Genomic DNA, 107684 nt, shown 5'->3' with positions numbered 1-107684 from the left:
CTCTATGCTTGACTTCCTCTAAAGATCATATACCTTGGATAATTGATACAGGAGCAACCAATCATATGGTTAGCTTCGTTTCATCTCTTTCTTCCATTACCTCTCTTGGGATTGCTTCAGTTAAATTACCAAACAGGACTATTGCCCCCGTTTCCCATGTTGGAACAGTGAAATTGACATCCTCCCTGATTTTACACGATGTGCTTTGCATTCCATCATTCAAATTCAAAATGCTCTATCATTTTTTCTTCTGATTCGTGTCATACAGGACCGGTCTTTGAGGATAATGATTGGAGCGGGTAAGGAAATGAATGGGCTCTTCCATTTTCATTTGGTGAATAAAGAACAAACTCATTTTGCAGTTGCTAGTACTTCTTTTGACTTATGGCATAAGCGGATGGGACACCTCTCCAATAAACATTTGGATCTCTTAGTAAAAAATAATTCAGAAATTTCTGTTTCAGATCCCAAACATTGTGAAGTTTATCCTCTTGCTAAACAAACTAGATTGGTTTTCCCTTTGAGTACTATTTCAACCATTGAACCTTTTCAATTAATTCATTGTGACATATGGGGTCGTTATAACAATGCTTCTCTAAATGGTGCACATTATTTTTTGACCATTGTCGATGATTTCACCAGATGCACCTGGGTCTTTCTCATGAAACAAAAATCTGAAACCCGCCATCTCCTTCAATCATTCTTCACTTTGGTTGAAACCCAATTTGTAGAAAAATTAAGCAAATCTGAAGCGACAATGGGCTTGAATTCCAAATGCAGACCTTCTATCAAGATAAAGGAGTTGTTCATCAACACAGTTGTGTTGCCACTCCACAGCGAAATGCTGTTGTTGAGCACAAACACCGACATCTCTTAGAGGTTGCTTGTGCTTTGCGATTTCAAGCCCGTTTGCCACTTTGTTTTTGGGGGGAATGTGTTCTAAGTGAAGCATATCTCATTAACCGCACCCCCACACCACTCCTCTCTAGTCGTACACCTTATGAATCTCTTTTCAAACGAGTACTTTCATATTCTCATCTATGTGTATTTGGTTGTTTATGTTATGCAAGTACATTTGCTTCCAATCGCTCCAAATTTGACCCTCGGGCAAGAAAATGTATATTCCTTGGATATCCATATGGCCAAAAGGGTTACAAAATTTTTGATTTGGACTCCTAAACTCTCTTTGTTTCCAGAGATGTTGTTTTTTATGAAAATATTTTTCCCTTTCACTTAGAAACAATGAGAGCACCATCAACTTCATCAGATGTCATACCACCTTTTTTACCTGATCAAGATGCTGTACGTTTTACGGTCACACCAACCCCATTAGAAAATCATGTTGATGTTACCAACCCTTCAGAAAATCATACTGATGTTACCTATCCTTCCTTTGGAGAGTCTTCACTGCTTACTCATACCATGAATGCTCCAGTACTTAGACGATCTACATGTGAGCGATGTCAACCAAATTATCTACAAAATTATCATTGTCAGGTTGCCCTTCATCATTCTTCCCCCAATCCATCATCAACCTCATTGACATGTTCTAAGGTCAGCACTTCTCATCCTTTATCATCTTTTCTTTCATATGATAATTTTTCTTCATCTCATCAAGCTTTTTCTGTAGCAATCTCTTCTATCACAGAACCTCAATCATTTCACCAAGCAATTAAGGACCCTAAATGGTGTGAAGCCATGGCTGCTGAGATTCGAGCCTTAGAAGAAAATAACACTTGGACTCTTACATCACTATCACCTCATAAGAAGCCTATTGGATGTAAGTGGGTGTATAAGATCAAACACAATTCAGATGGTTTCATTGAGCGATACAAGGCATGCTTAGTAGCCAAAGGTTACAACCAAAAGGAGGGCCTAGATTATAATGAGACTTTTGCTCCTGTTACTAAACTTGTTATAGTTCGATGTTTACTTTCCATTGCATCCATCCATAATTGACATCTCCATCAATTAAATGTAAACAATGCATTTTTACATGGTAACCTTGATGAAGAAGTGTACATGACCGTTCCTCCTGGCTTTGCATGAAAGGGGGAGAGTAGAGCTTGTCGTCTTAATAAATCTCTTTATGGACTAAAGCAAGCATCAAGACAATGGTTTGCAAAACTTTCTGGTGCACTTTTGGAGGTTGGTTATACTCAGTCCAAAGTAGATTATTCATTATTTACTTGCTCAGTTGGACCCTCGTTCATTGCTGTCCTCGTCTATGTAGATGACATTATACTCGCTGGAAATGATTTACATGCTCTTACTGCTCTTAAAGTTTCACTCCATAGTCGATTCAAGTTGAAGGATTTTGGTCAATTAAAGTTCTTTTTGGGTATTGAGGTTGCTTGATCTACTCAAGGCATCTACTTATCACAACGCAAATATGCTTCGGATATACTTAATGATACTGGGTTGATTGGATCCCGACCAACAACATTTTCTATGGAGCAAAATTTGAAACTCACCAAAGATGATGGTCCTCTCCTTATTGATCCATCATGCTACCGTCGTCTCATATGTCGTCTTATCTACCTTACTATTACTCATCCTGACATCACCTTTTCTATGCACATCCTTAGTCGATTTATGGATCAGCTACGACAGCCCCACTGCTCACTGCATCCTACGCTACATTAAGCAAACACCTGGACAAGGCATCTTATTGCCAGCCTCTAGTTCACTTCAACTATGTGTTTTTTGTGACTCCGATTGGGCTAGTTGCACTGAGACTTGACGTTCTATCATAGGTTATTGTATTATGTTAGGTGATTCTCCCATCTCATGGAGGTCCAAGAAACAATCAATCATCTCTCGTTCCTCAGCTGAGGCATAATATAGAGTAATGACATCCACATGTTGCGAGGTCACTTGGCTATTTTATCTCTTATGGGATCTTCAAGTTCCTCATTCTCAGCCAGCTATCCTATTTTGTGACAATAAAGCAGCTATGCACATTGCAGCCAATCCCATTTTTCACGAACGGACAAAACACATAGAAATTGACTGTCACATTATTCATGAGAAAATTTAGTTAGGCTTGATTCGCACCAAATACATTCCTAGTGATCAACAACTAGTTGATGTCCTTACCAAGCCTCTCGGTGCCTCTCAGTTTCTTAAACTCATACACAAGTTTGGTGTTCACAATGTTCACGCACCAACTTGAGAGGTGTATTAGGAAAGTCAATATAATCCCTAGATCTAATGCCTTAATTCTTGTATATTCTTTATTCTATTTTCCATAATAAGATACTAGAAGATTAGATCTTATCTATAGAAGATACTAGAAGATTGGATTCTATCTCTATATATACCTTTAAATCAATTCCTTTAATGTCGTTAGAAAGTGGAAGAGAAAATCAGTGAGCATAGGATAAAGTTGGGATGAAAATTCCAAAAGCGATTGTTGAGGCAATCTTTTGTCATTATAGAAATATATTTTTTTTTATCCCTTGTACCATAAACATTTCTAAGTAATGATCAGATGCTCATGAGCAAATGTGTATCTTTGGGTGCTCAATACAATCTAAAAGTAGAGTAGTCTTATGTCTCTTTACTCCCAATGTGATCAAACTCTCGAGTGTATGCAAATGAATTCATATGGGATAGTCAACAGTAATAGGTGTTTTGAGTAGAGGAAGTCAAGTCCAATGGAGTGTTCCGAGTTCATGAGCCTGTTAGCATTGTGGTCATCTCAAACAGACGCACACGAAGAAATAAGAGAGAATATTCTCCAACTTCTCTTAAAGACAGGCCTCAAAAAGTGGAAAATAAAATCATTTACATATAATATTTTTTTTTTTGTTCTTAATACCAAGGGATACAAATTATAAATCCAAATATAATGTTCCAACTCTTGTTATTCCAAAAGAATCAACTAAGAATAACAAATACTATATGCTCTTTTACCATTTTATCTTCGACGCTCTACCCACCTTTGTGGATAGAATGAGAAATATAGAAGGAAAAGCTCTTATGGTCATCTGGTTATAGCAAGAAGAATTTTCAGCACAATTTTTTTAGCTTTCGAATAAGGTTCGATTTCGGAGTTGGAAGATGTCGCAAATATATATAACACAAGAGGCACTCCCTGCCTGAAAAGTTAAATATGATATTGTTTTTGCTAAGCTATTTTTTTTTATAGGTAAAGAGGCATGGTTTTTAAACTCGGTATTTCGTCTTGTCTCATCCCGGCCCAATACCGAGTCGTCTTGGATGAGTTTTCCGATACGTTTGAGACGTCTTGTGAGTTAAAAAAAAAAAAATGAACGTGAGTCATACATCTCGGTCAGAAAATGACTTTGTGAGTTGGTCTCGTTCAGCTTTGATATCAAGTTAACTCGGGCGATATGTCTCGGTCTCTGACGAGTTTAAAAACCATGAATTGAGGTGACCATCCCAAAAGAGAACGAAAGGAAAGGAAAAAATAAAAAAATAAAAATCGAAAAACAAGCTACGAAGACTTAGAAAACAAATCCCACCTAACAATAAAATCTTCAAATGTAGCTGGTTTGGGTTTGCCTTAACCCTGTTGACCTTTCAAAAAAAAAAAAAAAAAATCTTCACATGTACAGTTTCCCCTACAAGAAAAGAAAAAAACTAAATTGTGGATGGATCCTTTCTTTTCCTCAAAAATCCGACTATTCATTTCTTTCCAAAGACACCAACTAACTGCCAAGGGAAGAAAGCTCCAACAAATAGGCTTCAATTTTCTAAAGGTGCTTCCCCACGATAACCAAGACTGGAACAACAACCTGATTTGATCACTTTCTGACATTCAAAAACATGATCCGATGTGATGGAGTTGTAGGGGACAAAAATTATATGAACCTAAAATAATAATAAAAATAGTTATTTTTCATTGTTGAATTTTATTTTTAAATTTGGGTGTTTGGTGGTCATCCATTTTCAACACCTTGGATCAAACTCGAAAAATAATATTTTTTTAATTTCCTTTTTTTGAATATGAATATTTTCATGAAATCTAAAAGGCTGTGTTGTTGGGTTGTCAATGTGGGCCCAAATGACTCTTTTTAAGATTTGAAATCTAAAAAATAAAATATGTGGACAGCGGGTAAAAGAGAAGATGGGAGCCTGTATAAAGTTGCATGAATTATTTTTTGGAAAAGGGGTGAAAGAGGAAATGATATAAAGGTTGAAGGGTTTTGCTAAAAAGGATGAAGAGAAGAATATTAGTAAAGGTAAAAAAAAATGTCTTAGAGACTAAATCCCAACCCCTTTTATGTGGATGTAAAGAGAACGGAGTCCACAATTGGATTTTATTATATACGACATAGGCATACTCTTTGGCATTAAGGGAGTAAAAGAGGGGGAAAAATAAAATTGGGGTATTATTAAATTTTTTGAGGTTAAGGGTAAAAAATGAAAAATAATAAAATCGGTTCAAGGAGTAAAATTGGAAACATAGTAAAGTTAGATGGGTGAAGAGAAAAAACATTAAAGTGAATCCCACAAAAATTATTGTTGGATGGATGTTTATCCTAGCGGGATGAAATTTGTCCCCCCCAAAAGTGGGTCATACAGTTGTATTTATTTATTTATTTTTTTTTTTTGAAAAGTATAATATATTGATCAGAAAAGAAATACAAGAAACAAAGAGGCCAAGGAAGCTTCAAATAAGAACAACAAAACAAGGAAAAACAACATTAGTAATTACAAAAAGAGTGCCATCTAAACACAAAATCGTCAAAAATAGTCCCTGCGAACTCTATATTCTGCTTTGACCAAAGGTATAGCAAACCCAAGATCTCCAAAAAACCTGCATGAGAGCTGCTACTCTTATTATTGAACACTCTGTTGTTTCTTTCGTTCCAGATCCCCCAAGCGATAGTCGAGGGGAGCAAAGCCCAAAGGATCATTTTTCTGGTATGGAAAACGTTACTAGTCCATTCTACTAACAACGAGGAGAACTTACGAGGAGGGACCCAATTAAAACCAAAAGTAGTTGTATTTTATTATATACATTTACAAATACCCCTCCATGTTTCGGTGAATATTTGAGATACTCTTGCATTTTGACTTTCTGTACCCTTGTAGATTAATTAGAGTTTGTTTGTGCTTGTATCCTCATTAGGGTTAAGGGTTAGGGGTGGTAACGGTTGTGTCATGTTGAGGTAAGGCTATTTTGAAAATTTACCTAACCCATTTAATAATTGTGTCAAAAACTTAAACATAAACCCAACACATGTGGCATTAGATCATGTTTTTGGATACCACAAGGTAATGCAGTCAGGAAAGTGTTTTTCTTTGAGTACAATTAGCTTTACTTAGTAACGATTTCACCCTTACTAAGGGAATTTGGGTTCAACTTGTGGCATCCAAAACCATAATCCGATGCTAGGTTGTAGAGAACAAAATTTTATGAACTTCAAAAAAAAAAAAAATTATTTCTCATCATTGAATTTTGGTTTTAAATTTGGGACTTGGGTGGAAGTTCGGTCGTTATCCATTTTCAAAACCTTGGAACAAGTCCAAAAAAAAAAAAAGAGAAAAAAATGATTTTTTATTTTTTTATATGAATTTTTCCATGAAATCTCAAGGGTTGTGGTGTTGGCAATCCATTTGAGTAAAATGACCCTTTGTAGCTTAGTAAGGCTTAAAATTTTATTAAGTTTGTAGGAAAGTGTTAGTGTTTGTCTTTCCCAAACTAAAAACTTGACTTTTAAATATTTAAAAAATCTCTTAAAACATCATCTATATTATAACATTTGAAAAAAAAAAATGTATTATGAAAAAGTTATATACGAAATTCTAGTCGAAAATGAGTAATTTTAAAAATCATTAAATAATTGTTGATATTTGAGATACCTCATATGTTTCATGATCTAAAATGATACGATAATGACACTAGAATTAAATGTGTTAACATCCCTAACGTAGACACGATATGTTTATTCATTGTATTAGACGGGTCAATACTATTATGATCCAAACCGACCTAAATCCACTAATTTGATGTTGTGTTAAGATTGCCACCCTTGATTAAGGGGTTAGCTGAGGAAAGACAATTAAGTTGGATAGGTATTGCTAAAAAGAGGAGAATAATAAAGTTGGAGGGCATTTTTAGAAAGGAGAGTAGAAGAGGAAAGGGAATAAAATGGGAAGGTTTTCTTGAAAAAGAGGAAAACAAAAAAGGAAATAAATTGGATAATTATCCCTAAGACTGGTGGGAAGATTGAGTTCCGACCCCCGGCTAATGAGGGGGAGGGGATTAACATTGAGAAGTAAACCACTGTGTTTTATCATATGGATAATGCAAAATGAGATAGATAATCTCATCTTCAACTCAACAAAAAAAAAAAAAAAAAACTTTAATTTTTCTTCTCAAAACAAGTTACCTAAATTATTATTTTTATCTATTTAAAACTTCAAACTCCAAATCTTCAATACGTGTTAAAAAAAAATCATATCTTATTCTTGAGGTTTAAAGTTTGAAGCAAATAAATTCTTCAAGTAGGATGGTAAGAACTGTATGGGCATAATTTGATATATGTATGAGATTATAAGATCATCTTAGAGATGTGAACATCGCCTAAAAGGATTTGAGAATATCTGGAGAGGGGTCTTGTGATATTTGAGCCAAACTGAAGAACTAGGCCATTCCCCTTCCCGTTTACACTTGAAAATCGTGGTAAACTTGTCAATTGAACTTAAATTCCTAAATCCAGGAGAATATCCAAGGATGGGTGCGATCTTATCACAATGAAACAACGTTGAATTATAAACAAAGTAAAAATAGGCAGGGGGGGGGGGGGGGGGGTAGGGAAGGGAAACCATAAAGGTAAAAATCTAAGGTATATTTTTTTTAAAGAATGAATTGAATTCCAATTAACAGATTGCTATGATTCTAACTTAAGCAAATTGGAGGTTCTTTGGCCGGTACGACATTGGTGCTGGTAAAGGTTCTCTTTGCAATTTTGATCTAGTGGTGATGTAAATCTCAAGGAGGTGGTGGTGAAGAAATTCCTTCACAAGAACCATTTTGAAAGTTTTAGTTGATAGAATCTTTCAAGAATATGAGATAATTTTATACAAGTTGAGGAGGATTAATGTTAGGAAGAAGAAACAAATAGTGGACAATAATATTATAATATTATAATTTTTTTTTTTTTTTGAAAGGTCAACAGGGTTAAGGCAGACTTAGACTAGCTATAACCATAAAAAAGGAAAACTCTTACGATCCTTATCAATGATAGAACTGAAGTTACAAGGGAGATCTCCACTATCTATTTCAGAACATTCTATAGAGTTTTGGAAGTATGCAAGATAATCCGCCGCTTGGTTAGCTTCCCTGAAAACATGGTTGAAGGTGTACCTGTGGAAACTAGGAAGGAGCCTTCTAATGGAAAGGACTAAGTGTATAACATGCTATGGAGTACTCCATCGGTCGTTAAGAATATTGACAATCATTAATGAGTCTGCTTGAACCCAAATGTTGAGGGAACCTTTTGTGATACACAACTTGAGCCCTTCAAGGATAGCTTGTATTTCGTGATAAATGATTGAAACTGGGTTCACCCGGCGAGCAATAGCAGCAATTACCATTCCTTCATGGTCTCGAATGATAGCTCCAAGACCACCTCGAGTGTCCGAGAACGAGCCATCAATGTTGAGTGCCCACGTGTCAATGTTTGGCTTTGGCCAGGAACAATAAACTCTCCTAGGCTAAGAGAAGGGCATTAAATTCCCAAGCTTGAAGGAAACACCGATTGTAGTCATTATCCTCAACCTCTTTCAAGGAATCTTCAAACTTTAATCGAATTTCTTTTTGAATCCTAGAGACAATAGTGTTGTGGTTGTTAAATTTGTTCTGAAATATCTTGTTGCACCTCTCTCTCCACAAGTGATAGATGAAAGCACAGACAATAATTTTTTTGATATCTTTAATGGTTGAGTTGCCATTGAAATTAGATGCGGCCCACATCACCTCTTCTTCATAATTGTCTGAGGTACGATTGCGCATACATCTCTTAAGGATTTCAGTCCATAATTGCCTAGAATAGGAGCAGCCATTGAACAAATGGTTCGTGTCTTCTTTATGATTGTCACAGAGTTTGCAAAAGCCTCAACTCTTAACCCCCAATCTTTAAGTTTTCTCAATGTTTTTAGCCTACCTTTAAGTGCAAGTCATGCTATGAAGCTGTGTCTTGGGATTCTAGATTTGCACCATACAAGCCGGGTCCAGATAGGCGAGTTAGAGTGAGTCATGTAGTTCTTGACAGCTGAACTAACCGAGAAGGTGCCATTGGACTTTCCTCTCCAAACTACTATGTCTTCTATGCCATGGTGGATGGGAACATCATTGAGATATTGAGGGATCATTAGAGATGGCAGTTGGAGAATCCCAGCAAATAGTATACTGTGATATAAATAAACATCATATGTGATTTTATTATATTGTGACTTCACAATAAAGTCACGTAAGAAGTTTATTCATGACATAATGCTGTGGTAATATCAGAGTCTGTTTTATCTTTTTATCAGGTTGAAGATGTAGGCGTTTATGTCCTTTTAATTAATTTATTGAAAAAGACCAAGGTCAAGGGGCAAGTCATCAGCTTGAGAAACAGAGGGCGGTACGTCAAATAATTACCAAAAGAATTGAATGAGTTATGATCAAGGCATTACTCACATTGATGTTAATGTTTATGAAACAAAGGATGGGCCATCTTCACTAGAAAACTGCCAGTTTCTTACTCATGTTATCGTCAATTGCTTACATGTCAACCTACTATTTCTAGGGTTCGTTTCATGCTGGTGTCTGATGCAAGTTTCAGAATAGCTATAGTTGTGCATCAAAATGAAACGATATTTTGAGAATTCTTATATGAGATTAGAACAAAGAACATGCAAGAAGCCACGCCCTATATCTAGTTTGCTCTATGAGGAAGACATGTTTCTATGAATTGGGAAATTATACGTGAAGTTCTCTCAAACTGGAGAAGAACACACACACACAAAAACAACAACTCATGGATTAGTTATTAAGTGAAAGCTGGGAATGAGGGTAGCAACAGACCATGAAAGTCTTGAAGTCCCCCTTGTCTATTTGGAGAGCCAAGAGTGAATCTATGTATAGAATTAAAACACCGAAAACAAGGTTGGAAGGCCAAACTTTTGGATGAGGCTGGAAGAGTACTGAGAAACAGCAATCCCCAATTTAAATTTTTTTGCTTTCATGTAACCTAAATTCTGCGTAAAGGTAATAGAATTGACACTCTCATGAATAATTCTGCTTGGACATGGCGGTGAAAAGTAAAATCATTTGGAAGTGTTGATTGGATATTTGTAAAGCAAATTAAAGAATGGTTCCGAGAATTAGAATAATGAAAATATCTAATATGGTTTCATGAGGAAAAACAGGAAGAATAATGAGTAATCCCAACTCACATTTTGTGAAAAACTGTCAAGGCCGCCTGCTTTCAAAATGAAGAATATTGAAGATCAAGTGTCCCAAGAATGCAGCATGGCTGTGGAAGAGCACATCTATAAGGGGCACAAATTCTCCTAAAACGGATGCATTTGGAAGTCCGGGAGTGGCAAAAATATAAACATATGGGAGGATCCATGGGCCCCATAAACAGTCAACTGAAAATCAGTGAAATAACTGAATTATTTACTTAAATAACATTACGTTTAACATTTAAATATAATCTGTGCCTCTAAAATTCTTAACCCTTCAGCGGATTCCAATATTTGGGTAAGGCGTAGAAGAATATTATAATGAGATTCTTAATCTTTCAGATATTCGCGCCCAGTATGAGTGGAGCGCTATTCATCTTGCATGTGTAACTCTATACTATTTATGATTGTTGTCACATGCTTGTTCTATCATTTGCCGGCAACAATTCTCCAACTATTACAAAACTTCTCCACATCAAAATAAACTTTAAATTAATTCTAAATTTCAACTGTGTGAAATTTAAGAAGTTGAATTTTAGTATCTAGCACTTACAAATATATTTACATAAACATTCTAATAGAACTTTGCCATCTAAACATACATGAATTCGCCGCCAAGTACGGCACTTGTAGCACCATTTCCTTCTTCTTTGGCCTTCCTTTCCCGCTCTTTCCGACTCTCATAGGCATGATTATCTGTTGGTAGCTCATGTCGGCAGATTGGACATGAATTGTGTTTATCCTGCCATACAATGTATACTATGAGATTCCTATAAACCTCCCAAATATGCCACTTGAAAACTAATTGAAAGTCGAGTAAGATTGGGAATATATAAAAGCAGCAATCCAGAGAACAAGATAGAAATACAATGGAAAAAAGTTTTACCTCTTTCAAAAGAATAATCATAACAATAATATACCAAAGAAAGTAAATTTATTGTTCGGTAAATTCTAGGGAATTTAAGTATCCATTTCCAAGTCTAAACTATAATTTCGTCGATGACAGATGCAAAAAAAAAAAATGCTCTAGAAAGAGAGACATCATGAATGTAATGTACTAATCAATTCAAAGCTCGTGTTAATAAACATGGCTCATCTTACCTCCAATAAAAACTTTAATTTTACTAAGAACCTGCCCACTCAACGATAAGTAAACATGGTTCAACTTAAAAACTTTTAGTTGGTTGGTTTGCATGAAATTAGTAAGGACATATACCGACATAAAAGAAAGAAAATCCAAGTTTCAGGCCACTTTACATGATGTATACAAGTCAATGATATACATTTGGATGCAAATACTTTCTATTTCCATTACCAATGTAACAAGGCAGCAGTTAAGTAGAAGCTTTATTATTATTATTATTATTGATGTAGGAGGAAGAATGAAAATAGTATTTTGTTAAAGTTTTCAAGTAAAAGTGAAAGAGTTAAAAGTAGATGACCAGCCATGGCTTTAGACAAGAGGGGTGAAACAAGTGCTTGCAAGGCAATTCCTGCATTTTGTCATTTATAACCAAGTTCTCCTTGCAAACAGCGCATTCAGTTTCACATCCCAAACTTGCCAGATTTTCCTCAGTAACAGTGAAACATGGAAGATTTGCAACCACTTGTTTACTTGCTGGTGGCGGTCTTAGGAGTCCAGCAGCCATGCCCTGGAGATGAAAGAGAAATTTGTATGAGAAGTTCAATTAAGGGAAGAATTGGAAGGCGTACGTATATATTTCAAGGTAATGCATATAACCTGCTGCAATGAAGCTTGGATGGTATGCTCAAGTTCCTGTAAACCACTGATCTCTTCCATGCTATTTACCAACTCATCCATTAACTCTGAAGCTCTTTCTGATGTACTATTATTCTCCCTTTGACCTTGAGAAAGAGTAGCCAGAAGCTCATGTGCCAATTGCCATGTGGACCGTGGAGGTGGAGGTGGAGGTGGATGTGAAGGTGGAGGTACTACTACTAATACAGGTTCCTCGGTTGGATGTCGTCCATTAAAAATATATCTTGAACCTAAAAATAAACACAATTAAACGAATTGTTATTAAAAATAATAAAATTGAAGGAGGAACAACAAAAACAAAATATTTTTAGTAGATGAAGCAATACTTACTACTGCTAGTTTGAGTTTGAGATTGAGAAGGTTCTGAGACGTGGGAGTTAATCTCTGATTCGTGCAAATGGTCACGGACTCTAGCAATGCAAAACTTCAAATGTTCTCTTTCAGAAGAATCGGTAACAAGGCGCTCAGCCTCCTCAAACAGTTGTTTACCAGCAAGCCATAAATCAGGTGCTGTATTATAATATCTTGTTTGCAAAATGGTATCAACATCACAAACAACAGAATATATCTGCAAATACAAAAACAATAATGATCCATTAATTCAATAATTCCGTGATAGAATTTTAGTGGTGTTTGAAAATTTCAGAATTTGATTAAAACAATGAAGCCTACAAGAAGAAGCAAAAAAAAAAAAAAACAAAAGCAATGAACTAATCCACAACGAATTCTTTCAAACAGAATTATTCTCAAAAGCAATGGATCTCAGAGATAGAGAGAGATACCGAATTCTGGAGAGAATGGGAAGCAGAAGGGTATATCTGTATAAGAAGGGATTTGATGGAGGAGACGGCCTCTTCGAACATCTGTGTCTTTCCAATCTGTTTCTTCAAATGCTGCAATCTTTCTTTCAATGATTCCTCAGAATCCATTCTTTCTTCGATCTTACAAACCCTTCCCCTATTTGGTTTCTTCCCTTCTGTGCGTGCCTGATAAAATAAAAATACAGAGTTACTATTCGCATCCCAAATTTTACTTATTACACCACCCTTTCCTAAATGATTCACCAAATAAAAACACACTCTTCAAAGTTCAGACATTATTTATTTTTAATTAGAGTGTAATAAGTAAAAGTTAGGGTGCCAATAACAGCTTTCTAAAAATAAAGTGTACATTTAGACATGCCCCATGACCTCATCTTCATAAACTTGAGGCAGGATAGGATATTTTTTTTTTTTGTTGAAAAAAAGGAGAATATGATGGAATTTTAGGAATACAGGTTTAGCATTTTCGGGATGCAAACAAGGTTGATAACGATGGATTGAAGATTCCTGGCTTTGGGTAGAAAGAAAGAAAAAAAAAAAAACCAATGGCTGTGGGTTGAAGAAGAGGGAGTTTGGGCCACCTTATTAGTGTGCTTGAGAAGACTAAGGTCAAGGGAGGCATGTCAACGGTTTGCAAACACTCGGGTATCTCAAATATTCACTAAAAAGTATAGGGATTATGTCTAAATCTCCCAAGAATTAAGGATTATTTGGATATGCCCCTCCATGTTGCACAAAAATGACGACCCAAACAAGTCCTTATGATCGAATTATAATGAGGTACAACCAAACACCCATAAGGAGAAAAAATTACACAAAATCTTAACGAGCATTGAAACTGATAATGAATCATACACATGACATCAATGGATCTGCTTCATTAGCATTTCTTTTCAGTAGGTTGTTTCACAAGCATCTCTAGGAGATGGTATTTTACTCACTGGAGAATACAACTCCACATCCTGCCAATACTCCTCTATGCAGAGTTGTAGACCAATTCAATTGAGGGAAAAAAAAACTGGATTGCTCAAAGACGGACGACATAAGAACAATGCTTAAGCATTGGAGAACTGTTCAAGAACAACTCAGGTAGCCTGACAATCAAAAAAATCGAATAAATATAGTGATAGATGGAGATATCAACTTAACCATGCCTTTAATTCAAGTTCATGTAAACCAAGCCGAATCAATTATTTATTACTTCTCAACCCAAACGCACTCATGTAAACACAAGTATACATGCATATATGTATATTGACACCCATACAATATGAACCTATCTCTTATTCTCAAAAACTCAGTTCTTCAATAGCTAATCCTGTACTACACAAGTAAAATCGCAAGAAAGAAACAGAAAAAAATCAATTCAGCCACGCCTTGCTTTTCAGCTCTCTTGAAGTGCATTAAGTGTTCTTCACCTCTTCTTGTTTAATAATAACTCTATTGGAACCATGGGTCATGTAATCATCTGTGTTACGCACTGAAAACCCATTAACTACAAGCTTGCCATCGAAAGACATTTGCGGGGGCCAGATACCATGCTGGCCATTGTTATCAGTGAAGAGTTTCTTTCTCTCAGAGGAAACTGAACCCATTGATCCCTTCTTACTGGAGATGACAGCTGCAAGGGCAATGGGCATAAGACAGAGACCTTTGCTCCGAAGATATTGCATTGCCACAGACACGTTGGATTCCATCAGCTTCATTACGGCTTTTGCTCGAAGACTATGTCCTCCATGGATTCAGAAAGAATGGCTCCTTGACCACCAGAGCCCTAAAATGACAAATTTTTGGATGAGTAGATAAACATGTAGGCCTCACAACCCCACCAATAATGAGCCCTCCTTTGTGAGAATCTAAAACAAAAACTAGGATGATGACAGCCATCTCACACTTATTCACATTCGCATTCATACAATTAAATTCGTATCCTGACAACTGAAGATAACTGTCTGAATATATTTGTATAGATGTATGCCTACATTGCAGGTGCCAGCTAGCTTAGTTGGTAAAATTATAGGAGATTGATGATATCATAATCCCGGGTTCAAGTCCTGGTTGCATCGACTTACTGTAATTTTGCATGGGTATGTTAGTTTAAACGGGAATAAAGCGTAGTAGATCCCTTGATCTTAACTTTCAACTAAAGAAATTAGTTAAATTGCTACATTTATAAATAAGGGCTGGGATCCGTTAACTCCTAAGCATGAGTCGTGAAAAGAACACATGATCCCAACCCTTTAAATACACATCCAATGGTTGAGATTTATGAGTATCTTGATAACACAAATCTCAAAAATACTTATCCTAAGGATAAATCTCAACCATTGAAATTTGCATTTAAAGGGTTAGAATCATGTGTTTTTTTCATGAGTCATTCCTTGGAGTCAAATCATCCCGAACCCATAAATAATTGTCTATTTATAGGGTCGATTTTGATTCCAAGGATTTCATACCCGAAACTAAAAACGATAAGAATCAGAACCAATATTTTATTTAGGTTATGGTTTTGGGTATATGTGGTATCAACGAATTGACGTTTTACCATTGGTCATTGTAGTGTCAACCTAGAGCTGTCCTGTTGACACCACAATGACCAATTGGTGAAAAATCAATTCATGCAGTTAAAATAAAGGAAAAATTACTTATAGGGTCTTGGTAGAGGGAGTTCTTTCTAATTAATCTTTAAGTTTTAAAGCCCCACTTACTAATTCATTCAATAAAACTTTTAATTCTAATCAGTCCCTAAACCCCATTTCCCACATTTCTCACGATTGAATACCTGACTGTTTGGACTCATCGTTTTCATCCTAAAAATTTGGATTTTTGGCATTTCAATAGAGTTTCAAAGATTCCACACTTATAAGTTTGGGGGTCCAACTCAAAACCAATTGGCAATGAGTTTCTGATGTGGGACTAAACACTAAACGCCCACCCCTGCACGTGTAGGCTGGACTAGGTCAAAGCACATGGAGATATGGACCAAGTTACAGGGAGGAGAGAAAGGCCTGCTCTGATACAATAATAGGTTTGGGGGTCCAACTCAAAACCAATTGGCAATGACTAGAGAGGCCAAGAGCTTATAAGGAGAAAAGACAAGGCAATGGGTGTCTGATGTGGGATTAAACTCAACACATTATGTCGGAAATGATTTAAGATGGAAGAAGAAATCACCTTCAAACATTTTGAAGATTGTATGTAAAAAAATTAAGATTTTTTCCCTTTTTTTTATTATTCATTTTTTAATGAAAATCAATTAAGAATAGCTCTCTTGGTTTGAAATTGTATAAACAAGTTGTTATATCAAGTTTTGAGTCAATATTTCCATGTATTTTAGTAAAAAAAACTCGAAAATAAAAAATGGGTGTGTTTTACCAGTGTCGAGTTAACAACTTTTTATTGTTGAGTTCGACAATAAATAAAAACTCATGAACTCGACAATAACTAAAAAGTGGTGGGTGCCGGGATAAAAGTTGTGAACTTAACAATAAATAAAAAGCGGTGAGTTCAACAATAAATAAAAAGTGGTGAACTCTACACTAAGGGTATGTTTGATTGCACATGAAAAATAGGGTGGAAAATCAATTTCCATGGAAAATGACATTTTTCAAGTGTTTGATTGCACATGGAAATGGAATTCATTTTCCACCCCATTCAAAAAGTCCACTAAATCATGGATTTCACTTTCCCACCCATATGGGTGGGAAAATGAAATCCACCCATATTTTTCATCATCAATTCTTCCCTACCACCACTACCACTATCACCACCACCATCACCATTACACTAACCTCGTTGTCGTCGTCGTCGTCACCATCACCGTCGTCATCGGCTCCGTCTCCGACCACCTTCTATCTCTATTCTTCTTTTTCTTCTTCTCCTTCTTCTCCATCCCTCACCTCATCCGTCACCACTACCACCACGTTCTCCCCCCATCTTCCTCACTTACCTCTGTCACCGTCGTCGTCGTCGTGGCCGCCACCTTCGCCGTCGCCGTCGTGGCAGCCACCGCCACCGTTGTCGCCACATCCTCCCCCTTTCCTCTTCCTCGTCATCTTCTTTTTCCTCTCCCCCTCCTATCATCTTCTTCCTCCTTCTCCTCTTTTTCTTTTTTCTCATATTTTTCCATGATTTTATCCATGTGAAATCAAACAATGGAATTTGATTTTCCAACCCTACCTATTTTCCACAACTAATTTTCCATGGATTTCAAATTCCATGGAAAGTGACTTTCCATGCAATCAAACATACCCTAAATAAAAAGTGGTGAGTTTCACAATAATGAGAGACCGTTAAGAAATAAAAAAGTTTAACAAATAGACTATCAAGCTACCGCCCAAAAATTAGGGATCATTTAGAAATAAATTCCTCAAAAATAAATGATCCCTAATTTATTTTAGAGAAAATTACTTGGGCGGTAGCTTGATAATCCATTTCTTAAAATAAATAATGAATCATTCTATCAACTGTTACTATTTTTCTCTTTCCCGATTCAATATTCTAAATTCGTTTCTTGGAGTTTAGATCTTCCATTCCAAAGTTTTGTGTTGTAACCCAACTCAAAATTTCAATTTAATTTGTGTCATTTAGCACTCTCATTCAACCTCACCAACCAAATCCATTGTAGAGAAACTATAAACAAAAATCAGCTTGTATGTTTTAGAAAAAGTGTCTGAGATATGAAAACACAATAGGAACATCACGAGACACATTGCTGTGTCGCTTCTTAAGGATAGTAAAAACACAATGTGAAAGGATCTCACAACAATACTAACTTTGAAAATCAACCAAGCCCAATATCGTGTGTGGAGTTCTTTTCCTTGATTCAATTCTTTCCCTGGGTGGCCCTGTAGATGAAACTACAACGATCAACTTAGCAGTCAAAATAAATTTTGACAATGCTCAAGCTACATACTTTTAACCCTATGTGAGGGGCTGGGATAGTGGCAAGCAAAACCTTGATAAGCTCCTCATGAAGGGTAGGTCATATGTTCAAAACCCCACGAAGAGATGAATTCCTTGGCGAGCAATCATATGGTAGAGGAGTGTATTCATCAGAAATGAAAACAAGGTTATTGATTCCACCACATCTATCAAGAACTTGGTGGGTTACCAGTGAGTAAACAAGGTGAAATGGTTCCCTAGAACTCTACAAACTCCAGTTCATTGCGAAGAGATATAATCAACAACATGGATTGGATTTCAGCAGGACTTTTGGTCCAATGGTAAAACGACAAACTGTATGATTGGTTTTAATAATTGGCACATCATCTAACTTGATGTTAGAAATGCTCTTCTTCCTGGCCATATTTCTGAAGAGAGTAATATGCATAAACACCCTGACTTTGTTGATCCAAAACATCCGACGGATGTTTATAATTTGCACAAAGCTATCTACGGAAACAGATGTTTGCCTGCACATGCAAACTCACTCTAATAATGACTAAACTCTTTATTTAAAAAACTGTTCATCCATCACCATTACTAGCACATGGATTTCAGTCTAAGAAGAGCAAGCAAATTCAAACACACCACATTCTGCCATTTTAGAATTGGTAGGTTCCTTTATTTTGGATATCCAAAGGCTTAGATATTTTCAGTCATGAAACTCTGCCATGAACGCTTGGTGGAAGGCTGTCAGGCGAGAGACAATTGCTGGAATCTTATCCTCTTGAGGTAGTATTGTGCACCTAAAATGCCAAGTTCCAGGAACCTTTCACAAAGAAATACATACAAGAATTACAATCTTGCGAATAAAAGCAATTAAAAAAGAGAGCTTTTATTTCCACACCAACTTTTAATTAGAGCACCCCAAAATGAGTTAATTCTTTATTATTGGTATCATTTGAGTTGGGGGTGCTTTAACTAAAAGTGGGTGTGGAAATAGAATATCTCATTAAAAAAAAATTTTGGGTATATGCAGCGGAGTCTAGACACCATTTTAAAAAATCATGCAATCTATAGATTTCATGTCTGGATTGCTTCATTTTTTCCTGCCCATCCATGCAGAAGTCATATGTTTCATATCATTCGATTGGTTGATTTTTGACTTAAAGAGATTCCTAAATGGGACCTGACCTCCTAATATGATCTTAAACTAACACACTTCTAAACTTAAAAACTTCTAATTCGTATGAAATTTCATATCTACAAAGTGATCATGAACACTCACCTGTCCAAAGCCAGATCCAGGAACAACGACAATTCCAGTGGCTTCAAGGAGGCAGTTTGCATAGAATGCATCTGGGGCTGTCTTTGTAGCTTCTGCTGCTTCAATTGCTTTTTGAGGAAGCTGGAGGCGAGGGAACAAATACATGGCTCCTTCTGTTTTGTTGCATGTGATACCTTCTAAGCTGTTGAAGGCTTCTTCCAGCATCTGTGTATGATATGGGGAAAAGAAGAAGAAAGGAACATATTAGAGTGAACACGTGTTTCAAAGTTCCTTAACTATTGCCTTCTAAAATCTATGCTTACAGATCTAACAGCTACAGAATTGATACTGCACCATAATCAAAAACCAGAATTGTTGAGAATAATAGCTTCTAGTAAAAGAAGAATTTAAGGAATCCTGCAAGAGCAGTGCTCTAAACTGAAAATTAAAACTTGAATGACTGGATCCCATTATTGCTCTAAGAAAATCATGGCATGGATTTCCAATAAACTTGGTGAAGCTTCTAAAAATTGAGGAACTTTGGGACTGAACAATTCGTCATAGCAATTACATTGATAAGGCATATAAGTTGATGATGTTTCAATGAATTTCATTAATTCAATTGGCTAGGCTGAGTGCATGTTTCACTCAGCTGACTCACCTGGTCCAAAGCTTTGGGAAGGTTGACAACTCAAATCCAAGTTTATAAGAACGGAGTAAAATATTGTCACAACGATTATGGAATAAGATTCAATTGCCTCAACCAACCTTGGCACGCCTTGCTAGAGATGATAGAATTCCATGTTTCTCAGCCGAAAATGATTCATAGGATTTATCTCCAATCTGCAGAGATTTGTTTACCATTGCAATTAGAAGTGGAAATGGAAAACTGAAGTAAAGCCAATTGATATTACTCCAAACATTGGTTTTGGGCCATTTTGATCAAGACTAAAGATTTTCAAAAATGTTTTAACTTCGTCAACTACCAAAACAAATCTAATCAGTGCTTCAAAACCCTGATAGGGTACCCAATAAAGTTTGAAATATCACTAAATTGGACGATTGAGTCCCAATCAAGTTCTGAGCTTTACAACCAGATTAAGAAAATAAACAAACAGTGCTAGAGAATTATACCTTTGGTGGGTTCATGACGAGGCTTGCAAGAATCTGACCTGAGATGTTTGAGCAAAGATTTACCGATGCCAACTTGTATATCTGTTCCCTCACGTCAGCACTGAAACCTGTAATCTCCATATAACCTCCTCTTTTCCCGCACTCCCCATAATATCCTTGCAATCAGAAAGGAAAAACCTGTATCTTCAGTTCTAGAAGTCAATACTTATTTTCCTGTTTTGATCCTTCACAATGTGACCCACATACCTTTAGAGACTGACTGAAAAGAAGCTAATGAAATATCGTCCTCTCCATACCCCATTGATCTGGATATCTTCTTGAATGAATGAAACTTCTTGTCAGCTACATAAACATTTTCCTGGTATACCTGTAAAGTTTAGCAAACCTTCATTAATAACAAGGGTGTAAAAATAAATAAATAAAATATGTTCTATTTGGAATTCAGTGAGTCAACTTGGTCCAATCAGGGCACCAATTTTAATAACACTTAGAAGAGTGACCATGTACATCTGAAGCTTTTAATGGCTAATTACCCACCTCGTCAGCGAGAAGAACTAGACTTTCTTTCTTGCAGAATTCCACAATTTCTCGCTGGTTGTGCTCTGCAAGAACCTGCAGGCAGGAATTACCAAGAAAAGGAACATACAGAAAATCCTCTCATAAAGCAGTAATAGGAAAACCTCAAAAAATACGTATAGCTTAGCCAAAAATAAATTAAAAATCAAATCAAATCAAATAGCATGTATATAGGAAGAACTGATTTGGTTATTGCCCACCTGCCCCGTTGGGTTGCCTGGATTTATTACTACCAAGGCCCTAATAGTGATTCCCTTGGACTGGGAAGCTTCCAATTGTTTCTTAAGCTCAGAAATTTCCAATCCCCACCCTGTAGCTTCATCAAGATAGTAGGGCACCTGCAAAAACCATATCAAGGGTACTATTTGATTATTCTCATCAATGTTAAAACTTTAATTCAACTCATAGTCACAATCCGACTTTTGAGTTCAACTTGGTTGCCCATTTGACAAAATCTCCCTTTTTTTAATACTTAAAGAAAATTGTATTAAGAAAAAAAAAAAAAAGAAGTGAAAGGAAGAAGGCCTATGTACAAGTTTACTAGTATGAAAAACACGAGAACATCTCAAAAGAACAACCACCAAAAACATCAATGAAATTTCATGTATTATATAAAACTTGGCTGAGTTGATCTCACTCACAGTCTATGATGGTAATTATATTGTACCCAAGTTGTGTAGTGTTGAGTGAGGCAACCAAGCTGACAATATCAATTTTTAAATAACGTTCTTGTATAACATAAATTGTGAAACATACAAGAGTACCACCATGGAGGGCAATCGAGGCGGAGTACAAAGGATACTGAGGGATGGGGCAAAGAATGCCATCTTTCTCTGATCTTATTAGTAACTGCATCATCATATGAACCTAAGAAGAACATAAGGGAACATCAGTAGGTTCTCTTCTCCTATTTATGATATGAAAAGTAGGAAGTAGAAAAGATGCAAGATTGAAAGATACCGCAGGGCTTGCACCATCTGTCAAGAAAATGTCATTTGGATCAGCAGGGAAACCATCACGGGCAGCAATTCCAGCAGCAATTGAATCACGCAAGCCCTTGACACCCTGGTATTGAAAGAACAAGAAACAAGCCCCACATTTCCCTTGAGAAAAGCATTACAGAAATATACATGGCTGCATGAAGGAGAAACCCATGTTATCATTACCTGACTGTGACTATATGCACCTGTTGCCCTTCCTGGAATTTGATCTAAAATCTGCTGAGCTCGTTTTATGGCATCCACACTGCAATAAATCATAGGAGAAATTGGGGAAGGAAGAATTTACAAAGTAATTGCAAGAAAGGCCCGCTTACAAAAATTCATATTGCCAACTCATTAAGGATTCAATGACGCAAAAGATAGAGAAACAGTAGAGATCAAGAATTTTAATTAGTTTTTAAAAAAGGCTTACTTGTACTGAAAGGTTACATGTGAAAATATGATCATATTGGCATCAAGAAAGAGGATGGACCTCCTTCTTCATAGATCTTGAAATGAAAGGATAATAGGAGAAGGATGAAAGGATAATAGGAGAAGGTTGTCCGAACACAAAATTGAACACGTCTTCAATAAAAGCAGACAACTTGATTAAGTTTTGAGTTGGAACCAACTCGCCATCATCCTAAAAAACTTACCCCCAAAAATTTGGGGGAGCCTCAAAAGTCCATCAATCAAGTTTTTGAGATGAAATAATTTACAATGTCCCCTTTGTTTTGAGTTTTTCGGGTACTTGAGTAGAAATATTTGACAATAATCAGGGCTACAAACCTAGAAGAAGATCTCAGAAAGATAGACTTGGTGTGAGAACTTCTCACAACAAAATTATTGAGGGTAAGCATAGTATTAAGTTTCGATATATTTCCTCTCACAGTATCAATCACCTTTTTGAGGACTTCTTGTCCTTGCATCAATAAAATTTTACTCATCATATATATATATATATATATTTCCTTGAAATATATTGAAATAGTTCCATTCCCGCAAGATCCCACATGAAATTAAACCAAAAGTTTCATGTACACATTCTGGCAAAAATATTCATTTATTAAATAAAAATGCAAAATTTTGGTAGAAACACTTGATAAACAGTAAAGTTAGATTGCAATTTAAAAAAAATTGACAAAGTTCATAAAATGTCAAAAATTATAAATTACTTGTTGATTGCACACAATATCCATTCATTAATATGAATGAATTATGATTAATTAGATATTTATACATATCATGCTATTTTGATGTACTTTAACCATGTCTGCTAGCCAATAAAGCACACAAATACAATTTTCCATGTTCTAATTGCTTACATGTATTAGTAATTTATTCATAAATATTTATAACATAAAATAATGAGCTAATAGTAAAAATAGTTTGTTTATTTAAGCAAGTGTTTAAACGTGGAGGTATATGTAGTTAATGTATAGCAGGACACTAACGATCTTCATTTCCATACTCAATATGGTTGTTTACTGTAATTTGATGAATTATGAATGTGTCTATATTATTATTTGTAATCATTTCCCATAGTTTCACTGAAAAGTTTCTCAATATTCCCATCATTTTCACAACATTTCCATTATTTCTTGAAATTGTATTAATTTCCATCCTAATTGAAATTCTTATATGAAATATTTCCATTTCCAGGCAGACTGAAATGGACACTGAAACCAGAATTTAATACATTGGGGGTGGGAGAGGTGAGACTCAATGTATCAAGAGGGAAAATCTTTGCTGGATACCAACTTCCAAGATTTCAAAAATTAAAGTTTTCCTTTAGGCTCTACAAATTAGCATGCTCTTAAGAAAATTTCTAGTAGAAATTCCCAATATACCTGAACAAGCCCTGTATTTCACTTCTGCCCAAAATGGTTGGATAGTCACATAGCGCAAGAACCTGAGAAACAAAGGATAATTATTATGAATAGTTGCTCAAGCTGACCCAACATGGTAACACTTTCTATTAATTGTTACAATCTACCAACCTCTCGAAAAAATGTAACTGGCTGCTGACCAAGAGATTGAGGATTCCCAATATTGCAATAAAGGATCTGTACAGAGCAAGGAAAATGTCAATATAAAGTAGAACACAGTGGACCATTTCTTATAAATATATAAATCCCAATCTAGCACGTCTAGGAATTTCGATAGGTCCAAGAATCTATGTAATCGTTTCATGCGCTGTTCTGCATCCAATTATTGTTGAAGGGGAAAATGCCAGTGGAAGTGGTAAGAAATTTCACATATTGGGCCTTTAATTCTCTGGTTACCTATTCTCTTTTGTTTCTTCATTGAAAGCAGTTGCTCATCCTATACTAGGAATTTTTTTAAAGAAAGAGATACCATGGAGTGAAGGTTAGTAAACCATTTGATTTCTCACCACAACACAAATTAATCATACAAAGAAATAGAGCAAGCAGATGACCGTTACAATATGGAAAAGAAAATAAAGAAACACACCTCATCAAAGGGATGAGAACCTGGCTTTTCTTGTAACTCTTGTTGCAACCGCTGCAAGGGAAAACATTAGAAAAAGGTCCTTCTGAGTTGAACTTGATTCTACAAGACTACCACATTCAATACATCCACATCTTTATCTAAAATTTGTACTCTAAAAGCAATATTCAACTCGCAGCACTAAAAACTACCATTTTCCTCATTGTAAGAACAATAGAAGGTAAAAAATCAGATTTCATCCATAAACAGAATTCCAGCTAAACAATACTCTATGGAATAATAGTCTTAGTTTCGGGATGAGAGTCCAATTTTTCAAATATATTCTACAAGTTTTTTTTAAAACTTTGACTGTTAACTCTTCTTTTGTTTTATTTTTAAATTTTTTCCAGTTGAGTTCATGTTTGCGAAGAAAATAAGAAATGCCTACTAGATGATAGTACCTGAGCATGAGTTACAATCTCTCCACGGACAGCATACTCACATTTTAGAACCTAGCAAAGATGGAAATACAGCTCAGGATAATGTGTATAGAAATGCAAATAAAACCATGCTCACAAGTCATTGATAGATCAGTGATAACTTCAATGCAAATGTCATAGATGGAAATCAGGATAAAGAAATGAAATTTTTATGCATTAATTAACGTTTCCTCGACCACTGAACTCTAAAAATTGCGCTCGGGATATTATAAAAAAATTAAAACCATGAAGACAATTAGCTAAATGACAATGAGACATTAGCAGTTTTCTCAGAACTCTTACAGAAAAAAATGTAGAAGAAATTAGGAGAGAGTTAAAATGCTTAATTATTAACTGAAACTCCATTTATTACCTAAATAGACATCCCAGATCAGTCTCTGAGTTGATTCAATTTTTTATTATTTATTTACAACGAAGAACATGAACAATGAATCAGCTCTCAGAAAACTAAATAGAATTTTTTTTTAAATATAAAGTATCCAAATTGTACAACAAATGACTCTAGATGAATAAAAATTTCTTTTAGAGAACAAAAAATGGTACAGGACACAATCAGGAAGACTCACTCAATTAAATGTAAGAGTCTTCAATTCAAGCAAACCGTCTGGTCCAAGTTACAATCTATATCCAAATCAATTTAAATTGAAATCCACTATGCTCACCAGACCATACCCACCATATGATCAAACAGGCTCATAATGTTTTGCATGATAGAAGAAAATAAATAAGAGTAAAGGATGTAACGTATACATGAAAAAATATATCGGTGTACATGCAAAAACAATTAGATAAAAAAGGAATTACAACTAAACAAAATAAACACTCATACAAAAGAAAAAAGAAAGAAAATATGTAACTCATTGATGGAGAATCAATATCGAAGCCAGGAAAGCGAAGGAGAAGGTCCCAAAAAATTAACAAAATTAGAGGTCACCGTAAGGAGGATACATATTAACAAAATTAGGCATACCCATCAAAGCAAATGAAAAATAAAAAACTGTAGAGGGTAAAATCGATATTAAACACATGGCATAAATAAGGCGAATATTGATGATCGATCACACAATAAATGATGCGTATCTCAATGTATTGATTGATATATTTTGAATTATATTTTATTTAGTTAAGATTATAATTTTATCCACAAATAGAAAGTCTCCTAATTGACTAGAGAATATCTAGTTCTAGATAAGGATAGATTTTATAGAGAATCTGGAATTGTTTTACTTTCTTTTTAGGATTTGACTTTCTATCTATATAAGGAGAGCTCTTAAGTAGAAGAGAAGGGGAGGGGGAAGAGAAGAAAGATATAGAAATGTAGGTTTTTTTTTGTAGATCTTGTAATGGTTCTAAGAATAGTGGAATGGCTCTTCAGAGCTAGGGGACGTAGTCCGATTTTGGGACGAAGCCCATGAACAAATCTTGCTTCTTATCTGCTCTCTCTCTCTCTCTTTGATTATTTTTCTGTATGATTTGTAGAGATTTTACCTCTACAAATTGGTGCTATCTATGGGAATCGATTTTTAAAAGACCAACAAAAACCACAATGGTGGGATTTTGATCAAGAGACTATGAAGAATGATTGAGATGTCCATCAAGATTTGGAGATTACCCCCAAAGTTGACGCTTGCAAGTTAGAGTTTTCATTTTGATCTTCACGAGGAACAGATCTTATTTTCCTGATTGGATCCTTTGATCATGATGTGCAAATCTTTATTTTAATCGTGATTGAATCTTTTGATCGGATCTTTTCTCATCAAGTTGCAAAAAAGGGTTAAATCAGGGGTTTTAATATCCTTATGCAAGTAGGATGATTTTGTTGGTTCATGTTGTTTGTTCTATTCACTAACTATGAGAAGTAGGATCAAGCCTCGAAATCTTACCCTGCTCGGTTTACCGACTCTATTCAGAACCTCAGTCCTGCTCGATCTACCCAGCCCTGTTTGGTTTACCCAGCTCTGTTCATTTTACCCAGCTCTACTCGATATCGAGCTCTACTCTGTCTACCCAGTCCTGCTCGGTCTAACCAGCTACGTTCAGTCTACCTAACTCTGCTTGGTCTACCCAGCTATACTCGGAATCCAACCCTGCTCTGCTCGAGATTCCCTCAGAATATACTTTGTTCAAGTATACTCATCTCTACTCAAAACCTAGTTCTACTCGATTTCTGCTCATGGTGATTGGTTCGTGCACAACATGAAAGCATAAAATAAGGTATATTTTTATTTAAGTCATGGACTTGGCCGAGTCACAAGACTCCGTTAAGTCGAGTTTATAGTTCAAGAATTCGATTAAGTTACGATATTATGTTAAATCACGTGACTAAATGAGGGGCTCATTTTGTCCCCAATTTAATCGGGTAAAATGGTGTACATTGGGACTCACATTTAGCCTAATCTATGAGGTAAAGTTATTAAATTACCACTTGCGGGCTGATAACCATGTTATATTCCGTGCATATGCTATTGTTTTTTGTTGGTGTTGCTTAAGAGTTGCAGGTAGTAGGGAAAACACTTAGCAAATTAAACTCATTGAGGAAGTTTGATCCACATTCTAAGAGGATCCCAAGTGATTAAGTTTATGCCCTGAGTGATAAAATCGTCCTGAGTGACGATGGGTCTACACTGGTTAAGTTTCTATCTTGAGTGGCAGAGCAGTCCCGAGTGGATAGGGGTCATGAGTGGCCAAGATATCATTATTGAAAGAGCAACCCTAAGTAGCTTAAGGGTCTTGAATGACTAATGTCCCAACTAACAGCTCTATAGTGAGAGGATAAGGGTCCTGAATGACTAATGTCTTGAGTGACTGCTCTGCCTTGAGTGACTAGAGATGTCCTGAGTGATCTATAGGGTTCCGAAGGACCATCGTCTCCTTAGAGGAAGTGAAGGGAATAATATTTTTATAAAGGACAGTGAAGATACGAGAGTAATGTAATATTTTTGTAAGTGGATATCGACCTCACCAATCTCCACCTACGAGAGGGGGCTAACTGTAAAGGGTAAAATCGATATTAAACATGTGGCGTAAATAAAGCAAATATCGATGATCGATTACACGACAACTAATGTGTATCTCGAGGTGTTGATTGATATATCTTGAATTATATTTTATTTGGCTAAGATTGTAATCTTATCCAGAAATAGAAAGTCTCCTAATTGACTAGAGAACATCTATTTTTAGATAAAAATAGATTTTGTAGAGAAGCCTGAATTGTTTTACTTTCTTTTTAGGGTTTGACTTTCTATCTATATAAGGAGAGCTATTAGGTAGAAAGGGGGATTTTGGGGAGGAGGAGAAAGATATAGAAGGTTAGGTTTTTTTTGCAGATCTTGTAATGGTTTCAAAAATAGTGGAATGACTCTTCGGAAGGGGCGGAGCTACTAAGGAGCTTGTGGGGGCAATTGCCCCATAGAACTTTGAGACAGTCCTATATGTTCAACTAAATACATGCCTCATTTCACTCCATCCTTATTTGACCCAACCCCATCACCTCCCACCAATTTTGTCCCCCCAGCCCCCTTACAGTTTTTGAAGATGACATTGTCTCTTGATTGGATCTTTTCTCATGAATTAATTGGAAAAGACCCAAATAGTCTTTTCTTCAACTTCCAACCAAAAATCTTTGAATTTCTCCCCAAAACTATTCATATTCAAGCTTTTCACCTGTACCATTAATTATAGTTTGCCCCCACTACGATAAAATCCAGGCTCCACCCCTGCTTGTCGGTGGCTGGGGACTTAATCCAATTTTGGGACGAACCCATGAACAAATCTTGTTTCTTAATTTCTCTCTCTCTTTGATTTATTTTATGTATGATTTTTTATTGTTCGTGTGCATTCAGAACAAGAAGTTTGATTTTTAGGCGTAAATCTCGGGGAACTCCAAAAACTAAAAAATATAAAAACCCGATTGCAGTAGCAGATAGACAAAATAGAGCTAGAGCACACCCATATATTAGGAAAAGATGAGGAGAAAAAAACCACAAAAAAACCCAGATGCAGAAACAGAAATGAATACCAAAACAAGCCAAGAACACAAAACAAGGAATTTAAAAGAGAGAGAGAGAGAGAAACAGAAGCATCCAGATGAGGAAAAATAATAATTATAAACACAAAGAAATAAAGATGAGAAAATTACCTTGGGATTAATTGTTTCAAGAGTGACAGGAGTGGAAGACATGGTACCAAAGAAGAAGAAAAAAGTAGATGCGGAAAATGGAGATGGAGAAGCAGAGAGAAACAGAGAGAGAGAGAGAGAGAGAGAGCGACTCTTATTTATTAACTGACACGAATTTCCGCATCGCAGCACGGTGACAGGTTTTAATTTTTCTAAAGTAGTAAAAACGAAACCGACACGTTCTACAAAAGCTGGACCCAGTCAAAGCAAAACCAGATACGACCTACTTTCGAACCTGACGCCCGCCACTGACCCCGAAATTCATATTAGGCGGTACAAAGACCTGCTGTCCAGCTGATGGTTTTGGGGGGAAATACCGTTCTCATTTGAGAGTCAAACCTAAGGAAAATCTTTTCTATTTTTTAATATATATTTTATGGTGAAGCTCATTTGGTAAAATGGATGAGAGAGAGGACACTAGGGGCCGTTGATTAATGATTACAAAAGGAATATAAAGTGGAAATTTTTTTAAAAATAATTATATTTTTTATTGTTTCATGCCTTATTTTTATAGTTTTCAAAAGAAGCCTAATTTTCTTAGGCCCCCAGCGTGGCATGGATTGGAACAATAGATTTTTCTCGAGATACATAATTGTAAATCTCATGAATATATGTAATTGTGCTTCCCAAGAAAAAGAATCTATAGTTTTAGCACATGCCAGGTCAAGAGTGTGCATAAGTGGTGGGTTAAAAAATCATTGTTCTTTTCAAAATAAAAACCAAAAGATAGCTTCAACTAAAATCAAAATGAGATTTTTTAATCTCAAAAGGTGTTCCGTTAAATAGCTAATTGAGATAAACATAGGATTTTTTAAACATCGATGTTTTTTTCTAAGTATTTATACCAATTTTCTACAGATACATTGGGAATCATTAGGGGTATTATCCCATGCTAACTATGTGTGTGGTGTAAAGTTGAACATCATTTAAGGCCTTTGTTTCCATTAAAGGTGGATGTGTTGATTAGGGTTGGCAATGGTTCAAATTCTATCTGGTATTCGAATCGATTTGATCCAAAAAATTAGGATCATATATGATATTTGGATATTTGGATTGGATTTGGCTTGAAATTTGAAATCCAAAAAAAAAAAAATTCATTGAATTTTCAAATCGATTATGGATTAGCCTCAACCTGATCCAAGAACAATCCCGACAAATGATTTCTTTCCGTAACACCCTTACATCTTTCGTTTGTTTTTGTTTAGGGGGAAAAGTCCTAAAACTCATCTTCTTCAACAAGCCATCTTCCTCTTGAACCTCCACCACTCACCTCCATCTCCAACTACACACACACACACACACAATCTCTCTCTCTCTCTCAAAATTAGAAGTATTAGGGGGATCAAATGTTAGTTGGTAGATACAATGGATTAATGAACAACTATCTCCCAAGATACAATGATCATATGTGCAAAGGTAACATTTCAATCTATACGTCAAAATGAAGTACGTTAAAGCAAATAAGAGAAAAAAAATTGAATGAGAAAAACTATGGTCGAAATGACCTTTTTATAAAATATTAAAAGACGTGGTGTCTCTGTGTGTTAATTGGACGGTGAGCCCAAGTCCAACACGTAAATTAGCAAAAGGGTCGCGTGCATCCACGTGAAGTCAAATTGTCGAAATTTGCACCCCCTTGCGAGTGTATCGTGTGCCCGCACACGCATTAAGGATTTTTTGGACCAATGGTTCAAATCCTTCTTGAGCCCATGGGCCTCTTGTGCACGTGCGTGGGTTTATCCAAATCTTTCTCTCATATTCACTTAAGTGATATTAGAAGTTCTATATAAGAACTAGACAATTTTCTTATTCCTATCCGATGTGAAACTAAAGAGTTTCACTAATAAACGCAATTATTCTACAATCCACATACAATAAATTATGGCTAATAGGGGTTGTTTGGAGTCGATTTCTCATTCAAACAAAATGGATTTTTGATAATTAAATAGATGAAATTATTCTCTTTAATGAGAAGAATAAGTTTTCAAGTGGTCCCACCTCAAATAAATTATGGGACCCACTAAGTCACAAAAAATCTGGAAAAACTGTAGATTTTTCTTACATCAAATTGATGTTAAGGTCCTTGATCTTGGTTGTTTTGATTTTGGGGGCATTGATATTGTTTCTACAACTTGTACTTTCGCCATTATCACCACCATCTCTCTTCCTCCTTTTTATACAAATCATCCTCTCTTCCTTATTTTTTAAACTCTCTTCCCCTCCTGCATTGCTAATTTATCACTCTACCTCCCAAACTCTAAGTTTTTCCCCAAACCCAATTTCTTTCAAATAAAGTTTCTAGTGCTAGATCAGATCTGTTCAATTTTGGGTTGAATGAAATCTTAACCAAATTGGATTCAGTTCAAAGACTCATTAATCTAATCGAATCTAGATTATATGCTAAAGATTTCGGGTTGGAGCCAGTTTGATACTAATCTGGTACCAAATTGGTCCATTGCCAACCCTAGCATTGGTCATATATATATATATGTATTTATTTATTAAAAAGGATCTCACTGGGCTTATACATGTGATTTCATTGAACTCAAGCTAGTTGTCAAGATATTAGAAGACTCCAATATATTGTGTTATGGGAGTTTTTTTGTATGAAATTCTTCAACTAGAGCATTCAGACTAGTTTGTTAAGGAAAAAATCAAGTCTTCTACTCTTTTGGATGAAATCTAATTGGGTAGATATCTATATAATTCTATATAATAAAACACAACAATGAACCCTACTCACTCTACCCATATAAAGAGGGGTTAAGATTTAATCTCTTTACAAATCTCGAGAACAATTTTTAATTTTATTCTCTCTCTTCTTTTACTTTTCTAAAATACCTTTCAAATTTTATTGTCTTTCCTCTTTAAACCCCATTTTCAAGAATATCCCTCCAACCATATTGTCTTTCTTCTACTACCCCCTCTCCCCTTCAAAATTTCTTACCTTCCTTTCATGCCTTTATCCTCGAAGAGGATGCTCATTCTTACAAGAACAAACTTTACTCAATCCATATCTTATGGAGGTGTGCAAGTCAATGGGCTTTTCATCTGATGATAAGGTAACAACTTAAAATTTTTCATAAAACAAGAAATAAACAAAATAAATTTATCATTACAATCTATTCAATCCTATTATCTGATCTGTTATCCCAAAATCAACATTATCAATTAAAACCTAACCCTTATCATAATGGAACCCTCTTCTATTGTCTGGACTTGGGGACCAACAATGTAACTGTAGACATGAGAATGTTCACCTTTGAACATCAATGCTACGTTGTTTGGAGTCGCCACCATTCTTTTTTGTAAATGGATGTAAATGGGCACCCGAATCAATTATTTTGAAAATCATTTTTTTATAGCATTGTAGTGACTCTCAATCATGAAAAATGTATGGTCTACCTAAGATCTAAGTAAGGGGATTCGGTTAGAGAATGGGGAAGGTGTTAAGCACCCCATTCTCTCCACCTAAGGTGGTTACCTTTAGATTTGTCCATTTTTGAAAAGAATAATATAACAAGTAAAGTGCATGGGATGCATGAAGTGGGTGGGTGCACATGGTGTGTATGTATCTCTTTAGAAGAGGATTTGATGTTGGTGTTGGCATAAGAAATATCTTATGGAAGAAGACATTTCATGGAGCCAACACACTTTTACATGAGTTGAGATGTTGGTTTAGGATTTTAGAGAAATTTCATGGATGGAATACCCTTAGATCCATAACCTTAATGCATGCATGTTTAGCTAGAAACTTAGTGTTTTAACCCCATCAAGAGAGTTACACATTTCTTCATCATAGCCAAATATGTGTGAGGTGTGTGCATAGTGTACATTATGATGCATGATATGAGAATGGGTTAAAAAGGGCTTCAACCTCCATCATTTCGACCAAACCGCCTCAAGCATTCCATGCCCAAGGTTGAGGTTCAATCTACTCGGGATGAAGGAGGGTTCTCCATTACATCCTAAGGGTTTCTAAAAAAAAGAAAAATGGAGGGTTAGAGGAAGAAGATGCAAGTTAAAAGAAAATAGATAAACAACTACTATCCCACCTTGTCCCTTTTAAAAGTTTTGAGAGAACTTGAGCTTGAGTAATGAACTTGAGAGTTGAAGGATATAGTTGAGGGTTAAGAGAGTTGAAGGTTGGAAGTTGAGAGATGAGAGATGAGTAGAGATTTTGATAGAGTTTTAGGTTGAGAGATGGGGGCTTGAGAGCATGAGTTGATCATAGAAAATGAGGGTATTTATAGAGTTTTTGAAGAACTTTTTGGGATAAAGTGGTCCAACCCTAAAAATAAAGGAAATGGACATGAGATTTAGGTTGTTTCTTTTTGGATTTTCCATTTGTATGAGGGTAAAGATGACATTTGTGAAAAAATCCTAAAAGCATTCTTTGATCCTTGGATTTTTGGTAAATAGAGGTGAGAGAACAAAAGTACTTTTGGGAGGATGAATAGGGGAGTGACATGTGTAAAGGTGGAGTAGTAGGTAAAAAGTAGACCTTGGTTCATTTGTAAATAACTCATAAAGTAAGGGTGGAAGTGTATTTTTGAAATGGACCAATGGGAAAACAAAAGTACTTTTGGGAAGGTGAATGGAAGCATGACATGTGTAAAGGTGAAGTGGTAGGTGAAAAGTAGATCTTGATTCATTTGTAAATAACAAATAAAGTAAGGGTGGAAGTATAATTTTGAAATGGACCAATGGGAGAACTCCATGTATGTACTTGAAGATTCCCACCTTTTGAGGGCATAATAGGAAGTTCTCTCACTTTTATGGATTATTACCAAAGACCAAATAACCTTTTTTATTTTACTAGACTTTTTGAGAAGGGCATTCTTGAATTTTCACAAAGGGAAAGTTGACCCTCCAATTAGATGATGCATTGGGTGTTGGGAGCTTATGAGGTATCAACATGTGTCATCTTGTGAAGGGGTGAGAGAATGGACTTGGAGTAGGCTTGGTGTTGGGCTTGGATTTGGGTTAGGATATGGACTTGGGTTTGGGCTTAGGAGGGACTTGGTGTTAGGTTTGGGTATAGACTTGGTGTTGGGTTTGGATATGGACTTGGGTTTGGGTTAGGACATGGACTTGGGTTTGGAATATGAACTTGGGTTTGAGCTTAGGATATGAGTGATGGACATAGGTTTAAAGTGGATTAGGGACAAGGTATGGGCATGATATGAGATGGAAATAATATGCATGTATGCATGAATATGATGCCAAGTGGCAATGTGGGTCCATTGAGAAGTTTAAGTCTAACTCAAAATCAATTCGAGGAAATTTGGACTTTCCTAACGGGTTCGTGCAAATTGGGGTGTCTACAGTAACGTAAAGAAAAAACAATATAGGCATATTTACCTTCAACTTAAACTTAAATCTTAATCCTACATTGAACCTAACGATAAGGGCTGTCAATGGATCGAATCGAGGTTGATTTGATATCAATCCAATAACGATCAGATTGGATCTGGGACTGATCTGATAAGTATCAAATCGGGTTTTTTATCGGAACTCAATATTAATATCAAAATCCGATCCATTAACAATCAAGTCAGATTCGGATCAGGTCAAATCTAATTTTATATACAAAATCTAAATAAACTTCATGCATCTCAATAAATATATAATATATTTATATATTTTCTAACATATTATTGGATTAGGTCCTTATCGAATCAGGACATGGTTGATCTAGATTCAACCTAATAAAATTTTGAATCTGATCCTTATCGAAATACAAAACATTAATGCAGACCTGAAGTTATTGGATCAGAACGGATTGGGTTTTGGGTTTGATCCGATACATTGACAGCCTTACTAACGATTATCCTAGATCTTAAGCTCTAGACCATAATAAACTTAATTATTAAATTGTAACACTAACCTTAACCTTAATACTAATCCCAGATCACATGAGTGTACAACTAGAGGGAGCAAAATCTATTGGTTGTTGTTATCTCACAAATCATGGGTTTTTTCACTAATCTTAGAGAAAAACTCTAATTAAGTTAACTTATTCGTAACATTTACCCTTTCAATTTATTGGTGGGTTTCTTGTTACTAAGAAGGTAAATGATTACATATTTGTAATTGTTGATAGTTTTAGCAAGTGGCAATGACGGTAACTTACAAGAAAGTAATAGATGTGATACTAATAAATTGGGGATCCAACTTAAAACCAATTGGCAATGAGTGGAGAGGTCCAAAAGCTTATAAGGAGAGAGACAAGAAAATGAGTGTCCAATATGAGACTAAACTCAACACTCCCCTACACGTGTGGGCCAGACTGGGCCAAAACACATGGAGATAAATGAACTAGGTGACGTGGAGGAAAGAAAAGCTCGCTCTGATACCATGATAAATTTGAGGGTCTAACTGAAAACTAATTGGCAATGAGTGGAGAGGCCCAAGAGCTTATAAGGAGAAAGACAAGGCAATGAGTGTCCAATGTGAGAATAAACTCAATAGATACATACAACATACATGTGCACCAAGCTTACTTTTCAACCTTTTGGTTGGTCAATAACAAATACCTCATTCCTGATGAGTAAATTTTAGGGGAAATTATTTTTAAAAAAAACCTAATTAAATTAACATTTGTTAAAAAGGTAACAAAATTTTCAAAATTAGCAAGAGAAACTTAATTTTATCTTTATCTTTTTCTTCAACTCACATCATTCTCCTCTCTCCACTGATACGAAACAAAAGGTCTCTATTCTCTAGTTTGAATCGAATACGGACAATTCTTTGACTTGAATCGAATACGGACAAGCCTCATTGTTTTGGATCAAACACGTTGATTTCATAACATAGATGAACTGAATCGATCTTCACAATTTGAATTGAATATGAACAACCCCTTGATTTTAATCAAACATGAATAATTCTTAGATTTAAATCGAACACGAACAATCCTCGTTGTTTTGGATCAAATACAAAGAACTCTTTGATTTCGATCACTATCATTTTAAATTGCATCACCTGGTGACAATAAAAATGGTATGGACCCCCACCTTCTTCAAATCTAAACCTAAGTAAGTTTCTCTCTAAACTATCATCATCTAAAATTTAGTAGTAACTTAGAAGACTCAATAGTCCATTATCAACCTGGTTTCAAATTGTATAGAAACAATAGATTATAACAATTTTTTTTTATCTTATCAGAGCAATCTAAAATTTCACAAGGAAATTTGTTGATTCATAGGGGCCCCAAAACATATTATATTATAGTTGATTCATCACTTTGAATTGATATATATGCATTGATATTATTCTTCTTAGTTTTTGGAAAACAAAACTTCCATACTCATGGAGGGTGACCCCTATTTTGAGTAACCCGATAATCCATAACTGCACCTACTTAATATTCCGATTACAGGTACTATTGTTTTAAACTTGTTGTCTATGCTTGACCTTGATTATTTTTTCAAAAATTCATAATTATAGTATTTATTTTTTCTACCAGGTTTAAGCATGGATGGAAAAAACGTGTGTGTATTGGTCTTGTAATCTGACTAGTGTCTAGAAAATGATTTCTAGAGCTCTTATTGCATGGACTTTACGGATAAACTATAAACTAAAATTACTTATTAGACATAATGCATTGTTAGTCCATAATAATTACTGTTTTCCATAAAATGATATATTTTGAAGATTAATTACTGTTATTTTCATGTAATAGGAAAAAGTTGTAAATTTTCGAAAACAAATTAGAAAATTAGAAGAAATCACTATGATCAAGGATTTGGAAGAAGTCATCTAACCAAGATCCAAGTCAATTGGGCTCACATGGACCACGACTCCCTAGTTAATGTGGGCCCTAGTCATCTGTCGAGAAATTTTTTCTTCAATGCCAAGCATCTCTATCTTTAAATATTTCGATTTAAAGACCAACGAATGCCACTATATGTTTCTTTCACTGAAAAGCTCTTTAATGGATTCTATAGTTTGCAGATATTTCATTATATCTTCACAGTCATCTTCATCTGAACTAGTCAAGTTGTACAATGAGTTTCCTAAGTACTTATTGGAGTCTTCATTATTCGTTAGCTCAATCTCATCTTCTGATTCATCACTGTTAATATTAATTAGAGATTTTTCACCAGACATCATTGACAATAAGGCTTTAGATTGAATTTGAGAGTTGGAGGTTAAACTTAAATTGAATGTGAGAGTTGAGGATTGCATTTATATAGACAACTAAGTAATGTAGATGTGACAATTTAATGTGAAATGACTTGTGAAAATTCAATATATATTGTAATGTCTGACTAGTGACAGTTCAATGTGAATTTTCACGTCTTACTTTATCAGTGTTAAGTCATCTAAACAGTAGTTCATTCTAATTTTATTAGTGTTAAGTTTATTCTCATCTTGTATGATTATACTTGAGTTGGTATAGTCTTGACTATAAAGATTGATTAGAATTTCTATAGGTTTTTCATTAAATCAAGATTTTCATTTGTTAGGGATCGATGAAATTTTGCAAAATAAATCAAAGTCGAAGAACAATTGAATTTTTCATTGATGAGAAAGGATGGGTGGAATCAAGAGTTTGGGAAAAATACAAGGTAACAAGGTCCACCACCCAGATATGCATCCATGGCTAGAGATTGAAAACAGGCAAGTAATTTTTCCTTCTTTTTTTTTTTAAGGAAATCCATTTTCACTAGACCATTTTCTAAGAATATATTATCAATTCAATCAACCATACCTCAATTAGTGATTGTAGCATTGCTATTCTTTAGGGTAATTTTCCTGTCTCTAACAAGTGAAGAGAGAGAGAGAAATGGATAGAAATAGAGGGGGGCAGAGATTGGTGCGATGGGGGACTACTTATCTGAACATTGAGATATTTACTTTAAATATAGAGACGTGGTGTTAGTTTTCTTAATTATATTAATTATTAATTTTTTATAAAAAATCTAAAATGCATACAAAAATAAAAAAGCATATTTGTTTTAAGGATGTAGAGGATAGAGGATAAAGGAAAATAATAATAATTTTTTGTTTACTTATAAAATACTACATATTGGTAGAAATGTGGAGTTATGTGAGTTCGTTTTTTCTATTTAAATTTTTATCCATATTTATTATAAAATTAACAAAATTAATTTATTTTTTTATTAAAAAATAGTTTTTCAGTATTTTTTGTTATTCAACAAATAGTTTTAGAATAATTATTTTATATTTGAAACAAAATAAATTGAAAAACACTATTTTAAGTAGCATTTTTTAGATCAATTTGAAAAACAACACTCAAAGTGCGTGACATTTTTTGGGGATAATTTAATAATTGTGTTTTAGGTTCATCTTGATAATTTTGAAAAATATTGATTATCTTTTTGATAAATATTAATTTAATTAGATTTTTTGATAATTTTTCCTAAATTTTTTGGTGAGCTATGGAGATGTTATGCATTAAATAGCTTGCATGCGCAAAACTGGAAGTCAATCAGAAGTAGTTAACTGAACCATCATGCATTTGTTGGGAGGATATGACAAGCAACAACAGATGAATATTTATCTCATCGTATTCAATAGTAAAACAATTGATCATTCAACCACATAGTCATCCCTTTTGAACTTTGTTATGATCCCCTTCCTTGAGCATAATTTGTCATATTCTTTTCTAAGGTTTTATTTAGATTGAGAGAAATTCAATTCATCTCTATCATATTTGGATTGACAAAATAGAAATTAGGACAATTTTGAAATTTAAAATATCTTAAAAGATGTTTAAGGGCAGACTTGAAATTATAAAAGATTTTAAAAGAATTTCTCTCTATTTCTGTCCTCTTCTCTTCTCTTCCGACTTAAACAAGAGAAAAGGAGAGAAACTCATTTATTTTCTTTTCTCCTTTCCATTTCTCTCAATCCAAACACAGCCATAAAACAATCATACTGCAACCCAAAAGAAATTATGGATCAACAGATAGTGGAAAGATTGAAGAACTTTAAAAATGTAACAAAAAAAAATACAATAGGGGCAAGAGATCAACAACTTTAGGAGCGAGAGAGATTTTTGTCTTTTTTTCTTTGTGGGTGAGGGGGTAAAAACCCAGACAATTGGATCGAGTTGAGGTATGGAGAGGACCAAATCCAATAATTTGATAAACAAAATCCAAATAAATTTCATATATTTAAAAAGTAACATATATAATTTACATACTGATGATGGGAAAGTTATTGGATCAGATCTGATTCGGTACATAGACAGCCCTAGCATTTATGGGGGCATGGTAAGTTATCAATCCGAAAAGTAAAATAATTTCCTGTGAATCGGAATTTTAGGTTTAAGGATCTTAGCAACGATGGCTAAACTGTTACTGGTGAACTTGCTGGAATTCTGCATCTCTTCCTTGAGAATGCTACATGCAGACTGTCCTGTACAGCTCTCATCTAAGCCGTCTAAGCATGTCTCCTGATTGGTGATGGCGCTGCTGAGCCACGTCTGTATGTTGTTGATCTTTGATGCCGTTAACATGATCTTCTCCACACCCTGCTGGCTCACCAAAGAAATCGACTCGTTGACTCGATCAACAGAATCCTCGAAGAGACTTTTGCAATCACGTAACGCGGTTTCGACCATGGGATCGTTGTTGACTTTTGGTATGAGCTTTTGGGGAACAGAAGAGAGCTTCGAGAGCTCGTTAATGGAGACTTGCAAAGAAAGCCTGAAGATCTCTTCTGTGTCTGCTTTCTTCTTATTTTCGAGTGAAGAGATGCTCGAGAAACACAATTCGGGGTACTTGGTTACATTGCAGACGGCTTTGATAGACTCAGCCGACCTCATCATGGCCATGGGGTCGGATTCAAGTACTACTTCGTTGCTACTGCTGTATATGAATGTTTTGGCCAATACACACATGATCAAGGTCGCTAAAACGATCGAACAGACAATAATGATGATCATACGGCTTCGGATCTTGCGACGAGTCGCAGGATCTACCTGCTCGCCTACCTTACCGTAGCCCTTTAAGGTGTTGATTGAATCCATTATTCCTCTGCTCTGCTTTTTTTTTCTTCCCCTTCTTGGTTAGAAAAAGAGGTGTGCGCGCGTGCTTTGTTTGTGTGGGTATAACTCGCCCAAAGAGAAGCCTTTGAAATTGATGCTTCTTTATCATCTATTTTATTTTATTTTATTATAGAGATTCTATTGCCACACCGAAAAAACCAAGAATTAGCGTGTGCTAATTATCTTAGTGTGTTGTTAGTAAAAGTGGTGTTCCAATAGAAACTCTCTCTTTTATTATCTTTACTATTTAACATCGTGATAAAATGACTCGCCTAATGGCATACTCAATTGTCTCAATGACATGGATAAGTTTGGGAGCCATATATTTGTATGCTCTTAGGATACACAATTCTCTTAGGTTACACTTCTTTATGAAGAAGTGCAATTGTATATCCTTAGAGGTAAAGATTTACGATTTTCAAGCTTATCTATGCCTTCGAGTCGATTGAGTATGTCACTTGATGAGTTATATTATCACCACTCTTATTATTATAATAATGAGAGAAGACGAAGTAGAAGTGGTTACACCAAAATTTGAGTTGATCATAAATGTTTTTATTTTTATATTTAAAATTAATATAATCAGGGTTATTTTAACATTAAAAGAAAAGAAAAAAATTTATTACAACCCCAACTTTTTTATTATGTAATATTAAAATGCTTGGATCAATATTTTAAATTGTGCACTTGTACACGACACCTTGTACTATTATTAAATGTAGGGATGAGATTGAGCTGGAGCCTTTGTGGGGGAGAATGAATAAAGCAAACACCTTTAAAAAAAAAAAAAACACTAAAAAAAAAAAAATGGCACCCTCTTGTTTGAAATTTTGCTGTGAAATCATCATGTCATTAAACACACCACGAATCGGTCTTGGCGGTGACTTCTCGCCATTGGTTTGGTCAAACCTGGGGTAGAGCTTTTAAATGAATGATATGAAATCACAATGTACAGCTAGATAAGGTCTAAAATATTGTTATAATTATATTTTAACTCATCAATTTTAATATTTTTAATAATCCCCTTTCTAAAAAAGAAATGGTCTTTGCCTTCTCCAGAGAGATCACCATCTGTTTCTTCTCCCATTCACGATTTGGAATCTGATGAATCTCCAAAGATCCAATAAGGGGGATTAATTGATGAGCAAGTTCATACATACCGTTTAATGGGAAAAAATCTTTGAAACAGTCCCCGCCTCAAAATTTTGAAGAAACCCTCTTCATACTATGACATGTGTCATCTTCAAGGAGAGTTCCTGTTAAAATTCAACACCAGCCCAAATTGGAAAAGCCCACATTTATTGTCCAAGTCCAATAGTTATTTATAGCCCAATTTCTAGAATCTTCCTAGAGAAAACTCTAGATGTCTTTAGATAAGAGAAAAATAGAAGATTCTAGAATTATAGATATTTTGGTAGAAAACTCTAGACTAATAGATATTTTTAGAAAGTTCTAGATGACAAAATTATAACCACTAGATTAAGAATGTGTTGGCACAATCCTAACCATTAGTTAAGGAGGTGCCACTAGTATAAATAGGGGTAAGTCCTCTCATTTTGTAATCAAGTAGTTAGAATCAAGTAGTAAGAAACAAGTTGTGAGAAATAACTTGTGAGTAAGAAGTCTTGAGAGGTTGTAAAAAGTGTGAGTGTTTGTAAAAGTGTGTTTTCCTTAATAGAGTGTTATTTTCTTCTTCAACTTGTGAGTGATATTTTTATTGAGGGTATAGTACAAGTAAATTGTTTACTTGTTTATATCCAATATTTGTGCATTTAGAGTCAAGTACTCTAGATTTTTCCTCAACAATTGGTATCAGAGCCAGGTTGCTAAGGATCGATTTTGGTGGAGTTATCTTGAGTTGTGAGGAGTTTACTACTCTACAAGATCGTTAGTCAAGTTTGTTCCGTTCAGTCGAAGCTCTGTCAGTACGATGGGTGACCTTCAAGTAGTTGGAGGAATCAAGAAGCTCAACAACCAAAACTACAATGCGTGGGCAACATGCATGGAGTCTTACCTACAAGGTCAAGACCTTTGAGAGATTGTCGGTGGTAGTGAAGTTACACAACCGACAACAGAAGATGCCAATGGCATTTTGAGAAAATGGAAGATTAAAGCAGGCAAGGCGATGTTTGCTTTAAAGACTACAATTGAAGAAGAAATGTTAGAGCACATTCGAGATGCCAAAACACCGAAAGAAGCATGGAACACCTTCGCTACACTCTTTTCAAAGAAAAATGATATAAAGTTACAACTTCTCGAGAACGAGCTACTATCAATGGCGCAACGTGATATGACGATCGCCCAATACTTTCATAAGGTGAAGTCAATATGCCGTGAAATTTCAGAGTTAGATCCGAATGCTGCTATTGGAGAAACCAGGATAAAAAGAATAATTATCCATGGTTTGCGACCCGAATACCGAGGCTTTATTACTGCAGTACAAGGATGGCCGACACAACCATCACTTGTTGAGTTCGAAAATTTGCTTGTTGGTCAAGAAGCTTTGGCTAAGCAAATGGGAGGAGTCTCGTTGAAGGATAAGGAAGAAGCACTTTACACAAGCAAAAGTAAAGGTAGCTTCAAGCAGTACGTCAGAGGTGGATCTAAAACGAATGGTGACAAGATAAGAGGTCATCAAAGAGAGGGAGGCTCTCGTCCAGGGGGAGCTTCAAAGAATCACGGTAATAGTAGAAGGTTCGAAGGCGATTGCTACAACTGCGGGAAGAATGGCCACATGGCGAAAGATTGCTGGTCTAAGAAAAAGCATGCTGAAAGTAATGCTGCTACTTCCAGTTCTAAAGAGAAAATTGAAGATGAATGGGATGCTGAAGCATCGTTTGTAAAGGAAGAAGAAGAAGTAGCTCTTACAGCTACATCTGAACGGATTGACTACGAGAATGACTGGATCGTAGACTCGGGGTGCTCAAATCACATGACAGGTGATAGACAGAAGTTGCAAAACTTGTCTGAGTACAAGGGAAGTCGTGTGTGGTGGTGACGGCTGACAACTCAAGGTTACCGATAGCTCACATCGGTAAGACGATAGTCACATCTCGTTATAATTCTAACCAGGTGCCACTTCAAGATGTCTACCATGTTCTAGGAATGAAGAAAATTTTGTTATCCGTAGCTCAATTAACATCATCAGGCTACTATGTCTTGTTCGGTCCCCAAGATGTGAAGGTATATCGTGACATCAAAATCTCAGAAAAGCCAATGATGGAGGGACGACGATTGGAGTCAGTTTACGTAATGTCAGCAGAGTCTGCATATGTAGACAAGACAAGAAGGAACGAGACAACAGATTTGTGGCACATGCGGTTGAGTCATGTTAGCTATTCCAAGTTAAGTGTGATGGTAAAGAAGTTGATGCTTAAGGGACTTCCTCAGCTTGACGTGAGAACAGACACGGTCTGTGCAGGATGCCAGTATGGTAAAGCACATCAATTGCCATACGAGAAATCAAAGTTTAAAGCAAAGGAACCATTAGAGTTAGTTCACTCTGATGTGTTCGGGCCAGTCAAGCAACCATCAGTCAGTGGAATGCGGTACATGGTAACCTTCATTGATGACTTCTCTAGGTATGTGTGGGTTTTCTTTATGAAAGAAAAATATGAAACTTTTTCAAAGTTTAAAGAGTTCAAAGAGATAGTTGAAGGAGAAGTAGGAAAGAAGATCCGTTGCTTGCGCACAGACAACGGAGGAGAATATAGCTCAAACGAGTTCTCTCTATACCTACGAGAATGCAAAATACGTCGTCAGTATACATGTGCCAATACACCACAACAGAATGGTGTAGCAGAAAGAAAGAACCGGCATCTTGCAGAAACTTGTCGGAGTATGCTACATGCAAAGAATGTACCGGGAAGATTTTGGGCCGAAGCTATGAGAACAACAGCCCATGTGATCAACAAACTTCCTCAACCAAGGTTAGAGTTTGTTTCACCCTTTGAAAAACTATGGGACATAAAGCCTACAGTTAGCTACTTTCGAGTATTCGGATGTGTATGTTATGTATTTGTTCCTGATCATTTACGTAGCAAGTTCGATAAGAAAGCAGTCAGGTGTATCTTTGTTGGATACGATAATCAGAGAAAGAGGTGGAGATGCTGTGATCCTACAACTGGAAGGTGTTATACATCGCGAGATGTGGTATTCGACGAAGCATCTTCTTGGTGGTCCTTAGGAAAAGAGGTGTTGCTAGACTCAAGAGAATTCGAAGACAAACTACAACAAAAGATGGAGGAGCACACTGTCAAAATTCAACCAAGTTCAGATAAAGCTGGAGATCTGCATGACAGTGATGGTGATCAAGAGTTGGCCCAGAATCCTTGGGAAACTGGTGTGTATCAACAAGAAGATCATCATGAAGAAACATAGGGCCTGATTGATTGCGCTTCTAAACGCGGCTTTACCGGCGTTTGCGACTAAAAGCTAGATTTTACAAAATTTTGCGTGCTTGATATCACTTCTAAACGCGGCGTTTTGAAGTTGTAAACGCAAATTTGAAAAAAAAACGGTGTTTTGAAAAGCGCGTGTGAGCCGCTTCGCGCATTTGCGTTTTAACGCGTCGTAGTGAAATGACAAATTTACCTTTCATCATTTATCAAATTTACACGCTCAGTCCGCGATTATAACTTCGACTGTTTTCGATCCATATCACATTCTCTCTCTCTCATCGATTTTGACAGCTAACGGCGACCCACCTCTACGACGCCGATCAGTTTTCTGATCGTTTACCATCGACGACGACGAAGATGTTGTCTTGGTTAAACTGACGACGACGCCGATCAATTTTTCGAACGTGAACTCAATCTCTCCTTTGCCCCTTTTCCGATCGACGGCTTTCGATTTATTCGCACAGCAGCTTCTAACAACAGAAGCAAGGTGTTCACGTTCAACTCCCATGGCCTCTGCTGCTTCTACACATTGTGCAGCCACCAACGTTGCTGCAGATGCCATCGCCATGTCTGTCTTTGTCATCTGCTCGTCTTTAGCATATCCAAATGATGCAGCCGTGGCTGCAGCAATTGCCGCAACAGCTACAGCAACCGCAGCAACAGAGACTGCCGCATGAAGCTGAGCATTGTGAGCACGAGTTTCCTCTTTTTTCTTCTCTCTTCTATCCTTCAACCACCTCCCAACTGTCTTACTTCCACCGCCACCACCACCTCCACCACCTGTGAGCTCTCTCTATCTCTCTGTCATGGATTTCGATTTTTTACGAAATTCCAACTTGAATGTTCGATTAACAGAAAACTTTCTGTTAGGGTTTTTGTAATTTTCAATTTCTTGTTAGATTTTTATTAAAAAATTATAATAGGAAAAAATGTATTATTTCTGCTTCAAATTCAGAGGTACAATATCTACTTTTTTATTTTATGTTTTGATTCTGTTTAGATTCGTTGGGTTTTTGTGTTTCATTGACTACCCATTTGGGTTTTTGTTCTTAATTACTTGGTATTAGTTGATTTGGGTATCTTAATTTATGGGTTTCCTGATATATTCCTGTCCTGTTAAGTGAGGGGTAATCATCCAAGCAAATCACCATTTTTATAACTGATAGCAGTGTTGGAATATGGGTTGCCATTCTTGGTTGATTCTTTGTTAGTGTGGAAATAAGAAGGGAAAATGACTTGAGAGAATGGGTTTCTTGGACTATGCAAATTGACATCTTTGAGGCCTTTTAGAAGCTTTTGAGACAATTTCTGTGATGTCTGTATAATTTTTGTTTAATTTAGCTGTTTTTGTGAGGATGCATGAAATGGGTTATTTTTTTTCTTTTTTTCCTTTTGAGTTCAATGGAAATTATGAAACTTTGAGGAGACAGGAGAACCAAAAAATAAAATAAAAAATAGACTAGTTTCAAAGAAACAACAGGTTTCTTACTAAGGTGAGATTAGAAAAAAAAAACAAACTTTATGTTGTGCAAGCTTACTGGAATCCCATGACCAGACTAAATGATGGTAAGATTTAGTTTAAAAAAAGAGAGGATAAAGAGTTAGGGGTTTTCTATATGAGGGTTACACTTTTCCATGTGAGTTTCTGCTCTAAAGTCTAGAGGTGTAGCATATTTTTTCTGCGGTTATTTATTTATTTATTTATTTTTTGTCAATGAATGGGATAGACTCTGGAAAGGCTGGACCAAGGAATCAAGGCTCAAAGTTTGCCAATAAGCATAATTCTCAATAATTCTTCTACAGCTTGTCGGAAGTTTAACTGGAATTTGGACTATTGTACAATCAAAATACAAGAAAACATTGGATTTGCAATGTAATCTATGTGGTTACCAAATTCTTCGCATATTGCGCAGCCTAGAAATGCCCTGTTAATTTTTGTAGACATTTTAAAATTAAAATAATAATTATTTTAATTTTTATATAATTTTATTATATTTATATATATTTAGTGTAATTATATAATTATAGGGGTATTCTGGTAATTTTTAATGTATTCTGGGTGCATTATCAACATTAAGGGTATTTTGGTCATTTTACCCTAATACAGCAAATTCTTGAAGCTGTATCAAGCAATAATTATCAGATTCTGACAGCAGATTCTGACAGCACAACACTTTTAGAAAGCTCTATCAAGCAAGCTTTTCAATGTTTCAGATTCTGACAGCAGATTCTAACAGCAAATTCTGACAGCAGAAGCTAACAGCAGATTCAAGCAGCTGAATCAATCAGGCCCATAAGTATCAACTCCACAATCACAACTGAGAAGGTCAAACAGAATTCGCAAACCAAATCCCAAATATGCCAATGCAGCCATTGCTGAAGAAGCAACTGCTAAAGAACCCGAGACATTTGAAGAAGCATCACAAAACTCTGAGTGGATCAAAGCTATGGAAGAAGAAGTCACAGTGTTAAAGCAAAATCAGACCTGGGATCTGGTGCCAAAGCCAAAAGATGTGAAACCCATATCCTGTAAATGGGTTTACAAGATAAAACGTCATCCAGATGGATCGATCGAGAGGTACAAAGCTAGATTGGTGGCTCGAGGGTTTTCTCAACAATATGATGAAACGTATAGTCAGATGGCAAAACTCACAAAAGAATCAAGTACTGGCAAAGTTCAAAAAATTTCGTCGTCAACTCTGCATGGTGCATAGAGTGAGAGCTGGTGTTGAGGGGGAGTGTTAAAATTCAACACCAGCCCAAATTGGAAAAGCCCACATTTATTGTCCAAGCCCAATAGTTATTTATAGCCCAATTTCTAGAATCTTCCTAGAGAAAACTCTAGATGTCTTTAGATAAGAGAAAAATAGAAGATTCTAGAATTATAGATATTTTGGTAGAAAACTCTAGACTAATAGATATTTTTAGAAAGTTCTAGATGACAAAATTATAACCACTAGATTAAGAATGTGTTGCACAATCCTAACCATTAGTTAAGGAGGTGCCACTAGTATAAATAGGGGTAAGTCCTCTCATTTTGTAATCAAGTAGTTAGAATCAAGTAGTAAGAAACAAGTTGTGAGAAATAACTTGTGAGTAAGAAGTCTTGAGAGGTTGTAAAAAGTGTGAGTGTTTGTAAAAGTGTGTTTTCCTTAATAGAGTGTTATTTTCTTCTTCAACTTGTGAGTGATATTTTTATTGAGGGTATAGTACAAGTAAATTGTTTACTTGTTTATATCCAATATTTGTGCATTTAGAGTCAAGTACTCTAGATTTTTCCTCAACAGTTCCTTCACAATTTCTGAAGCGGGGGTTGTCCATTTCAAAGTAAGACTCAATTTAATCTAATCCAAAAGTATAGAAACTAATTAATTATCTAGATAATAATATGTTATGTGCTTGTTGGAAGACTTTCTAGCAGATTGGACACTGAAAGACATGACCTGAGAAATCAACAACTGTTATATAGTGACTACTCCGATAAGAGGTTGTAATTCTTTTTTCTTGTTTTCCTTTGTGGACTGGTGGGAAATCTCTCTAACATTAAAAAAAAAAATTAAAAAAAAAAACAATGCGAGGATTCATGATCATCGTCTAACATAGTATATATGTATCATATATTCTTCTACAACCCAACAAGCCCAACGACCTTGATTAATTAAGGTGTAAAATAAACATGTTCCTTTTGCCAAATAGAAATGGACCATGCACCTCCTTCCAAACCTTTCAAAATAATACACAGGATGAGAAATGTAATTAAGTACTAAAAAGAAGACAATTGTATTGTACTGTACTGTACATGGGTGGTCTTAGAACACCAAGCCCGCCGTGAATTTGACACCAGTTGAGGGCAACCACAAATTTCCATCAATGAATTGACTCACTGTAAAATTACTAGCCAAAGCCGAGTCATTTATTGCATGGAATCCTGGCCACTTAACTCTACTACTGAGACCCGCCCCTGGACCATAATTCATGTATTCCCCATAATAAAGTGTATCCAAAGCAAAATTTCCATCCCACTCCAGCCACCCCTCTGCCTTTATAACATTACTCATGTACGTTTGCATGAACACCGTTTTCGAATATTGCTTCCAAGGCCGACCGAGATATGTGAGGGTTTTGGTTGAGTTCATCGAAGCAAGCAGGTCTGAATCAGCCGAAATGTTGGAGAATTGGAAGGAGAAACCTGTGTTTTGGTCTGGGTATTTGCGGCCTTGGGCAGTTATGGTGTTCTTTTGGTTAGGGAGGGGCTTCCTGGCAAGTATTTGGCAATTTTGGAAAACCACGGCACCATTACCAAATATGAAATCAACAGTTCCAGTGATTTGACATTCTCTATAGAATTGACGGAGAGAGTGAGCATACAAAGTGTCTTGGTAACCACGTATACCACATCGGAAGAAGACAGAGAGGTCGGAGTCAGATCGGAGTGCCACTGCCTGGTGCTTCTCAGGTCCTGCTGTGTTCTCAAACGTTAGGTCTCGAGCTATGAATCCCTGTCCAGCAACAGCTGCAGCAATGACATTTCCATTATTGATTGGAATTAGTAATTTTTATCTCAATGCATGTCTCACACTACTTTGATCGAGTTGTGTACGACATGCTACTTAAAGTTTGACTTAGTTGAATTTCAAGACAATTATCTGAGGATTTCAATTAGTCCAAGTAAATGAAAATAAACAAAATGATGCTGTTAAGCTGTACCATTCAATTGGTTTCAATTAGTCCAAGTAAAGGGGACGGATTGTTTTGGAACAACAGGTGTTGTTTTCATTTACTTGTCCTGTAGTGTATAAAACATCACATATGAAAAAAGTAACAGCCCAGTCCTCTTCTAATCATGCTTTAGACCAGATTTGAAGCAAAACCAAATCTCAAAAAATATCTTTTTTTTTTTTTTTTTTGTCAAATCAAGTTATTAAAAATGGAAGGTCACTAAACTCCTAAATTTAACTGTTTTAATGATGTGGCACACCTAACTTCTTGGTATTAAATTCTTAGCAATTTCAATACTTCACTACCTTAACTAAGATTAAATTTCACTAATTTTTTTAGGAAAATGTTTGGAATGACACAAACGGAAATACAAATGATTTGGTGGCACACGCATAACTGTAGATGCTTTTTACTCGTATCTTGCGGAAAAGCATCTACGGTAATGTGCACGACACCACGTCATTGTGTCACCCTGTGTCTCCGTTTGTGTCATTCCAGCATGACTCTTTTTTTTAAGGTTTTACTTTACACACACGTTCTGAATGATATTCCTTGAATCATTGTCCATCATCACCCCGCCCCAACCCGTTGATCAAATCAAAATGGCCTCTTAACCAAAACCAACATCTTTTGATTTTTCACCCTAAGATTATTTGTTTATTTATTTTCTTAGTTTTGTCTTAGTAATATCTAAAAGCCTCAAAACAAGCTCTCCAGTGTTGAAATTGCTAAGAAATTAATACCGAAAATTTAGTTTTTCAGGCTTACATAGGGATCCAAAGCCTTCCCATCAAATTGGGACTCTAGTTTTGCTTTCCTCACTATGGCCTCCTACACACTCAACTTAGAATATTGGTGATTTATAATTATTAGATTTGAACATTTTAGGTGACTTTTCTAATCATTGGTGCCTATCTTGGGGTCCATTAAATTTGTACGTATGGAAAAGCATCAGTTCGGAAAGTCCCATTGTTTAGGTGTCTATTCAAACCTTATGATTGAAGGCAAAATAAGAAAAGGAAGGTTATTATATGACTAATGATAAATGGAAGCAGGAAAACATATGTGGCTGATGTGGCAAGGACATAGAACCATTGATCTTTTTCCTTGTGTATCCCAAAGAAAAAGATCTATAGTTCTGTGCCTTTGCTACGTTTTGCCACATCGATTTATCACGGCTCTTATTATATATCTAGCACTCACCAAATGTAGCTGACCTAAACGTGGTCCAACCGTCAACAAAGCTCCGATTACCCTTAATAACAGTAATGTCCATCCCGTCTCCCACAATCATCAGATTCCATTTCTTCTTCTTGATCTCCACATTCTCCTTATAAATACCTCTCTTCACGTATATCACGTACCGTCTCATACTTTGATTAGGAGCTGCCAGTACTGCGTCCATAACACTGGTGTAATTCCCAGACCCATCAGCAGCCACGACCACGTCTGCGGCCGTTACCCTATTTGTCGAATTATCTTGCAGTAGCCCTCGCTCTCTAGGTGTTACCCATGACGGAAAGGTTTTTTTAGTGCCCCTAGGGATTGGAGGCAAATCATCAGTTGGAGGAACAAAAAGTTGGTTATTAGTACCACTTGCTACCATGCCAAGAACCTCAGCCACTAGGGAGGTTACTTGTTGGACACCACTTGCAACCACATCCTTAACGAAACCATTGGTACCTTCAAATCCATCAATGCATGTGTCTTGATTTCCAAGGGCAGCACTCAACCAAGCCTTTAGGTCGGATCTTGGATTGCCTGTGCTGTTATCCTTACCTGCCCGATCGATCAATCAATCAAACCAACATCATTGATAGATCAAACTGATAATATATGTACTTGTGATTGATGTGTACAATTTTTTTTTTTTTAAGTTACAATAAATAATACCCAATTCTAATTTTCTAGAGTGGAGCCACATATGATAAGTTAATTGCTAAGTAACAAAAGGGCAACATCTACATTACAACCCAAGTTGTCCCTACCCCTACCGAATCTGACCCGAACATTAAGAAAATAATATCAAGTCACCAATATGGAACCATGCACATCATGTTTAGTCAATAAGTCTCCAAGCACTATTTAGTATGATGGATCATATATATATATATTTTCATAGTTATTATGGGATTTTAGTTATAATTTTAATATCCATATATAGCTAATTAATTAATTAATAAGGTTTGTAGTGTGATCTTATTGAAACATAGGTGTATTTTTTAGGGGAAACAGAGAGACAGTTTAGATAAGATTATATCCATCTTGGGTCTTATTTTGTGTTGGTCTAAAGCCTATAAGGAGTTTATGGGAATTTTCTTGGAGAATTTTATGTATAATTGGGATGGGATTCGATGTATTTTGTTTTAGTAGGCTGGTCACCTCGACTGGCCTGGTGCTGTCTGTTCTTGAATGAAATACTACTAATAAAAAATAAAAATAAAAATAAAAATCTTATTGGAATATATATATATAGTTCATCAACAAGTGAGGAAGGAGGAAGGAGGTTATAAAAACAATACCATTGGGAGTTTGTGTGGCTGATACAGTTAAACTCAACTCGTCTACGGAGAAATCGAGTAAGTCAAGACAGTCGTTAATGGCATTTGATAATCGAAAATCGTCGAATACATTAACAAACTTGGAGACAACAGATGTAACCTTCCTCACTTGTTCAATTGTCGACTTAACAGATGATAAGAAAACAGAAGAGGGAACCTTTAAGCACTCAGCGTGGAGATCAATGTCGGCCGAGTGAACAACATGATGAATATTTGCTGTGGAGAAAGAGAAGAAAAGAAACAATAGAAAGATGATGTTGATAGAGATAGAGGAAGCCATTAGAAAGAAAGAAAGAAAGAAGATGATGAATTGTAGTGAAGAGAGAGGTGGGTATTTATTTAATTTCATTTAATTAAAGGAAAATTTAAATGGTGGTGGAATTGAAGGGCCGGAGCAGTGGGCAGGTGAGGGAATTTAAAGCAGACTAATATTTTTGGTAAAGACACATGGGGTATCTTAGTATTGCGTGCCACCTACGTGTATCCATCTTCTTTCTTTAAATTCTTTTGCCCCGCTACCATCAAGATTCAATAATATAACCATAAAGAAATTACCAAAGCTAAGCAAAATCGAGCAAGTAAAGCAGAGCAAAGCAGACGGTTTCACTATTATTTGCTAAAGCCTAAATGTGGTTCCAAGTCACCCCACCAAAAAAATTAATTGACCCAATCAGTGTGATGGGGATCTAATTTAAGGTAAATATGAGGCCCAGCCAGTACATCTTTTGGTTCAGCCAATCGACCTACCAAATGAAAATCAACTCCATTTATGATCACTCAATTGAGGTGCATTGGTCTAATTGACAAAGTTGAAGTATGATGATTGTAGGGGTAAAATATGAGTTGGCTCTTACAATCTCAAGCTATGCCTCCAACGGTGAAACTTTCATCATTATTAAACTGGGCACCAACACCATTGTGATATCCATCAAATACTCTCTCACTTTATATCAAATATTCGTCAGATTCAAATTTGAATTGGATATTAGTCATTTTTTTTTTTAGATTTGGATATATACGTATTCGAATCGATAAGTATCCATTGAAAACCCTATGAGAGATGAAGAGATTTCATCAAATTTAGAGAGAGACAAATTGAATTCAAGGTTTCTTGCTCGTACATGAAGTGGGTTGTTTGTGAGATTTGACATAAGGAAGGTTGCAAGCAGGGACGGAGCCAGTTTCTTGTAGTGGGGGCAAATTATGGTTAGCTGTATAGTTGAAGAACTTGGAGATGAATGATTTTAAGGAGAAATTCAGAGGTTTTTAGTTAGAAGTTGAAAAAAATGATATTTAGGTCATTTCTAATTAGTATATGAGAAAGCCCAACAAACAGGCAATGTCACCAACAAAAAATTTAGGGAGGGGGGCAACAATTGGAGGGAGGGAGGTGAGGGTGTGGAGGCAAATGGAGAGAGAGGTGAGGGAGTGAGGACAAATGGGGCATGTACTTAGATGAAATTATAAGGGTGTCTGAAAGTTCTATGAGGGCAATTGCCCCCATTAGCTCCTTACTAGCTTCGCCCCTGATTGCAAGAGTGATTATCTAAACATGGGCATCTGTATTTTGATGGGTTTAAGCTTCACTCTTTATAGAAAGAAGATTGATTTGGATTACAGTTAGAGTTTGGAGAAATTGTTGCTTTGATTTCCATTAATGAAGTTTTAGAGAAAGAAAGAGATATTTGTGAGAGAGAGAGAGAGAGAGAGGAGACGGAGGAGAAGTACTTGATCTTCGAAGTCTGGTCGTATTTACAAGACTACGAAACGGGATCTTAGTTTTCAAACCTTTCTCAGATCAAGCCATGAGCATGGTTAAGATTCAATCTAAATTCTTCCCTGTACAATATGATGTGCATTGTAGGGAAAAAAAATTGTCTACTTGTCCGAACTAACAATATTCATGAGGACTGATTTGACAAGCATGGGATCCAATCCATTGGATTGGTCTTCTAGATTCATGACTAGAACATTACCTTCAACAGAAATGTTGAGGCTATTAATCTTGAAACTCAAATAGAGAGGGAGGGGGGAGAGGGAAAGAGTGGACTTTACGTCATGTCAATGCGTGGGGTATAAACTTATGTGGCCCACCTAGAAAATTGAGGATGATATCATTATCCAGTATTGTCTCAACAAACATTGTAGTGAAATATTGACTAAGATATTAGATCATGGGTATTGCACATGCTTGTGTGGCTTCGTTAGGGGTTCCATCTTGGATGGGTCCCAGAAGACAACCAATACCGTTTAGTATCATAAGATTTTCAATAATAAAAAAAAGATGTATAGATGTAATCTTTAACAAGACATCAGAAATACATAATGAAAGATTTTTAATATCATAAAGAAAATCTCAGTGAATGAGCAAAGTTGGTGTGGTGAAAAAAAAAACAGTCAAATTAAAGAAAGAGAATAAATAAAGAAAAGATGGTTAGTATTATATCGAAAACCCTTTGTTCTACCTTATGATTTGACGACATAAGGTGTTGTAGGGAGGGTTGGATGGTGAAAAGTCTGACATAAAAAATAGTAAGATTGAAGATCAAATATTTTAGAAATATAAATTCAAAATTGAAATCCCTCAAGAATTGTAAAACATAATTGGAAGAGAAGATATCTTATGGAACTGAACAAGACTAAAAAGATAGAACTGATGCTAAAATCAAGGCTAAGATGAAAGGTGAAAATCAAGAGTAGAGGATGTCACGATTCAGTCTGTAAATAGGCATGGACCAATCACAATAGGTATGCAATTCCAACCAAGCATTCATGGACCAATCACAAAAGGTATGCAATTCCAACCAAGCATTCATTCTATAAATCTTTTTGTTGAACTATTGTTTGACTTGAGCATTGGAGGTCTTGTAGGGACCAACAACTCTACATTCAAACTTGGAAAGAACGAGTGGAGGTTGGATAAACCAAAATTTACCTCTACAAATACCACGATGGTGTCCTAAGAAGGAGATAGCAAGTGGGGAGGGAGTGAAAGTTCATCTACTCAACCGAGGATCTATCTTGAGATGTATGTGATTTGAAGATTAAAATCACCACTACACACCAACTTCAATGTATTGAACTTGATGATCATCATCATTCATCCCATCTATTATATATGGGTGCATCATAACTAACATAACTGTGGTTACATATTAAATACAGTTATTTGACAAGTGGAACAAAACACGTATTCCATTGCTAAAGAACTACTCAAACATGACGACATGTCGGTTTTGGTAACATGTGCCCTAAGGGCACATTAAGATGCATTCAATACACTTTTGAAATTTATTTTTCTATAAAAATAAATACACTTAAATATATTTATTTTTCTTAAAAAATATCCACGGATGCTTATTTCCCAAGTGTAATGGATGCATCTTAACGTGTGCCCTTAGGCACATGTTAACAAAACCCTATTTTTAAAGTAGAGACACATCCTCTAACGCGTTTACAGCTGCCTGAATCTTTTGGAGTATGATTCGGTGTGGGACGTGGGCCTATGTATGTACAAGTCAAAAGGATGATGAGAACATGCACGAATATTTTCAGAACTTTCCTTCTTTTTTTTCTTTTTGATACACAAGGTAAAAGGTGAGAAGTGTTGAAGACTTGAAAATCATAGATTTACCAACTTTAATTAACTAATTTAAAATTTCACAAATTAAAAATAGTTGAGCAAAAGCCAACGTGTACTAATGAAGATTTGCTGTTAAAAGAAGTTTTACTTAATTAAGTCGTAAGACTTGTCAAGATTGTTGTCTTGTCTTATAGGTTCAAATCCCTTGAATACATGCATCTTTGTTCATTATTAACGATTAACAATATTTCTATATCTATTAAGTTAAAAATAAAGATTTGTTATGACAAAACTTATCTGGTAAGCTGATGAATCAATGGCATGACATGGCATCACATGTATTGAAAATGTAACAGTTATTGTTTTGGTAGGGAGAAATTTATGTGCATTAAATCACCCCCTCCCTTCTTTTGACCAGCTCTCCCCGTTACCATTACCTAGGGCTAGACTCTTCGTTAATCAATATAGGAACTGTAGGCCACTTCCAATGGGACCCACTCCCTTACTATCTACTTGAAAAAACAAAACTTCTAGCGTTACTCCTGGCCTGTTTTACACAATGTTACTCCAATTTGTTTACTATTACTTTTTTTTCTTTTTTTCAAGTGTCTTTTTATAAGCACAATTTTGACCATTGTTGATTTGGAAGTATATTGCCAATGCATTTGAATTGGGCACATCAAAAGATTATTTTTTAAAGCAAAGAGACATTTCAAAATGTATTCAATCGGTGGGTATGAAAGCCAGTCACGACCATGCGCCCATCAGGAACGTTTTAAAGGAAAGAGACATTTCCAATTTCCTAAGTGTATTTATTACACTTTAATGTGTGCCCTCAAGGCACATGTTACCAAGACCCCCCTTCCTAAAAATAAAAAAGAAACTTAGATTTATGTTGTTGGGGGCCTTGTTATCAATTCGATATGTGAAAAATATTAAGTTCTATTCGGTTTTGATTTGTAAAAATTCGATAAATGAAAAATATGTCATACGTGTCTTATTTCAAAAATTCGATAATATGATAGCGACGTTAACAGTGAAGGTGATAGTAATAATGATGATGGTGATAATGAGGGCATTGAGGTTATTGTTCCATTGATTTATAAAAGAAGACCTAAGTCAAGGGACAAATCATCAATTTAAAAAATTAAGGTGTAATCTCAAATAAATGTAAAGGACCATGCCATTGTTTTGTTTAAAGATAAAAGGGACATTTGTTACTTAAAAATGTGGATTCCTCTAAAATTTTGAAACATGACCGTTTCAAAGTCGACTTGTGTTGCACGTCACAATTTATAAGTTTACACTTTGCAACATACATCGAGTTAAAGTAGTATTTTTTTCGATCGAATTTTATAAAAAATAGTAAAAAAATGTGTTTTATTCTTTTTTAACTTAAAATACTTGAATTATTCAAAATTATTCAATAATATAGAGAATAATAATTTCATTGGAAAAATTGTGAATTTTTCAAAAATTAAACAGGAGATTGATAACAAGGGTTGGGGGGTGTACATGGGACCCACGCCTCAGATTGATAAAACTGAGGGAAAGATACTACGGAACATCCCTCCTCTTAAAGCTAATGTCCAATTATGAAATTTGACAAAGGGGACTACTTTGGAATGGTTGATTAAAATTCTGTGGCACACCGCCACGGCTGATTTCATATGATATACAGCCGTTCGATAACGGAGACTTGAGATTTTTCATGGGGGTGATCCTCCAAACAAAGATGGGATTCCATGGCTTCGTAGTTACAAGATAGCCTTTTATGAAGAATAGAAGAAAGTTCAGTTATGAAGAATAGAAGAAAGCTCAGGAGGAATACTAAGAGGATCTTAGAAAAATACCAAACCAAAGGAACTAACATTTGATTTGACCAAGACGTCAGCAGCACGGCTGGCCTCCTCCAATAGAACTCAGGAGCAATTTACAAAGCATTTTTTAAATGGCCCCTTACCCACATCCCCCCTTATACCACATTTACATACCTAAAATTTACTCACAGTAAAAACACAAGGATTTACATCTGTGTTTTTTTATTTTATTTTTTTAAAACCTTACTTTTGATTTCTAATGGTTTTTTGATGATTCTGACTTTCCAACTCCAATGGTTTTCTCTGAATAAAGATTTGCTCTGAGAAATCGATTGTTGTGGTTTCCAGTTCAGAGGAAGAAACTTGCTTTGAACGCAATTTGCATTCAAGTAATGCTTGGTAATCCTAATTCGAATGAGTTAAATTATTTTCCAATTTTTTCTCCCCCCCATATTTTAAGAGATTTCAACGTTGATCCAACGAGAACTCATTGCTCTGTTCGATCCAAAGCAAAGGGGTCTTCCCTTTCATTTTAGGGTTAACACAACAAAAAATGTTGCTTTAAAATAAAAATCATAGAGAAAACCATAAGTTATTGTGGTTTGGATCAGTGAAGCGAGAAAAAAGGCAACCAAGTGAAAATCTGAGCTTTTCAAATTTATTCTCAATGTAGATGAAAAGAGGACATTTGGAGAAGAGAAAAAGATGTATAAAACAAGCCTTCAAATCGTGTTGGAAATCCTTAGAAAGACCAAGTCTTTAAATACTTCTCTCGTTGCAAGCAAGCAAGCATAGCCTGTGGGCCCCTTGTATGCTTGGTAAATAGATAGAGCAGCAATGGAAGCCGATCCGGAAATCTAGATCACAAAGCTTGCTTTGACAACTTATGGGAAACGTACATGATTACTTTGGTGGTCAAAATTTTTGTTGGTTTGGTCTCTGTAGCTTATGGAAAGTTGCTACAAGTCAGACAACTACCATGATTTTACAGTTAAATAGTTAACAAATCAACCCAAACTGAATCATCAGCTTATTTCATAAACTTATAGTGTCTACTTTGAGTTGAGCTTCAAAATTCTTCACGGAGTAAGTCCAATTTTAAGTCATCATCCAAGTCGATCCATAACACACTGTAGTAAAGCATGGTATAAAATGTGTTTTTGACAGTAATATATAAATTTGTTAATGAGAAAGGTGGTTGAGGGGACTATCCTAATTACAGCTGATAAACTAACTAATTATCCCGGACCCAAAAACATTCTCATTTTGGACAGGAAATCTTCAAAAAATAGCCCTTTGAATTAAACAAAAGAATGATTTGGAATTAATTCCATATGGGTTTCACATCACCAATTTATAATCTCAAATTTGGTGCATTTGACAAAAACCATCTCCTACCACTAACTTCTAACCCAAAATCCTGTTTGGTCTCCAACCAAGGCATCCAAAGTTCAATTCTCAGCTTCATCTTACTTGCAGAACCGGTTAACAGGATCTTGGAGAACTGGCGGTGTTTAGTAGCCCTAAATTTATGGGTTGAGGGGGATCTTATCTATGACATAATCCATGAAACTAGTTGCTGCTCTACTTCTTCCCAGTTATGGACTTTGGTCACCAAAGGGTGGAGTGTAGCAGAGCCTGTCTTGCACCAAGGATAGGAATTTTCATAGTCAAAAAGTAGAACCCTGATCCCAACATCTGCACATTCGGTAGCATATTGTGGATTGTCGTCGATCAAAACCTGTGCTCCTAAAGACCTGCCAGATCCAAATTATTAAGCAAAATCTGTTTTTATTCGGTCCACACGATTCCTATTAGGTAGTTGATATCACAGGCTAGGACCATTGATTTGATGGTCTGTATAAGCCGCATGATTCCATGTGGAAGTGCAACTCAGACATAGGATACAAGGTGTCTAAGGTGGCAATCCTACCAGTCCCAAGTGGAAAACTACAATAATAATACTAAAATATGAGTACATTTTTCTACAAGCACCGAAATAAGTTTAATTGGTAACCTACTCCTATAAGAAAAGTGGAATTGGTAACCTTCTTTTCTGCTTTCAAAAATAGTTTTAGGCTTAGGGTTCTAAAACAATTTGGGATTAAAAAAAAGATGGGAAGATGTTTAGATACGCACTATAGTTTACCATTATTGCAAAGCTAAAAGAGTATGGCCATACCTGCAAATATCTGATTTAGGTCGAGCCTTTCCATCCAAAGCAAAGTGATTGCCAAAGTGAATCTCCTGAAACAATCCTGGATAGTGCTTCTCAATCCACTCAATCGTGTGGTCTTTGATTGCATTCTGCCGAGACCTTACGAAGTAAACAATTTAACATAAAATCAATTTTCTGTGATCTAGCTATGGAAATAAAAACATTTCTTGGAACTGCATAAGAACACTTACGTCACAACAGATAGATCACAAAAGGCAGATAGCTTATGAAGAGCTCGATGAGCACCCGGGATAGGATGTATTCCGGTCTTGAAGTAAGAAGTTTTAAAGAACTCGTGAACACGGAAATTGGCTGCCACACAAAAGAAGGATGCTTTGAACCAATTCCATTGATAATGGTTTCATAGCAGTTGTTGCAGTAAATATGTGAGTCTACCTTAAGCAACTATTCTCCATTATGGGAATATCTCCCATTTGAGGTTCACAAACATGATCAAGTAGAGTTTACAGAATAAAAAATCTAGCTGAGTTAAAGCAGGTATCTCAATTTCTACAGGGAGTGGAGCAATACGATGTCTTCACTACTTTCCAATACTGTAGTGGACAAGGAGGTCATTTCTCATTCACAGATTTTGTTTGGTGTCGAAACATGCTCCACTTTAGTTTTAAAAATGGACCCATGAGACAATGGTTCCAGGGACAGGTGTTTCACAGACACAGTTGGGAGTGCAAGTCTTCAGGATAAATTGTCGTCTAACCATCGCATACAGCTTTTTAAAAAGCTTTATCTAATGCTCAAACTTGATAAAACTTAATTAAGAAGACTCAAGAAATTGGCTAGACTAAGAACTTTCTAAAATGGAAAACTTTTATCTAATCCAAACCAAAGTAACAGTCAATGCATTGAACCTTCCTCAAGTTTCAAGTTCTGAATTTTTAAACCTTGAATCCACATTATAGAACAGCAGAAATTTGCTTGGCTGAAATGAGTCAACGTATATAATATAAAATAAAAAAAGATTAGCACCTTCATCGCGAGTACAGTTCCATATCTGTTACATAAACAGAAGATGCTTCAAATTAGATAGAAGTACAGAGATGTATGAACCTATTCACTAAAGTGATTTAAGGGACAACAACCAAAAAGCATCTGTAAAAGCAAGCAACCGTCTGTTAATTCCTATAAACACAGAAGGCTATATATCACCAAATACCTTGAAAAATTCATACACATGGTACTCTGAAACCAAGTGATTCAAAGAGTAACGATCGGCAATAAATTTGTTCAGAGATGAAATGAAGCTTCCAAGAACTGTGAAGCACAAAAGAAGCAAACTAACGTACACATCAATAAAGAAAATATTGAATGGAAACAAATAAAACCTGTAGCATTTACCAACCAAATGTAACTAGTGCAGTAGGAAACTAAAAAGGGTAGAAGACAGATAAGATACCCTCATCCACATCGACAGCAACAACAAGTTTATCAGGCATTGGATGGTCTGGAAATCCAAGAGGGCTTCCACGTTCAAATGCCCCACGACCATTTGTCAACCTAGGGTTAAATTCACGATCTTCAAGATGAGTATCGGAATCACGAACCATCTGAGAATAAGGAGCCAATGCACTAGCCTTTTGAAATCCATCATCAACTCTTCTACTATTATAACTACTACTACTACTACTTCTACTACGAAGAAGGCCATCGCAGTGGTCAGAGGAGCAACCTCGCAAACTCAATCTGTTATTGGCATTTCTTCTCAGAATATTCCGATGATCAACTGATATATTTCCCAACAGAAGTTGAGATGGAGCCTCATTTGGTGGACTCGCTTGACTAAACTGCCGGAAACCCGTGGAGAAGAGATCCTTGTTAACCAAAGTCATCGCACCCAAATTGATCAAAATGGTGATGGTATGGGAATCTTTATCAGCAATTTGACGAGAAAGTAAACGCAAACTTTGCCTCTTTATCATAACGACCTCACATTCATTCCGGCTTAAACCCTCTAAAAAAAAAAAAATTTCTTTTTTTTAATCCATAGAGTAAGTACTAGACAATTATCAATCTATAAAAGCTTCAAATTTCAGAAGAAATCTAATATGAAATACATGCACAGATTCAGAAACGAAATGGACTCTCTAAAAGTCAGTAATCACGAATAACTAACTGAAACAATTATCAATTTATATGAGTAGGAAAGTTCAGCCTCAAGAGGAGAAACCCTAAAGACATGGAATGTTGCAAATCGATCTTGATTTTAAATTAAAAATAAAATAAAATAAATCTAATATGAAATACATGCACAGATTCAGAAACGAAATGGACTCTCTAAAAGTCAGTAATCACGAATAACTAACTGAAACAATTATCAATTTATATGAGTAGGAAAGTTCAGCCTCAAGAGGAGAAACCCTAAAGACATGGAATGTTGCAAATCGATCTTGATTTTAAATTAAAAATAAAGAGATTTAATAATTACCCCCAAGAGCATATCTACAGCATAGGCGGCGGAGAAGAATCCGAATCCGAATCCGAATGCGAATGAAATTGGAATATTAGGGATAAAATCAATGTGTCGTGAGACTGACTGACTTTATCGTCAATGAAATTTCGTTATTTCTTTCAACGAAATTTATAAGGTTGATGGGGTGAGATAGGAATATGCACAGAGAGGTCCGTGGAAGTCGTCTAGATTTCCCTCTCTCTGGATGAATCTCGTCTTTCTCGTTTGTATATACTCCTACATAATAATGTCGTCCGCTATTTTCCGGGGGTTTTCATTGGCAATAAGAAAATTTTGGCATTATTTTCGATTTTTTATTTTTGAGAGTTAATATTGTCACACCACTTTTTACTAACGCCACATCAACTGTGTTCAATTCTTTGATGATTTGCATAGGAATTGATGTGGCATTATTAAAAGTTGGTGTGGCAATAACAACTTTCTTTTATTTCAATTCGAAGTTGTAGCTGTTAAAATTCTATAAACTTAAAAAAAAAAAAATTTCAAAAAATTTATTTTTCACCGTTGAAATTCAATTTTAAGTTTGGGAGTTATGTGAAATTCAATAACCATTTATTTTCAAAACCTTGGCTCTAGTTCAAAATAAATTATTTTTTGAGTTGTTTATTTTTTTATTAGAGTTTTTCGAAGAAACTTAAGGTATGTTTGATTGCACATGGAAAATAGGGTGGAAAATCAATTTCCATGGAAAATGACATTTTTCAAGTGTTTGATTGCACATGGAAATGGAAATTCATTTTCCATCCCATTCCAAAAGTCCTCTAAATCATGGATTTCACTTTCCCACCCATATGGGTGGGAAAATGAAATCTACCCATATTTTCCATCCTCAATTGTTCCCTACCACCACCACCACCATTACACTAACCTCGTCGTCGCCGCAGCCGCCGTCGTCATCTCCGTCGCCGCCGTCGTCATCTCCGTCGCCGCCGTCGTCATCTCCGTCGCCGTCACCGTCACCGTCGGCTCCGTCTCCGACCACCTTCTCTCTCTCTCTCTCTCTCTTCTTCTTCTTCTTCTTCTTCATCACTCACCTCCTTTGGCACCACCACCACCACCACGTTTTCCCCCCATCTTCCTCACTTACCTCCGTTGTCACCACCGCTACCGTCGCCGTCGCCGCCGTTACCGTCACCGCCACTGTCGCCACCATCGCCGCCACATCCTCCCCCTTTCCTCTTCCTTGACATCTTCTTCTTCCTCTCCCCCTCCTCTCCTCTTCTTCTTTTTTCCTTCTCCTCTTCTTCTTTTTTCTCATATTTTTTCCATGATTTTATCCAAGTGAAATCAAACAATGGAATTTGATTTTCCAACCCTACCTATTTTCCACTACTAATTTTCCATGGATTTCAAATTCCATGGAAAATGACTTTCCATGCAATCAAACATACCCTTAGAGTGTTTTGGTGTTGAATTGTTGATGTGGTAATTCATTTGAGCAAAATGACTTTTAGTACAACTTAAAATTTGTAGAAAATTGATTTTATTGAGAATTCTTGGATGAATATTACATGAATTCTAATAATATATTTATAGGGATATTACATCAACTAAGATAAAGAAACTAATTTATTATAAATATTTTAATTTATTAATACTTCCTAATGTAGAATATCTTAACTGATATTGTTACCTATAATATTTTCCAACACTACCTTCCTTTTGTGATGAAATACATTGATAATAATATAATAGGGTTGCATCCATTTCTTTAACAAAATTATACTATGTTAGTAAGAAAAGAAAAATCTACAAAAAAGATTTCTTAAACCACAATCAATGTGGAAATCAACCCAAAACAGAATGTTTTGGTCGCAATGTTATTGTCGAAATCAACAATTTTTAATTATAGATCACATTTATTAGCGAATCTCTAACATCATATATTTGATCAACCTTGAGTTCAATAATTGAACTCGTCAATGATTAATTTTTCGACAATTATAATGTTCAAACTCGACAATGTTAATTTAATGAATTAGTCAGTAACTGATTCCAGTAGTTATAATCAAATTTCACAATTTTATTGTTGACTTGACAATCATAATTGTTGAACTCGATGATTTGATTCTTGTTTTTTTTTTTCTTATTATGTGTCTCATTTTCGATGTTGTTTTTGCTGGGAATTCTCATCAATCTCATCTAATTGTAATTGAAAATATAAAAATAGGAAGAAGAATGCAAGAAACTAAGAATTTTATTAACAAATTAGAAAGTGAAAAAGATCTACAGATTTTAAACTTTCTCCATCAATTGGAGTTTTCTCTCAACTCATTCTCTTCTTATTTCATGTTTTTATACTCCAATCTCCCTATTTTCTCTTCTTTGTTTTAAAGAACAACTAAACTCTCCTGCAGGCGTTCTCTCTTATTAATAAAGAAAGACCGCCTAAGTTACAAATAACTCCCCCAACTTTAAGAGATTACAAAGAGCTCCCTCAGTTATATAAAGGTACATAATAAACCCCTGGATTAAAAATTATTACAAAATAACTCCCAAATAAAAATTGTGTTGAGCTACATTTACCCAATAGTGAAAATTCAAGGGTTGACATCAAAACAAAGATCTTCATACAATCATTTTTTGATGTATGAATCAAGCTTCACCAGATAAAATCAACTTTCTTTGTGTTTTCTCAGACAAACTAACAAGTGTCATTAAGCTCATTTTAGCCTATAACAGTAGTTGCATATCTATTATACAAAATAGGGGTTCTGTCCTAATCATAAACACAATCTACGATGTTGGATGGAGTTGTTAAAATCCAAGGACACACCCCTTAATTCCTATCACCGTCCAGTGAGGACACCTTTTGCTTTCCATGGGTGCCTATTCGTCCAGTTAGAACATCTCCTTTGATTTTTGGTTGTCTTTTAAGATATACCTTTCCTTTTCCAAGAGACATTATATCTCTTAGAACCTTCTATTTTCAAAAGACATCATGTCTCTTACTATTATATAAATAGTTAATTTCTACCTTAATTTTTTCATTCAAAAATTTTCTCTTCTCTGCTGTTTTATCTTGCTTACATTCTGATTTCTTGTCCGCATTTCTTAGTAGTACAAACTTAGCGTTTGATTCGCTAGATATGTAGATTGAAGTGTTGTCTCTGCAAGTGTGATCATTGTATCTTGGGAGACAATTATTCATTGATCCGTGGGCACCAACAAAATTGTCTTAAGGACATTGTGTTCAACACAATCTTTGATTAATCTTTATTTTATTCGATTCTCAGGTATCTATCGGATAACAATTTAATGATTAAATGAGTAGGAAAAGGACAAACTCTTATAAGTGAATTTAAATGTTTAGAAAATACTGTTATAAATCATTGACGATTATGTGAGGATGACAAAACTGAACTCTATGTGTTCTTCTTGATGGTTCAATCATCATGACCAAACTCAGATCTTGGGCTCAACTTAATATTTTCTAATAGGGAGAAACCCAACATCATATTAGAGTCGGGCTCCTTTTGGACTTTTAAGCCTATTAGAATTGATGTTTATCGGGATGAACTTTGTTGTGTGGAATTTTCTTTCTTTTTTCGGACATAATAGCTCTAATTTCTGGTTGAAGTTGAGGGAATGTAGGTTATTTTCCATCAGTGTGAAAAGTTTGACTTGCATCAACTTTCTTTTACAACTTTGTTTTGTAGACAATTTTTATAAATGTTTTTAGTAGAGTGACATTAGACGAGACTGCTTGTTATCTTGCAATAGCCACTACAATTTGCAGAGGTGTGGATATATTAGCTTGCATTTTCCTTCTTTTTCATTATTTTTTTGGTAATCACAAGAGTCATATGCTTATTCACTGGTGAATTTTGGAGTGTATAGTGGGTAGTTTTTGCCTTTTCATTTCCATTATGGATTGGCATATATGCTCAAATATATGAAGGAAACTATTTGCACATAGCCACATTGGTAGGATTGAGTTTAATATGCCTAAGAAAAATGAAACAAATTTGTAAAGTTCCCAATTTATATGAGTATGGCATGTGAGGGGGTCATTAATCTCTATTTCTTAATCTGTGTAATGGCCAAAGTTTCTTCCCACTTTGCCATTCTTTTTTATCTTTCTCCATGCATTTTGTTGTGTTTGCCTTCTCTTCTTTTTTTCCTCTTTGCTTTATTGATTCTAACTTTACTTGATGTGATACGGTCAAAACAAAACATCTTACTTTAAAGCCCATTTGGATAGAAAGTAAAAAAGTAGAAAATATCTTATCCGGGAAGAAAGTAATTTTAGAAGAAAATAACTTTTGAAAAGTAGAAATTAATTTTTTTTGTTTTATAAAAAGTAAGGATTTTTTACTTTTTAAAAAGAGTTTTCTAAATTGAATTCAAAGAGATTGTATAACCTTTTAACTTTCAAAAGTCAAAAAGGTACTTTTTGTGTGTATCCAAACATGCTCTTAAGTGTTGTAAAAAGTACTTTAGAAGCTTCATGTTTTTTGGATCTTACAAAAGGGTCTGGAAACTCAACTGGCTATCAGACTTTAAATTGGATCATCTGGTTTCAAAATTAATGACTGAGGAAATTTATATCTGACGAAGCAAATTTATTATAGTATCCACATTGATGTTCCTCCTTTTGTTGGATCATAGATTGTAAAAACAGTGTATTATTCTTGTTTTACATGAAGATTAAATCTATTATTTTGGGTTGGCATGTTTTTTTTTTCTCTTTTTTGAATTAAGGCGTTAGTTGCGTCCTTTCACTTCAACATTCAAACTTAAGACGCCTAATCTTCCCATCTTTGACTATTTGGGAGTGAGATTGGAAAATAAAAAAAAACCTAAACACAAAAATCCAATGATTGATATTTATTCTTGGGATAAAACATCCTCAAGATATGTGATATTAAAATAATATAAATTTCATCTGTTAGATTTTATGTTTACATGGTTGGGATCACTTGTTTTCTCACGAGTCATTGAAACCTACTCAACTAGTAACTGAGAGTTTGCTTGATTTAGATCATATGACTTCGGTCAAGTCTTTTTGCATACATGAACCAAATGATGGACGGGAGCAACGGTGAAAACAGAGGTGGTTTCATCCACTCACCACCACTACCTCCCAAAGCTCCTTGGTAGAGGCTTCCATCATTGGTGAGCTCGGTCCATAGATGAATCCGAGAGACCTCATTTATACAGCATATAAGCCTATTGAAATGCAATATTTATGAAAATTCGAACATGTAATTAACCATTAAAACCCCTGTTCTTTTTCATGAGAAAAGAGAAAGGGGTATGCTCCCACACAATCATACACAGCCAAAGAGAAAAGCATGGGAAATTTTAACATGACAAATATATTACCTATTCCAGGCTGCTTTCCCACTTGTGCTTCTCACCTGCCATAATCAAGACAAAGGAGATTGTTGGTTGAGACAGGAATTACAAGACAAACTGAATTATAATGCCTGATATGGGCTGTTTTCAAATTACATTTTTAACTTGTTTCAAAACTTCTCAGAGAGAATTAAATATCACTGTAGAGTTCGAAAGGTAGAAATTGTTTGAGTGTGCTATATGAAAATTTGAAATTGCAAGTCTTGAATTCTCAAGGATTTGTGTGAAGCAAGACACCCCGTTTGGTGATATTCATGTGCTGAAAAATCTTCAGATTAAAGCAGTCGTATAAAGCCACAATTTGTATAAATATGTTGGGTAAATTAGGTGGACCCAATTAGAAGTGGGACAAATTGACAATGATAACAACACACTTGCATGAGTCAACTGTACAGAAATAGCTACTAGTGATGGGAGAGGTAAAACCTATCCAATCCAATATTACAAACATAGGTTTAAATGAAGATCAAAGTGTAATATAACATTCTCGGATAGCATATTATATTCCAAGTAGAAGAAATATTAGAGAATTTTGACAACTACAAAGAAAAGGTCATGCAATGCTTATATCAGCTCAACAACTTGCTTAATAAGCAAGCTTGATGCACCCTTTATTATCAATAAGAATATTTGCCCCCTGAACGTTGAACTGACTCAATTGACTAGTTTTGGAAATATGGTAGACTCATTTTTTTTCTCAAAGTAAAAGTACCAATTAAAGAGAAGGGAGATATACCTTAATGTCTTTGTGCATTATTCCATTTTTTTGAAGATAACCCAACCCTTGCAACAGTTGCTTCTTGTACATTTTGATAACCTATCAAACAAATGGGTATGGAACATATTAGCAAACCAAGCATACCAACTCTGCAGACACTATGTGGGAAAAGCCCATATTTGACGGACCAGCCTGTCAAATATGCCCGTCAAATATTTTCTTGTAGAATTTTTTTTTGACAGTCCTGAACTATCAAATTATTGGAAGATAAGCTTTAAAAAAAAATCCATAGTTTATGAGCATCGAATATAGAGGTTTAAAAAACAATAGGACAGTCCTCTAATTCCAATCACAATAAACGAAATAGTAATAAAAAAAAAAATCAGAAAAACAAAAGAAACAAGATCATAAAACAAATATCATTCATAGAAACCAAATCTTGACCACCCAAGAAACTCAATTCACATCAAATCCAATTAGAAACAAAACACAAAACTTATCATTGCAATACCAACTAATTCACAAATAACATAGTAAAACAAATTGTTCAACTAAAAAGAATGACCGTTGACAAGACAAAAATGTCAGAAAAGAAAAAAAGAAAGGTAGCTCAAAGAGATCAGAAATTATAAAAGAAAACAAGCAATCAAACCGATGTACCCTTAGAACTAATGGAAAAACTATTTGAATATCTTCTCCATTCTTATCTTCTGTGATACTAACCTCATGTCCGCTGCTCGAAGAATCACGTCTTATGGGTCGTCTTAATTATCTTCCAAATCTTCAAATCGATTGAGCTCTACATCTTCTTTTGTTGTTCTTATAGTGGGAATTGTTCCTTTCGGACATGATTCACCTGAAATTTTCCATAATTGCTTTCCAATGTTGTATCTGTTGTGTTATGGCCTTTCGGCCTCTCCGGTGGATCCTACAAAAATAAAAATAAAAATGAAAAATTTTAGGCTTTTAAGAATCTCTTGAACTCAGTTGTATATCTCCAAAATCAAAATTTTCAAAGAACCAATTCAATTACCAATGATTTCTGTCCTTTTAATTGAGGATGATCCAAAGGTAGTTGTTACTATTGAGCTAGAAAATAAACATTAGAGAATAAAACTAGACCGATTATTGGGCTAGAAAATAAATTAAATTAAAGCAAGTAAACTTACATTATCGTATTAGCCCTAAATCCTTCTATCTAAATGGAAAACTAGTTGTAAAAACAAGTTCTCTCCTCCACCACAAACACATGAAAGCCATGTTGATCTGCAATTTGAGCCAATTAAACATACTAAATAAGAGAAAATATAATTATAAAGGGGAATTGAAAGTTGAAATCGTGTTAATTCTAGCAAATTCAAGTTAACCTTGTCAAGATTCAGAAAACCTAATAGACCAGCAAAAAATAGCAAAATTTGAACTCTAGTCTCCAAAAGACCAATAAATTTTGTTATAAAGCATATTAATTCTTGAATTGTCTCTAAAAACTCCAAGGATTTTGAATTGAAACATCTTACCTGAATCTTTGTTGATCTAGTGGTGGGGGAAGATGAAGAAGCTTCAACTATTGGTTTTTTAATGAAAATCATGGCTAAGTTAAACAACAACACAATAATGTTTGTTAATATAGAATATCTATGGTGATAATAAAACCCAGAACAACAATTAGTACAAATATGTGGAACTTTGTTAGTTGTAGAAACACCAATGGTACAACCTACAAATAACTTAAGAATTACTTAATCTGTTTCTCATCTATAAAGTTGAATCATAAATAAATAAGGTTAAAAATAAGTTTTGAACAACTGAAATACATAATCCAGCTACTTTTCCAACAACTATCATCCTCGTTCAACAAGTCATAAGGAGAAATCAAACTTGGACAAAATGATATCAGAACAACCAAAAATCCAAGCATCAATTTAAGCAAGACTCTTACCTATCATTCCAACTTGGTTGAACTCTAGTTGTTGCCCAATCCAATAAGTGATGAGTAGGATTTCAATCTTCTTAGATCTAACATATTCAAGGCTTGGAGGCACATAAATCTCTTGATATCAATTAGGCCATCCATCATAATTGAAAATATTCTGAGAGAAAAAACACAAAGATAGAAGTAATAAACCACACCATTTGAGTATTAAGAGCTTTTAGAGCAAAGGGTCTGTTTGGTAATCCCGTAGTTCCATGTCTTTTGCAAGGTGGGGATGGAATTAAAAAGGGAAGAGCCTATGAAGGATTAGCTCTATTTGTCCATCCACTATACTGGACCCACCCACACAACAATCCACCAAAACTTTGTTTCATTTAGCCAAAATAGATTATAAAATATTTCAAATCATGCACTTCCTTGCTAAGTCTTTATGACCATTTCCCAAACCATATTTCTTAAGAGTTAACAAATAAGACAACATGAAACAAGTCCTACAATCAGTACATGAGAAGTACTCCTCACAGTTAGCTAAACCTACTCCACCCCACATTTGTTTAATGAAAATCTAACAGAGCAATCTAGGTACAATGATTCTTAATTTCAATGACCTCATTAAAGGATAGTTTCCCAAATTTGGGTCAAATCCTTTCGTATTCTCCATTTTAATTTCACAAGCTAATCATCTTGAAAAAAAAAATTGAATCTTAGGCCATGGGTTCAAGTCCATCTTAACTATAAGAAAAAAAAAAAAAAGAGAAATGAAATATGACATCCATGAGATGGTTTTCTATTTATTTAGTTGCTTAGAATGCTCGTTTCGTTAGCAAAAAATGCATACCAAATAAGAAATATTTCAAAATGAACAAAATTCCCTTGTCATAAACTTGTGTCCCTCTGTTTAATGTAGGAAAGAGTGTCTTCAGCCACTATTCATCAAGAAGTGAAATCAAAATGAAGCAAGAACCTGAAATTTAGTTGAAGTTTTGTACCATCACAGAAGGTTTCAGCTGAGCATGCATTATTACATAGTTGATAGGTAATAAATTACCATTTAGAATAGCAATATAGCATAGGTTGATATTAATACAGTGATGTTACCCTGTATGTTTTCCTATATTTCAAGACAATAAGTACAGTAAAGTGACCTTTCAAACATTTTAGCCAATCAAGAGCACTAAATTTTCCTAAATCCATTTAATGTGCTTGGTAGCATAAAAAAATGCATGGCAATACATCTATTGAAGTAGATATTAGTCTCTGAAATTAAGCATCTTTGCTCTCATTAGTACTTTGGAGTACTCAAAAAGTTAGAGGGAAGATAAGCTTTTTGGGTCCATTAGTGCTTCATATATATATGTTAGTAGTGTAGATACGTGGGCTTCAAAACCTTTGGAGAGGTTTGAGCTCATCTACATGGGTTTAGGAGTCGCCACCATTCAATTAAAGTGTGAATGGACACTATAAAAGGTTTTTTAAAATCTATTTTTCGCTTGTATTGACTCATATATCCAAAGATAAGGGGAAATGGTCTACCTAGAAATCTAAGGTAAGGAGGTTCAATTGAGGGACAAGGAAGGTGTTAGGCGCTTTGTCCCTCCCATCCTAAGATGGTTACCAATATATTGACCATAGGCGAAGATTAGAAAACTCTTTTTGGATTTTGAAAGTAGAGGAAGTTATAGAGAAAATTAAGAGGCAAAAGAATTATAGTCTAGTTTTAAGAAATTGAAGATTTAAACTAATGAGCAAGCTAAAAATGAAACAAAGTACTTGCTGAAATTTTTTGTGAGCCTAGGATTTTAGTCGAAATCTATATAAATTTCACCTTCTTGGATCCCAAGACTCTTTTAAGAGGTTAAGTGCTCACTTGGGAGCATCTTTTTGCTGGTTTATCCTTTAGAAGGTTTCCATGAGTTGGACACCACCATGGAAAGATTAGGGACCTTATGCATGAGTTATGTCCTCTTTGGGATTGTTTTTTGTTAGCTTACAGAGTTAGGTAGAGATCCACTAGATAAATCTCCACCTTTGACCCGTAGCTATTTTAGAGTAAACATAATGTGATGTGTGTGCACATAGTGTATGTATGTAATGGAATTAAAAAGAGAAGATTACTTCCAATGAGGGATTACTCTCTAGCTCCTAAGCCATTAAGGAAGGAAAATTAGAAAAAGTCTATTCTATGAATTTAAATTTGCAAGGAACTAAAGAAAGTAAGGATATCTATACTAGGAATTTAAAACTTGCAAGGAAAGTAAAGAATAATTATTCTAATGCTCTTGAGAGCTTATTGATGGTTTACAGGAGGAGATTACTTTGAGAAGGTTTTACTCTCTATCTCCAAGCCTCAAACTAAAGTAAACTAAGATCTACATCAATAAAAACAAAGAAATCTTAAAAGTAAACTTGCTTGAATGTAAAGAAGGGAGTGGATAGAAGAGGGAGGTTTAGAAGGGAATTACATAGAAAAACCAGAAAAATTACAACTACACCCCACGTTAGTCTCTTCTTCTTTTTCTTCTTAGTTAGAGCTTCTTGGGTGTTTGGAAAAGAATTTGGACAGAGTTTTGATACGCTAAAGGGCTTTGAGGAGAAACTGGGACATAATTTTGGATCAACTTGAGCTCTTCCATTTGCCTTGGAATATTTATAGGATTTTGGAAGACCCTTGGGGATAAATTGGTCCTAAATCTTCAAATTCCCAATAATTTTACTAAAACCTTCATGAAAAGCATCAATTCTACCTTCTAACCTTTGCCTTGATGGTATTTATCCTCTTGTTATGTCTAACCAATCTTGATCATCAATGGGTAGGATAGTAAAAACTCAAAAGTTCTAAAGAATTCTTAATGCAAGTTAGAATGGTCCTAAGACCTTGATCTTGAGTCAATTGTGAGGGAAATAAGTCAAATGACATGTAATTAGATAATAAGTTTTTGACCTCTTTAGTCATTTCCTTTGGGAAAGTCTCCAACAAACTAGGGATAGGTTGGTCATTAGGTAGAAGTTCTAGAGAATTCTCTAGGGTGGATATAAATGCCTTAGGCTTCGAAAAGTGGTCAATTTACATGGAATCCCTTCGATTTTTGAACAATGGTAGAAGAGGGATTTTCCCTTGATGAGTCTCAACAAACCAAGGTTAGTAGAGGTAATTGGCCATAAGTTGGGACCAAACAAGACTTTAGGTCAAGATTAGAAGAATGAGTGATTTACTAAAAGACTCTACGTGGAAAGAATTATGAGGGATTTAGCATAGGTAGAAGTGGAATTAAGAAGGGATTTCTTGGAGAATAAGTCACTAAGAGAGAGGGTTAAGGAGTTATTTTTCCTAGAAAATTTGAGTGCACACGGTTTAAACTGTTTTAACTGTCTTGGCTGAACTCAAGGTTCAGCCAAGCTAAATTTTACCCTGGTCGAACTTGAGGTTCAACTAGGCTTAAATTAAGATTGGTTGGACCTCTCCAGATTAATGAGTCCCTGTGCTTGATCTTCAGACTTTAAACTAGATAAGAAACTCTCCATGTCGACTCCATTCTCGAAAAGTTTTAATGTTCTTGGGTTCGACTCAGGCAAAAATGGGGTGTCTACAAGTTGTGACTATCTTTACTACGTCATCATCATCTAAACCCATTCTGATTTTAACATAGATCAAAAATAAATAAATCACTAGATGAAGCATTGAACTACTCAAAAGTATTTTTAGAAAACGTTGCCTCTTTTGAGATCAATGTTTCATTTTAGTATCAACTAGACTAAACCACAAACTCTCCTCACCATTATAACAAAGATTAGAGCTTCAAAACCCAATACAAGAACTACAATTCAAGAAGAAAATTGAAATGCTAGAAACCCAACACCAAGAAGAAAAAAATTGAAACACATGAAGTACAATAACAAGAAACCTCTTTGGTGAGCTGGCAAGAAACCTAGGGAGTGATTCCAAGGTATCATCTTCTACTCCTAAATCTTCTTCTCTTTATCTTCTATTCTGTTTGATCAAACCCTAACTTCCAAACCCCTTGATAAATCTCCCTACCTAGTTTCCATTAACATCTAGAAAACACCCTTGTTCTTTCACCCCCCACCCATAACAACCCTACATTTAATTTCAATCAATTCTTATTGACTTTAGATTGAAATATTGCTGGGATTATTGTGTGCATTAAAGTTTACATCTTTTGTAGTACTAAAACAGTCCAGCGATCTACCCTTCAACTCACCTAAAAACCTATACAAAACTAGTATTGACACAATTACTGGACCACCATCCAAATCAATGAACAAACAGAGGCACCTTCCTGTTGACTGATCTCATATTTTTATACAAAGGCACTTTCCAAGTAAAATTAACTTAAGAGCTAAAATGAAATCTTGCACAGCCTTTTGCCAAGAAGCCAACACTTCACTAAGGATTCTTCCATTAAGTAGTTCATTTAATAGGAATATATGCATGACATACAGACAATTGCATTTTATGGAAGGTCAAACTGTCCCCACAACATGCATACTCATACCCAATTATTGTAACAAACAACTGTTGTTTTGTTGTCATCATCATCATCAAAGCCTTATTCCAAAATTTAGGGTCCGTAAGCGACTCTTGTTCCTCCATTCAATTATTTATAGGTCTATTCACAAGGAATTTCGGTGTCTACTTTTTGAGGATTTTATTTACAGATGGGAGCTTGCATACCATTATTTAAATAAAATTAAAATTAAAAAATGAAGCCAAACAAGAGAATGTCATCAAGGGCATGGTTTCTCAGGAAATGCTTGCAATAATATTCATGTTCATCCCATTTTGAAAAAAAAAAATGAGATAAGCTAAATAGTAAAAATTGGTGAACATTTTATAATGAAATTCTCACTTGTTGCTAAAGCATGAAGAGACAAAAGTCTTGAACAAGATAGATATCTATAATATAAGAGTGGAATAATAAAAGACGATTAAGATACCCCCAATATAGAAACATATGTGAAGTAACCAATGCCAATTGTGGGGGGAAATGTAGAATGATATATACACTACAATTAGAGGAAACCTAATGAAGAATGCCTAAACTTATCACCAAGAGTGATGAAACATCAAGCGAAACTTTTACCACTTTTGAAGGAATAGCCATCCAACTTTGACTCCAAAAAACATGGTTGAACAAAGATAGCCAGGTTAAAAATCCCCTCGCAGTTCGAGGGGTTAGGAAAAACCCTCATGCGAAGGAGATCTCAGGATCCAGTAAAAAAAGGACTGTATTGTGGCATGTTTGTTGGATAGCAACCATTCACAACACATAGAGAAAACAATATCTCATCCTATTCCTTGAACAACTCAATTTACTGATTTGGCATGGATATAGTATGCCTTACCCCATTGGTTAATTAATAAGAATATTATTTAGCCATTCATATCTATCTTGATTCTTGAGTCATATCCTCATAGAAACTACTAAATCATCTCTTGTTATCTCTTATAATAAAGAAGCCCTCTAACTAGACTTCTAGAAGACAAACTAAAATAAATACTATTCTAAACAAATTGGGCAATGCTAAAATCATATTATAGTTGAGTTTTCACAAAAAAAATTCTACTATTAAAATGTATGAAATCAAAATGGATAACATTCTTGGGGTAATGTTGTGATGTCCAAGCCTGAGTTCAATGTCCTTCATTTTCTGCATTTGTGTGTTATTTAGACATACCCTTCCACTTTAAGGTGAATGAACCACCAAGGGGTGAATTGGAAATATAAGCAACGGAAGCACACAAGTTATTCCTACTTATATCAGAAAGGCAAAGCAAGAGTTACTTCAATCTATTGGAAATGTTAGAATAGATAGTTAGTTTTAGTTTGTTTTATATGAATTTATTTCTATTATTCTTGTGTAAGGGCATTTATGTCCATTCCCTTATTATGTGTTATAAATATATACCAAGCTCTCATTATGAGACTTGTGTGATTTTCTCTTCTAAAATTCTTCTTGGTATTAGAGCCAAAAAGAAAAAATCCAATCACCGTCTTCTAATTCACATACTGCAATAGAGATTTGCACTATGATCAATAAATATTTTTTTTTTTTGCAATAGAGACTACCCTTGGCAATCGGCCTTGTGTTGTTGGGTGGATGTCTATTAGCCCCAAAAATTTCTTGCGATCAGTCTTCAGGCTACAGCAACAACTATAGATCACACATATCACTTCAACCGCATCAGCAGGCTACCTGTAGATCAGGATCTGGCTTGTGATCAGCCTTTAGGATCTTCTAATACCTTGCGACTGTAGCAGAAGGTCTAAATCTCATCTACGATCAGACCTACAAGCTTTAAAGTTCTCTACGACAACATCAGGAGGTTTCTCCAGGCCTGTTTCCCACTTATGATCAGATTTGGATGATCTACAGTGACCTGCGACACCAACAGCAAGTTCATACTTGAGTTGCGACTCAACCTACAGACTCTAGAGTGCCTGCGATCAGGTCTAGATAACCTAAAAGAACCTGTGACAGCAGCAACATGTTATTGGCTGAGTTGCGATTCCATCTACTGTGATCTAGAGGTTCGTTTATGACTTTCGATCAGTCCTACAGGGTCTGATCTCCTCCACGATACTTCTATAACACACAGTCAGCCCTACTACATTTCTTAGCTGTGTTGCGATTCCATCTACCTTGGATTACAGGTCTATATTTGACTTTCTATCAGTTCTACATGATCTGATTTTGTTCTACGATACTTCTACAGCACAGAGTCTGCCCTAGAACACTTCTTAGGGTATATACAGACCTGCGACAGTGACTATTTTTGGTTGGTTCAATCTCACAACAGTGGTATTTGGTTGGTTCAATCTTATAACAACAGGAGGTGTTGGTTCTAGTGTTGCCAACAGCAATTAATAAGATTATTTGGCCTTAAACAGTACTGACACGTGAGATCTCTCTTCAATCCAAATACAATACTAATAGTGTGCAATGACTACGACTCACGAGACTAAGGATTCTACCACCACTTTTGGGACCAATTTCTCCGTCCAACGTATCACCAATGCGTCACTAGATGATCGCAACTTTCAGAGTTGGTCTCCGTCTGTACGACTTTATTTGGGTAGTTGGGGGAAATCTGGCTGGCTGTTAGGTAGTATTCCTAAGCCATCCCCTATTGATCCCAAATTTGAATAATGAGAAATTGATAATTGCACTATTCTTGGTTGGTTATTCAATTCCATGGAGCAACGCATCTACACTATGTTTATGTATCATGAGACCGTCTCTTCTTTGTAGTCAGCTCTTACTCAAACATATGCACATGCTCGCAATGATTCAAGGATTTATGAACTTTATCGTGATATTGCTCAAGCATCCCAAGGAAATCAGAGTGTTGCAGATTATTTTAGATTTCTTCAGTCCCGTTGGGAGGAGCTCTCGCACTATGAGTCCATGGCCGAGTTATTTGTAGAGACAGCTGAACATGTGGTCAAGAAGATTGCTCGGCATCAGACATACCAGTTCCTCATGGGTTTACGCCCTGAATTTGAGGCATTGCGGATCCAAATCCTTAATACCACTCCTCTACCTTCATTATTTGAGATATTTGTGACTGTTGATAGCGATAAGCGTCGTCGCCGTGTCATTCCCTCTCAGACTCAGTTACCTGTCACTACCTCAGCTCCAGATACAGATCAGATGGCCCTTGTAGCCAACTCCAGTTTTTCTAATTCCCGTACTTTAGGATCCGGGAATCGAGGCCGTGGGAGTCGTGGGCGTGGTAAAGGAAATAGTCTGACATGTAATCATTGTGGGAAGATTGGCCATGAGAAGGCTCGTTGCTTTCAACTCTATCCCCACCTGTTGAGATCTTCTGGGGGACAGCCCTGTGCTGCTGTTGTGGAATCTACCTCTGTTGATCATGTTTCCTTGGGTACTATTGATTTGCAACATCTTCAGACACAGATTACAGCTATTGTACGGGATCAGCTTCAGGCTCAGACTCCCTCATCCTTGACAGTTGCATCCACTCCTCCAGGTACCTCTTCTGCATTTCATGCCACTCAGTCTAGCTCTGCTCCTCTGACCTGGGTCATTGATTCTGGTGCCTCTGATCACATGACTGGTGAGTCCAATAATTTTATTTCTTCTATTTTTCCTACTACTCATAAGGAGGTTCGCCTTGCTGATGGGTCTCTAACTCCTGTTCATAGTAAGGGTTCTATATCTCTAACTCCTGGTTTTCCTCTTGATTCTGTTCTCCATGTTCCACATTTATCTCTTAACCTTATGTCTGTGAGTAGTATTACAAAATCGCTTAATTGTTCTGTAACATTTTTTCCTACTCACTGTGTCTTTCAGGACCTGACTTCAAAAATGACTTTTGGCCAGGGATATGAGAGGGATGGGTTGTACCTGTTTGAAGCTCCACCTACTGCTGCCCCGGTTTCTGTGTTCCCCCTCACTGGAACTCATACCTTTTCTTTTCAGACTTTAGACTTATGGCATGCTCACTTAGGACATGCTAATTTTCAACACTTATGTTCTTTATTTCCTGCTTTAAAATAATCTTGTAGTAGACACAAATTTCAATGCTCTGTGTGTGAGCTTTCTAAACACACACGTGCATCTTATATTCCTCGCATGCATAGAGTTAATGTTATTTTTGATTTGGTTCATTCTGATGTGTGGGGGCCTTCCCCTGTAACTGCTTTTAATGGTTATAAATATTATGTTACATTTATTGATGATTATTCTCGTTGTACTTGGGTTTTTTTAATGCGTTCTCGCTCTGAAGTCTGACCTATTTTTGTTAATTTTCTTAAAATGATTCAAACCCAATACAACATTACAGTCAAATCTCTTAGAACAAATAATGGTGGGGAATATATTTCTGATGGGATTCGCTCCCATCTTTATGAGCGTGGTATGCTTCATCAGTTATCCTGTCCATACACTCCTGAGCAAAACGGGGTGGCGGAACGTAAGAACCGTTACCTCATGAACATAGTCCGTTGCCTTCTGTGCGGGATGCATGTTCCCAAGTCCTATTGGAATATGGCCGTTTTTACTGCTGCTTTCCTCCTGAATCGTGTTCCGAGTCGTACTTTAGGGGGACAGGTACCTCTTCATGTTCTTCGACCTGATAGCACTCTCTTTCCTATTACACCTCGTGTTTTTGGGTGTACTTTCTTTGTTCAAGATAGAACTGCTCATCGTACCAAACTAGATGATAAAGCTACCCGTTGTATCTTCTTGGGTTACTCTTCTATGTCAAAGGGGTATCGGTGCTATGATCCCCTTTCTCATAGTATTATTCATTCCCTAGATGTTATCTTTTTTGAAAATGTTCCATATTTTCGTACTTCATCTTCTTTGCAGGACTATTCTTCTTTACAGGATTCTTCTCCAACAGTGCTACCATCTCCAGTTTTCTCTCAATCTTTATCTTCACCGCCGTCGCTGCAAGTTTACTCTCGTCGCCCTCCTCCCTCTCAAACTTTAGTCTACATTTACGCCTGTTCCTTCTATTTCTGACTCTCACTTACCAATTGCACTTTGCAAAGGTAAGCGAGGGTGTGTTACTAATCACCCTATCACCCAGTTTGTTTCTTATCAGGGTCTTTCTCCTTCCTATCGAGCCTATCTTGCCACTACTGGCTCTATTCGGGTTCCTCAGTCTGTATCTGAGACTTTACGTGATCCTATGTAGACTAGAGCTATGATTACTGAGATGGATGCATTGCAGAAGAATCACACCTAGGATCTTGTTTCTCTTCCTTCTGAGGAGCAGACTGTTGGTTGTAAATGAGTTTTCACAGTCAAGTATCTTGCAGATGGTACTGTTGATCGCTACAAAGCTCGACTTGTCGCTAAGGGATTTACGTAGACTCCAGGAAAGGACTTTGGAGCCACATTTGCCCCTGTAACCAAACTGTCTACTGTCCGTCTACTTATCTCTTTAGCGGCCTGTCACTCCTGGCCTCTTCACCAGCTTGATGTGAATAATGCCTTTTTAAATGGTGATCTGACAGAGGTTATTTATATGGACCCCCCTCCTGGCTTTCATTTTCAGGGGGAGTATTCTGGGAAAGTATGTCGTCTTCTTAAATCTCTATATAGCCTAAAGCAATCTCCGCGAGCCTGGTTCTAGCGTTTCTCTGAGGTCATCTTATCTATGGGATTTTCTATATGTCACTCTGACCATACTTGCTTTATTCGACGAGGAGTAGATGGCCGCAATACCATTGTCTTGATTTATGTGGATGATATTATAGTAACTGGAAATGATGCACAGTGGATTGACATGGTTAAGAGGCAGTTAGGTAGTACTTTTGAGGTTAAAGACTTAGGTCCCCTCAAGTATTTTTTGGGGTTAGAAATAGCCCGCTCACGTCGTGGTATTTCGTTATCTCAACATAAATACACTTTGGATCTTCTTCAGGACACTGGTATGCTTGGTTGTCGTCTTGCATCTTCTCCAATGGATTAAAATCATCGCCTTCATGCTGAATCTGGGGAATTTTTATCTGATATTTCATCTTACCAGAGACTCGTAGGCCGTTTAATTTATTTGACTAATACTAGACCGGATTTGACCTTCGCAGTTAATGTAGTCAGTCAGTTTATGCATGCTCTACGTACCTCACATCTTGATGTCGTGTACTGTATCCTTCGCTACTTGAAGTCTCGTCCCGGTCTAGGCTTATTTTATTCACCCACTGCTCAGCCACATCTATCATGTTTCACTGATGCTGATTATGCGGGTTCTCTTACAGATAGGAGATCTACATCTGGTCTCTGTACTTTCTATGGCAGTAATCTTATCTCATGAAAAAGTAAGAAACAGAGTGTGATTTCTCGTTCCTCTGCTGAAGCTGAGTATCGTGCTATGGCTCTAGGCACATGTGAGCTTCTTTGGCTTAGATCTTTGTTAACAGAGTTGGGATTTCCTACTGTTGGTTCATCGTCGCTGTTCTGTGACAACAAGTCTGCTATCATGCTTGCATCTGACTCAGTCCTTCACGAAAGGACTAAGCACATTGAGGTTGATGTTCACTTTCTTAGGGAGAAAGTTCGGTCTAGTGTACTTAAGACAATCTTTGTTTCTTCCCCAGATCAACTAGCAGATATGCTTACAAAGTCTGTTGGACCTTCAGTCATAAATTCTCATCTCACCAAGCTGGGCCTAGTTGATATATTTGCCCCAGCTTGAGGGGGAGTATTAGAAATGTTAGAATAAATAGTTAGTTCTAGTTTGTTTTATATGAATTTATTTCTATTATTCTTGTGAAAGGGCATTTATGTCCATTCCCTTATTATGTATTATAAATATATATCAAGCTCTCATTATGAGACTTGTGTGATTTTCTCTTCTAAAATTCTTCTCAATCTAGGACAAAGATAACAAATAAGTCTTTCTTAAAACATCCAAGTCATTCAACAATTTAGAGAGTAAAAGTTGTCATGCAAACACATAAGGTTAGAAAATATATGCAATAGAAGAATGTAGAAATGTCATACAATGACGATATATTAACATTAATCCCAATAATAACCATGCCATCAAACAAGAAAAGACTTATGGTTCTGGTTGAACTCACTTCAACATCGTAGAACTTGATGTAGAATCGAGACCCATCTAAGGAAAGCTTGATTTCAAAAATTTCTGCAATGGTTGAACTGAGCTTTCCATTAACACTTGGACCAAGCCCTCCAACATATATCAATTCTCCATAAGTTGCTGCCTCTTCAATTCCAACAAATGCTATAGGTACTCCTCCATTCAACATTACCCAAGTATATAAATTAGTTATAAATCAAAATGTTGATAGAAATACACAATCCCACTACACTTGATCAGTATAACCAAAATAGGGAAAGAATGTAAGTTATACATAAAAGGAGCTATTGCTCCACACTAAAATGCTGGGATTAAAAAAATTGAAGAACAAAATGGATTAAAAAGACGAAGCATCATGAAACAAGCTACCACTATGAACTTGGAGTGCTAAGAAAATCAAAGGGTTTTTATAAACTAGAAAATTGACTCACTTAATTTGTTTGAAGAAAAAAATTTGATCAATAGATTTTTTTTAACTCTACAAACATGCTAATTTACATACAAGTAATCTATCAACAGATTTGCCTTGGTCATTACATTTATATTCGAGTCTCTAATAAAAGCATGAGGAAACATGCTTAGAACCATCATGAGGAAACATGGTCTTAAACCTAAGTTGATCCAAAACCAACTTTGGATGACTTTTTTACTAATTTGGGCCAACAAGAAAAGAGAATTCGATGAGAATGGGTGCTCGGAGTATCCCATTGTTTGTCGTTTTCGGGAAGGAGATGAATTCGTACAAAAAATCTTTCTTCTCGAGAAACGTAAGTATTTTTTATATGAATGAGTGGGCGTAAGTCACAATTAAATCTCATAGATGGGTGATGAGATATGACCATTTGAATGCATCGATGTCCTGCATTAGAAAAGGGATACCTTCACGAAAATCATGTTTTTCGAGGAAGGATGTCGGTCAAGGGGAGAAAATTCGGGAACATGGAGACGTAGCTAAATCTAGTACGGACAAGTGGATATAAGCTACTAATCCTTTAGATGAATGGCCAAGGAGATCCGAGCATTTAAAAAATGTAAAAAATTTCGACGAGAACGGGTGCTCATCTACAATATCCTGTTGTTCGCCATTTTTGAAAAGGAAGATGAACTCGTAACAAAAATCTTTCTGTTTGGGAAACGTAGATATTTTCAATACGGAGAAGTTGGCACAAGTTATGATTAATTCCCATTAACAGGATAAGATATTACCATTTGAATGCATCGATGTCCTGCTTTGGAAAATAAATATTTTCACGAAAATCACGGTTTTTTGGAAGGATGCCGGTTAGGGAGAAAACATCTGGGAACATGGAGACGTAGCTAACTTTCGTACGGACAAGTGGAGATAAACTATGAATTGGTTGGATGAACGGGCAAGGAGATATGTAAAAATTTTCGAGTTTTCAACGAGTTTAGGGACTTGTTTAAACTTTAAATGACGTTTGATGTTCCCCAATAAACAGATAGTAGATATAATGCAAAAATACAGTTCCTGCTCGAGTGACTACGTGGAACACTGCTTAAGATACTACGTTGATGTGGAGGTGCGCACAGAACCATAAAAAATGTTGATTTTGTAACTCAACTTGAAATGGTAACTAAAAAACTCAATGACGTGGCAGGTGGAAGAACCATAGATTTTTTCTTTCGAGATAAATAATTGCACATGTTTTATGGCAGATATTACGTTGAATTTTGTCCTCTTCAACCTTCAAATCTCAAGAATGAGATATAGGGTTTTTAAGGAAGTTGAACTTAATGGGTTTTTAAAAAAGAGAGCTACTATTGCCACACCAACTTTTACTAATGCCACAATGATTCCTATGATAAATAATCTAAGAATTGCACACAGTTGATGTGGCGCTAGCAAAAGTTGATGTGGTAATAGTAATTCTCTTAAAGAAATCCAAAAATGTACTGTTTATGAAAACCGTTTTTTAAACACTGTTTATGAAAATCGGGCCGAACTGGTGGTCCGGTCCTACCAGGTATTACTAGACTTTGTAATAGCTATCCGTGTATGAAAATATATACATATAAAAAAAAAAAGTTGTTTATATATGTAAACCGATCCAACCAAATTAAACAGGGTCAAACCCACCCAATGACCTCTTCAATAGTCTATGATGAAAAAAATAAAAAAAAATAAATTAAAAAAACACTCTTTGTTCTGTTTATGGATATGAGCCAAAATTGGATAAAACCTTTTTTTCACAGAAAAGTCAATCTTAGATTTCATAGGATCTCGGATTGAACAATGACACTAACTCAGGTGAATGGAGGGAATCCCCAATTTAAAAAGCTATCTTCATTAAATTTCACGAGATTTGACTTTCGTGTGAACAGAAAAAATCTCTTAGGCATTAGGTCGTCAGGAGGAATGTTTCATGTGGACACAAAATCAGATGGTTATTAAGAAGTGGGTAAGAAAATGATTATACAACTAATGCTTTAAAATTAGAGCAATGGTTGGACCGACAATTTGTCGAACCAATTTAGACCCCGAGTAAATTTGATTTAAATTTATTATTATTATTATTATTATTTAAATATTACTTTTTCCTAATTAAAAGGAAAACGTTGACAAAACCACTGACCAAACCGATTTTGGGTGTTACTTAGAAAGAACAGCTAGCTCTTGAAGAGGATAGTATAGTAAGAGATATATGGCAAAGGCAGGAGGAATTGTAAAGCCCCAGAAGAAGAAGAAGAAGATGAAGATGAAGCAGCAATTGGATCCTGTTGGAGAGGAAGCCATAAGAAGAATGAAGTCATCAAGAAGAGTAGTTGAACCATCTCCCGACGGTTCAAGTGAGCAGCTTAAGCGGCGTATACCTGAATGGATTGTCGCCATCGATGAATTTAGGAAGAAGAGCATTTGTCTGGTTCCAATCCAAAGTTTACTATCTTTCGAGTCCATGAGAACATGCGCCAACTGCTTATAGCCCCAAAATCATCTCCATTGGCCCTTCCCATGCCCATGAAGTAGACTTAATAGAAGCCATGGGAGAATACAAAATGAGGAGGAGCAATAGTCGTTGCGCTGCTGGTGGTCTGATGCTCCTCCTCCGGACCAATTTTCACCATTGTTTCTTTCTTGTTTTTTCCTTCAGTTGAAAACCTAATTCTGTAGGGTTTCTTTCTTTTACCTTGAATTGAAAACCTGATTCTGTGGGGTTTCAACTGATTTGGGACAGACAGGGAAGATGAGAGAGAAATCGAGAGATGAACTAGCCGTTGGCACAGAGAAACATAACAACGGCTACTAACAAGTTTCAAAACGGGGCTTCCGGGACAATTACTCCCTTTGCGGAAAAAAAAAAGGTGGGGCGTGGGGTTCAATTGAGTTGACTCGGTGGTCTGAGCCAAACTCGAACACTGAGTTAACTCGTTTGACCGAGTCAAATCAAATACCGAGTTAACTCGTTTGGCCGAGTCAACTCGAACTATGAGTCGACTCACTGTGCTGAGTTGACTCGGTGGGTTGTGTCAACTCGTTTGCTGAGTTAACTCGTTTGACGAGTCAACTCGCTATTTGAGTCAACTAGGCCCCTGAGTCGGCTCAGTGGGTTGTGTCGACTCGATCACCTAGTCAACTCGTTTTACCGAGTCAACCCTGGTGGTCTGAGTCAACTCAGTCACTGAGTTGACTCTGCTGACCGAGTCAACTCTACTGCTGAGTCGGCTCAGTGGGTTGCATCGACTCAATTTCCGAGTCAACTCATTTTACAGAGTCAACCCCGTGTGATCTGAGTGACTGAGTTGACTCTGCTGACCGAGCCAACTCGACCACTGAGTCAACTCATTTGGCCAAGTCAACTCGACCACTGAGTCGGCTCATCTTTTTTATATTGAAAAATTCATTATGGTTTTATTTCATCTTGGTTGGGCTATTAATAATGCATGCAAAAAGTGTTGCAGGGCACTTAAGTTGAGGGCATAAAGGAAGAAGTAGTTTTGACACCTGGGCATGATCTTTCTTTCATTGCCGCTGGAGAAGGTATTGCTGCAGCAACACACACACACACATAACGCTTTGATGAACATAGATGCATGTTTCTAACTTCTGATATTTATGATGGCAGAACATCGTCATGTTGGTCCAAATAATTTTAACTTGTTTAGTAGCCAGAGTCGCACTACATTCACATTGGTAAGTACTTTTGGATGGAAGAGGCCTATTCTTGCTCTATTAATCATTGAATTGGCTTATTGGGGAATATAAGGTGCTGCATTATGGCCTTGCCTGCTTTATTCTTGACTTGTCAATGCTTTTTCTTTTTGGAAAGTGTTCATCATAATAATCACCGTAGTAACCTGTTGTATGGTATCATTTATATGCAAGTGTTTTACTCTTTTAGGAGCCTTGTAATGATATAGAGAATGATTGAAATGACTATTTGTGCAGGTTGAGAGCGTTTTGAGTGTAATTTCCATGCTTTCAAGTCCTAATGATGAATCTCCAGCAAATGTTGAAGCTGCGGTAAGTGAAACTAGTTTGTAATATTTGTCACCACTTACCAGTGTTTGTCTGTTTCCTTTTCTATGATCCCCAATTTGTGGTCCCAAGTAGTTCATTTCTGTTATCCTTTGGGTTTACATATTGAAATATGCATCCTCTTTCACAAGTAGTTCATTTTTGTTATCCATGCAGTGATAGTGTTCATTTAGTAATTTATTTTATCGTTCACATTCTTTGGAGTATTTTCTGCATGCTGCTTCCTCTTTCACAAATTGGAATGCAGGCTTAATTTTTAACTAATTAGGAAGACAAATGTAGTACTTGGACCATATTTGGGCCCCTACTTCAAATATTTTAGGAGCTAGTACATTTCAAATATTTGGGAAGGAGACCACTCAGGCTGATTGGAGGTTGAGTTTTGATGAATCGTTTATATTGAGGCTCTTTGTGTTGAAAATAAACCTGCTGAAGATGTTGGACACGCCTGCAATTCTTGGAATTCTGCAATGCTTTTGGACAGGTAAATGCAACTTTGGTTTTGTTAATTACATTCAGACCACTAGTGGTATTAGAGACCAATGATATATTAAGTCAATGACATCTTGTTGACATATAATGTAGTATACTAACTCTATAGAATTTGGTGACATGAAGCAGTCTAGTTCCTAGTGTATGAAGTTAATGTTTACAGTGTGTGTGTGTGTGTGTGGGGTGGGGGGACAGGCCTAAAGCTTTTGTATTGGGTTTATATTAGTTTTCTTTTGGATCTAACCGTCGGGATAATTTGAAGAGAGTAGTTTTCTTCTGCAGTAAGTACCAGATGTGTAAAAGCTTAAGACATGAGCATAGATTTTTGCACTGGGATTTTCAAGTTATATAGTATCTCTTGATTGTTTTTTTTTAATCACTATCTTTGGATGTTATGGAGTCTCATATGCATTTGCTGATGCAGCCACTGATGACACACAGTGGATGATGCAAATGAGTGGATTTGGCTTTGATCCTTCAAAGGTATGTCTATTTGGTGGCTTTTTTTTCTTTTCTTCTAATTGTCCTTGTATATTTGATCTAAGAAGTTCCTATACTATCAGTGCCAGATATCAAAGAAGATGAATTGATTGTCCTTTAAATCTATTTCACCTTGTACTTAGCTTTCTAGTAACAGATATCATAGATTGTGTACTTCACATTTCCAAGTGTCTTTCTGACAAATGCTATATCCCTTTAGCAAGTTAAAGGCAAGTGCTATGCTAGCTAAAATTCCTTCCATGGTTAATAGTACTCAACCAAGTTTTAAGTTCTGTTATTGGAAGTGAGTTCATATCCACTTTCTCTATCTCAATCCTTCACGTGCATTCTAATATTGTAACTTGTATATCACGTTTCATGTGCATCTTTCCGATAATTCATTAAATTGGTGGAATTATGGAAATAGGTTTCCCAAAAAATTGATCTGCAGAAGATGGTAGACTCCAAAGGATAGAGGAATAATCTTGGTGCGAAGCTTGGGCATCAACTCTTTTCATTCTGAAAAGCAAGTATCTTTAATTTATTGGAGATTGCTATCCAAACAGGAAACCATCAACTCTTTTATCACTAATATTTGTAAGTGATGAAACCAGTGAAGTGGTTCAAGGCCCGTCTTTTCCTCACCCACAGAAACAAACATCCCAGCCGACATCTACTTGCAAGCAAATACAGAAAAGATATATGCCTTTCACATGTGTGCAAAAATGAGCTTTTTCTTAAGTTTTATTGTAATTGGTATTAATCTTTCTTTCCCTTTTTTTTTGTGGTGATTAACTGGTATATATCTTTTATCAACACAATTAACTACTTTTATCTGGTGTAAGGACCTACACAAGCTCAGAATTTGAGAGATTCACTTGTAGAGGTGAAGTCTGATATTGTTGTCAAGGTAAATTCTTATAAGCATTTGTTATGTTCTCATGGATTACAGTACCATCTATTCATCTATATATTAACTTTATTGTGGTTGCTTTTTGTGATACAGATTGGGTTGAGGCTTGCTCACGTTCTTTTGATGAAGCGCATGTTGCGAGATTTACTGAGGAGAGTGGAACTCTGGATGACATATGGGAAACAATCTCAGGAAGTGATCTTGTGTTGCTATTGATTTCCGATGCAGCACAGGTTGACATTTCTTAATCTTGAATTTTCATACGCTATTGCTTGATAAGCTTTGAGGTACATAGCTTCTTATAGCTTACCTGGGTCATGTTAATGGTATTTGAGCAAGAATGTGTGGCTGGTTATGCATTCTGTGTGATATATATGCCTCCTGAGTTATACGTGCTCCCAGAAGAAACACCCATCCCTCCCCTAGAGCCCATAGCGGCTTTACTTTCTCCTATTCTTTGGCAGGTATAGTTTCCCTCCTGACGTGTACCACTGTCGTCCTCTTATTGAAAACTTCATAAAATTCGTTCTGTGAAATGTTAATGTTAGGTTTTGTTTATGAATTCAACTTAACAGTCTGAATCTCTTTGATATGTACTCGGCCTGGATTATACTATTGCAAATGGCTATTCCCACCTTAAGATTGACATCGAGATTAAAGAATTTAAACTTGGAAATAAAGACAAATGGATATGACTTAAATAAGTGGAGAGAAATCACTCGAATGAGACCTGACTTACGGCTTCTTGATCTTGATTCTGGAAGAGGTTGGGACTTGGCTACAAAGCTTATTTCCGAGAGAGGTTTCCTTAGAAGAGGGAGATTATCGGCTTCTGCTGCACTAAGGCATCTGTATTTCTTGTTGGGTGGTGATCAGGTGGCCGCGGTTCTTTCGAAACTAAGCTTAAGCAAGTAATCATTTTCTCAGTTATGTAAGTATTGCATTGTTTTCTTCCCTCTATATTTTCTTCGATTACTTCTCTTTGAGTTCATGAATTCAAGTCTAGCTTACGTGCCAACTTGAGTTCATGAATTCATGTATTGCAACATCTAACTTGGCAACAACTAACCAATTTGAGTTCATGAAGTCAAGTCTAGCTTATGTACCAAAACAAAATGTGTACTTGATGTTTATAGATGACTTGAGTAAAATTAAGAGAAATTTCGATCATTTTTTTATTCTTTTTTTTGTTTGTTTGTTTTCGAGAAAGATTTCCTGACCTTTTCTTCCTCATTAATTCTATCGTCTCTTCCAAGATGTTATAAAATTTGATGATAGTAATTCTTTTAACGGATTCATCCTCTTTGATGCAGTCTGGTAAGAGTTTCTTGCCAAAAACTTCTCACAAAGTCCCATCTATGTGAAGTCACCCTGCTAAGATCTATGAAAATGCCGTAACTTACTCATATAAAATAGCTTCTTCATTGGACAATTAAGTTCATTTGTGCTATGCCCTCAGGCCAAGCTTGATTTTGTAGCCTTTCTTTTTTATGAAAAGTTGAACCCAATAATTTGAAGTAAAAAGTGGGAAGTGAAGAGGACATCAGGAGAATTAAAGTATTTGGAGAATGCATTGTACTAAATCTAATGCTCATAGTTGATTTTCATATTCGCAGTTTCTTTTATGCTTTATAAATATACTCAAGGCGAAATGTTTGGGCATGGCTGAGTGGTATGCAACATGAATCCCATTCCCTGTACTCAAGGAATGTTGTTTTTACTCTAGGTAACAGAAAATGAACAATTGAGGGGGTATTGGGCCATATTCTTCTAGTGTAATATCGGATGTGTTTCAAGTCTCAACTACCACATAACTACCATACCACTACAGTGGATTAGTTGAGTAACTGGACTTAGACTCTCTTTGATATCAATCACTAAACTAAAAAAAGTAGCAAATCAAATCAGAGAAGTCTGAAACTGCAGAATTGAATTAAGTGATGTCGAAGCTTGATTCAAAATTTAGCTTTCGAGTCAGTAGAGTATGTTATTAATTAGCTTGTAATTCAAAATGGGATTCATGTTGCTGACACCAATCAGACGGGTGTTAAGGTTCTGGAAATGGCGATGAAATGTAATTTTTTCCTTAGATCTTAGGCGAACACAAGCCCACTTACTTGAGATCCTTAAATTGAAAAATTACTTAAATGTCTTTATCGGCTATCTTTGTGATATCTCTGATGTACATGTGTTGTATCTCATGTTTTTTGTTACAATCTATGGACTTCTGTTGATTAGAGGTTGACATGAATCAATATTAAAATGTCTGACCTCTCTGATATCCTGATTCAGTTTCAACTTTTGGTGCTGTTTTGGACATGGTAACAAACAGGTGCTCTTCTATTAAACTTTTTGGCTGCTCACAAAACTTCATTTTATTTTGCCTAGGATTTTCCATTTCTGTTTGTATATTTTGTGTGAATCAAGGGTTCAATAGTCCAGAATCTTCATGCGCCCATCTCAGTTAGTATGTTTTTTTGTTCTCAGGGTCAACACTGCTTGTCTACTTGTAATCCTGTCCCAATGTTACAGGTATAGATTAAGTCTTGCAAGCCTTTTATGATGATGATGATGATGGTTTGTTCCGATGCTTACATAATTTGTTTTGAATTTACAGTATGCCCGAGTTTCTGAGCATTTCAGTATGATTCTTTTTGCAGCCTTGGCTTGGTTTTCTTGTCATTGTTTGCTTTGGATATTGCCAGCCACTGGCTACAAATGTACAGGTGGGTTACTTGAATGGTAGATCCACAGATTTAATGCTAAATGAAGAATTACTTCTGCTGGGACAAATTCCTCTTTTATACAGACTTCTCTTTTATGCTTGTTGAGATCATCGTTTTGGTAATGTTATGTTCTAAGCTTGAACCAATTTACTATTGCAGTACTTTTCTGTCAGGAAAGGCTAGTCATAAAGATGTAAAAGACAGCACTAATTGGCATGTCAAGGCATACTATGGAAATCGTCAATTCATGGCTTATTGCTGTGTGGTATCTGAGGTTAATTATAAATCATATAATCTGCTTGAGTCAATACCTTTTCCTATAGCCTTACATATATTTGAAAACCATGTCCGTGTCTTCTTTGATACATACTGCAGGGTCTTTACATCATCCTTTTCCTTTTTGCAAAAAACCAACCTGAGAGTGTGATTGATGTAAGTCTTCGGTCTCAAAATGGTACATTTATTTTCTAAACATTGATACATTCAAAGAAGCTCGTCCTGGCTTACTAAGTTCCTGTGTTCGTCTCTATCAGGTTTTACTTAATACTGTGAAGCACAATTCACTTCTTTCTTTACTAGTTGCATTAGTTCTGTTTGGATGGGCAATCAAGCAAGCAGTCAACATTATACAGGTAGAGAGACACAAGTATATAACTTATGAGAAAACTCATGTCTGCATAATTCTCCGGGTTCTGTAGAAAATCATACTAGAATTTTCATCAAATGATTGAAGTGCCATGTACCTTTTTGTGGACTATTATAACCTTTATAAGCCCTGATGTTGGTCATATTTGGAAGTGAAGTTTCTGGAATATTTTTATCCAAACACTTAACTGGGTGTTTGTGCGCACATTTATACATTTTGATTTGGTTTAGAGATAATTGTGATACCATATTATTGTGAATTTGTTGAACTCTTTTTGGAAATGTATTAGCCTAGCATTTGCTTAGCCAAAATGATAAAAATAAAATGTATTAATTTAGCATTTGTTACAATGAGTAGTTTTTGTGAACATGCAAACCTAGATCTTGTGTTAGAGTGATTGTTATATGCCTAACCATAAAAAATATTTATCAGAACTGACACGTCTGCAACATGTTACTATAATATTGTGATCTTTGAAAATTATCTGATCCGTAATATGTTATACTATTACTGTGAATTTGATGAACTCCTTTCTAGGTGGGTCATATGTTACTATTTTTAACAGTTTTTTGGTATTATTCAAATAGCTAGTTCTGGTTTTGCTGCTATCTTCAATTATGGTTTCTTATATTTGGATTTCATTTTAGATCTAAATGGTTGTATTTTTTTTAATGGTATTAGATGAAGATGTGTGTGTGTGCTTTATGATGTTAATAGAAGGCAGAGACCCTGAAGCTACTTATTTCTGTTATGTTTAGATTTCAGGGCGAGGTGGGCACACTCCTGCTTTTTCACTCAAATGTAGTTCACATTTTCATGTTTTTTTTTTCTTTTTTCGGAAAGAACAGTGTTTTGATATTGTGTGAAACAAGGGAAGCATTAGGAAAGACAATACTTGCATTGTGCTATTCAATGATTCGTTAAAAAAATTCACGAAAATTCTGGCTACATACAGTGCTATTTACTGGAAAATGCGTGCGCATGTACCAAGCCTGTTCATACACCTTGTACAAAAACTGAGTACTATGACCGGACTGAGCCTATTAAAAAATATCTATCAAAAGCTGAGCTCAAGTTGGTCCGTTGGAACACACACCTATTTAACTCTTCGCCTTATAATTGAAAGGAATTGACACTGATTTGAATCCACTCATTGAACGATGAATGGACTGTCAGGGTGGGAAATGGGACCAACCAAACCAACCGTTCAAAGAAGAGCGTATGGCATAAATCTTGTAAGTAGGATTATCTATGTTCAAAATGATTGTCTTCTTGCAAGATTTCCAGTTAATTCAACCTAGAATATCTAAGCAATTGGTACGAAAGATTTTGCCCATTTAAAAACAAGTTAATAAACTGCCATATATATGTCTGGGCTCTTAAATTCCCTTTATCCTCTTAATGAGGATGATGATAAAATTGATGGAAATTGTGATGGTAATGATGTTTAGTCACAATTATGATGTTTGTATAGCAGTACCTATGTCACGTGGCATTCTATGAAAGCTCATTGGTGACAGATATCAGGGATAATCCAACGGTACTCACCTTACTAATATCCAAGGACATCTTGTGCAAATCTGGATTTCATTCCGACTTTGATTGAAACAAGTAGAGATTAGAGATAGAACAAACACAAAAAAAGAAGGTGAAGAGAGGGAACAGATCATCTGTAGTTCTATTTTCCTGCAGTTCCTTGTGAAACTCTTCACACATGAGAGAGGTAATGTTGAAAGCAAAAAAATAATAATATATCAAGCACGACAGGATATTTAGTTGACTTTTTCTTTCTTAATTGTCTCTCGTGCTGTTGAGTTCATAATTTTTATTGTCAAACTCAATGCTTTTTTATTTAGTGTCGGGTTCACATTTTTTATTGTCGAACTCACCAATATTTATTATCGACTTCACCACTTTGTATTTACTATCGAACTTGATGCTTTTTAATTACAGTCGAGTTCATTGGTTTTTTAAATAAAAAGTAGTGACTCGAAACTAGTAAAACCCATTCATATTTAATTTTCAAGTTTTTCCAACTAAAATACATGGAAAGATTGACTAAAAGCTCGAGATAAGGGCTTGTTTAAATGATTTCAACATAAAATAATCATTATTAATCGATTTTCCTCTAAAAACTAAGAAAAAAGTGAAAAAAACCTTAATTTTTTACATACATCTTCAAAATATTTGAAAAAACCCTTGAAAATGACTATTTCTTTCTTAAATCCCTTCCTACTGAATGGAGTCTCCGAAACTCGATTGAGATATCAAAAATTTAATTTTTAGATGAAAATAATGAGTTCGAACGATTAAGGCATTCAATCGTGAGAAATGAAGGAGATGAAGTCCAGAGACCATTTAAAAAGAAAAAAGTTTGCTAAATGTCTTACCAAGCAATCATTGAAAACTTAGGGACTATTTAGAAAGAAGTCCCTCCATGAAAGTCCTATAAGTAATTTTTTAAGTCAGATTAGGGGCTTTGAACTACAGAGGGGACGTGGTAAAAAATTTAGAGAGCTACTTTTGGCACCCGAATGTTTAATTATGATACCCCAATTTCTTAAATTATTTATCACACTTTAACTAAAGATTATAAAATATTATCAAACGTTCTAAAGAAAGTTATTAATCAACATTACAAAACATTATATTACTCATTTAAACAATTTTAATAGTTGTTTACAATTAGGAATAGGCTCATCTAAAATCTTAATCTTAAAATAGAAATATAACGACCCAACTTTTACAAATTTTCCACCATTCATTTAAATTAAAACAAAAATTAAGTTGTAATAAGTAAAAGCTGGGGTTCAATAGCAGCTCTCAAATTTAAAATCCCACCCACGGTCCAATTTCGGATGTCATTTCGATTGTCTCTTCTCTTTCAACGGAACCAAACCTCTGTTTGGATCTCCTTTGCGAAATTGTGTCCTAGAGGTAACTCTAACCCATCGTCCTTGTTAATCCAATACGATTTCGATCGATTCTCACTGATTTCTTACCAATTCACTACCAATTCTCACCGATCTAATTGTTTTCCCGCAGGAATAGCCATGAAAGGAGGCAAATCCAAGGTCACTACGGCCAAAAAAGCCGATAGAAAGTGAGATTTTTCTTCTTTTCGATCGATTTGATTTTGTTTCGAATGTTTAGGTTTTCATTTAGATTAGGTTATCTGTCAAGAAATTTTTTTCCATTCTCCCCCAAAACTGATAGAATCTCTCTCTCAGGCCCACATTGATTTCCCTATCTTCGTATAGGAGCGTAATTTCTTATTGTTTTATGGTTATTAATTGGAATAAGAACTGATTCTTGCACATAAATTAAGGGCTGAGTTTAGCCGATCTAGATGGTTAGGACTTATAAATGATGAAGGTTTTAATACAAAAACCAATATTCAGATACCCTAGAGATTATGACACATTATTCGGTACCTTTATATACCATTGCTGTTTTCTCCAAACTTTCAGGTTCAAATCTAAAAGCCTTCTCTAAAATTCCTTTTTATTTTCACTTGAATGATTATTTTGACGGAATGAAAATTTCCATGCTTGTTGACATTTGAGGTTCATTCATGTTTCTTTTGTCTTCCTCTTTTTGCATATTATTTATGCCCTAATAGATTATGGTACAATGTTTTCTTCTACATAATCAAAAGAAGGATCTTTTAGTTTGTTGTCTCTATCGATCTGCAATTTTCTGAATCCAATTCAACCACGTCTTCAAATACAAATTTGGGGCTGTCAGATAGTTTATTTTTATATCGTGTCCAGAGAGTCCAAAGTTGAGGATTAGAGTGGAATTACTATAGGTCAAAATTTTTAATTGGAAAAATTAGTGTTGATCATTTGATCAATTCCAATATCTGCTAGGTAAATACAAATTATAGGCGTTTGCTTATGTCATATCCAGAGAGTCCAAAGTTGTGGAATAGAGTTGATTTACTATAGGTCAAAATTTTCAATTGGAAAAATTAGTGTTGATCATTTGATCAATTCCAACATTTGCTAGGTAAATAAAAATTAGAGAAACTTAGAACAAGACACAGAAATATAGATAATGTGTGGAAAATACAAGTATAAATATATTACGTAATTCAAATATACTGCTATTGTGTATGAGCATTTCCAACTTTTTTGAGATTTTTCAATGTTGGCTAATAACATGCAATATGTGTGTTTGTGCATGCACTTGAGAGTGGGGATTATAATTTACCATACAATAGCATAAATTAGGATTGGTTGGGGAAATATTGTTGTACTTTTGGTACTATAATAATATATCAACTACATTCTTCACCAAGTTTGTCTCTTCCTCCACTTCCTTATATATTTTTTTTCCAAGAGTACATATGACCTTATGCTTGCATCCACTCCAAGATATAGCGTTTTTTGGTGAAAAACTGGGGGATTCATATTATCCTAGATTTTCTCCTAAAATTGTGACGTCAATGGGATTGAACAAAAAGTTGTGCTTTGCTTGTGTTTTGGTTTTGCTTTTATTCCTTATCTGTTGTTTCAAAAGCAGGAAAATATAAGTGGTGGAATATATGCTAATTATATGGGGCCTAATCCTACTTGTAAACAATTGCTTAAGTTTTTTGAATATGTTATAATGCTTTGTAAGATGAGGTAATCACTTTAACCAATCTTTTGTAACAATTGTACGGAAAGCTACCAGACATTATAAAAGGTTATAATTGTATAGTATGCTAATTATATGGACCTAATCCTAATTGTAAACAACTGTTATAATGCTTTGTAAGATGAGGTAATTACTTTAACCAATCTTTTGTAACAATTGTACGGAAAGCTACTAGACATTATAAAAGGTTACAATTGTATAGTATGCTAATTATATGGGCCTAACCTAATAGTAAACAACTGTTGAAGTTGTTTGAATGTGTCATGTGATATAATGCTTTGTAATGTTGAGGTAAACAACTTATGAAGTTGTTTGATTGTTGTGTTTTAATAGTTAATTACGGTCTGATCGAAGTAATAAGTTAAATTTGGGGTATCAGTAGCAGTTCTCTTCACAATGTGTTATTAGCACATAGAGTATACTTTTTTTTTTCGAGTACTCGAAGTCAAAAAACTTATGGTTAAATTTGAATCCACCTATAACACTAAACTAATTTTAGTCTTCGTTTATCCTATAATACTAAAATAAATGATTATAATGGATGTCAAGTCTTGTGATCTGTTTGCTTTTATAATTATATTGTACTCTGCAATGTAATGTATTGAGTGAGTTACAATATGATATATTGTATGATACATGCTTTCAAAAGGATCATAGATTCAATTATATTTGCAAAAATTACCGATTCTGCCACATTTTAAATATTCATCAAAAGGATCATATCTACCCATTTTTGTATTTATTTATTTATTTTTACCAAAACAGGTGTCCACAGTACAGATATCGAACTAAATTTACCTTTATACGCCATTTAATGTGTATTGATATTTTTCAAAATGTATCTATTTAGTTAAATTTACCTTTAAAACCTTATTTTCAATCTAAAATAAATTTTAAATCCCATTGGATCAGTTCTAGATCAACCATATCCCAATCTCATTGCATCACATACCATCATTAAAGATATGATGATCATTAATTCCTCAGTTTATGCCTTTGGGTTTTGATTTGCATTTTTCCTCTAATTTTCTTATAAGTCATTTTTCCTCTAATCTCAATTGTATGTTTGATGTTGAGTTTCAAACATTGTTTGAGGTTTTAGACAACTCCCTTTAAAAATGTCATGTGACATTTTTATTTTAATTTGTGCAATTTTTTGTGGTTTCTTAATTTTTGATCTACCTCTTGATGGACCTATGCATACGAATCCTTTTGATTGTTGGTTTGTGACCATTTTTATATTTATGTAATGTTTGGGATAGTTATGAGCATTTGATTTTCCCTTTGTGTTTGAGTTTTTAGATTCAAAATGGTTAGGAGCTGTCTAGAGTTAAGCACCCTCAAGTCAGTATTTGGGGTTTAGGTGTTTAAGGTTTAGAGTTTCGGGGTTAAAGGTAAATATTTAGTGGTTACTAGTTGTTTATAGTTAGACGTGGGATGTTAATGTTTAGTAGATGGTCGTTAATAGTTAGTGCGTATTACAGTTAGTTGCTTCATGTTAGTGCTTTGTGGTTAGTGTGTAATAATGGTTTTTAAATGAAGGTTAGAGGTAGATGGTCAGAAATTAATAGTTGTGCATAATTAGTTATTAGATGTTACTATTTAGTAGATGGTCATTAAAAGTTAGTGCGTCATATAGTTAGTTGGTAGATGTTAGTGTTTCGTTAGTGTGTAATAATGGTTTTAAAATGAAGGTTAGAGGTAGATTGTTGGTAAGTAATAGTTGTTTATATTTAGTTAGAAAAATTAGAGGTAATTTTTATTAATTTTATAGTTAGTTTATTATTGATATTTTATGGATAGTTCTTTAATGTTAGTGCTCAATAGAAAGTCGTTAGTTAATAGAGTTAACGGTTGAGAGTTAAACTTGAAGGTTTAGTGGGGATTAGGGATTTTTTTTATAGCTAGTGTGTAATAGGGTTTAGGGTTTGGGGTTTAAGGTTTTAGGGTTGGGGCTTTAGGGTTTTTAGGGGGTTTAGGGTTTAATTCTATTGATTCACACGCTTCTGCTACATCAAGTGGTATTACCCGTGTGTCTGTTTAATGCTGATAAGAAGGAACTATTTAGAACAGATGATTGGCATTAAAATTATCTTAATCTTTTTTTTTTTTTCCATAATAACTGAAAATAAAATATTTAGGTAAATTAAGGTTTTTTTGAAAAGTAAATCGGCATGAGTCCAACGTGAGTACAAGACAAGTTTTTGACATGGAAAATTCTAAAAATGGAATGTCTTTGTCACTGAAAGAAGACATATATGATGCAAAAGTGCAATATAAGGAATTTGGAGTAACCTTAGTTTCTCTTTAGGGTAGTAGTCTAACTAAATATTACACATTGGACTGTTATTTACCTCATCATTTGGAAACTTTGGATGTATACATTCTTTGCAAACTGCAAATAGAACCCCAATAATTATGTCAATGTGAAATATTGACTACAAATCAATATATAAGGAAATCCCAACTATTTGAACGATGTGTTTTGTCTTATACAGGTTAAAAGTTTCGGAATGGACTGAGTTTTGGCAAGGATGATCTTTATGGTGTGGAGATCATCCTCACCAAAAATCAGCTCTTTCCAAAACTTCTAATCCTACTTTACGAGTTGAAGAATCGTGGATTGTCCATTTCTTTGTAAACTAGTTTCGGAAGTTCGGAATGGGCTGATTTTGGGTGAGGTTGATCTCCTCATCATAGATATCATACTCCCCAAAGATCAGCCCATTCCTTTAACCTCACAAAAAACCAGCCCATTCCAAAAATTCCAACCCATATAGGATAAAATGTGTTTGCCAAACAGTTGGCTGCCAAATGGGGCCCACTTATTCATGTCTAGTGTAGTCAGGATGAGGGAAGTATAGTTTCTTGCATTTGTTTTCATGCATGTATTTTTTTGGTGACCCACTTATTCTTGACTTAATGGGTGTATAACCCGAGAGACTAATTGATTTTCCACATATGAAATGACCTAGAACCTGTTGCTATAACTTTATTTACTTTGTCTTATAAATTGACATTTGATTCAAGTTAGTTTTTGTTCATGTTTACATATGACCATCATTGAGGCATGTCTATTGTCGGTTGGTTTCTTCTTAATTTAAATAAGTTAATCTGTTGTTCTTAAAGATGGATATCCTACCTCTCTAGTAAGTGATAGAGGTGGAGGTGGTGGTGGCGGTGTGCGTGTTTATACTAGTGTGTGTAGGTTTCTCTTCTTTTTGGTTCTCCTAGAACATAAATTGCTTGCATCTCCAATTTTTTATTCAAAGAATATATTGATTCGACACCTTTTAATTTATTGGATGCACCATCTTATATTCCTAAAATGGTATGTTAGACATAGCATGTGGTTTGAATTTAGTGTTTTCCTCCTTGTAATGGTGTTTGTATATGCAAAATGTTTTCCATGGACAGATACGGAGCATAGAAAATGATGAGGCTGCTTTAAGAACTTCCATCATCATATGGAGAATGATATGTTTTCTAGCTGCAATTGCTAATGTTTGTTTGAGCCAGAGTCTTGGTAAGATCCACCTTTTGATTTAAACGATTTGATGAACCTACACTCATGTTCATTCCATTATTACCATACTCATTATTTCTATTTTCGATTTCCATAGAAAAAAAAATATTTATTTGATGATATAGATCAGCTTTGATTGGGTATTGGGTACAACCCATACGTGTTGGCCATACATTATATAGGAGTACATTCCAAACAACTTGACAAGATCCTTTGCTTAAAGAGTCAATTGGATCAGTTATGCTTTGCAAAGAAGAATGTTAGTTATGCAATAATAGGGTCATAGACGTTTCTGTAAGGTGCAACTTGGCATTAAAAAAATATGTATATTTAGATGGTTCAAGCATAGATCAATGATACGAAGTTATTTGGTCCGGATTATTCGCATATATAAGCCACTATTAATGGTGAAGACTACGTGTATCTAGGGCATAGAAAAAAGATAATAATAATAATAATGCATACAAGTGAAGGTGATTAATGGTTTGAGGCGTATTACTACTATCTAGTTCCCAAACAGTATAAGACGTGTCGGTCTCATACCAAATAAGGGCATTCTCCTTAGTGAATTCGTTGAATCTCTCATGTTTGGAGAGATATACCCATATATCTTGTTGTTCACCAAATCCGAAGTCAACAAACACACGTACATAAAGATTGAGATAATATAGATAGACGTAGATACATACACTAAGAAGAAAAAATAGCTAAAAATTCGTTTTAATTTGTGGCTAAAAGTTGTGAAACAATACATACTAAGTGCTCGAGTTTTAGTTCCACTATTAGATCAAGAGGTATGTCAATATCTTACTTGGAGCTTTATGATAGTCGATTAAGATAACGAATACCTCATGCAATTATTATAGCCTCATTTAGCGCAATAATTGATGATTTATCAAATATGGAGCTCACGAACGTAAAAGCTTAATGATATCATTGTAAAAAATAATCTGAAAATGTAATTATAACTAAGATACTTTAAATGGTTGATTGTACAGGCCTCTTGACCAATGTTCATGTCTCAAAATTGTGAATACACTTGTTTCAGACGACTAAGCAAAATGGGAGTCTCTATGCTCACGTTTTATTTTTGTATTTGCTAAAAAGATTGCAACGTCTTTTCTTTTTTATAAGTAGGATGTAAACATGTTTACAGTTTGATATGATTGCAATTATTTTAGATACATTATAAATCTCTTCTTGTTTTTTAGCTTTAGAGGATGAGTTTGATGCCATTTGCTTTGTGTATTGTAGGACAATGAGGTTTAAATTGTGGTAGGATTGAGCAAAGGGTTTTAGGCTTGGTGAGCTCTATCTAGGTTTTTAGTTGCTGAAATTTTCTGCATTCAAGGGTTGAAATCCAACACTCATCCAGGGTTTATAGGAAAATACAATTAGGGCTTGAAATGTTGAAATTTAGGCAAAAAGCAGAGTTTTAGGGTAGAATCAATAAATAAATGGAAGTTGGATGAAGGATGTGTTTGTAAATTGAGAGTTGATTATGAGACTTAGGGTGCGTTTGTAAATTAAAGTTTGGATGTAAGAGTTAAACTTTCAAGATGCCAACTCTCAAAAGTTCAACTTTGGAAAATTGATTGTAAGAGTTAAATATAACTTCGGTGTTTGGTTATTGAGTATCAAGGGATGGAGAGAAGGTATCACGGTTTTTGTTTTCTTAGAATCCATTATTTTATTTTGAAGGTTCCTTTTGCACGGATGGGTATGTAAATTTAATACATTGGGAAAGAGATTCTATTATTATGGTTAGTTGAATTTAGTTACAAATTTGTAGTGAGTGTTTGACTTTTCATCAAACAATAGTTGAGATGTCCTATGCATAAATTGATCTCATGTTTGCTCATTTTTAATCATAATATTGGTTTATTTTCGTGTATCACTTTCATGTTTATTGGATTCATAATTTTTTTGTTTTGAATGCACTACTTGAGCAATATGCCATCCATTATTTCAATTCCAATTCCAATTTGAATTTGAACCAGGTCCAATCATCACTTTAGAGTATTTTATGTACACACCCAGTATTTTATCATTTTGCTTACATTTGCTTGCATCATTATTATTGTTGGATTACACAAGTTAGGCGATACAACAATAAATCATGATTTCTGATTCGCTAAACCATTTGTTGTCTATTGTAGTGAGGTTTCTGATCATTAGGGATTGTTTGCATGCTTATAAAATGTTAAATTTTAATTCAAATTATGCTTTTTTATAATATAGAAACAACTCTAAATTTTATTTTTTTACCTTGATCTTTGGTTCTTACTATAAAAAAATGATCCAATTTTTTCATTCTTTTGCAATGTTAAACCATTATCAAAATCCGAGTTTTGTATTACGAAAATGGCATTTCAAATTCTAATTTTTTGTACTATGAAAATAATTTTCAAACTTTGATTTTGTGATTGGACTCTTCCAAGTCCCACTCTGGGTAAGCAAATGGTACTTGAGCGTTAGAGCTTCTTATCATGTATGAAGTCACTTTTGTTTGGCATTACTTTATTATATGATTTTTTACATGGTGGTTCAATTTATGTGATTGGCGTTTCTTCTTTTTCACCCCTTATTACATACTGATGAGTTTTATAGATCGTATTTGATTCATGCTCTTCTTGTTCATGCCTTTGGGTTTTGATTTGCATTTTTCTTCTCATTTTCTTTGATAAGTCATTTTTCCTCTAATCTCAATCGTATGTTTAATGTTGAGTTTCAAACATTGTTTGAGGTTAGTCAGCTCCCTGTAAAAATATCATGTGACATTTTTATTTTAATTTGTGCAATTTTTGTGGGTGTCTTAATTTTTGATCTACCTCTTGATGGACCTATGCATATGAACCCCCTTGATTGTTGATTTGTTATCATTGTCATATTTATGCAAATCATCAGTGAAATTGTTCTTTGTGGTCTTATACAAAAGTTGATTTTTGTGGTCTAAATTTACTAAGGGAAAATTATAAAAAAAAATCAAATATAATAATTATTTAACAAAAAAGTACAAATTTAGTGAAAATTACGATAAAGGTAACAAACCGGGCATGCAAGGGCCGGTTTTTTTCTCTCTCCATTTTTTTCTCCTTTTTTATTTTTTTAATTTAAAAAAATTGAATTTTTTATACTCTAACCGGCCATTCAATGTCCTCTACATTTCTCTCTCCTCTTTCTCTTTCTTTTTTATTTTTTTAATTAAAAAAAAAAATTCATTCTAACCGGTCATTCAATGTCCTCTAAATTTCTCTCCTTTCTCTCTCTCTCTCTCTCTTTATTTTTTTAATTAAAAAAATCAAATGTTTAAAATGTATTTTAGATGAATTTTTCTCTTCACTTTTTTAAATAAAAAAATTGGTTAAAATGTAAAATTTTGGTTTTTTTAATTTAAAAAAAAAAGAGCGAAATAGGAGAGAGAAATTTAGAGGACATTGAATGGCAATGTAAACATTTGATTTTTTTAATTAAAAAAATAAAAAGAGAGTGAAAAAGAGGAGAGAGAAATTTAGAGGACATTGAATGGTCGGTTGGAATGAAATTTTTTTGATTTTTTTAATTAAAAAAACAAAGAGAGAGAGAGAGAGAAAGATGAGAGAGAAATGTAGAGGACATTGAATGGTAATGTAAATATTTGATTTTTTTAATTAAAAAAATAAAAAGAGAGTGAGAAAGAGGAGAGAGAAATTTAGAGGGCATTGAATGGTCGGTTGGAATGAATTTTTTTTGATTTGTTTAATTAAAAAAATAAAAGAGAGAGAGAAAGAGAAGAGAGAAATGTAGAGGACATTGAATGGTCGGTTAGAGTGTAAAAAATTCAATTTTTTTAAATTAAAAAAATAAAAAGGAGAATAAAATGGAGAGAGAAAAAAACCGGCCCTTGCATGGTCGGTTTATTATCTTTTTCGTAATTTTCACTAAATTTGTACTTTTTTGTTAAATAATTATTATATTTAGTTTTTTTTTTATAATTTTCCCATTTACTAAAAGCTGAGCAAAATATAATGGGTGGTTGGGTCAGAAAATGTTCCTTATGTATTATTATTTTGGGTTTTAGGTAAGTTTTTTTTAATAGCAAGTCATTAGATGTTTGTTTCTCTTTCTTATATTTTAGAAAAATAGGGTTTTATGCAAATTGAAAGGTTTTGGGATCAAGTTTCGAATTAGGAATTTAAGATTTTGGGTTAGATTTCAAGGTTATGTTTTGTACCACTTTGGTTGAGATGTTCAAAATCTCAATGGATTTGTGAGTGATGTATCAATAATGAGTCTATAAGTTCATATTTTTATGGATTGTGAATTATGTTTTAGGGATTTTGAGTTTTAGGCAAATTGAAAGTTGATTTTTTATAAGTTTTGTTTGCACCATCGTGATTGAGATTTTCAAAATTTGAGGGAATTTGTCAGGAAATCTTGGACAAATTAACTTGATTTTGAAGTTGAAACTAGAAATCGGATTAAAAAATGTATGAGGGTTTGCTTGTCTGTGTTTTTAGTTTTCACACATTGGACGCACCGTTTTTAGTTGAAATGGCCACTCCTATGAGGAGGACATGTGATAAGATAAGGATTAGATTTCATCACTGATTCCTTGCCCTTGTTAGGATTAAAAATTTACCCACTTAGAAAGCCCAATATTTCAAATTAATTAAAATTCAATAAATTAAAGACCTTAGGGTCCACGAGCTCAATATGAGAAACTCGTTTCAAGTTGTCCCAATTGTGCTCCTTGACCATTAATCGGTGCCTAAGGACGATTTTGCCTCACTATACTCTGTTGTATAAGGGGAATAAATCACATTTATTTTAGATTAGAGGTGATTTAAGAGTGCACTTGTTATGTATTGTGTGCCACCTCTTATCTGGGGACTTGACTGGCTGATTTTGGTTTCAGAGAACCAAGTTGGAAGGCTTGTTACGTTGATTATAAATTGTTAGGAGTTGTATAGAGTTAAGCACCCTCAAGTCAGTATTTGGGATTTAGGTGTTTAAGATTTAGAATTGGTCTAGTTTGGTCTGTAGGATACGGATAATAGTCTATAATATTCCACGGAGGTTCCGGGATATTATCTAGAGGTAGATCTGCCATGGAGTCGTAACAAGGCTCTGATACCAAAATTGGTCTTACTACTGACTATTATCTAATCTTCGTATCTAAAACCTCTTAACTGAGAATCTGGTATATTTCTTATCCAATGATTTAATTTTTCGTATCTAAGTCTAGAAACACGATAGAATTCTTCTCTAGTGTCTTGGAGTAAGAAATGATTATCCCAATATTTTTGTACTAATATAGTTTGACTACGGTTATCTAAAGGTCTTTATTCCAATTTACGAAGGAATTCAGGAAAAATTCTTTCTATTCCTTGTAGGTCTACAAGATATCTTTAAAGAAGTTGATATCTTTCTTCTAAATCAAGAGTATAACGATTGCTATGAATACGAGGCATAAGTAAAACAGAATAAACTAAAGTAATTTAAAAAGAAGAATAACTCTAAGGTTAACACATATTAAGTAAAGATATGTAATCTCTATGAGATGCATAAATAAATACTTTGATGGGTAGTGGTCCACTTTGCTTCCGTTGTTCTTATATTGTCTTTTATTTTTTTCATTTTTGTTCATATTAAGGTCTTTATTGGGATAATAAATTTCTTCATTTTAAGTTTGTCTGATTTTAAGGAGGGCTCGTCTTTGATTACTTGATTTTCCTTATAAACTTAACCTTCTAGCTCAACGCCTTTCGCACCTTTGCATACGGTAAAATATTTTGGTTAATTATGTTTAAGGTAAAATCCTTTCATCTCACTACGGCCTGTCTGGTCCTTAAAATATTGTCCAGATCTGAGGAAAGTCCATTGTCCAGATATTACCATCTTAGATGTCCAAATAGGAAGAAGCTTCTAAGTTAATTAATGGATTAGTTGGTTGTTTTATTATCTAGATTATGTACTTTATAAATTTCTATAATTTGAGAGTTTTGATGAATCAAAATCATAAAACCAGGAGGCTATGGTAGATCATCACATTGATGGTCGGAAGAAAGTCAGTTTTACCTCATGAGAAAGTGGGTGCCTGTGTTTATGAGTCTTGACTAATCAAAGTCTCAAATCATAGCTTTTAAGTATAGATTAGAGAATGATTCTTTACTCATTGCTGATTAAGTTCAACAAAAGCATAGTAGACCAAAATAAAAACTGAAGATCTTATAATATTCATCACTATATTTACATAAGAGATTACATAAACTTAGTACTTATTATGGCATCACCTCAGAGCTATTCTCTGGGCTTAGTCGGTCATACCGTGGTTATGTACGTCTATAAGCTTTGAAGGCTTCTGGTCTCCTACTTTCAATTTCTGAGAATGGTAGAGAAGTGGGTGTGGAGTAGAGTGGAGTGAGTGGACTGAAGTGAGTGTGTGGAATCTCGTGTCTTTCTCCTAAGACTGAGGATCCTTATAAAGAGTCCAGACCTCAAAAATTATACACTCTGATTTACTTAAAGATAAGTAAGGTTTGACTAGGTGTCATTCGATGGTACTATTTGTCTCGGGCGAAATTTTTTACTATTCATGAATAGTGTCTTGTCGGGTACTATTCATGAAATAGTGACTTGTCGGGTACTATTCATGAAATAGTGATTTTGACCGTTTGACTAAACAGTAAAATTTTTTAAAGAGAAAATTCTAAGTTTCTTCTTCAGCTTTTGCTTCTGGCTTTTCTTTTTCTTCTTTAGCTTCGTCTTTTTCATGGTTGCTAAGAATGGAACTGATGGAGACTATCATTGATCAGTTTGCTGACTGCGTCTAGTTCTTCAATTGTCAAAATCTTGATGGCATCTGCTACGGGTCTTCCTTTTATGAGGCAGAGGGAAGCTATCAAGGGTATGGTTGCCGGTACTTTGACTTCTACATCTTTGTCTCCTATTCTGAATTTTTCTACGGTTACGCCTTTTCCGTAGATTTCAAGCATTTGGATGACACAGGTCGGGGAATGGTATACGGTCCACCAATTATTTCCAGAATTGACTAGTAGGCTGACCAGCTCTCCGAGTAGTCCAACTTGGTGGGCTAGAAAATCATGTTCGTCTATCTTTACTTCTTTGATGGTGATGTTATAATTTGGCATTCTGTCTTCAGTGACTCTGACTAAAGAAAAAGAATTTGGGCCAACAGTCTTTAATACTGTAATCCAGACTGGGTACTGTCATTTGAGAATAATCTTTAGGATTTTTTGGATTTATTGACTAAAGAGGTCTAGATGGGTCTCATCCATTAGCAAGATACAGTCTAGTAAACCATATTCAGCTAATACTTTGGCTAATCGAGGTTCTGTCAATTTTTTGTCACTAGTATCTTTGGAGATTCTAGGGATTTGTGGTACATACCCGGCTATAAGATCTCCTTCGATTAGGCATTCTCCTTTATTGAGACTTTGGCATATGTCTAGAAGGGCTTCATCAATCTTTAAGTTTTTGATAAAGTTGGAACTAGGAAAGATACTTCAAATCTAACTTTTCGAAATATTATTTCTATTATGTCTTTAGCCATGTTTGCATAAGTAAAATTTGCCTGAAGCGCACTAATTTGTTGGCTAAGAGCTTGGGTTTGCCGTCTATATCGTCTAATTCCTTGTAACAAAGCATAAAAGCCTTGTCCGAATTCAATTTGTAAGTTATGAGTGACTGCATTCCATACTGTGTCTGTTGTTGCTAATTCTCCTGCAGAGAAGTGTTCTCTAATAGTATTAGGGATAGGAAATCGTTCCCTGATACTATGTTGTCTAAGATACACCTGTCCAAAGACGTGGTATTTGGCTTTAGTGTACTCATTGAGTCCTGGTGGGTAGAACACAACATTGATGTTATCCATTTGATATACATCTGGTCTGTCTTGTCTTGGCCTTTTATTGCTATTTTTTAGAAAATTGTCTTCCATTTGTTCACTGTTAATTATTTCTTTCTTCTTGACTTCAGTGATGCTACTAGAAGATATAGCATCATCTTCTATCGTGGAAATTTTTAGGTCTTTAATGAGTTGTCTGAGCTCTTCTGCTTCTTCTTTGGGAAATAGATTCTAGGTCTTCCTTTTTCTTGTATGATGGTGTCAGGCTTATTCCTCTTCCTCGTCCTAGTCCTCTTCCTCGACCTCTATTGTTGAAAAACATATTGGCCTGTACTAAATAATTGTTAGTTCCAAACATGGGTTCTCTGGAAAGGATATCAGGAAGAATGTTAGTTTTTCCTGAATATGCTTGACTGTAAATTTAAAATCAGCTAAATAGGTCTGCCATGTTATAAGTCTCATTTGAGTTGTATTCCCTATATTGTTTTT

The 107684-nt window shown here is 35.3% G+C and overlaps 6 protein-coding genes, 1 long non-coding RNA gene and 1 pseudogene across 20 annotated transcripts; 2 read left to right on the top strand and 6 right to left on the bottom strand.

Moving 5' to 3' along the window:
• Positions 1–10897: 10897 nt before the first annotated feature.
• On the bottom strand, positions 10898–13203 carry LOC147388395 (E3 ubiquitin-protein ligase AIP2-like). The gene is made up of 5 exons (XM_086419142.1): positions 12994–13203; positions 12542–12779; positions 12173–12441; positions 11874–12083; positions 10898–11173 (listed from the first exon to the last, which is right to left on the bottom strand). The coding sequence occupies exons 1-5, from the start codon at positions 13138–13140 to the stop codon at positions 11024–11026; spliced, it is 1014 nt and encodes a 337-aa protein (XP_086275268.1). The 5' UTR covers positions 13141–13203; the 3' UTR covers positions 10898–11023.
• Positions 13204–18460: 5257 nt separating this feature from the next.
• LOC147388394 (alanine aminotransferase 1, mitochondrial-like) lies at positions 18461–29127 on the bottom strand. Its single transcript, XM_086417967.1, has 15 exons — positions 28963–29127; positions 24786–24836; positions 24349–24399; positions 23874–23939; positions 23724–23785; positions 22060–22138; positions 21854–21958; positions 21650–21760; positions 21094–21231; positions 20855–20929; positions 20564–20684; positions 20318–20472; positions 19952–20026; positions 19205–19408; positions 18461–18745 (listed from the first exon to the last, which is right to left on the bottom strand). The coding sequence occupies exons 1-15, from the start codon at positions 29002–29004 to the stop codon at positions 18629–18631; spliced, it is 1452 nt and encodes a 483-aa protein (XP_086274093.1). The 5' UTR covers positions 29005–29127; the 3' UTR covers positions 18461–18628.
• Positions 29128–39115: 9988 nt separating this feature from the next.
• Positions 39116–40115, bottom strand: LOC147388393 (pectinesterase 3 pseudogene; annotated as a pseudogene).
• Positions 40116–48008: 7893 nt separating this feature from the next.
• On the bottom strand, positions 48009–52084 carry LOC147388392 (pectinesterase/pectinesterase inhibitor PPE8B-like). The gene is made up of 3 exons (XM_086418156.1): positions 51666–52084; positions 50347–50922; positions 48009–48937 (listed from the first exon to the last, which is right to left on the bottom strand). The coding sequence occupies exons 1-3, from the start codon at positions 52051–52053 to the stop codon at positions 48234–48236; spliced, it is 1668 nt and encodes a 555-aa protein (XP_086274282.1). The 5' UTR covers positions 52054–52084; the 3' UTR covers positions 48009–48233.
• Positions 52085–58387: 6303 nt separating this feature from the next.
• Positions 58388–62075, bottom strand: LOC147388391 (Haloacid dehalogenase-like hydrolase (HAD) superfamily protein). The gene is made up of 7 exons (XM_086419120.1): positions 61769–62075; positions 60740–61294; positions 60500–60597; positions 60313–60337; positions 59517–59637; positions 59290–59424; positions 58388–58864 (listed from the first exon to the last, which is right to left on the bottom strand). The coding sequence occupies exons 2-7, from the start codon at positions 61260–61262 to the stop codon at positions 58660–58662; spliced, it is 1107 nt and encodes a 368-aa protein (XP_086275246.1). The 5' UTR covers positions 61263–61294; positions 61769–62075; the 3' UTR covers positions 58388–58659.
• A 4528-nt stretch (positions 62076–66603) lies between these two features.
• LOC147388390 (uncharacterized) lies at positions 66604–84727 on the bottom strand. 9 transcript variants are annotated; one of them, XR_015170682.1, is made up of 8 exons: positions 84257–84727; positions 81405–81568; positions 69062–69158; positions 68926–68981; positions 68616–68820; positions 67911–67991; positions 67142–67176; positions 66604–66985 (listed from the first exon to the last, which is right to left on the bottom strand). XR_015170682.1 is itself a non-coding variant. In XM_086418719.1 (5 exons), exons 1-3 carry the CDS (start codon positions 84339–84341, stop codon positions 68713–68715), a joined length of 357 nt encoding a protein of 118 aa, XP_086274845.1. In that variant the 5' UTR covers positions 84342–84727; the 3' UTR covers positions 66604–67176; positions 67911–67991; positions 68616–68712. The 9 variants fall into 9 exon arrangements, 1 of the variants encoding a protein (XP_086274845.1); XR_015170678.1 differs by having other exon boundaries at positions 66604–67176; XR_015170681.1 differs by having other exon boundaries at positions 66604–67176; positions 68926–68973.
• Positions 84728–84798: 71 nt separating this feature from the next.
• LOC147388389 (CDP-diacylglycerol--inositol 3-phosphatidyltransferase 1-like) lies at positions 84799–92116 on the top strand. 5 transcript variants are annotated; one of them, XM_086419645.1, is made up of 14 exons: positions 84799–85421; positions 85507–85574; positions 85830–86403; positions 86836–86894; positions 87319–87801; positions 87898–88268; positions 88380–88735; positions 90097–90136; positions 90292–90336; positions 90465–90530; positions 90690–90804; positions 90906–90962; positions 91064–91162; positions 91935–92116. In XM_086419645.1, exons 8-14 carry the CDS (start codon positions 90123–90125, stop codon positions 92040–92042), a joined length of 504 nt encoding a protein of 167 aa, XP_086275771.1. In that variant the 5' UTR covers positions 84799–85421; positions 85507–85574; positions 85830–86403; positions 86836–86894; positions 87319–87801; positions 87898–88268; positions 88380–88735; positions 90097–90122; the 3' UTR covers positions 92043–92116. The 5 variants fall into 5 exon arrangements, with proteins under 5 accessions (XP_086275771.1, XP_086275772.1, XP_086275773.1 ...); XM_086419646.1 differs by having other exon boundaries at positions 86836–87801; XM_086419647.1 differs by having other exon boundaries at positions 85830–87647; positions 87737–87801.
• A 1846-nt stretch (positions 92117–93962) lies between these two features.
• LOC147388388 (uncharacterized) lies at positions 93963–100594 on the top strand. Of its 2 annotated transcripts, XR_015170944.1 has the most exons (4): positions 93963–94113; positions 94222–94279; positions 99238–99346; positions 100345–100594. It is a non-coding gene; the product is annotated as an uncharacterized LOC147388388 (long non-coding RNA). The 2 variants fall into 2 exon arrangements; XR_015170943.1 differs by having other exon boundaries at positions 99238–100594.
• The last annotated feature ends 7090 nt before the right edge of the window (positions 100595–107684 follow it).

This window comes from Akebia trifoliata, chromosome 12 (genome assembly GCF_017979445.1).
Source record: "Akebia trifoliata isolate Shusen 1 chromosome 12, ASM1797944v1, whole genome shotgun sequence".
In the NCBI taxonomy this organism is placed as follows: Eukaryota; Viridiplantae; Streptophyta; class Magnoliopsida; order Ranunculales; family Lardizabalaceae; genus Akebia; species Akebia trifoliata.
Note: the sequence above shows the minus strand (reverse complement) of the source record. Positions and strands in the feature narration are given on the sequence as shown.

What these genes read in the sequence shown, in the direction of transcription:
- LOC147388395 (XM_086419142.1), bottom strand. Translation starts at nt 13,140, where the DNA reads ATGGATTCTGAGGAATCATTGAAAGAAAGATTGCAGCATTTGAAGAAA. An exon ending in TCAAACTCAAACTAGCAGTA is followed by an intron (nt 12,442 to 12,541) that starts GTAAGTATTGCT and finishes GTTTATTTTTAG; the next exon opens with GTTCAAGATATATTTTTAAT. An exon ending in TCCAAGCTTCATTGCAGCAG is followed by an intron (nt 12,084 to 12,172) that starts GTTATATGCATT and finishes TTTCATCTCCAG; the next exon opens with GGCATGGCTGCTGGACTCCT.
- LOC147388394 (XM_086417967.1), bottom strand. Translation starts at nt 29,004, where the DNA reads ATGTCTTCCACTCCTGTCACTCTTGAAACAATTAATCCCAAG. An exon ending in CAGTTACATTTTTTCGAGAG is followed by an intron (nt 23,786 to 23,873) that starts GTTGGTAGATTG and finishes TTTGTTTCTCAG; the next exon opens with GTTCTTGCGCTATGTGACTA. An exon ending in CAGATGGTGCAAGCCCTGCG is followed by an intron (nt 21,761 to 21,853) that starts GTATCTTTCAAT and finishes TGTTCTTCTTAG; the next exon opens with GTTCATATGATGATGCAGTT.
- LOC147388392 (XM_086418156.1), bottom strand. Translation starts at nt 52,053, where the DNA reads ATGAAATTAAATAAATACCCACCTCTCTCTTCACTACAATTCATCATC. An exon ending in AGCCACACAAACTCCCAATG is followed by an intron (nt 50,923 to 51,665) that starts GTATTGTTTTTA and finishes TCGATCGGGCAG; the next exon opens with GTAAGGATAACAGCACAGGC. An exon ending in GTTTAGGTCAGCTACATTTG is followed by an intron (nt 48,938 to 50,346) that starts GTGAGTGCTAGA and finishes TCATTGCTGCAG; the next exon opens with CTGTTGCTGGACAGGGATTC.
- LOC147388391 (XM_086419120.1), bottom strand. Translation starts at nt 61,262, where the DNA reads ATGATAAAGAGGCAAAGTTTGCGTTTACTTTCTCGTCAAATTGCTGAT. An exon ending in ATGTGTATGAATTTTTCAAG is followed by an intron (nt 60,338 to 60,499) that starts GTATTTGGTGAT and finishes TTTATGTAACAG; the next exon opens with ATATGGAACTGTACTCGCGA. An exon ending in TGTGATCTATCTGTTGTGAC is followed by an intron (nt 59,425 to 59,516) that starts GTAAGTGTTCTT and finishes TTACTTCGTAAG; the next exon opens with GTCTCGGCAGAATGCAATCA.
- LOC147388390 (XM_086418719.1), bottom strand. Translation starts at nt 84,341, where the DNA reads ATGGACTCGAAAGATAGTAAACTTTGGATTGGAACCAGACAAATGCTC. An exon ending in GATGGCGACAATCCATTCAG is followed by an intron (nt 81,569 to 84,256) that starts GTATACGCCGCT and finishes GAGTACCTATAG; the next exon opens with CATTTGTTGGAATTGAAGAG. An exon ending in TCAAGTTCTACGATGTTGAA is followed by an intron (nt 68,821 to 81,404) that starts GTGAGTTCAACC and finishes TTATTTTTGTAG; the next exon opens with GATCCACCGGAGAGGCCGAA.
- LOC147388389 (XM_086419645.1), top strand. An exon ending in CACTGGCTACAAATGTACAG is followed by an intron (nt 90,531 to 90,689) that starts GTGGGTTACTTG and finishes TTACTATTGCAG; the next exon opens with TACTTTTCTGTCAGGAAAGG. An exon ending in AAGCAGTCAACATTATACAG is followed by an intron (nt 91,163 to 91,934) that starts GTAGAGAGACAC and finishes TGTTATGTTTAG; the next exon opens with ATTTCAGGGCGAGGTGGGCA.